This window comes from Amphiprion ocellaris, chromosome 11 (genome assembly GCF_022539595.1).
Source record: "Amphiprion ocellaris isolate individual 3 ecotype Okinawa chromosome 11, ASM2253959v1, whole genome shotgun sequence".
NCBI classification, from domain to species: domain Eukaryota; kingdom Metazoa; phylum Chordata; class Actinopteri; family Pomacentridae; genus Amphiprion; species Amphiprion ocellaris.
Genome location: NC_072776.1, coordinates 3,168,936 through 3,313,114, shown reverse-complemented (window position 1 = coordinate 3,313,114; position 144,179 = coordinate 3,168,936). Strand labels below are relative to the sequence as shown.

At 41.7% G+C, this 144,179-nt stretch overlaps 5 protein-coding genes and 1 long non-coding RNA gene across 19 annotated transcripts in view; 3 read left to right on the top strand and 3 right to left on the bottom strand.

The window, feature by feature from the left end:
- The window catches only part of tmtc4 (transmembrane O-mannosyltransferase targeting cadherins 4), a 10,434-nt gene extending 7,366 nt beyond the window's left edge, over positions 1 to 3,068 (top strand). The window contains exons 11-18 of the mRNA XM_023280748.3: positions 1 to 8; positions 144 to 223; positions 320 to 427; positions 549 to 690; positions 913 to 1,027; positions 2,294 to 2,406; positions 2,566 to 2,635; positions 2,807 to 3,068. The exon at positions 1 to 8 is cut by the window's left edge and continues 124 nt beyond it. Of these exons, the coding sequence (XP_023136516.2) occupies positions 1 to 8; positions 144 to 223; positions 320 to 427; positions 549 to 690; positions 913 to 1,027; positions 2,294 to 2,406; positions 2,566 to 2,635; positions 2,807 to 2,955 (785 nt within the window). The 3' untranslated portion in view covers positions 2,956 to 3,068. The remainder of the gene's footprint in view (positions 9 to 143; positions 224 to 319; positions 428 to 548; positions 691 to 912; positions 1,028 to 2,293; positions 2,407 to 2,565; positions 2,636 to 2,806) is intronic.
- Positions 3,069 to 47,426: 44,358 nt separating this feature from the next.
- On the bottom strand, positions 47,427 to 51,356 carry LOC118470507 (uncharacterized). 7 transcript variants are annotated; one of them, XM_055015056.1, is made up of 4 exons: positions 50,132 to 51,356; positions 49,702 to 49,788; positions 49,044 to 49,135; positions 47,427 to 48,948 (listed from the first exon to the last, which is right to left on the bottom strand). In XM_055015056.1, exons 2-4 carry the CDS (start codon positions 49,704 to 49,706, stop codon positions 47,873 to 47,875), a joined length of 1,173 nt encoding a protein of 390 aa, XP_054871031.1. In that variant the 5' UTR covers positions 49,707 to 49,788; positions 50,132 to 51,356; the 3' UTR covers positions 47,427 to 47,872. The 7 variants fall into 7 exon arrangements, with proteins under 7 accessions (XP_054871031.1, XP_054871030.1, XP_054871028.1 ...); XM_055015055.1 differs by having other exon boundaries at positions 47,427 to 49,135; XM_055015053.1 differs by lacking the exon at positions 49,702 to 49,788.
- Positions 51,357 to 51,380: 24 nt separating this feature from the next.
- LOC111584630 (uncharacterized) lies at positions 51,381 to 55,316 on the top strand. 7 transcript variants are annotated; one of them, XM_055015050.1, is made up of 4 exons: positions 51,385 to 52,611; positions 52,955 to 53,041; positions 53,608 to 53,699; positions 53,795 to 55,316. In XM_055015050.1, exons 2-4 carry the CDS (start codon positions 53,037 to 53,039, stop codon positions 54,868 to 54,870), a joined length of 1,173 nt encoding a protein of 390 aa, XP_054871025.1. In that variant the 5' UTR covers positions 51,385 to 52,611; positions 52,955 to 53,036; the 3' UTR covers positions 54,871 to 55,316. The 7 variants fall into 7 exon arrangements, with proteins under 7 accessions (XP_054871027.1, XP_054871025.1, XP_054871021.1 ...); XM_055015046.1 differs by lacking the exon at positions 52,955 to 53,041; XM_055015048.1 differs by having other exon boundaries at positions 53,608 to 55,316.
- Positions 55,317 to 59,078: 3,762 nt separating this feature from the next.
- Positions 59,079 to 133,421, bottom strand: LOC129350005 (uncharacterized). Of its 2 annotated transcripts, none has more exons than XR_008603194.1 (5): positions 130,491 to 133,421; positions 118,582 to 118,658; positions 70,093 to 70,205; positions 69,823 to 69,909; positions 59,079 to 63,350 (listed from the first exon to the last, which is right to left on the bottom strand). It is a non-coding gene; the product is annotated as an uncharacterized LOC129350005 (long non-coding RNA). The 2 variants fall into 2 exon arrangements; XR_008603195.1 differs by lacking the exon at positions 59,079 to 63,350 and adding an exon at positions 68,036 to 69,738.
- Positions 125,179 to 129,213, bottom strand: zic2a (zic family member 2 (odd-paired homolog, Drosophila), a). Its single transcript, XM_023276645.3, has 3 exons — positions 127,711 to 129,213; positions 126,372 to 126,535; positions 125,179 to 126,207 (listed from the first exon to the last, which is right to left on the bottom strand). The coding sequence occupies exons 1-3, from the start codon at positions 128,681 to 128,683 to the stop codon at positions 126,013 to 126,015; spliced, it is 1,332 nt and encodes a 443-aa protein (XP_023132413.1). The 5' UTR covers positions 128,684 to 129,213; the 3' UTR covers positions 125,179 to 126,012.
- A 292-nt stretch (positions 133,422 to 133,713) lies between the features above and the next one.
- Positions 133,714 to 138,216, top strand: zic5 (zic family member 5 (odd-paired homolog, Drosophila)). Its single transcript, XM_023276644.3, has 2 exons — positions 133,714 to 134,755; positions 136,155 to 138,216. The coding sequence occupies exons 1-2, from the start codon at positions 133,714 to 133,716 to the stop codon at positions 136,592 to 136,594; spliced, it is 1,482 nt and encodes a 493-aa protein (XP_023132412.1). The 3' UTR covers positions 136,595 to 138,216.
- Positions 138,217 to 144,179: the final 5,963 nt, after the last annotated feature.

Sequence of the window (144,179 nt, the reverse complement as noted above, 5' to 3'; positions counted from 1 at the left end):
ATGCCAAGGTTAGAATCTTTTGTGCTTTCCACACTTCCTGCTGTGTTTCAGTAAAATATTTAAATTTACACGTAAAAATAAATGACATTCATACACTTTAAGCGACATCCTGATGCCTTATGTGTTGATCACTGATTCCTCAGGTGCATTACAATGTCGGAAAGAACCTGGCTGACAAAGGGAACACTTCTGCTGCCGTCAGTTATTACAGAGAGGCAGTCAGGTATGTCTCCTCACAAACAATGGCTACTCTAATTGACTTCTAACAAACGAACAAGAAGTTAAATAGTCATGTTGCAATGCTGTTTATTGCTTTCAGGTTACATCCTACCTACGTCCATGCAATGAACAACCTGGGGAATATCCTGAAGGAGAAGAATGAACTCATAGAGGCAGAGCAGCTGTTGTCTAAAGCTGTTTCCATTCAGTATGTTGTCCACAATAAAAGAATACTAAACTCTATATACAAATACTGTCATTTCTTTGACAGACTTCAACTAAAAACACAGTTTCTTTGTGACAGTTTTGTATTTTTCACATCTGTGCAGACCTGACTTTGCTGCAGCTTGGATGAATCTGGGGATAGTTCAGAACAGCCTGCAGAAGTTTGAGAAAGCAGAAAAAAGCTACTGGAACGCCATCCGCTTCCGGAGAAAATACCCGGACTGTTACTACAACCTGGGACGCTTGGTGAGGTTTCAGGATGTAAACACTGTTAGTGAAGTGCTGTGTTAAAATTAAAAAAGAGATAATATTCAAACAGAAATAAGGGTTTTAGTCACATCTGAGTGCTGCTACTTTACAACTTGTAAAAAAGCAAATAAAAATAGAAAACTAATACTGCATATTTGTTGGTTCTTGCCATACATACAAGATGAATTTTATGAGAGTATTTTTCTCTTTTCTGTGCAGTATGCTGACCAGAACAGACACATTGATGCCCTGAATGCTTGGAGGAATGCAACTGTGTTAAAACCTGACCACAGTCTGGCTTGGAACAACATGGTCATTCTGCTTGACAACACCGGTAACAAAATGCACTTACTGACACTAACACAAACATTTTTTAATCACAAACCTCACTACACTTGATATCAATTACTTTAATGTTTCCTTGTGGTGTTTGTATGAGGAAAAAATAATGGATCGTTTTAATATTCTCCCATTTGTTAATATAGGTGAATTTATGAGTTACTTTATTGTCAAAGAACTCTCTGCTGTGTGGTGCAGCTTGTTACAGCATTAACAGCCAAGAAACACAGCATTGTTATTTTGGAAAAGCAGGAAATCTAAATGGCCAACAAGATTAAACCGGAAGAGCAGGAATCAGCAATGCTTGAAATTTATGTATTAAAGCTTTGTGTTGTGAGTTTTGAAGGCATTCTTCCCTGCCGTGTGGAGAATGCTCTGATTTCCAAACGCTCGAGCCGTTTTGTCAGAAGCTGCTCCCATGAGGGCGGAGTCTCCCAGGAGGGCACTGGAACTGTCCAATCAGGGCCCAGTATGTTCTTGATCAAACGTGGGCAAGCACAGCCAGAACAGCGCCCCCTCAGAGTTCCCCCACCGCATTTGTTCCCCAAATCTGACAGAAATAATTCTACCCCATCTCCCCAGCTCCCCACCAAACAAAAAAAAAATAAAAAGAGAGAGAGAAAAGAACAATAGGTGTCATTTTGAAATAGTGAGGAATTGGGAATATTGTTTTCTCTTTGGTCTTCACCCCTCCTCTTTTGTTTTGATCATTACACAAACAAAAGACCAAATCAGTGTAAATTCAGGCAGACGCGCACAGTCACACATGTAGTCACATGTTGGCAAGCTGTGTTTGAAGGGCACAGGCCATGACTCAGGACATGACTGCCATTGTCTCGCCCTCTGTTTCTCTGTCTGTCTCTCTTTCTCCAGTTCTGGCCAGACATCAGACAGATCTGTGACAGAGATCAATAACCCAGTGGGCCTTGTGTTCAACCTTAATTAGGAGACTAAACCACTCCTCCATGTGTGGAGAGGGAAAAACTCTGCTCTAGATACTGCTGACAAATAGCAGACGCTCCTTATATTAGCTGCTACCGGCGTATCTTTGAGTTTATGGTTTTAACAATCTAAAACACACTAATGTTTGGCAACATTTTTGCAATATCTCCATCGCTTGAATAGGTTCTGTGGCATTAACGTCTGCTTTGTTGTGTGGATTACACTAAAAATATACCCGAGCACGTGCCTGTAGCTGTGCTCTGACGTCATTTAATATTAATGTCTGACATTTTTGGTAATTTTCTGGTCCGTCTTCGAGGTAACTTGGGTCAAGCAGAGCTGATCGGCCGAGAGGCTCTGAGACTCCTCCCCAACGACCACACAATCATGTTTTCATTGGCCAACGTCCTGGGAAAATTACAGAAATATAAGGTCAGTCCAACACAGTACAAACAACAAACTCAGTTTATTTTTCATGCATGTTAAAGATTTTATTCCTCGCTGGTTTGTCTGTGTCTGCTCTAAGTCAGGAGTGGTAAATTTCTCTGACTAGTAAAGATAATTCAGTATGTTTTTTTCTGTTTTTCTCAGGAGTCAGAGGGCTTCTTTCTTCACGCCCTTCGGATCAACCCAAATGCTGCTAGTTGCCATGGCAATTTAGGTAAGGGTACTGCCTTTTCAATTGTGTCACATATTTTAGCGCTGCTTAGAGATTCTGTGCGCTCACAAGCAAAAAAATAAAAAATATTATTCATGCTAGCAGAAGCAATATTTTGCAGCCTACCTGTATTGAATGAACAGAATCAGCTTTAAGGTTTCTGTTTTTCCTCAGCTGTGTTGTATCATCGATGGGGGAAGCTGGAGCTGGCAAAGAAACACTATGAGCTGTCTCTAAAGTTGGACCCCGAGGCTCCCGGGACCAGAGACAACTACAACATGCTGCGACGCAAACTGGACCAGCTTAAACACAGCGCACCCTGAGGGAGCCCACTGGGCCCCCTGCCTACTGTAAAACACATTGCTCCTTTTGGTATTATTTTATCTCGCTAATTCTGGCTTTGAAACATTTGGAAATAAAGACCACGATCTCTGTATCTTGCTCTGGTTTTGTTCTTTAGCGGATAAAGTGCTTAAAGGCCGAAACAAAAGGGAAAAGCAATATGTTGCACAGCTGCAAATGCCATTTTGCAGTTTTAACTATTATTGTAGACTTTTTCATGTATGAGACCCAAGTGTTGAGTGTCTAATTTGATTTCATGGGTGTGAGATGTGTCTGGGCCAGGGGTGCTGGATGCCTGTGCTGGTTACATGGTCGGCTGCACTGTGCTGTTTTGTTGCCCCATTTGAAGGCCATGTGGACCTGATCCATGGTGAACCCCATCCTCTTTTCATCTCTGACCCCATGTTGTGTCAGCTGGACAGAACACCATGCCTGTGTGGATCCGGAGAATCTGCTGTAAAATCTATTTAGCTTGGCCCTTTTTCAGGAATGTTTCTATACGCAAAAGCCGCTGTAGTTTGGACCAGGAGTGTTAGTCTGCACGTGTCGTCTTTACTCATGCAGAAAAACGTGGCAATTTGTTTGTGAGAGGCATCAGATGGCGAGTTTTTTTTACGTCCATCTCTTTGCTCCTAAATGGGATGACACTCTTAAGGTTAAACACCCCCTCAGCCTCCCTGCTCCTCTGTAGTTAATGGGAGAAAGGTGTTTGTGCCAGCAAGTTTTTCTCAAGTGTCCACGAGAAGATGAGGGGTCAGCGGAGACAGGAAACTCATGGCCGGTGCTATATGAAAACAGCTCCGTGGCACAGAGCCTTCAAAGGGAGACGGGGATGAAGTCCCAGGGGACCACGCATGCACATACACACACACACACACACATTGGAGGCCTCTTGAAGAACGCTGCAGAGGGGAAAAGCAACCCCAGTGTGAAACATCAGTCAACAAGTGTGCGCCCGAGGTCAGAGTTCATCACACTTCTATTTTTTCACCTGCTTCCTACAGCTCGCAGGAAACTTTTGAAGCCGCGGCGGGCTGGTATGGCTTTGCTTTAGGGGCCGCTAAGTTTGTTTACACATACAGTACAATACACCAGTGGACGCTTTGATGCTTGGAAGATGTTACTGATCCGCACATCGGGGGGCGCCACGGCACACACGACCAGCCATGTCCTTTGTATATGACCTCCTAAATATGCAACTAATATCACATGAAGAAATTTCCTTGTTACTCATCTCTGTTTTTATTTTCGCTGCTTTGATGTAAAGAGTCGGTGGTAGTTATGTCTGAAACCACAACAAATAGCTGATATACACAGCACACTCCAAAGTATTGTTTAGTTCAAGATGAAACCTGTTTCAACAAGACTCATGTAAAGGTCAGTATGGTGAAAAGACTTCATGCTATGGAGCGAACGCAGACAGAATAAGATCAAAAATGTTTGGATAGTGACAAGCAAGACTGAAAGCCTTTTCCTCACATTATTTTCCATCATGCAGTGTAACATGCAGTGCGGCGGATGTACGATTGGCTACAAAACCATCAGCTATTCGCTTTATGTACTTATGATTCCTTTCTTTACTTTCTGTGTGATCCTTTCATTCAGTGCCTGCAGCCGACTGTCTAGCTGCACAGCTGTGCTGGCACACCAGTGGGGGAGCCCACTTTTATCATAATCATTCTTTGAATACCTTTCATTATCATAAAATATGTGAGTATTAAAGGGATGGATTCACCGGCCCCGCCAACATCTTCATTATCCATTCTGACTGACAAAAACCTGCTGTCCTAGGGAGTGACATTAATAAAAGATGGGATACTACAGCCTTATGAAGTCCTCTCCTTGTTCTCCAGGTTTTCACTGTACACCTTTTACCTGCTTGGATGCTCCATCACAACGATATAATGAAATCAGCTCCCAGGAGGGGTTCTTTATTGTGTTCTATTAATCACACTGATGACTTTTGATCATTGTAATCAATGAATAAGGGAGAATCATGTCTGATTGTTCACAGCCAAAACCACTCAAAAATCTGTAATATTAAATTCAACAAGGCATTTTGTTTTGATTACCACGAAAAAAAAGCCAAACATTGTCATCCTTTTGTTGCAGCGACATATTAAACAGTAAAAAAGGGAAGCAGGGGAGCACTAATTTGAACCCACTGAGGGTGTTTTGAAACAGCAGGTGTGCTATTTTGCATGTGATAAGCACCAACAGCAAATCCCCCCACCCAACAAAATAAAGAAACACAGGGCTTATCAAAACTGCTGCATGGAAATGTGCTGAGATATTAAACGAAGCAGGAATGGGATCAGCTGTGATGATGGGACTGCATGAGGCGACTTTTGAGTACAATATCTGGAGAAAATCTACATTTTTTTAGGGGTAAATACGACACTACATGTAACATCCTTGCATTTTGCGGTATGTAGGACTGTGAGCAGGCACAGCAGCTTCAAGTGCACACACACACACGCACACACGCAGTCACAAACATACTGTACATCTGTAAAAGTGGCTTTGACAGAGTTCTCATCAATGTGACAGGATGTGATCAAGGGCAGTCCTGTGATGTGTCCGCTGGGCCTCTGTAGGGCCCTCACTGTCCCTCCCTCTCACTCGCCTCCACAAACCACAACAATCCTAATGGGCTCTGATGGGCACCTCCATCTTGCCTGTCTAATTGATGTAAATACTGTGCATTTGAACCCCACAGTCCTTCCCACCACCCCAGCCGGCCCCTCCCTCTGTTTCTTATAACAGTAGGGGTCAGAGGTTAGGCTGACTGAATGATCATTAGAATGGCAGTCCTTATTAGAGGAGCAGCTTGTCTGACACCCCATCCGCATCCTGGAGAGGGACCCACCCTGTCCGCTTCATCTAGATCATATTACATGACACGACCTCAGAACAGATACTACCAGTGCACTACAACACTGTAGGCCACTCGGGCACGGTGGCATTTTCAGAGGGGTCCCCTCGCCTGTCACTGCGCTTCCCTGACACCACTCTGTCCGTCTGGCTCCGATGCACTCTGTCATTTTAAGGAGGGCTACTGTCAGCGGGCATTGGGACTGTCGCGTCTACATGCCCTGGCATTTTCTGCAGCGTTCTCCATAACAGAGCATCCAGCCACCCTCTTGAGAGTCCGTAATGTCGCGGCCAATGATTAATAGTTAGAGATGGGCTATAAAGTGTCCAGTGTGGCCAGATGCTAGTCAGGGCTTTGTTGAACTGATATAATGGACATAGTCTGCCAATTTGGCTCCCTTACAAAGCCTGGAAGTTCCCCAAGATTGATTCTGTTTCAATGTAGTAGTGCCCTGGGGGCTGAATTTTGAGGATGCACTCTTGTGAAAAATGTTGCTGTGTATTATCTTCAGCAGAGAAAAAAGCCCTACGAGTGATCATGGATGTAACAAAATGGTCAATATTATAGTCACTGACATTTGCATGCAACAGTGGAAATGTAAGCCAGTTTAGGATCATTTTATCATTTCTTAAGTCGTGGAAAGTCTCTCTGGCTGTGAATGAATAAAGGGGGGGCGGCTGGGATAATTTGCAGCAGGAGCCCTATGAGGCTGTTTTGCAAAACAAAACGAAGCAGCTAGACCCTTATTGAAAAATATAGTGCAGTGAGACGGAAATTTATTAACTGGCACCAGTTAATGTGTGCATTATTCATTTCTGGTGAGCATGAAAAATGATCTAAAGAGGTTTGAAATTGCAGACGCGCAGGCTGACTGCACAGTGGCTGGGCTTGCTGGTTCGTTTCATCCTCTTGCAGGGGTGTTTGGGCAGAGAGGTGGAGGGCTGCAGGGACAGAGGGACGGAGGATGGAGGGGAGGAGTGCGGGCCTCTTTCTGGACAGTAGGGCTTTCCAGTAACAGCTGTGCTTCTCTCACGAGGGGGCGGCAGCAGCACCGGGAGAGAGGCTGCTTGGGACAGATGGACCAGCACCACCTCCCACCACCACCTCTCTTATTAAAATCTCCATTAATGTATGTAGCTCAGCATACAGGCACTCCTGTTGTATGGGAGCGTTAAAGTAACTGAGAAGGTTCCTCATTTGTTTACTGTCTCTATTTATTGTCACTTTTCTATTCCTGTTTTCCTCTTTATCTCTCGTCCTCTCTTGCTTTTGAACCCAGTCTCTCTCATCCTGTCGTTTCCTCTGACTTTCTTCTTCTCCTTCTTCTCTCCACTGCTGCTACAGTAGGAGGTGGTGGGCAGGAGTTGGTGCCAGTGGCATATGGCTTTCCACTGTGCTAAACATTCATACAAAAGACAGGCCCATCAGTCATGGCTGTGGCCGGATGAGGGGAGAGAGCAGGCCTCTGATGAATGGTGTTTAGGACTTACCTGCTGTTAAAACATTACCTCCCAAACACCAGCTCCCCAAAGCACACTGAACATTAAGAGCCGTATAATATCATAAAACACAACCCTTGTGAGCACACATCATGTACGCCAGGTTATAGCAAATAATAAATATGCTTCCTAAAGCCCTTGCACAGAACCCCAGGTCAGGCCTTCATAGACCAATTAATGCAGAGCATCTGCTGTATAGAGGGAGCACGGTAAAGAACTTTCCAGCCATTTTGGGCAATTTAATAAGGAGGAGAGCAGCTTCCTGCTTGCTCCAATAGCTCTCATTGCTAGAGTGAGCATGGAATGGGTCTCCTCGATTAGACCAAATTAATCCATTCTTCAGGGATTCTTTTTCTGGTTCTATGGTGAAACCAGCACGCCTTTGTTCTTCCTTGAGCCCCGGTGTTTTTTCTGCCAAATTTAACAGAAGGCTCGGAGGGTAACAGGGGTCCAACCCAGTATCACCTTCTGGAGCAGAGCAACTAGCAGAGAAAGACAATCAGCCTGAACCCTGCTGTCTCCAGCACAAAGTGAAAAGACTCTAATTGGGCTTTTTTACGCTGCATTTTCCTGCAGGATTGCTGGATCATGAAAAAGCAATTAAACCTCAGAGCTGCAATTCATTCATTGTCATTTTTATCCTTTCATTGGAAAGAGACAAATTTGAAATCACTTATGTGAATCAAGGCTTATGCTTCTTGTGATATTTTTTTTTTTGTTTTGATTTTACTGTGAGAGAGAAGTTATGAGCTGAAAGGGTCTTATTACATATTGACACAAATGGAAATTAGTTAAGTTACAAAAAAAAGACAGTATGTAAGTTTCCCTTCTGATTCCAAAAAAATATTGAGATTGTAACTATTTCACACAAAATGTATTTAAATCTTAAAAATTGTATTACAAATTCTGGCAGGACTGTAGTTCTCAACGTTACACCTAGAGGCAGTGCTGCCCACAAAACCTTGACCTCAGGACTGCAGTAAAAAAAAAAAAATCAGAAAGCATTCAGCATGTATAATCTTTCTAAAATTCCTCTTTTGCATTTAAAGAGAAGAATATGCACCATTCAGTGAGAAGGCTGACGGTAAAAGATAAAACATTAAAGAACATGTAAACTTGCTAAATGAGATTTTGTTTTAGTTTTTGACAGTGTGTTTTTGATAGTGTGTGAGTCAATGAGCTGCACAGTTTTTATGTGTAAAACGTGATCACTGTCACGGATTCTTCAGCTTAAAAACACAAAGAAAAACCTACAAATTTAGGTTGTATTGCTTATACACTTAATTAAATAAATATTATACTTGCAGAAGCATTTTTTGAGTTTCTTTTTCCATGTGAAAATGCAAACGCCTCTCTGTGATTTCCTTTAATTATTTGAGTGGATGTTTTGTTGACTATTATAATCCAGGGGAGCCTTAATTTAAATTTTACATTCTTATTATAGAAATCCTATGTGCTTCTGTATTAATCATAATTGCTTTTCTTCGGGGAGTTTTTTTCTTTTTTCCTTTCATGGAATGTGTTTTAAAAATATCTAAAATTTGGAGCAATGCAGAATGTGTATGCATTTAAATTCAGACGGGCAAAAACGTAATTAAATGTGCATATTAAAATCTGAGCAGTAAAAATAGAAAAAGTTCAAAACAAATAAATGAATAATATATGTATTAACAGAGATTAGGGATATTTTAACAACCAAATTAATGTGTTATTATTGCCACAGGAAAATGTTTAGAACAAAAGGGATGAATAGAATAATAAATTATTAATATTACACCTCACCAATTTGCCTTTACAATTTATTTTTGTAATTTTTTTTTAGGTAGTTTTCACTGTTGATTTTAAAATCCCCTCTGTAATAACTCATAATGAGACGCAAACAGTTCGACCATTAGCCACTCGGCCCGTTTTCAGGCCAAGCATTGTTAACCAAGCGCTTAACTGTCTCATAACTCCAAATGTTCCACTCCGCAAAGTCCATACATTGTAAATCAGGTCTGTTAATGTACTCTACTCTGCTCACACACACACACACACACACACACACACACACACACACACACACACACACACACACACACACACACACACTACGCTTTGGAGCTGGTCTTGCATGCACTTTTGTTTTCCCACCATGCACAAAGTGATCAACTATCACACCCCAGACGGTGAGATGTCAACATGAAATACCTTCATTTGCATCAGCTTTAAAAACGGCCTGACTTGTTGTTATGCCAGCGACCCACCAGTGTCTCCATAAAATTCACTTTAGCCACGGGGGTCCTGAGACCTTGCTAAATACTGCCCCAATACTGCTGTCAACAGTCCGTCAATCACATGACAAATCCTTCTGATTAAACAGAGCTTCACTGGCTGCTTCACAATGGACAGGAATCAGCTGAATTAAGTCTGGACATGTCTGTACTGCAGAATTATGTTATTCTAAAGCCATTTCTAAACTGTGGGGCCCATTTTAAAAAAATCTAACTTCATGCAAGCTTCAAATTCTACGTTAAAATTTGTTTGTGCATTTGAGTGTTTGTGATTCTATTTCCGTTACTGTATTTCATTTTAAATGCTTAATTCTTCCAGAAAATGTAAAGTTTCACACAACAAAAACTGCCATGTGTGCATAAACCTGAGATCATACAAGCAAATGCACAGAATAGTATTTTTTCAAGTTGGGTCAAATTAAAATCCTAGAATAACTTTTTCCAAATGTATCATGTTTGTGCATTTTTCAAAATAAAATAGTGTCCTAAAATTTACAACACTTTTCTAGGTTTGTTTTTACAGTTGATTTAATTTTTAAACAGCAGATAAAAAGGACTCTTTCTTGAAGGAAGCAGTGAGTAGACTCCTCATACAAATCAAGCTGTCGTGCTAAGAGCATCTAAGCAGCCTGCAGAAAGCCTCAGACAGACAGCTGAATAAAAGGCAGCTCCAAAGACAGGCTGTGGTAAGATAAGAGACAACATCTAATCTGACTTGGATAGTTGATACAGCCCTGCCACGTCCAAATCCTGGAGGTTTGGTCTGAAGAGGAAGGATTTAACTTAAACCCCCTTTCAACGTGCTAAATGTGTTTTTGTAATTAAACCCATACAATTAACATGGACAAGCACGGGTCAAAAAGAGCACAGCTTCTCTGTTCAAATGGACCCCTGCAAGTGAAAAGGGACAGAGAAAGAGGATAAGAGAAAGAGAGATGCAGAGGGGAAGATAGAGGGAGAGAGAGCGCATGCTGCCACTCTGCACAAAGTTACAAAAGCTGCTCGAGAGAGAGAGAGAGAGAATGAATGAAGGGTGAGGTGGGGAGACGAGAGAGAGAGAGAGAGAGAGAGAGAGAGAGAGAGAGAGAGAGAGAGAGAGAGAGAGAGAGAGAGAGAGAGAGAGAGAGAGAGAGAGAGAGAGAGAGAGAGAGAGAGAGAGAGAGAGAGGCACCTTCATTGAAGAGGTATGGATTTCAGCATTCAGGCTATATGGTGCTCTGCAAGTTAACCTCCAGACCACAGTGTTTATTCTGGGACTGTGTTCCAGATCTGGGGGGATATCCAGTTCCCTGACATCAAAGACACGGAGCTGTTGGGACAAAGCTTTTAGCTGCTCCTTAAAGGCCGACATTAAGTGAATTGGAGCAGCTGTGGCAATGTGTGACAATATTTTTACTGTAAATACAGCTCCACATGGCTGGGGCTAATGGATTTCCAAAAACAGGATTACTGTGATTTTAATGCAAAAACTGTCTGCAAGGGGGTGACAGCAAAAAACTAAATTCAGAAGCATTACTTGAGAAAGAAAAATGTGCAAATGCAAAGTGACATGGATTGTAAAATTTTAAATAAACCTGTGACAAATTAAGGATCGTAAGCCATAAAATAATAAAATTATATGAGCACCAGGAGATCAAAAGTAACTAATTAATCAGTGATTACAGGTTGAAGCACATGTAGGAAAATGTATTTCAAACCATATATTAAATATAAATCAGTTTTTCCCTCCATGCAGATAACTATTTGCTGTTTTAATGAATAATACTTTTGCTTTTCGCTTACACTACTATAGCTTAATGTGTCTGTTACTACAAGTTTTATGATTTAGAGTTTATACATGAAAAAAACTTGTTTAAATGCATTTATAATAGAACTGAAAATTATTTTTGCAAGTTTAAAGTATTTTTTCTTAGATATTTTTTGATTAATTTTTAAAAATCTAAACCTGCACTTATATGTTTATTAATATTCCCTAATAAAATACTGTGTTTTGCTGGCCAGAGATGTGCATTTAAATCAGATCATTTTACTAACGCCAGTGTGACATGCAGCAGTAAGATGTAAGAACAGTTGAACAAACACAAATAAAACTGAAATACAGCTGAATGTGCCTGTAAGTGAGTGATCTGTCCTTTTTGCAGTTTCTTCTCGTCTCCATGAGTAACACAAAATGTTACTCTCTGGTTATTCTGGTTAGTAAAGCTGACAGCATTTTTTTAAATAACATTATTTTTCAGGTTTTTTTTAAACTTTTATTAGATAGATAGGGACTATGAAGGCTGCTAGAAAAAGGGGATGACATGCAGCACAGGGCCCTGGCTAGATTCAAGCCTGGGCCACTGTGGAGGGACAAACTGCACACACTGTACCAGGTGAGCTCTGGAGCACCCTTTGGTGCACCTTTAAAAGAGCGTGCAGCTAAAACTCTGCCCAGTCAGCCATGAAATAATAGTGGATCTCATTCAGCGACGGCTGTGATGGTCACTCATTACTGCAGAACCGTACAAACCACTGGTAACTCTATTGTTGCAGGCACCATAAAAAGCATTTAATAGTGAAGATAAAAGTGAGGCCTGCACACTGAAAATAAATGTTTTTTTTTCTTTTCAGTCACTATGTTCACTGAATTCTTTATCTAATTGGAATTGTAATCTACATTATAAATCCTAAATGTTTTTTTTGCAGAATGTCAGTCAAAATACAGGCGTTTCTATGTGAATCATGCATTTGTTTTTCTATTCACAATCACTATTATGCAGCTAATAGAGTTTTGATCATGTATTAAATATGCATTAATATATACAATCTAATTTGAACATTGTATATTTGGACTATAAAACAAATTAGAACTGGTTGTGTTAGAGTGAGTGCATTTCCTTATTTTTTAAACGCTGAGAGTCCCAGATTTTTCTCTGTTTGCATGGGGGTCATGAGGGAGCTGCTGCACATCGCCTCCCTGCACAAACAGCTAGAAGAGCTGCTCCGCTGCCATGATCTTTGTGGGTTCTTAGCGTGTGACCCGTGTCACGGGCATCACGGCCTGATGGACACAGCTGTCTTGCCGCAGGCAAAAAGGAGCAAGAAGGGGTTAGTGGGAAAAGACAGGAGAAAAAAAAGAGAGACAGGGAGGGCAATAGATTGTGTGTGTGTGTGTGTGTGTGTGTGTGTGTGTGTGTGTGTGTGTGTGTGTGTGTGTGTGTGTGTCTAGTGTAGTGTGTGTGTGTGTGTGTGTGTGTCTAGTGTAGTGTGTTTGGCGGTAGTGTTGATTGTCCTCTGGCACTTTCTGGGGCATGTGCCCACTCAGCGTGGCATCCCGCTTATTCAGCACCCCACGCCGACCCCACCACAGACTCCACACAATGAACAGCAAAAAGCAACACAAGTAAAGTCACACAAACGCTTTGGACACAGAAGAAACCAGTGTGTCTCATGTAAGCACGCAGAGCACGCAGACACACTTCTATGTAGCGTCTGTAGGTAACCCCGAGGTGCTGGGCCTGGTCACTGCACAGCTACATGATGAAACGGAGCTGGTGAAGTTGCCGGACGCCATAAAGGAAGGCACACAGTTAATCCCATGAGACGTTCTTGTAGGGAACAATAGAACGAACACAAATACCAAGACAAGACTTGGCTGAGAAAGTCTGGGAAACAAGATGATTCCCAGAATTTTCTGTTGAACTCTGCAAAGATGAATACTTTGCTAGATTCAACTGAGACAAGACAAATGTTTTCTTACTTAAAGTATCTGCAAATACACTGGAGGGAGAGTTGAGACATTAACTTGAATACTATTCTGATATATGACCAATTAGAGGAAAATCACCTGTAAATTAATACAATTGATGTAGTAATCATAACTGTTTACTTGTTAGTGTTTACTTTCCTTGGTTTGGATGTTTTTAGCATATAATCATAACCTGATGATATGACTCTACTTTAAGTAAACAGATAAAGATATTAAATTAGTGCACAGCTCTGTTGTTTCAGAGTGTAACTCAGTGAAGGGCCGGCTCCTCGGTGAGGCCTCTCAGAGCCGAGCAGGGCTGGACAGGGCTGGGGAGCCACAGAGCGCATGTTAGGAACAGAGGAAAGAGCCACTCAGACTGGAGGAGAGCCACATGTGCCGGGCCGTGGAGAGACACTCCGACACTGCTCACGCTGTCAACACGCTGACATATACATACACAAACATTTGTGCCGAGGTGCAGACACGCACACAGACACACGGCGATGCACGTACACACCGCAGGGCCAAGCCAATTAACACCTTGCCACAGCACAGATCATATTCGGACCAGTAGTGGAACAGGAGGGCATATGTGGATAATCATACATGCAAATTAGATGAACAAGAAAGGCGTCCAAATTCTGGCAACAACACATCAAACAGGGCATCCTGTCCTAGATGTATATTGCAAAAAGATTGGCATCATTTTTATCCATATCATTTATGGTTTCTTGTTAAACTGTACATTTAGACAAAGTCTGGATAGAACTTGGACACGGTGAAAGTAAACCCTAGCAGAGCCTAAGAAGTGTTGGTGACTAGACTGTAACTGCATTTTTATGTGAAATCCAGAGACACACATTTCTTTTAGATTTAAGCCACAAACCTGAAAGATGGAGCACTGAAGGGTTCCAGGGAAAAATTGTTGCTTCCCCTGAAGTTTGACTCCAAAACCAGAAGATGGCAACATACCTCTGGCTGAGACACAGGCCTGCCTCCCTGCCTGCTTTACTTTTTTATGCATTCGTATGTTCACCTAGTGCTTCATTTATTTATTTATTCATTTACTTGCACTGCAATACAAACATTTTAAGTCTTGAAGAGAGGAGCAGGTAAATATAATGAATTATTCACTGCCTGACTTGACTACTGGTGGTTAGGCAAGATAAAAGCCAGAGACACAAATCCCCACGGCTGCTTGTGAGCGTATGCTGCACATGTATGCCTTCGTGCACATTTTGTTTGTGTTTTTCGTCTATATCGACAGCCTGTTATTAAAAGAGGATTGATTATGATAGGTGGTGGTTGCAGCTTTTTTTTTTCAAACGTCTTTAGCTCCGAAGAAGAGTTTACTATTATTCACTATTCCTCTCGGTTTTTCTTTTGCGCTTCCTCTCCTCCTCCTCCTTCTTCTCCTTCTCTGCACTGTATGACGTTTGTTACATAAGCAGAGACCACTACAGGGTTCCAAAATTAACACTCAAAAGCAAAGAAATCAGAGTCAGTCCTGACTAATGCAGAGCGGGTGCCTTTCCAACAAGAGTGAGTGAAAAAGAGACACAACTGAGTGAATGGTAAATGAGTCTCTCAGGTACAGTAGTAGGTCCTCACTATACGACAAGGGCTGATCCACTTTAGCCGCTACTCACAGCACTGACTGTCACTTCAAACAGATTGGGCTGAGATGAGTCTATTTGCCATGGTAAACAATTTAATATTTGATGTACAGTACAGTAAGCAACCCTCCCCACGTGTTTTTCTCGCCTCTCCTCTGTCTGCTTTCTTGTGTGTGTGCATGTGTGCATGTGTGGCGTGTGTGTGTGTGTGTGCGTGTGTGTGTGTGTGTGTGTGTGTGTGTGTGTGTGTGTGGGGTGGGGTGGGCTGGGGCGTTGGTGCTGGCATAGTCAGCGAGGCTACATGAGGCAATGAGAGTATTTGAGTGCATGCATAATCTCTCAGAGATGACGATGGAGAAAATACGCCGGCTACTAAGTTAACACTTACACGCCGATGTGGTCGTTTTATTCTAACTGAACATGCAAAACATGCATATTTTCCAAAATTATTTCCTATCTAACCGTTTAGCCTTGGTTCTTTCTGCACAGGTTTTTAAAAAAAAAAAATCTACTGTGTACCTTCTACCACCAATAGCATACATTGGAACAATTTATGGGACATTCTCTACAGCAAAAATAAAATAGAAATTAAAAAAATCTATATTTAAAATATGTTAATCTACATGGTTCCCTGGTTATGTTATTGATATTTTTTTTCCGGTGCATCCTGATAAAATTGATACCAGGATGAGAATTCTGTAATTGTCAATGGAGATTCATCTGAAAAAAAAAATCCCCATCAAACTGCATGAAGCTGCTACGTCGTATTAAATCTCTGTGCTGGGGGGCTGTGGGGCTGTGCCAAGATGGCCCATGAGGGCAATGTGGCACGACCAGGAGGTCGGAGCCAGTTGGATGGCTGAAGAGTAAGAGCTACAAGCAGAACAATTACAGCAGTCACTTACCATCACAGTGTCTGGTTGAGGCAATGGCACAGCAGGATGCCGCGGGGCAAGAATGAAGCTTTCATCCAGCTGGTATCACAAGATCAAGCTGGTCATGCCAGAAATGACAAAACAATATGCTGAGCCCAGTAAAAGGTTTCACTACATTTTTTTCTTTCTTCTTTTTGTTATTTAATAATTCAGATTTACAGATTACAGACATAATGGACTCACATGTGGTTACCAGTTTGACAGGTTGTGTGAGAGATTAAGCATATCAAAATATCTAAGAATTACATTTCTTTCCCTTGCCTTCATTTATCTCATTTCTTTTCTGCTTGATTCTGTATGCTCAACCTCAATGTTTGTCAGTTGGCATCTGTCACAGTTTTGGGAACGTCCAGTAGCAGCCATCACAAACATGAAGAGTCAAACACTGCTGATATTTTGTCAGCTTTCAAAGTAAAATGAAACATCATACAGCTAATGAAATAGTTTGGGTCCAGATGGAGAATGTGACTGGAGTGAAAAACTAAAAAAAAAAAAAAAAAAAAAGAAAGAAAAAAAACAAGACTTGACTGCATGTGCCAAAATAACCACCCACAGACATGGACATTCAAAGACGTGCATCCACGCAGACATTAACATATCTGCATGTAAACACACAAACCTGCGTACATGCACACACACAGATACACAACGCTGAGGCAGCTGACCGCATCTGCCCCTCGTCCTCAGGTTCAGTGCTCCTGCAGCCTCACCTCCCCCTGTCACGTCTGATTCTCCTGGTAGGATCCATCATCTTGTTGGCAGTCTGGGTGCCAGTCAGCTGCATCTCTGGGGACTCCCAGGCAATGGGAGCCTGGAGGCACTGGGCTGAAGCCTCCCCAGCCTCAGCAGCAGCTGTGTGGGAGACAGAGAGAGGTGCGGCACAGATGTGGGAGTCTGGAGCCAACAGAAGGTATGGCTGATTTCAGTGTCGGCCATGTTTGTTATTCCACCTTTTCCTGGGAGGAAGAAGCAGGCCCTTGATCTGGCTCACAGCTAAACACTTAGCTTTTGTTCCCGAGATGAATAACTGCAAAGGAGAACGAGTCATGAGGGGAAAAAAGAGAGAGAGAAAAGAGAAGGGAAAAAAAAGACTTGGGGCCAGAGGAGAAATCCGGTGACCAAGTGCAGAGTGAGGTTGGTCATTCTATACGCCGCTAAAACTGAGCCTCTATTACAGTAAAAGAGCCTCCGAGCAGTGACACACCTTTCCCTTTGCTGCCATTCCATGAAGCTACTGACAAACTTTCTCATTCTGAATCACAATGAATGCACAGCATGTCTCAACAACATGACAGAGAAACCATTTTCCCCCTAAGCTAGATTATATGTCTATTATATATACATAAACTCGTGTTCATTCACAGAAAAAAAAAGAAGTCAGCATCACATTAAATTTTTGTACGTAACAGCATAGAGGTTCGCATTTCTTTTGTACAATTTTCTACCTCTCCGCTTACATTGACTAAGGGTGGGAAGGGATTCAGCCCACCATAAACAAACTTGCTCCGCTGACTCTCAGTGGACCCGTGGTGATGAATAGTACCAGTCAAAATCATTGCTAATGCTCATAACCGGATTTTCACAGGGAATTTTGCACAACTTCATTTTGTAGTAACACTATCCACCTTGTAAAAATGAACACCCTCTTCTAACAGCACAAGTGAGAAATGGGATAGTTTTCCCACTGAGTTCCCAGATGTAGGATTGCCATTGTATTCACACACCCGGTGTTAGCCCAAGACGGCACCCTCAAATACAGCTCTGTCTTGGCTTTGCAGAAAAAACAAGGCTGTGATATGGAAGAGGTGGCAGTGTGAAGTTGTCAGTACAAAATGCTTGTTTATACTAGAATAACCCCAAAAGCAAAATTCGATTTGAAATTTGACAGCCTCGTCTCGTATTGCGTTTTACAACCATAGTCCTAATAAATATTTGAGTTCCCATGATGTGCCTAATGCTAGAAAATACTGTGCGTGTTACGTGCATGTGTGTGTGTGTGTGTGTGTGTGTGTGTGTGTGTGTGTGCAGTACAGCGGAGCAGAGTACATCTGCAGTGGTAAGGAAACAGTCTGTTAGCATACAGCTTTGACAACTCCATCAGGCCAGTCTCAAGGTAGCTGTCAATCACAACAAATCATCTCATCCCTCAGCGCTGCGAGGACCTCTCTCCACTACTACACACATGACAGGCCCCTACAGCTCTATTTACCCATGCACACCCTCCCAGTGCCACTGGGTTTGTAATTAGAAAACAGGAAAGGAGAGGAGAAACGGGGGCTGCTAGTAAAAGTAAGTCAGTAACAAGTTTGGATACAAAAGCGAGTGAATGGCGCCTTTTCAGCAGCTACACTGGCATTTGAAGAGTGGGTTGGCACTTGCATGGCGGCGGTGCATTGAAAAGCATTCACTCTCCCATTTAGGGGACAATGTAAGCGTGTGTGTGTGTGTGTGTGTGTGTGTGTGTGTGTGTGTGTGTGTGTGTGTGTGTGTGTCGGGGTAGGGGTGTCACGCCCAATCCTGATTTGCAAGACTCATTTTCAGCTATTTCTAATTAGATTAATGTGGTGATGGCATAGCACAAAGCCAGCCTCACTCCAATTCCGATCCCATAGCATATGAATTAGGAGACGAAACACATCTCTATTCCAGGCAGAGAACGTGGCGGTGTGAGTGTTTCGCATACCCCTTTATGATGGGGAAAGATGTTAATTGTGTGCCATTACCTCTAAACTGTTTGCTTGTTGTATTAATCACTGTGCTAATTGATGCAGAAATAAAATTGTTGCCACAGGCGAGGAAGGGAGTGAACCAGAGTCAGGGATGGCAGATAAAAGATTATCGCAGTGAACATATGGAGATGGCACCGCTTTGAAAGTCTGCTCTATGTGCCCACCAGCACCACATGGGATGGCGAGTAGAGTGCCAATAGCAGCACCTAATGTAAGGTTTTTGCAGAATGAAACAAACATATTGCAAGAGCTAATAAATTGCTGTATATGGAGCCACTTTCATTATATAATAATCTGGACTTGGCATTCAATTTGCATTACAAAGCGTGTGCCAGGGTCTTGTTCATATATGTAGAGCGCTTTATGATTCAAAAAGACGACGCTCAGTTTCAATTACATTACAGCAACCCTGTAATTATTGACACAGTCGGTGCTTTGCTCATGAGCACCTTTGAACAGGTAAGTTTAATATGTATAATTACGATCCTGCTCAATTTTCTCCCGTGAGCATCAATGTAATATATGATGCAGCCTTCAAATGGAACTTGCGAGGTTGTATTTTCATCGTGGGAAGCCAAACATGAAATAGTACTTGGCATTTCAGTGGTTTAATTAACATTTTTGATGACTGACAGCAACATTTATATAACTGTCATTTTGTGTTTGCAATCCATTGTGGTTTAAAGGAATTAGCAAAAAGAGCAGGCCATAAAATACTGTTGGAAAGGAATTTAGAGTAAGAGTAACTTGAAAACATTCACAAAAAATGATAACACACATCATACCATGGAAATTTAGAACTAGGCGTGCTGCTGGAAGCACCCTAAAAAGCTCTGGAAATTCCGATTGTGGTGTCTTTGGGACTTGTGAGATTTTCCTCTTTTTTAAAGATACACATGGCTTAGTCCACTTCAGTTATAGAGCTTGAGAAATAATTTATGTTTAAATGAAATAAACATGTTAATGCTGAGCATGGTGTTTTGATTTTTTTTTCTGAAGAAAGAAAAAAAACTACCTAAAGTAATACTAAATTGTTTAATGATAAATTAAGGAGCACTTCTCTCATATTTTTGAATTTCTAGCAGATCTATCTCCATTAGATAATAGAAAAGACTCTAAATAATGATGATGGAAATGATTTAGTTTAATACTCTTTAATGTTCTTACTCACACTGTGCAAGAAATGAATGCAGAAATATGTTGAGAATTTAAATTATGAAACCTAAGACATTTAGTGCTTCTCTAATATGTTTTGTTTTAGAAATATTTATTCTTGTGTTTTATAACTATTAAATTATTAATTATAGTCATAACCACTACAGATGCATGTGCAAGTTGCTGATTTAGTTGCATATAGGAAAATTGTAATACAAAGTCTTGCTTCCAAGCTATCAGAAAGTTTCAAACTACAAAATCAGTGGTTCGATCACGTTGAATCTTGTGAAAGCTGTAAATTTGAAAAAATTTGCTACTTTTCCCTCATTTTTTTGTCCTGCTCCCCTTTTCAGAACCTCTTCAAAATTCAAGAAACGTCCAAAGTTTCTGTGTGAGATTCAGCAGGTAAAAGGATGATGTGCAGGTGCCAACCACCAGCACAGAGGCTTTAATGTGTGCCTGCCTCGCTAACCTCCAGCGTGAACAGGGAATAAACACAGGCGGCCATTTAAAGAACCGTAAGTCCAGAAGGAGCAGGCAATGAATGAAGAGATTCAGAGAGAGCTTCAGAGGCCCTCACCAGTGGACCAGCCGCTGCCTCCAAACCTGCTGTGTTTTTGTATGCAGATTCCCCTTGTCAGAATTCATTTATTCAAAGGGAGTTATCTGAGAACGCGGGTTATGAGACAAAAATAGTCGCATTCACATTCGTCTTGAAAAACATTTGGAATGCAAATGCCATGAGAACATGCCGTTTATGCGCTTGTGTTTGCGTAAGAACCCGATCCAGCGCTCCCTTGGCTTGCTGGCCGAGAGGCATGGTTCACATAGACAGGAGAGCACTGATACCACTTACAGGGTTCAATAGTCTAAATCTGCTCTAGGAACACTTTTTATACTGCCAGGAACATTCACCATCGGCACTCACTGTACGGAGCAGTTTGATATGCTCTCAAAAAAATCCATATTTTTTTAAAAGGTCATTAGATCACTCTGTTCACAGCCAATGTTCATACAATTGCAACCTTTGTTTATCAAAATAGATGTCCTCGGCGATGATGACAAAATTGCTCGGCCTAAACTAAGAAACGATAAATCTCCAGCGTTTCTCAATAGCTCGAGCCGTGGCGTCACAATCTTGCTCTCTCCGTCTGTTTCTGGTTTCTCTCTGTGTTTCTCTCCATCTCCACGGCTCTCTCTTGCTCTGCACAGGTGGTAGGAGCTTCCTGGTAGAGTCTTTCTCATTCCTTTTTGTTCCCCTCCAATTGCTTTGATCGGGAGCTGTTGATGGTGATGACAGTGCTGGCTGGCCATTGATTTGCTGTGGCCCCTAGTTGCGAGTTCACAGCAGATGACACTCTTCCTTTGGCTTTAATTAGAGCTGCCCCCATCTTCTCTTCTTTCTGCCCTGGATGTGGTTCGACACATGAACGCAAAAAGAGCTCCTACACACAGAACTCCCTGCAAGGAAATAGCCAGCACTTGCCTACCACAGCTAGTATTTAGTGACTGTAAACCTGTATGATCAAGATGGAACTTGTGCTACTAGCAAAATAGAAAAACTATCACACTGTGAGCAGATGCACTTTATTTCAGTATATAGAAGTGACGCATTTGTGCAAATGCACAGACATTATTTGTTCCACCGGTGAATGCTCATAAGAACACTGCTATTAAACTGGCTGGGGAGCAAATTTGGTTCATCCTTCTATCACCCATGAGGCTTTGTCCTACCCCCTGCTCTGCCATGAGATACAAGGGCCTCAACTTACCATCTGTCCTGGACATGAGCCACTCCAAACCTGGGTAGGAGTGGAGTGGAGGACAGAGTGGACGGAGAATCCACGGTCTGGGCAGGGGCTATTATCTCAGTGGTCACGGGTCCTTGCACATATTTCATGGTTGCTCCCAGGGTGTCTTCTCACAGCTATTAGCACACTGTATTCATTTAAAGCACTTATGGGTCACTTGTGGCCTGCATAATGCTCTTTCACTGCTGAAAAACAAATGAGATAAGATGCACATGAGCCGAGATCTGAAAGGGGGTCATCAAAATACACAGAACATTCAATTACATTTGCTACAACTCTGGCTAACACACTATTTATCCTGGGCATCTCTGTGCTTCTTTTTTTTTCTTCATTCCCTCTGTGGAGAGGTAGTGGCAGTTCCTTCAGTCCACTGTGGGCTTTGGGACGCTCACGGATAACACAGTGCAGTAAATAGCAAATTTCATTTTGTGGGGTAACTTTTTGCCAAATTTCTTTTTTTCATGCAAAAGCAAAACAACAATAAGCTAAAATGTATGCAAAACAAGGCAAAGCAAAATGTTGCAGTCCATGTTGCAACTTTTTAACAGACATGTTCTTCATTTGTATTCCCAGCATGGTGAGACTATTCATATTTATATATCTGGGGTTTTTTTTGTCTTCTTTCTATGACATTTTTGGTTCATAAAAGTCTGCCAATGATTTTCTTTCACTACGGAGCATATGTGCATGTCAGGGGTCACCTGGCTGTCAGCTGATTGCAGTCACTTACTGTGATGCAGTGCAGCTTTTGATATATAAAATGCACTGATTGGCCTTTGTCTTGACTAATTCATTTAAAGAGTGCCAGGGCTGATAAAGATCCTGATACGGATGAGGGAAAATCTGATGCTAAAGCTAACAGCAAAAACAAGAGCTACCTTGGTTCCTGTCAAACACTCTGAAAATGTCAGCGTGATGACTTCGGTCCGTGGACTTGCCAGTGCACAGAAACACATTTGCAATGCCGCACACAGCTTTTTAAAACATGTGTCCACGTGTTCCAAATGCTAAAATGCACATGCTTGACTGCATGCTTGCAGACAAACACATAATCAATGCAGTCTTACAGCAGGGCTGACCAGTGGGTGGGCACGACCTGCCAGGTGACCCATGCATGTCTCCACTAGTGCCAGTGCATGGCTCTGAGTGTGTATGTGTCTATTAGCGTGAAAGTCAGCTGTTCATCCAAGCGAGTATAGTATCTTTTATTTTACAAGTTTAGAGGAGCATCACTACATAATGAATGTACACAGAGCTGCACACAGCACTGACAGTGATCGGTATCCTGCTACTTATTCCGTTTCCACACTAATTAACTCTTTCTCCACCAGTGTTGCCTCACATCTGTAGCAAAGCAGTGTCTTTACAGCCACTGTTTACATGTGAAGACATCCTGATGACATTAGTAGAGCACTGACTGGAAGCTCCAGCCATAAAGCCAATCAGGGGAGTCCTCACTGGGCCTCGTAAATCTTCTACTTTGTAGGGTTACTGGGAGGTCTGGGAAGTGGAGATTTCCCACCTATTATTCTCAGGAAACCTCAGACAACCTCCCCTGAACTCAGGTCACGCAAGGTTATGACCTTGGGACGATCATCATTGTTGCTTCAGTAACTATGGCAACCAGGCGGCCCAGTGATGTGAGATTCACACCCTCAGTGTATAACAGAGAGTCTATATAGGCCTTAATACAAACCCACATGTCATATTTAGGCAAAAATCCATCATAATGGCGCATTTCAGCTGAAGCTTTTACAAACATTATTTTTGTAAATCTGTAATTATGCTGATTTCATTAATCACATCACGTCATTCCTAACAAGTTAAAGAAGTTCTTTTACTTTACAATTACAAGGATACACGTGGCACAAGGATTTTTTTATGTTTGCAAAATAAAAAGTGGCAGCGCATTAACATTAAAGGCTGTTCTTCTTTGTAATGTCTATTTGCTGCATTTCAAGAGTTACCAAAATATCTAATTTGCCCCAGAGGTTCTCCGCATTTGCAAACAACTACAGATAAATGGACATTTATACTCATTATGATTAATTTCCCTTTGAGAAAATAATGCATTAGACCTAACATAATGCAAATAAATATATTTTTATCATCTCTTCAACACCAGAGATAATTCAAAGCAGTTTTGTTGTGTGGATATGCAATTATTTGAATTGCAATTGTACTTTTTTCACATGCATCTTATGTCCTCTGAGTATTTTATTGCAAACTCAACCCTCAAAAGCCTTTGTGCCAATGTTCCAGACTCCTTAACGGGCATGAGACACATTTCCAGTAGGACACCAGCCGCTTCTTACTATCTCAGTTAAGAGCAGTGCTCCAGTGCCAGCCTGGTGGCATCAACACAGATATAAGCTTATAAAACATTGACAGGCTTTTCAGAGCTTCCTGAGGCCATTTCTGACAATTCTACCACAACTGAACCACAAGAAAGTGAGTGACAGGAACTTAAAGACCAGCTACGCCGTATCAAAGTCTCCGTCAGTCTTGCCCCTACAGTTTCTACCTTCATTTCAATTCGTACAAACAAAAATGTAACATAAAACTTAGATTTGACAAGCAAGCCTCAATTTGCTGAACAACATGCAATTCTTATTTCGATGATTGCATATGTTTTAAAGACAGACCATAATTTGCGCTTGAGAGAACATATTTTTCTGAACACGTAAAACAACCATCTCATTTTCCACTTTTACCACAGAATCTAAAGCAAAAAAAAAAAAACAGATAAAGCACACCTTCCACCTCTAGCACTTAAAAAAGTTTCCCCCAATATATCAAAACGTCTTTTTATGACTTCTGTTCCACTTCTAGTTCTTGTAACAGCCATGTAGGCCATGCCAAATGTGCCCAGAAATAAGCTGGGCCTCCCCACTGTCTCTGAGATTGCCCACCCAGGAGTCTGGCACACGCCACAGTGAGCAGGAGGCCCTCTGGATTACAGTAATACACACTATCTCATAATGGAAAGCTGCCGTGCACATTTCCCTCTCTCCGCCCTCATTGTCCACACTAGCAACTGCACAATCAGGATATGAGACTGTGATTGCACCCGTTAGCATGTGTGAGTTTTACCGGTGTGCTGCTCCCCCCCACCCTGCTTTCTGGGCTAGGCACTGCTTGTCTCCAACAAGGAAAAAAAAGAGACTAAAAAAACTAGCTAATAACTGTGTCATGACAGGTAAAAAATTAACCTTATCACACAAAATGTATCTGAACCCTTTGACTAGCCTGATTAATTTCAAGCATGAAGTCACGGGTCACAAGGAAACAATGGCACATCGCTTAACCTGAGATACTAACATGGTTAAATAAACAGTTCAGGCAGCCCTGTTTGGACCCGCCACACGCTAGGCAAACTTTGCCACTTTCCCTCTCACCCTGTAATCACCAGGAGCTGTAATTAATGGGGAGGCTGACCTACAGTTTAGGGCAGTAGAGAGGAAAGCCAGACAAAGTTGAAAGCCATTAAGAGGAAAGGGAGGTTAAGGGGAAGACAGACACAGGAGCTATGGACTTTGTTAGTCAGTCTTCCCTGGGTGGCTAACAAAGGTGCAGGTGGGTCAGGGGGAGCAGAGGCGTTTAGACCACCAGGTTACCACAGACTGTACATAATTACACCACAGAGGTCATTTGCTCCACTAAGTGGCTTGCCTACCAACCCTTTTGGTGAGTGCACGCTAATCAGGCTGGTGCCCCTAACAATGGACCATGTGTGCCTCTGAGTGTAGTGGGAGGAGTGGAGGTAACCAGTGGACCACTACCGATCAGCGTGGACGAGATGTTTCAAAAGGGACACAAAACAGCTCTGAAAAGGGTGAGGAGACACCAGAGGCAGACAGACGGACAGGGGAAGGGTCCACTAAAGTTGCAGACTGGCAGACCTGTATTTATCTAGGAGGTTCAAGAGGATAAAGGGGGATACAGTGACACTTAGGACAAGCGTCCAACAGATGCTTTCTCACACAAGGACAAAGAGGATTAGAAGACTTTAATAAACCACAAGTCTCAGATATCCACTTTATCAAAATGTTAGCGACCTTTCACTTTTAGTCGCTGTCGCTGCTGTATTATGTTTCACTGACACGTCTTTGCAAACTAAAACTTAACAGATGCACGTGCAAAATAAACAAATGACCACAAAACCGACAAATTAAGGATTTGCTACCTGTGAGCACAGGTAGTTCTACACCATAGTGGGACTTAGAGTTTTACTGACCTGCATGTCAGATGGTCTGATAGCACTGGAAACCTCCACTCCTCACACTTTTTCAGTGTCAGAAATGTGTCTTTCTTGACCATTTGATTTCCAATATGGTTGCATGGGAAGCTTTACAAATGGAACCACACCACAAACAAATGCTTAGTTGTGCAATAACAGCGTCAGGACTGACCATGTTTGATGAACATCACTGAAAAGCATCACTTATGTCACTTGAGATACAGTTTGGGACTGCACATCTAACTTCCAACATAACATGTCATAATAAAATGATCTGTCCTGCCCCCACTACACTGCACTACACTACACTACACTACACTACACTACACTACACTACACTACACTACACTACACTACACTACACTACACTACACAGAAGTTTGACAGCTCCTTAGCATGATATATGTATCGCTAACAAGCCAATCAGTCTGGCCAACAGAAGCAGTGGAAGCACAGAGAGCCATTAAAGGCCTGGCTCCAGCTACAAAAACAAAACCTATCCACCTGAGACCACAGAGGGACAGGATGCAGGCTACTTATAGCAACCCAAAACCAACTCACAAGAATAGCAGGAAAAACAGCTCGGTACAGGAGCTGCGCTGGGCCCTTTTGAAGTGCGCCACCTCTAAACTATTCTGATAAGCCACCCCAGCATCTTTGAAGGCAGGTTATCCTCCGTGGCCTCGTGTCCTGTTGTGGACGAATTGTTTCCTCTTTCACTTTGTCTCTATTTTCCTGCAGAAACTGACACCGTTTTATTGTTCTCCTGGGCCAAACTGTTGTCTGGTGAAGCGTAGAGGGGGGTGCAGGACCTCTCGCTGGTCTCCTGTCAGCCACGGGGGACAGTAAGTTACTGACAGGTGACGCAGGAGTGGTCATCCCAAAGAATCAGGAGAAGGATGACCCCCCGCGTATGGCTACCATTTCCTGCATCCTCAAGGTCGTGACCTTACGATGCCCTCTTGCCTAAGAATGGGCCATGAGAGTAATTAATCAGTGTGCAGCCGGTGATGTCATTGCACAAACATGGCACGAAGAATAGGGAGAACTGTGACATATTTTGTTGTTTTTGGTGTGCTCTGTGCAAATTTAACAGATTTATGGTGTTCCCAGGCAGGAGGAATATGCACCTGCTACTCAGAAACAACAGAGGCAAAAAAAACAACAAAAAAAAACAAGCACCAACTGGATCACTTTCAGACTTTTACTAGTACTTCTGAAGTAACATCTCATAGCTTACTTTGAACATTAATATTCAGGTAAATTATGGCTGTGAGACAACACATTTGATTTACTGCAAACAGAATATGCATTAAAATGGAATAAAATGTAAGTTTCTTTTATTAGCTTTGCAAAAAGATGAATATATATATATATATATATATATATATATATATATATATATATATATATATATATATACACATATATATATATATATATATATATATATATAAAGAAAAATGTTTTCACCTCTGAGCATTGTAACCGAGTATTATCTGTGTAATCTGAGATAGATGTACAGTACATGCGCTTCCCTCGACTCCCGCGGAGAAGGAGAGCTCACTTTAACACTCAATATCAGAGAATCTAATTGCACTTACAAATCGTTCCTGCTTCTCTGGAACAAGTCTACTGTAAATAGTGTCCTATCACAAGCAGACTCAGAAATACTACAATCTGATATAGAATGGGATCTGAGGTAGATTTGAGATTTGTATTTTTTGGGGGGAAAAACATAATTAAAATTGAAATAATTAGATTTTGTCAACTTTTTCGTTTATTGATTATGTTTTTCTGTTTTCTTAGTGTTCTTAGTGTGAATCCTCCTCACACTGGGACGTGATTTTTGTGTGTGTGTGTGTGTGTGTGTATGTGTGTGTCTCTGGTATTTCCTACGAGGAGCTAACGTGCAGATCAGCACTCATTTTCTCAGTGAACGGGCAACGGATCAAAGTACAGTCGCCCACCAGAGCTAAAAATATTGTATTTGATTTGGGGTAGAGGTTAATACGTCTCACCTCTTGCAGCTACTTTGTTTACATTAAACACAGACACTGATTGGTCTATTTGATTAGTTTCCCTTCACTTATCTGAGAAGCCACTTACACCCATTAGAGCTTTCCTCCACTGCACCTCTGTCAGCAGGATTTTAAAACTATATATGCAGTGATACAATGATCAAAGTATTGAATTAATTCAGTTTTAATGGTTTCTGGTTCTTTCAACACAATTATCATACAAAACACAGTTCGAATAACAATGACTGAAGACTTTTTTCTGAGATTTATCTGCTCTTTCTTAGTCTTGTGAATGAAGAGTATTTGTTGTTTCGAAGCAGAGAGAATATGAAGAGTAGTTGGGCTGTTCGGGATCATTGTATGGTGGGATTATATTTCCAACTTTGTGCTGTGCCCTGTTAGTGTTACAGTATGATCTGTCATATAGTTCACTTTATTAAAAAGAAAAAAAAAACAAAGTGGCTGGCTAGAAAAAGAATCTAAAAATCTCTATCCTGACGTAAATGCGAGGCAGAACGTAGCATAGACAGCATCTAAAATAAGCTGATTTAGTTTTCTGTTTAGTTTATCACCAGTTAATGACTGCAGATGCAAGCGTATAATTTGATATATTATGGCTTTTGTTTTGTTTTTTTCAGTAGCTGATTGTACAGGCAGCCTCTGAATCCCAATTGGGAGAACGCATTTGTATTTTTTTTGCAAACTGAATAACAGTTTTGATGCTTGTGCCTTCTATTCTTGAAACTGGGCCTTTTATGAAAATCCATCCGAACAACTGAGAAAACTAGTTATCACTCGAACTCAAAGGCTTTGTTCAGATGCATCTTGTGTCAGCGCTTGCTGGACAGCTAATCGTCATTCACATAAATTAAGAGACCTAAACAACAGAACTTAAACTAATGGAGTATTTCTTGTAGTAATGACAAGAGATGAGAATAATGAATTGTTAGTTCGCTTCATAATGATGCTGGATATCCAGGGAGTTGTAGATAGGCACATTAGAAGTCAAAGACTGTTCCAGAATAATAGGAAGGCTCAGAGATAATGTACTCTCACAAGGGGGCCGCGACATTAGCAACAGCCCAGCAGGACCCGGCTTGCACGTGTGCCAATGACGCATTAAATCCTTCAATGACAAAAGATACAAGAAAGGTATATCTGTAGGCATATTGTTTTACTACCATCTTACACCAGACAGCACACTGTACATACTCCTGGAACATAGAGGGATTGTTGAGACAGTTAGTGTTAGTTAATTCCACAAAGCAGGAGGAAGCAAGAAAGACATATTCAGTGGAAAATTAGGAGTGAACATTCATCAGAACCCAAATTAACACTAGGCCCATTGCTTTCTAAAAGACAAAACGAAAATATTTAAAAAGAAATGATAGAAATCATCGCTCACTATTTTAAAATAATCATTAAAAAAAGGCCGCTTACAAGAGTCAAAAATCTTTAATCAGCCCACACTGTGATGAAAGCGCAGATCCAGCGTGAACCTCACTAGATGAAAACACAAATAACACACACAAAAAAACGCAAGTACAGATGACATTAACTTCTGCTCAGATGAGCACAGTGGGAGAGCACACAAAGTATTTAGCACCACTATTTTCTGTCTTTTGATGTTGTTTGTCAATTCACGGCATTCACTGCACTATTTAGTGTCTTCAACCTCTATCTTCCCTGATGGCACTCGTAGCCCTCTCCTTCATTAGATATTAATTTATTCATTACATGTTAACTCTGCGAGACCTTGGAAGCAGACGCCAGGTGACTCTTCTTCATTTTGCCCCTACTGCTCTCCACTGGGCCCAGGAAAACCACAGTAATGCCACGCAGTTGGGGAAGTACAGAGCAAATTATTCAGCTCCATAGAGAGGGACTCTTTGTGGTAAACACGCGGTGGGACACTTGTGCTGTCATAATTAAATCTGTAAATCCATAAGAGCAGGGTGCCTCCAGTTTTGGTACACAAACATATGTCATGGGAAACAAAATCAAGCAGAAGACTGTACCAGGAGAATGGAGTTTCTGAATTTTTAGGTCAAAATTTGGTTACATTGGCTACATTTTCTGGTTCATATTAATGCTGTTTTACAAACTAAGAAGCATGTCGCATATATAATAATCTCTGAAAGCAAAATTACAGAAATGAAAGAACGAGGTACAAGAAAGGAAAAGTTGGGGTGGGCGTGGGGTGGCGGGACTTTATAACTTCCTCATATGAAAGCAAGAGAGCTCTCAATCTTCAACCGAGCCACGGCAGATCAGAGAGAGAGAGACGCCAGTGAGCATCAATCCCAGCTTCTCTCAGTGGCCCATCAATGGGGGGAAAATCCCCAGTGAACAGCCAGCCTGGCTAATCCACAGCTAAATGACACCTCCAGACGCTAATGCCTCAGACTGACCACAGAAGCAATCCGCGGCGACTCCTCCACACATGTACCCACTGATGCTTTTCAGTCCAAGGAAACTTGAAAGGGCCGGGGCCGTCTCTGTCTCCCTGTGTGCCACCTGCTTAGCATCCCCGCGCTGCAAGCTGCTATAGAGAGACATCTCCGGCAGAGGAGAAAGGCCCATTGTGTCCAGACGCCTTTGAGGGCATTGTTCTGCTTCACTGAGGCCAGGCCGACATCTGCACCATTCACACTGAAGGAAGTTGTAATCACTCCCCTGCTCTTAGCTCTGTGGCTCCAACTTCATACCAGTAAGGCTTGTGAAGTTGGGGCCGCGGTAAACAACAAGACGCGGGGAGGAGGTGGTGGTGGTGGTGGTGGTGGGGGAGTGGTTGCATAGGATTTGGAAGGGTGGCTGTTTTTTGTTGAGAGGCATCAGTTTAAATAGAAACTCTTACATACCCCCATATAGGCCCCCTGATCCCCCACCCCAGCCACCCCTCCATCCCCCCAGCTTGCCCAAGTGCTCTCATTCTCTACAATACAACACTAAGAACAGGTTTACAAAGTTACCTCTCCATCAAAAGCACTGGTTAATTGCTTGCTTTTTGAAAAAAAAAAAGAAAAGAAAAAAGAGGTAAAAGATTCTGAAATATCCACGTAAATTACAAAAGAACGTCTGGCACATTCTTTTAATCAGTAAAAATACATGAGAACAAAAAGGAAGGCACTGAAAGGCAGGATTATTTCAGTGGTCAACTTGCAAAGGCGTTTTATGTAGCTTTCATTTACATATAATTACACTTTAATAGAGGTCTGACTGGAGTGGGGTAAGAGACTGGCCGTGCGGGCTGCCGAGAAGACCCCCTATGATACAGGATGACAAGCTGTAGCGCTAGCTCCATCTCTGGCTAATTAAACGAATCAATTAAGAGACTATTGTTGTAACTGTGTAACTGATGTTCTGGAGTGGCAAAAATGGTCCCTTGGGGAGACCTTCCAACCATATTAAAACCTCTATCCACTACATCTCTATCTGATACCAATATAGACACTTATTTGCGCCTTGCTGTCATGTCATTGGAGGCGGGCACATTATGGAAATTGAAATGGAGGGGTTGAGGGGAGCAGAGCTGAGCTCAGTGTGAAACGGCGGGGTTCACTTCCCATCACCCTCCAAGGAGAACTCGCTTCAGCAAACTCTAAAGTCCCTCAAAGTTCCCTAATAGCAGAGCTAGAGCCGGCAACCCAGCTGTGTGCATCCAGTCACTAGGTAAGGGTCGCGCAATTAGCATACTCCTCCCTGCCAGGCGAGTCGCGTTGATGCAGATAAATTATCATATTAGATTTACCCTCCTCAGTTCAACTGATTGGCTCCCAAATTGTTTTAGATGGCCGTCATTAATCCTTAGCATAGGCTAAGTGCTTTGGCTTCACATCTGATTGCATAGAGGCGCCTAGGGTCAAATTAACAGAATACTAATGTCTGAACTCCATCTCATTTGCAGTTTCAGGATGCTGCTTCTATTATAGGAAACAGAAAAGAGTCAATTGCCATTTATCTAACATAGGATTTAGGAACTCTCAAGATGATAATTGAGGTCCAACGGTAAGAGCAGAGAAGACGGTTTTACGTGAGCTCTGTCTCAGTAATTTTACAAGTATGTATATATGTGTATATATATATATATATATATATATATATATATATATATATATATATATATATATATATATATATATATATATATATATATATATATATATATATATATATATATATATATATATATATGCGAACTCTTAGAAATTATCTAAGAATGCCAAAGCATATTACAAACACATGAAATGTGTCAATTGCTGCTGCTATTCTCTATATATCTCTAACAAAAACTGATCACAAGAAATACACTCATTACCACTTTAAAGCTCCCAAAAGCAAATCAAGCAGTGCTACTTCTTAGATATATTAAGTGTCCCCCCATCACCCCCAACCCCAACTGCTGTGAGTATGTCTGTGCACAGGGAGACTGACAGATTTATGAACAGAGCAAATCTGAGCACTTGAATAAGAGTCCAGTGGATCCGTGTCTCTTCTTTGTCTTTGAAAGCTGACCGTGTTTGTTTAAGTGCTGGCACCACATGAGTGGAATGGGGCTCCCTTGGCGCCTGGGCTGTCCTGGCTCCTGTGGCCAAAGTCAGCACTGGCATGTTGCTGAGACCTTCTGATGGAGATCAAGGGATTATCCCCATCTCTCACACACAGAACACATAGTCAGTATATATATACATATATAGTTCCATTACACCTGTAATATTTCAAACAAAATATAGTAAAAGGCTTACTCTCAAATACTTTTTGCACAGTTGATCAGACACACTGCACCTGATAGCCCTGTTGTATACAGACCTCAAAAGAGCTGCTTAAACAATGGCATCAGATTTCTGAAGAAGCAGTTGAGGATGTCAGACCCTGGGATCTCCCAAGACAGCACAGACACCATATAGCTAAAATATCAGACCTCAGATACCCAGAACCCAGGCAAGAATACAGCAGGGGGTAAGATACAGTCTCTCTGACTGTTCTGGGATGGTATTCAGATCATATAGACCAGCAGAGATGCACTAATGCACACATACTGTGCACAAAGACCTGTCCTCACATTAATTAAAATATCGAATGTCAATCTTTTCCAAACAAATGTTGCTGGAATATTGCAAAAATTGCCCCAGAGTTACCCCAAGTTGTATTCAGCAATGTTGACAGTTTTCCTGCCATCTTAATATACAGCTGTCTGCAAAAGTTTGAAGAATGAAATAAAAAGAATAAAGTATATCATTTATAATGCACTGTTACCTTTTATTTTACAAACTTAAACAAATACCAAAAAAATTTAAACGTCATTTTGTGGCATCTTTGGGCACGATTCTCTTTGTACATCATCACTCCTTCATTAAACCATAAATGATTCATTAGAACCTGTAAGCAGGTCAAAACTGTCACTAGGCGTTGTCAGTTAATGACAACTGACACAATTCTCTTCTCCCTTTTTACTATCTTTGTGCTACAATTTTTAAAATCACACAGAAAACAATAATGATGACTCAGAGCTGGTAACCTACATGCTGTAAATGGAGAGTTTTGACAAGGATTTGGATGGTATAATCAAGCAGGCCTGCTTGACCATTTGGTTAAATTAACCATTTTAATGACAGTACTTGGTGATGTAGAGGTGGGCTGACTTTCCAAAACTATATATGGGAGAGCTCACTGACTCTTTAAAACTTATAGAAGCACTCCTTGGTGTTGGACTAAAGATGTGAAAATGTAGGTGAGTGAAGTAGGGGAAGAAGAGAGGAAGAAAAACATCAGAGAACCTGCAGTTTCAAATTTGAAAATAATGTCTTAATGACATGGTTTAGGGGAGCTGTTGAGCAGATATGGAAGATGAAGAAAATGCTCAAATAAAACCTCATGTTTGCTGAGCAGAAACACAATGAAAAAAAACCCTGATATGTTTACAAAGGTTATGCTGGAAGGTTTAGGTGACATCGGAGTTGTGGAGTATTATTTCACTGTGTGGATATGCAAAAACAGGGTCCTCAGAAAAGCCAACATCTAAAGTAAGAAAAGCAGCATCTGGAAAAACGGTGGTAATATTGGGAGGAAATGCTCTGGAAAGATGATTTTAAAATGGAGCTGTTTGGCCACATTAACCAAAGATATGTTTTGAGAAAGAAAGCAGCAGCTTCTGATGAAAACATCACTTTGCCAACTGCTGGAAATGAGCGTGGAAATATTAGACTTTGGGAATTATTAAGCTCCGAAACATTAGGCTCAGATAGAGGGAAGAATGGATTCCACCTTATCAGCAGATTTTGTCTACAAATGTTATGAAGCCAGTGAAGAAACTGAAACTGAAAAGAGGCTGTTTTTTACAAGTGGACAATAATCTCAAATTCCACCATGAACTACACGAGCTGAAGCTGTGGTCGTCTCAGTCTCATCATTTGAACAAAAAGGACAATCTGTGCTATCTTAAACATGCAGCATGACAGCCTAAAAATATACAATAAATGGTCTACAAAACGAGCTGGTGAGAATTTCTAATCAAGAATAGAAAAATTCTTGGCCACCTACAAAAAGCATGCACAAGCTGTCTTATCTGCCAGAGAGGGGGGTTCTGAATACTGACTCAGCAGGGTTCTCACAGTTTTGCACATGCCTACTGTTAATGCTAAGCTCACGAGATAAAAAGTAAAAGTTCTATTTAGGATAGGACTGAGTTGTTCTACTTCTTTTCACTTTCAAAGTCAACAAATTAAAAAGCATGCCCAGAGAGGACCAAACTGCTGGATGCAGTTTCATGTGCAACTTCAGTTCAAAATGTGGGATCTTAAAAAAAGTAAGGAGGCACCAACAAAGACCAAAAGCACATATCTATGGAGAAAGATCTGATAGTGATGGAACTCAGTAAAAAAAAAAAACAAGCAAACAAAATACACCAACAGCAATAACTGTGACAAAGTTGCAAAAACTACAGTAACAAGACAATAGTGGATTATAGTGTTACCTCATGCTGTAGGAGGTAGACAGAAGTTACAAAAGTCACACATTTAAATGGGTTTCAGTTTGTCCTGAGTTTTTACTCTTTGATTAAAACGTGCTTCTCTTGAGGACGCTCATTCCCAGCTGTGTTCTGAGGTCTGGAGCCCTATTCATCGTCCTTCAACTAGCTATATATGTGCAAACAAGTCTATGTGTGTGTTTAGGTGTGTAGATGAACCCAGCCCTGTGTTTCTTTCTTTTTTTACCTCCAGAGTCTCTCTCCCCGCCTCTCTCATACCTGTCATCTGGCAAGGCTAACCCCTGGTAGCTCCCCGCCAAATGCCCACACATACACACGGTGTAAATCCCCGCCAAATGCCCGCCCTTCCAGCCCCCGTGCACGGCAGCCGGTGTCAGCGAATCAGCTGAACCGTCTCCGCCCTGAGAATAACCCCATGACAGACAGCCCTAGTGGCCTCCCCTTGTCAACGCAGCCTGCCTGGAAAGCTGACAGCCAGGGCACAGGGTGGACAGGCTACTGTAGGCAGGAGCTTACAGCGGGCTAGGCCTGAAGAGGACGGGCCTCGGGGTAGGAATAGGAGAGGGAATGTCGATACCTGGGGTGTAGCTTGTAAAGACAGAACCAGAGAGGGAGACGTGGCTCATCATCGGAACAGCTAGCGCTAGACTTTGTTGTTGAAACTTGTTAAAGCGGAGTTAATTTCACACTGTACAGGATGGAACACAAAAACAACAACAACAACAAAAAGGATTATAATTGCATTTGCAGAGGTCAGCTCCTGTCAAGGTTACCGCAGCACTTGCTCTACAGACTTGGCTGGCAGAGTTTAGTGGTCAGTCCCTGCAGAGCAAAGATTGAAAGGTTTGCTTTGGCTTGCAGCCGGGAGAATGTCATCCTTCTATCCTCCCTACAACAATTCAGATAAGAGATACTCTACCCTCTGACAGGCCTTCACAAAGAACCTTTACTCACATATTCAAAGCATAATTTCCACTTCGTATGATGTTTTTATTGTGTTTTGACAATCAGACGACGTCCCATTTATATTTAATTATTTGGCTCAGCTTTAAAACCGTTCCACACTGAGAACGGCATAAAATATTATGATACATCTGTTTCAAAAGTGGGACATGGATGACATGCAAAAGACAAAAATAAAGATAAATGACTAAATCATCCCAAGTCTCTCTGTAATGCGGATAACGATTCCCTTTCTAGTTGTTGGCCTTTGAACTCTGCATATATGTGCACGCAGAACACATTCACCCACACAAAACCATCTCTAACTGAAGATTTGTTCATCTTTGGATGCATACTACACATCAAGTAACAGAATAAATAATTAGCATGCAATTAAAACCGAATATCTTGTTAAGCACACACTAAGTACTAAGATCATCATCATGTAATAGGAATTAGCAGAATTAGGAATTAGTCTTCACTTCTTGTCACTCCAATTTGAAAATATGTCACCTCTTGCTAGGTTGCAAATTGCTTAAGCATCAAACAGTTCAAAACTGCACAGCCTTGACTGTGTTTTTAAGCTTTTATACAGGAACAAGAAGAGTTGCCCTATTATTTGTTTTAACTATTTAGATAGCTGCAATATAAAAACAATCATTCATAGCATACTTTTCTAAAACAATATTGGTAAAATCATTATTATATAAGACAAGCAAATAAATAAATCAAACAAATACAGTACAACATGACATGAAGACAAAGCTTAGTTTCTAGTTCTAAATGATCAGAAAGGGTAATAATGTGCCCACTGAGGAGACTAGAAGGTGGAGGTTGTCTCCACCAATACATATTTATTGGACTGATAAGTGTCAATAACTGGCCATTTACTGAGTTGATCTGAATCAGTAAACATCTTCAAGTAAAGACAAAATTTGCAGTTAAAACGACAACTGAAACTACAGCAACGTCTCGACTAATATTACTACCACAACTAAACCAATCCCTGCAGCCATAGCACCACTTGAAATCAACTACTGCACCTACAGTAAACCTGTGACTAGATAAAGCAACTTCTGTAACAGAACCAAGTGATCAAATTGCAGCAACACCTGCAACCAAACAATTTCTGCAACTAAATCAACCAACGAACCTGCAGCAACACATTGCTGGCAGCTTCTGCGGCTAAAGCAACTAGGGAAACTGCAGCAACACCCGCCACAAGACACAGTGGCACATGCAACTAAGCTTGGCATCTCTTGCAAGGCATCATCCAGCGAAACTACAGCAATACCTGCAACTAACAACACCAATTTCTGCAACTCAACAAACCACTCAAATTACAGCAACACCTTCAACTGCCACCAAACACAGCAAGAAATGCAAGTAAATACAAAAACTCTTGCAACTACAGCAACGACACCAACCAGTGCAACTATAGCAACACCTGCAATGAGACACTGCAAGTTCTGCAACTAAACAAATTACTGAAACTAGAGCAAAACCTGTGACTATGGCAACCTCTGCACCTGAAACAGCCATGGAAACTACAGCAACAGCTGCCACCAGACACAGGAGTGCCCACAACAAAGCATGGCAACTCCTGCAGGGAGACCAACCACTGAAACTACAGCAACTACAGGAACTAAACCAGTCAGTGTATTTATAGCATCACCTGCAATCAGCTACTTAAATTACAGGAACACCTGCAACTTCTACAACAACCACAGAAGCTACACCAGGGCTATTCAATTAAAAACTGACTCGGGCCGGATTTTCAGACTAAGAACATGAGCTGGGCCGGATGTTTTTAGCAGACAGTGAGCAAAGTTAACCATTTAAAATAAACACAAACAGATAAGATAACAAACACACTGGATGTTTACTAACGTATTGCCACATCCAAAAGGCCACAAACACAATAGAAGAGCAGTACTTAAACTAAACCTGTGCTGAAATACAGCTTCTTTAAATTTTACATTTCAAACACACAACTTCAACACATTTTGATAGGTAAATATAAGCACAGGTTAAGGTGCATATGAACATAAAAACTAAGTGCCGATTAGAAACACCATCTTTTGTTTTGGTCGCATCTCAAAGTGCATTAAAAAGTAACTTGCTTAACAGTAACTTTTCAGAACTTGAGACATTTTTCTTCTTTTGAAATAAAAAAAAAACAGAGTTTGTCCCTGTCCATATTTGGTCTCATCTGAGACAGTCACAGCTTCAGTGCATATAATCAAAAAAATAAATAAACAGTAGGCACAGTGATAGTTACTATCCCTTTGAAACAAAATAAAGCTGACATCAAAGTGCATAATAAAGTGCAACTAAGTGAAATAACTGTCAAAACAAAATGTCTTTCTTAAATATTAAACTTATAATAAGTGAACAGAAAATAGTCACATAAATACATAAAACTACCTTTAGTGTCTGCTACAGCACGCTGCTTTGTTGCACTTACCATGTCTCGAAGACATCTGTGGCGAGAATGTTTGACGTGTCAGAGCTGTTTGATAGCAGATGCCACACTCGTCTTAACTTTATCGTCCGTTAAAACTTCATCCACGACAGCCAACATGCAGTCCTTCACAGTTTCTGAGTCCGTGAACAGCCTCTTTTTCGTGGCCCTTTCCTGAGCTGTGCAGGTCCGCTTCATTGTAGTACAGCTCCGGTTGTAAGATGCAGTCAAACTTTGAATTATAGCCGCTCTCTCATGACGTCCCTCGGGAAAGTTTGTCCGAAACGCGGCATGTTTTTCCAACGTGGTGTCTTCGGACATGATAATCTTTCAGCGCTGCAACGCAATCGTTGCAGAGTAAACGCATTGGTTTGGCGTTCGGACTTGGTGGTAAATAAATAAATACTTGTCAGTCCACGCAGGATTAAACCGACGGTTTTCCTCGCCGATTTGTCGTTTCAGGATAGAAAAAGACATGCTGCTGTTTTCGCCTGTATAGAACTGCTAATGTTAACTTTTCAAACGCGTCTCCTCAACACAATGCATTGTGGGTTAGTTGCTAGGTTACGGAAAGTGTTGCATTCAATGTTTGCAATAATGTTGGATTTTTTGTAAGAACTTGTCAGTGTTACTGAAAGATGTTTTTCTCGGACCCAAGTCCCAATCACTCGGCAGTTGCTTTAGGGCCACTCGAGGGTTGCTTTCGGGCCGCATGTGGCCCGCGGGCCGCTAATTGAATAGGGCTGAGCTACACGGTCAATATATAATTGAGGGACTTTTGAAGTCCATGGGATATATCTTGCATACATTTTTATTAAAAGTAAAAAAAAAAAAAAAACTACCGGTAATGCTTTTTTATGTTCATTATGATCATGTCTTTACAAATTCCATGATTGTTTATTATGGAAACAATCACATTAATAAAAAAGGACTGGATAGCACTAAAAATTCAACTAAATAACCATCCAAATTTAACAATAACCACCTTCTGATTAGCTAAACAATAATAAAATGAGCTGATTCAGAAAAGGTTTTGATTGTGTTCTTTTTATTAAGTCTAGATAATCATGACAGATATTTCTTTTTAGGCAATATATCAAATTTAATAAGGAAAATAACTAATTGTATCTGTGTCCGAGAAATCACTTTCAACTTAAGTTACCCATTACAAAAACACCTCTAAAGGAAGTGTGTTAATTCCAGATCACATGACCTGCTCCACATGATGTCATTTCCTCCTGCAGAAAAGACTGGCCAGACTCCAAGGCTTGCTGAGTTATTTAATATAAAGTAGTGTGTGAGTCAAGTCTGGATTTATCACGTCAACAGGTTTACTATACTATCGTTATAAATAACTTTCAATTTCAATTTTACTCAATTGCATATATAATATTATTTAGAAGAATCTTTGTGTAAAAATGCCATGTGGTGTTTGGTTATAGGCAGCCACGATGATTTTAGGCCTGAAAACAGCAAAAATGTTAACTATGATACCTGTCAACTATGTTACAAAAAGTCCCGCAATTATATATTGACCCAACAGCAACATCTGCCATCAGACACAGCGACAACTGCAAGAAAACACAAAAAACTGCTGTAACTAAACCAACTACTACAACAGGAACACATGCAACTAAACAGAGTAGCCACTGCAACTAAGATAACCACTGCAACTAAAGCAAGACCTGCAATTAGATGCAATAACTTCTGCAACTAAACAGAATACTGCAACTACAGCAACACTTTCAACTGAAAAATGTAAACACAACAAAATCATTGAAACACGTTTGTACCCTTTAAGCTTTCTTTTACCTGTTTCACTTTGCATTTAAGAATGGCAACAGCAAATCTTTCTCCTTTGATCAGGGTCTAAAGCTATGTTTTTGCAGGTAGACATCAGTTCTTGTTTCCTGGGGGATCTTTCCGTTTTCTGAGAATTGTCAGAGAACATAAGCACTCAGTCTGTCTCAGCCTAATGATAGTGTTATGAGAGAAAAAAGGGCAGGAACCGTCAAAAGGATAAATAAAAGAAAGGAAGGGAAGAGGAGCAGGAGTGGTTTGAATACAACTGTAGCATCAAACGGAAAAATCTATTAATGTGAGGACTGACACAGTTTTCAATCGTATAACATGAATATGCACGTCTTTACCAAGACAACTGCAAACCTGCAACCTAGGAAACACAAAGATAGAAGAGTGGAAGAGAGATTCAGGGCTTATATGAGGCCACCGCACATACACACACACACACACACACAAACACACACACGAGTGCAGAAACACGCATACACACAAACACTTACTCACACTAAGAGACACACACCAACTGTGTAGATAAAAAGGGATTGTCACATGACAGATTCCCAGCAGATTGTACATGCAGAGATCTTAGGTCTTAGCTTCTGTGCCTTTTGACTTGAAGCACACGCATCCTCAGAAAACACTAGCTGCAGCCTAAATCAAAATTCAGGAATTGGGATTATGCACTCAGTCGGATATATCTCAATTTTTAAGGTAAAAGAGAAATTCTTCAGGGATGATTTAAGTTATGTGTAAGGGTTTATTCCAGTGGAGTTTGTTTGAAGCCTTTGAAGCCATCACTACCAGTGAGCTTGTAAAAAAAAAAAATGTACCAGTGCAAATGAAGACCATCAGGAGACACTGACACAGATAGATAGATAGATAGATAGATAGATAGATAGAGAGATAGATAGATAGATAGATAGATAGATAGATAGATAGATAGATAGATAGATAGATAGATAGATAGATAGATAGATAGATAGATAGATAGATAGATAGATAGATAGATAGATAGATAGATAGATAGATAGATAGGTTCCGTCCTTGGTTATTCCCCTGTAAAGTCCAGATTCTCTTGACAAATCTTTTAATCTCTTCGATGTTCATGTGTTACTTCACTGCTAGGGAAACAGCACAGCAGCAGTAGCAAGATCTCCTGGACTGTTTCACTCTCTTCTTTATTTGGCAGAATATGCTGTTACAGCAATGCCATTTACCTGGATTTTTTCTCTATGAACACGAATCTTCCTGCTGCCAGCCTAGTGCACAATCCCCGTGTAGAGGCAACTTGTAACAGGAATTCTAGCATTAATCATTCTTTTGTTCGTCTTTTTCATGCATATGCCCCGGGAAGTTGCATCCCCAACTTATGAAGGACTGACGAGTGAGAGGAGCATAAGGTTTGGGCGAGCGAGGCAGAGTCGAGAGCAGTGGGACTACACGGCTTAAGCCAAATACATATTTATGAGGAGCATCCACCCACAAGCATGACTTTTCAAACCTAGCCAAGCTCAGGCAGGCATGCAGGCACACAAGCTGGGCCAGAACAGGGCAGGCTGATTGGGCCAGAATCGGCAGGGGTTTGGATTTCTACTCAACTTTGTTTATGTGCTATTGTGTCCTCTCCTTTCAAAGCTGTTTTGGTTTATTGGCTGTCCAAAGAAATATGCTAAATTGTGCTAAATTCTTTTTAGAAACTGCTATCATAGATGTAGATGAAAGCTGAAATCCCACAGCCTTCACGTAACGGGTGTATGGTTGGAGGAAATGGAGAGAGGAGCTGGATGAAAGAGATTGGTGGAGAATCTCTGAGAACTTCCTCCAGTGGAGAATTTCGAAGGTGTTCAGTCCTTTTGAGCAATTTCACTGCTAAGTATCTTCCCCTTGTTGGTGTTTCTCTTCCCACGTGCTCTCGTGAACCTTTCCTCCTCAAGGTCAGAGTGAGTCCTTAAGATCTGGCAGCCCGAAAAGAAGCTCAGATAGGAGCGACTTGGAGGAGCAGTGCAGTGGGTCGACTATCGACTGGCCCATCCAGTGTGACTACAACCACCACAGTTTGGTCTCCTTCACCCAGTTCTTCAAGGCTGCCTTTAATCTCTCCCTGTGCCTCCCAATCCATGCCTTTGATGTGGTGATGCCCTTCCTTCACTTACTCAATATTTGATCTATCTCACTTCATACGGCTAAATCCAGTTGAAGTGGATTCACATAGACAGGGTACTCCCTCTCTTCTTCTAGTTCTTCCTGCTCTTTCCCTGTCTTGCTCGCTCTCGTGTTCAGCAAAATGACCACCTAACTGACTAAAGAAAATCACTTCTTCCTTGTCATGTAACACGGAGCTGAAGATACTGTTCATTGATAGAGGAGTCGATACGTACAGCGCATGGACTCGTGCAATGAGATTGACATGTAAACAGGCTGAAATATGCACACGTGCTCTCTCTCTCACACACACACACACACACACACACGCAAAACACAATGTCTTAATAAGAGTCAACCAGCTGCTGTGCTCTCGCCCACCACGTTGAGCCAGAGGTGTAAGTATCAACTATCATCTCCTCCCTGCTCGCACCCACAGACAAGCCTACGAAGTAGAAACAAGATACAGAATTACTGCCTGTTTGCTTCAACTGGAGACCTAACACATGTTGTGTAGGAAGGTAGACTTTATTGTCAGCATGAAAAAAGCACTGGCTGTATTTCTGCAAACATCAACAACAGATGTTTCACAGTACAAGAGACTGATTGCTGAAAGCGTACAGTCAGACTCGCCGGCTACCTTGGAGTGGGTGCGCGTATATAATTGCTGTCTCTTTATGGTGCACGGCGGTTGATGTCAAAGAGTGACCCCCGTGGCCCGTTCGTAAGCCTTCTCTACGTCAAGACGGCGAGGAGACATATACCATATGGCCTAGCCTTCTGCATCCTTGTCCCTGCATAATCACAAGACTGTATGCAGGACGACATTTCAACTAAAACAACAAAAAAAAGAATAAAACAACACACTAAAACCTCTAAAAGTGCTTCTAAGTTAAAAGGTGATTTGGCTTTCCTATATGTTGTCATGAACCAAAGAGCCCCGCTCTCATTAACATGAGCCAAAACACACACACAGCCATAAAACAAACAACAAACAAACCCCAGATTTGTTGGAGAGACGGCTTGGATCAGCGAGGCGCTCTCCCTCCTACTTAACTGCAATCAGAGAGTCCTTATTACAGAGCAGAGGGGTTTGTGTAACACTGAAGCCAAACCCTCCACTATTCTGTCCCACATTAGTTCCACTTAGTTGGGTCCCAATGACCTATTCAATGTAAATGTACTGAGCAATAATGAGTGGCGGACCGCGGCAGCTCTTTAATGGGTGAGTACATTCGGGGGAGAGTGAAATGACAAGGCAGAAAGAGAAGGAGAGAGAGAGAGAGAGAGAGAGAGAGAGAGAGAGAGAGAGAAAAAGAGGGGTTCAAGGCCTTTCAGGATGGGCTTGTTTAAGCAGGGTAATGATGGGAAAGTAAATGATTTTAAAGGAATAATTAGGCAGAGATAGGAAAAAAGCCAACCACGTCGCAACAGATACACCTCCAGATTCATTAAATTAGAACAGTGTCAAGCTACTATTAGGAGCACGGGGTGTTTTCCTAAACTCTGATTTTGACAAAGGACAACACAGAAGGGGGGAAAAAAATAAAACGATGCATCTGTGATACTGTAATGACGACAAGATGGCCTCAAAGGTAAAGGACCTGCAAATCAGCCGGAGTCACACCTCAAAGCTATCGGCGCTGTTTTGATTCGAATGCTGCTTAAGTGAGAAAGGGGCCAAATTAATGAGTGAGGTGAACAAATGAGTGCATCAGAGACATATTAATGACTTATGTGTTAAGGGGAGTGCGACAGTCTCTTTCTTTTCTTCATCTCAATTTGGCAAGAGGAGGTGTTGAGGAAAACAGGCTTTTGACATAGCACCGTGTCGGCAGCCAGAGAGTGTTAGAAGAACTTGACACAATCTGTCACGCTCTGGGACCGCCTCTCTTAATACTGCTTTAGCTTAATGGCCCGAGGTGTATGTGTCGTCCGCACCAACAGAGCGTGTGTGTCTACTTTTTTTTTCCTCGGCGTGCACATACTGTTTTGCTGTGTGTGTTTTAATAGTGATGAGGGTGTACCTGTGGGTCCTTAGGGTGCTGTTTGATGCGAGGTAGCACATGCAGATGCCAAGTTCAACTCAGCGGAGTCCCTCCTTGTGGGTTTTTTTCTTCTTCTCCCCTCTCTTCGTCTCTCTCATCCACGTCCCGTCTCTCTCCCCCGTCAGAATCCCCTTGTAGGAAGCCAGAAGACAGGACTGTTACCTCTGAGACAGACACCCAAGCAGATCTCAGGTTGAGCTCCCTGTTACCATGCGGCAGCCATTGGAAACAGATGGTCTCCAAACAGCCTGTCATGTTTACTGCTGCTGCCATAAAAGACAAGAGTCCAACAACACACTCCCTCAGGAGCCCCATGGGATCGCACAGGGGCCTGCAAACAGCTGCCTGGGGTGGGATGTGGAGAGGGGGAGCATTGGCCCTGTGCCTCCACGTATACACACCTTGAACTGACTCCTACCTTAACTGCTATTCCAAACGCCTCTATTACCAAACGCCGACACACACATATACACACCCTAAATAGCGACACAAAAACCGCCAGGCACGCGCTCCAAATGTCCTCCAACCAAGCCGTCCGGACATGCTACATTTACTGCAATTAAACAAGCATGCCATTTGAATATCTGATGACACCTTGCAACCTGCTCCATGGGCTCTGAATATAATGGTGTCCCTGTGGAGCCCAGGAGAAATTGTCCATGTCACAGTTAATGAAGGGAATTTGCATTGTTATCTCAATTAAGGACAGTGGAATAATGAAGCTCACTTCTGAATTAGTTAATCGACAAAAACTTGTACAAATGTGTTTGCATGGCCCATAGGTATGGCCCGCAGCTAATGTATATTCTTCAGGGTTAGCGGGGTTACGTCAGACCGAGGGGGGGCAGACGGTAATGAGGCAGGTGCTACCGGACACTTTCCTTCCTTCTCCTCAGGAGTCAAGATGCTACTCTGACCTCCCAACGCCTCATCCTCCCCATCTTCCTCCCTGCCTCGCTCACTCCACGTCTCCCTCACCTCTCTTGATTAGCGCTCTCTCCCCGGTGCCCCATTCTTTCACTTGCAGGCCACGTCAGAATACACAAACCGGTGAAAAATAGCAGATTGGAGCTAGAAATCCAGGTGTTTTGTCCCCACTCCACCACACCATCCTCTTCCTCCTCCTCCTCCATCTAAACTACAGTTTCTGGATACAGATTCCACTATGGGCTAAGTGCTAAAAAAAATGATAAAGAAAACAACTATTTACTCCAAGTATTGTCACGTGGGGAAAAAAATCTCAGCTTTTACATAAGAGGATAATGTTGAGTTTAGGCTTCCCATTGATCTGCTGTGACAGTTTAAGTGGCTGCTTTGGTGCGGTTTGAGAGGAGTGTATTCTTGTGTGTGAGGACTGTTTAAGTGGGTATTTGTAAGGAGTAACTAAAGGCCATCACTAAAGGCTTGCACAAGTGCTCTTCTGCTCTGGGGGCCTCAAATGGCCAATGAATTATTTATAACAGCCAGGACATGAGTTGATGTTAGGCTAGAGGAGGGGTGGCACGCTCACACACTCACTCACAAACAAACACACACTGTCACGCCAAAGCATGTGCATGCACGCACACAATGTGGCCTCTTAAAGGGGGTCAGTGTGCCAGACAGCCACAGGCTAAGCAGACAGCTCATAGTCAAAGTGCACTGTGGGACAGTGGAGGGAACACGACTGGTCAAAGGGGAAATGGAGGGTTTGATTTGTTGTTTTCTGCTCAATCTACTAAACGCTTGAACTCAAGGGAATAGAAAATGAAACTGTAATAAATACAAATGAAATTCCAGCATTTGGTATAAACAGGACTTGCCTTGTTTTCTTGTAGCTTCCTCCGGTTAGCATATTTTAAAAGGTTGCCAAAACAAAAGACTAAAAGCAAATGCACAATTTTCTTTTCTGTGTTTAGATCGATAAGACAAATCTGACTAATTAACATCACCTACTAGATTGCACTAAAATCATGTGTATGAATAATCAGAACAACATTTTAAAAAGAAACCCTTTCATGCAATTACTGACAAAATACAGCAGATTAACATACCCACGGCATATTTCTGTTGTGCTAATCCTTCAGCCTCAGGTCTATCATATCTGAATATGACTAGAGGGATTAAACTAAACTCCGGCATAGTCTCTCAAAAAAAGAGGCCTTACAATGTGTGTGAGCGCAGTTATAATGATATTTTATGAACTCACGCTATAGCCGTAAGCTCGAGTGCTGCAAATGATGCCTTGTGCAAACAGTGATAATACGTATTTCCATGTGAAATAAAGGTATTTTAATTTTGCAGAAACCCTACAGAGTAGCTTGGATAGTTTTTGTAGAAGACTTGCATTTTAATTTTTGAATTGAGAGTATTTTTACCCATGCAAGAGGCCGTCCAAGTAGGAAATGTGACAATTTATTCTCAAAATAAAGTTCTACTCTGTTCTCGCTACAATGTAAAATGGACCATTTCATCAAAAGCTACTTCATATGTTTTTTCTGTTTTTTGCTTTCTTTCAAACAAGGCACATTTTTGCCTCCACAATTCAGGAAATTTGATTTTTGGTCCACTTCTGTTTAAACTTCGGCCTCTTCTGTGGGAATTTTCTTGGAGTTACTGAGGACTGCGCTGTTGTTTTTTTTTTGTTTGTTTTTTAATTCTCTATGTGCCTCTACTTTCTGTCTTCGGCTTCTCACCTGAATGTAATTACTTTCGGGTATGTGGCACCAATACTTTGCACCTCTTCCGAGAGCATTCTTGATATAATCTGATCAGTAACCTCCCCGTTTTCCTCAACTGGGAAATAATCTCTTAATCACAAGTTCCTATGAATTACATACGGTGGCCCAAATATGAAAAGCAAGGTCATGATGTACTTGTACACAAATACTTCCCAGCTTAACAAAAAATTTAAAAAACGAAGGATTTAATGTTATAAGAAGATGTCAGCTATTTTATGCTGCAATGTTGGTAAAAGTTGTTTTGTTCAACTAAAAATGAAGACATTTAATCCACGTTAAGGACTATTGTTGCTGAAATTCATGATCATCTCTAGCAGTAGTCTACAGTTTAAGATACACGTTGTCTTGAATATGAGATTAAAAAAGACAAATACACTTTTATTATAGAAATACAGAAAAAACTTGCTGAAGCAGTAACTGTGACTTGAACTGAAGCAAGAAAAGTCCGAGGCACTCTGTACTTACTCAATTAAAAGTCCTTTATTAGCTACATGGACACCACCAACATGTTTCGACACCAAGTCTTCGTCAGGGCAACATTTGTAAATGAACTGAACAGCAGGAAGTCTACTTTTAAAAAACACTTAACAGGAAGTCACATGATCGTGTGTGGTCATGTGACTCCACCCAAGTATTCATTCATAAAAGACAAATAAAATATATACACTTTGGAATATTTTCACAGAGCAATAGGCAAGCATATCATCCATAATGCATAAATAAAGCTCATTATGTAACACTATATTTCAATAATAAACCATGATGCATCATGTTAACATATAGAAGAAAATAAATAATGAAAAAATTACTGACTGCAAGGCACTGTGTGTAGAATAGGAAACAGTGGCATGAAACAGTGAGTAAACCCTCATCATCAAAGACAATCATTCAGAACACATTAATATATTTACAGAAACGGAGAAAAGTCTATTTCTTCATTTAGTCCAGGGAACACAGTTGCTTTCAAAGAGTGGATCCAGAAGGTTTCCCTCTGCAATAATCTTTTCAACCTGTCACCCCCTCGGGGAGTGTTCTCAATAACTTCAATTGCCATGATTGTGAGTTCATTAATGTTTGTGTGGGTCATGTTCTTGAAATGTTTTGCAATCGGATATTCCATGTTTCCTTTACGGATAGCATATTTGTGTTCTGCAAAACGCTCTTTCAGTTTTTTTTTTGTGCGACCAATGTAAAAACACCCACAAACACAGTCCAGTCGGTATACCACATGTGTTGTATTACAGTTTGCAAAAGAACGACATTTAAAAGTGTAGGTGCATGTAGAGTCCATAAAATGTGTAGAACGATTGATCTGTGTGCAATGGACACATGCCCCACATCTGAAGGTGCCAATGGGTTTTTTGAAAAAAGTCTCAAGTTTTGATGCTGGCAAATAGTTTTTGACGATTTTGTCCTTGAGGGTGGGGGCTTTTTTAAAGGCAAACCTGGGGGGCTCAGAGAACAAGGGGCCCAGTGAAGGGTCACAAGCCAGTATGGACCAGTTTTTTGTAATGGCGTTTTTGATTTTGTATGCCATGTTGCTGTACTGTAAAGTACAGAAAATTCTGTTTTTTGTTTGTGATGGAGCTCGCTGTCTCCTTATGAGAAGATTTCTTCTGTCCAAAGTTTTTGCTCGTGTTAGAGCCCCACTCAGTGTCTTTGCTTTGTAGCCCCTTTGAACGAACCGCTGTTGCATTTCCGTAGCTTGGGTATTGAAGTCCGTTTGAGAGTTGCAGATGCGCTTGAGACGTTGAAATTGCCCAAATGGAATGTTTTCAATGAGACTCTTAGGATGGAAGGATTCAGCATGTAAAACAGTATTTCGATCTGTACTTTTTCTGAACAGAGATGTGTGTATTGAGCCTTGTTCATCCAGTGATATTAGAAGGTCCAAGAAGTTTATTTCTTTGTTGCTGAATTCCAAACTGAGTTTGATGTTAGGATTAGTGCTGTTTAAATATTGATGAAATTCTTGAAGTTGTTCTGTTGTACCAGTAAAAATGAAGAAAAGGTCATCAATGTAACGACCATAGTATTTGATGAGCTGTTTGAAGGGGTTTTCAGTGCTGTGCACATACCTCTCTTCCCATAGCCCCAAAAATAATCCCGCATAGTTGGGGGCGTATGAAGCCCCCATGGCAGTCCCCTTGGTTTGTTGGTAGAGACGATCCTGGAATAGGAATATATTGTTATTGAGGGACCATTGGGTGAGAGAAACAACAAATTGTGTCGGAGGAGTCTCGGTGTTTGATCTTTTTTGTAAAAAATGTTCAAGGGCCTCTAGGCCTTCCTGGTGGTCAATATTTGAGTAAAGTGACTCAACATCCATGGTTGCTAAAATAGCATTTGGGGCTTGTTGCATTTCTTGAAGGTCCTTGAGTATATGTGTAGTATCTTGCAAATATGCTTTCAGTGACATTGTTAGGGGTTTGATAACAAAGTCTATATATTGAGAAGCTGGTTCTGTAATAGTGTCAATTCCGTTAATTATTGGTCTACCTGGGGGTGAATGAAGGTTTTTGTGTATTTTGGGAAGAAGATAAAAAGTTGCCAGTTTAGGGTTAGAGGGAGAGAGAAATTCAAATTCATTCTTGTTAATCCACTTATTTTCCAGTGCAGGGTTCAAAATTGCAAAAAGGTCTCTTTTTATGTTCTCAGTGGGGTTCGATTTGAGTGGCACATAATACTGTCTATTGTTTAATTGTTTTTGGGCTTCCATGATGTAATCATTCTTACCCCATATTACTGTAGCTCCCCCTTTATCCGCTCTTCTCACCACGATGTCTTCTTCTTTTTTAAGCCACACCATAGCTCGTCTTTCACCTGAGCACAAATTTGACGTAGTTGCTGTGTTATTTTGTAGAATCAAGTTGACATCATGATCGACTTTCTTCATAAATGCGTTTAAGCATGAGTTGTTACTCAGTGGGAAGAAGGTTGATTTTCGTTTAAAGTAGGATAGGGGCTGTGAAGGGTCCGTGGATGAAGTGGTACAGGGCGAGGGGTGTGTGTGGTACCATGTTTTTAAATGTAGGTTGCGGTAGAATTTATAGAGCTCTATTCTAGTTTGAAAACTATTGGTTATGTGAGTAGGTGCAAAAGATAATCCCCTTGATAGGAGTTTTTGACAGTCTGGTGGGAGAGGAACATTCGATATATTGATTACCGTTTGTGGTGGTGGTGGTAATTTTGATGGGGCTGTCGAGGTCTCAGCTGTCGTTTTCCTCCTCCCCCGTCTGCCCCGCCGTGTTTTCTTCCTGCGCCACTGTGAGGTGTCCGGGTTTTGTCTAAAAAATGAGAAGAACCAGCCAGACTTGTGTCAGAGCGGTCCTCGTCCTCACTTGTGGTGCTGCCCGGTAAGCTGAATGAGACTGTACGGCCGCGTCTCGGTGGTCCCCGGGTGTGCCGGCGCTGCCAAGAATAGATGGCTCCTTCATCATAATCTTTTTTGTCTCTTTGAAACTTATTCATTTTTGTACTTGTGATGGTCTTTGTCAGCTCACGTATGTCGTCGTTTATTTTACTTTCAGTGATAGCTGCTTCCTCCTTCTGTTGTTGTGTCACGTTGACAAGTGACAACTTCCGTTTTACTTCCGGTATCTTCTGTTTGATTTCTTCTCTTTGATTTTTTGCCTCATCAATCAGTAATAGCATCAGGTCAAAAGAGCATTTATTTAGTACGGACTCCCATTTTTGTTTAAATTCAAGGTTATCTTGTCCAAAGGATGGAAATTTATTTATCCGGAGCCCACGAGGTATGATGTTCTGCCGCCAGTAGTCGGATAGCGTTATTGCATGTAACTCCAGTTTCTTTTCTTTCTCAAGAAGTCTTTTAAGTTCATTGTAAGAAGGTAGTTCAGGTGAGCCTGGGTTTTCCATGCAGAATAAAGAGTCTTGTACAATAATATTGCGTCCTTCCTCTTGGGTAAAAAATAATGTGTTCTTAGATGGCTGTGTCATCTTGTGATCCAATAACGTCCAGGGTAAATTGAACGGAGCAACTCAACAAAAAACACCACGGCCCAGTGGTGGGTGAAGTAGAACTTTGCAAAAAAAGGGAGGATTGTTGAGTGCTGCTTATGGCTCCAAAACAGGTGTGAACAATGGGTAAAAAGCAGGTGCTCTACAAGGACCAGGCCCGCGGATGAATAGAAATACAGAAAAAACTTGCTGAAGCAGTAACTGTGACTTGAACTGAAGCAAGAAAAGTCCGAGGCACTCTGTACTTACTCAATTAAAAGTCCTTTATTAGCTACATGGACACCACCAACATGTTTCGACACCAAGTCTTCGTCAGGGCAACATTTGTAAATGAACTGAACAGCAGGAAGTCTACTTTTAAAAAACACTTAACAGGAAGTCACATGATCGTGTGTGGTCATGTGACTCCACCCAAGTATGGAGTCACATGAATACTTGGGTGGAGTCACATGACCACACACGATCATGTGACTTCCTGTTAAGTGTTTTTTAAAAGTAGACTTCCTGCTGTTCAGTTCATTTACAAATGTTGCCCTGACGAAGACTTGGTGTCGAAACATGTTGGTGGTGTCCATGTAGCTAATAAAGGACTTTTAATTGAGTAAGTACAGAGTGCCTCGGACTTTTCTTGCTTCAGTTCAAGTCACAGTTACTGCTTCAGCAAGTTTTTTCTGTATTTCTATTCATCCGCGGGCCTGGTCCTTGTAGAGCACCTGCTTTTTACCCATTGTTCACACCTGTTTTGGAGCCATAAGCAGCACTCAACAATCCTCCCTTTTTTTGCAAAGTTCTACTTCACCCACCACTGGGCCGTGGTGTTTTTTGTTGAGTTGCTCCGTTCAATTTACCCTGGACGTTATTGGATCACAAGATGACACAGCCATCTAAGAACACATTATTTTTTACCCAAGAGGAAGGACGCAATATTATTGTACAAGACTCTTTATTCTGCATGGAAAACCCAGGCTCACCTGAACTACCTTCTTACAATGAACTTAAAAGACTTCTTGAGAAAGAAAAGAAACTGGAGTTACATGCAATAACGCTATCCGACTACTGGCGGCAGAACATCATACCTCGTGGGCTCCGGATAAATAAATTTCCATCCTTTGGACAAGATAACCTTGAATTTAAACAAAAATGGGAGTCCGTACTAAATAAATGCTCTTTTGACCTGATGCTATTACTGATTGATGAGGCAAAAAATCAAAGAGAAGAAATCAAACAGAAGATACCGGAAGTAAAACGGAAGTTGTCACTTGTCAACGTGACACAACAACAGAAGGAGGAAGCAGCTATCACTGAAAGTAAAATAAACGACGACATACGTGAGCTGACAAAGACCATCACAAGTACAAAAATGAATAAGTTTCAAAGAGACAAAAAAGATTATGATGAAGGAGCCATCTATTCTTGGCAGCGCCGGCACACCCGGGGACCACCGAGACGCGGCCGTACAGTCTCATTCAGCTTACCGGGCAGCACCACAAGTGAGGACGAGGACCGCTCTGACACAAGTCTGGCTGGTTCTTCTCATTTTTTAGACAAAACCCGGACACCTCACAGTGGCGCAGGAAGAAAACACGGCGGGGCAGACGGGGGAGGAGGAAAACGACAGCTGAGACCTCGACAGCCCCATCAAAATTACCACCACCACCACAAACGGTAATCAATATATCGAATGTTCCTCTCCCACCAGACTGTCAAAAACTCCTATCAAGGGGATTATCTTTTGCACCTACTCACATAACCAATAGTTTTCAAACTAGAATAGAGCTCTATAAATTCTACCGCAACCTACATTTAAAAACATGGTACCACACACACCCCTCGCCCTGTACCACTTCATCCACGGACCCTTCACAGCCCCTATCCTACTTTAAACGAAAATCAACCTTCTTCCCACTGAGTAACAACTCATGCTTAAACGCATTTATGAAGAAAGTCGATCATGATGTCAACTTGATTCTACAAAATAACACAGCAACTACGTCAAATTTGTGCTCAGGTGAAAGACGAGCTATGGTGTGGCTTAAAAAAGAAGAAGACATCGTGGTGAGAAGAGCGGATAAAGGGGGAGCTACAGTAATATGGGGTAAGAATGATTACATCATGGAAGCCCAAAAACAATTAAACAATAGACAGTATTATGTGCCACTCAAATCGAACCCCACTGAGAACATAAAAAGAGACCTTTTTGCAATTTTGAACCCTGCACTGGAAAATAAGTGGATTAACAAGAATGAATTTGAATTTCTCTCTCCCTCTAACCCTAAACTGGCAACTTTTTATCTTCTTCCCAAAATACACAAAAACCTTCATTCACCCCCAGGTAGACCAATAATTAACGGAATTGACACTATTACAGAACCAGCTTCTCAATATATAGACTTTGTTATCAAACCCCTAACAATGTCACTGAAAGCATATTTGCAAGATACTACACATATACTCAAGGACCTTCAAGAAATGCAACAAGCCCCAAATGCTATTTTAGCAACCATGGATGTTGAGTCACTTTACTCAAATATTGACCACCAGGAAGGCCTAGAGGCCCTTGAACATTTTTTACAAAAAAGATCAAACACCGAGACTCCTCCGACACAATTTGTTGTTTCTCTCACCCAATGGTCCCTCAATAACAATATATTCCTATTCCAGGATCGTCTCTACCAACAAACCAAGGGGACTGCCATGGGGGCTTCATACGCCCCCAACTATGCGGGATTATTTTTGGGGCTATGGGAAGAGAGGTATGTGCACAGCACTGAAAACCCCTTCAAACAGCTCATCAAATACTATGGTCGTTACATTGATGACCTTTTCTTCATTTTTACTGGTACAACAGAACAACTTCAAGAATTTCATCAATATTTAAACAGCACTAATCCTAACATCAAACTCAGTTTGGAATTCAGCAACAAAGAAATAAACTTCTTGGACCTTCTAATATCACTGGATGAACAAGGCTCAATACACACATCTCTGTTCAGAAAAAGTACAGATCGAAATACTGTTTTACATGCTGAATCCTTCCATCCTAAGAGTCTCATTGAAAACATTCCATTTGGGCAATTTCAACGTCTCAAGCGCATCTGCAACTCTCAAACGGACTTCAATACCCAAGCTACGGAAATGCAACAGCGGTTCGTTCAAAGGGGCTACAAAGCAAAGACACTGAGTGGGGCTCTAACACGAGCAAAAACTTTGGACAGAAGAAATCTTCTCATAAGGAGACAGCGAGCTCCATCACAAACAAAAAACAGAATTTTCTGTACTTTACAGTACAGCAACATGGCATACAAAATCAAAAACGCCATTACAAAAAACTGGTCCATACTGGCTTGTGACCCTTCACTGGGCCCCTTGTTCTCTGAGCCCCCCAGGTTTGCCTTTAAAAAAGCCCCCACCCTCAAGGACAAAATCGTCAAAAACTATTTGCCAGCATCAAAACTTGAGACTTTTTTCAAAAAACCCATTGGCACCTTCAGATGTGGGGCATGTGTCCATTGCACACAGATCAATCGTTCTACACATTTTATGGACTCTACATGCACCTACACTTTTAAATGTCGTTCTTTTGCAAACTGTAATACAACACATGTGGTATACCGACTGGACTGTGTTTGTGGGTGTTTTTACATTGGTCGCACAAAAAGAAAACTGAAAGAGCGTTTTGCAGAACACAAATATGCTATCCGTAAAGGAAACATGGAATATCCGATTGCAAAACATTTCAAGAACATGACCCACACAAACATTAATGAACTCACAATCATGGCAATTGAAGTTATTGAGAACACTCCCCGAGGGGGTGACAGGTTGAAAAGATTATTGCAGAGGGAAACCTTCTGGATCCACTCTTTGAAAGCAACTGTGTTCCCTGGACTAAATGAAGAAATAGACTTTTCTCCGTTTCTGTAAATATATTAATGTGTTCTGAATGATTGTCTTTGATGATGAGGGTTTACTCACTGTTTCATGCCACTGTTTCCTATTCTACACACAGTGCCTTGCAGTCAGTAATTTTTTCATTATTTATTTTCTTCTATATGTTAACATGATGCATCATGGTTTATTATTGAAATATAGTGTTACATAATGAGCTTTATTTATGCATTATGGATGATATGCTTGCCTATTGCTCTGTGAAAATATTCCAAAGTGTATATATTTTATTTGTCTTTTATGAATGAATACTTGGGTGGAGTCACATGACCACACACGATCATGTGACTTCCTGTTAAGTGTTTTTTAAAAGTAGACTTCCTGCTGTTCAGTTCATTTACAAATGTTGCCCTGACGAAGACTTGGTGTCGAAACATGTTGGTGGTGTCCATGTAGCTAATAAAGGACTTTTAATTGAGTAAGTACAGAGTGCCTCGGACTTTTCTTGCTTCAGTTCAAGTCACAGTTACTGCTTCAGCAAGTTTTTTCTGTATTTCTATTCATCCGCGGGCCTGGTCCTTGTAGAGCACCTGCTTTTTACCCATTGTTCACACCTGTTTTGGAGCCATAAGCAGCACTCAACAATCCTCCCTTTTTTTGCACACTTTTATTATATTTGTTGGTCATAGGGATGGAAACAGAAGACAAAAAAATCAGCAAGAGGAAGAGGAAAGAGCAGAATAACGTGTGGACAAGAAAGAAAAGGAAGAGCATTAGCTGGGAGGTTCAACAAGAGTTAAGTTCAAAACAAAACAAAGTGAATGCAGTTGTCAGTAATAAAAGCTTCATTAAAAGGTCAAAGGTTTGAGAGGTCACTTAGACGGATTCTCCCCACCTCTGAATTGTCTCCCTCATTCCCTGCAACACTAGAGTTGCATCCCAGCAGCTTCTCTGCTCTGATGCAACATGGCATCTTAAAACAAGCAGTTTACATTGAAAGGTCAGCTGGGGGAGGGAACCATGCTGCAAATGTGGCTCAAGATGAAGAGGGCATCCAAGCAACCATAATATTAAAGCACAAATACGCACACACACATACCAGCCTGTCAGTCTTTTTCCACCAGAACACACAAATACATACTGTAGATAAAAACATACATAATGTGCATGTAAGCACATACAAAGCCTGTTTCACCGTCTCTCTCTCTCTTTCACTCTTTTGCAAAACACAAAAGGTACCCAAACACGTGGATAAATACCAAAGAAGCACAGACTCGCCTCCAAAAGGTTAGTGAAATCCAAAAATCAGCAAGACCGGAGTTTAAATGCCAAACAATTTCCGACGCAGACAAAGTTAGATTTCCATCAGTGTAAAGAAATCATAAAGCAGCTTAATCTGAGACGGTGAAAATAGAAAATAAAATTCATCCAGTCTTAAATAAACATATTCTCTTGTCTTTTGTCAAGCTGACCTGGGATGTTCTTGTAAGAAAACAGAATACGCAACTACGCCTTTTACTAATTAACGAAGTTTTAATGGATTTTATAATGAGATGTATAAAATAGTAGCAGTTGCAAGGTTGAATATGTACCTATATGTACTTTAATTATGTGTGTGTGTGTGTGTGTGTGTGTGTGTGTGTGTGTGTGTGTGTGTGTGTGTGTGTGTGTGTGTGTGTGTGTGTGTGTGTTCAAGGATTTGTGTTCTTTGGTGATAACTACTTCCTCTGACACAGAGCCACAGTGAGCGGCTGCTTGATTAATTCTGATCCACTTAATTAGAAAGCTGACGATTTCCCGCGTGAATACTGATAACATGGGGAACTGCTGTCATTGACTGTTATTGACTGATGGGTTCATTAAGGCTGACGAACATGGCGGTCGTGCTGAAACTTTCTTGCGTGAAAAAAAGACAAAACGAACACGAACATGAAAAAAAAATCATAGCACATGGTTGACACAAGCCTCATGTTGCTGCTGTAAAGCTGTATATAAAGTGTCACGAAAGCTGCAAAGAAGTACAGACTTTTGAAAATGAGCTGCTAAATCTGTGTGAGTGCAAAAAGTTTTTTGCCACAGGGAAAGGTGTGCTTGCAAATTTGCTAAAGCAATGAGCATGCGGCGTTTAGGTGTATGACATATGTACTGACAATAATCCTTCTGCTGAAGCAACACATCCCACGTGTAGGTATGTAAAAAAAAAACGTATGCGAACACCAGCAGGAAGTTCTGACAGCTGCAAATGTGCAGGTGTAACTTTTTTTCCGCGAGCAGCAAGATGCTTTCACGGCTGGCGAGACAAAAAAAAAAAAAAACAGTTCCTTTATACTGTGCTGTTGTGTAAAATGTGACAGAAACATGCAGAGACACAAATCTGGAAGTCGTGTGACTCCTGTTTACTGTTATGTATATTACATTAGTCAAAACAACCAACACATTTACACTTTTTTTGTGCTCATCAACGCATTCCCAGCATGTTCACCACATAGCAAACAAACCTTTTCTGTGATGTGAATAAAGATATTAGCCCAAAGACGGATTTAAATGGAGGCATAAAGCGTGGAAGATGGACAGGCCAATATTGAGAGTATGTAAGGAATGTGTGTGAGGGCTGTGGATGGATGTGTGGGGAGTGTGGGGAGCCAGAGGGCACTCTTTCCCCCCATGGAGATCCCTCCAGTAGCGTAGACAGTGATAGTATGGACCCCTGATCTCCAGCCCTGCCAACAATCTCTGCATGTCCAACTCCTGCTGATTACCGGCGACTCTGCAAAACAATGCCTCGCTTCTTCACACTCTTTCTCTCAGTCTGTCTGTCTTCTCTTACACGACTATCCTCACCCTCTTTGTCATAAATGCTCGCATGCTCAGCGCAGAAAGAACTGACAGCTCTGTCAGGGACTGGTGACATGTATTTCCCTTTTCTTTCACATAAGGTATGCTGAAGTTGGCCCCAGCCTTCTGCAACTCAAACAGGATTAAACCACTGGAGAATCCGAATGAGTGACAGGACTTCTAAAATCTGCTGCCGAATTCAGAATAGATTAATTCGGTAAAAAAAAAAAAAAAAGAAGGAAAAAAACCCAATTCATCATTCAATTTGAACGTCTGTCTGCTTCACTATAAGGGCCCAAATGCATACATACTCCCTAAGTGAATTGGTTACAGACCTCTTTTCTCCTACACACATCTCACACTAATCAACTTAGCCAATATTGAAAAGCCTCGATTATGTGTAATTCTGATATATTGCTTTGGTTTATTAGGAAAAAACACAGAAACCAGAAATATGATCTATTTCTGTGTTGCTCCCTTTGCCATTTTGGTAGCTCCCACTCACTTCTACAAAACCCCATTAAATGTGAACCTTGTACATAAACACGCACACATACACACACACACACACAAACACACGCATAATGCACAAAATAAAACACAAAAACTTTGGGGAGGTCAGGTTTGGCATCGGGTTCCTGCGTTATAAGTTTATGTTTGCCAAATTTAGGTCACATATCAATCTGAAGGAAGACCAAAACAAAAAAAACTAAGAAAAAAAACAGGGAAACAAGCTATTTTCACAAGAGACAAGCTGTATCACTCCCATCTGAGAGGTCGTTTGCGTTGCTTGACATTCACAGTGCTTCCCACAACCCTACAGTTGCGGCCCAACCTCCTTTGAAGTCAGCTAGAATTACTTATGACACAATAAGCTGCAACAATGAAGCAACAAAAGAGACTGGAATTTAAAGGGCATTCCTCTTTAACAAACTCCACCCAAAATACGCTCCGGATCCTCAACCAGACGTGTCTGTTGACGTGTTCTACTGTAGACTCAAAAGAGCTCGCAGGTGGCGGATTTACAGCCGCTGAAATGTCATTTCGGTTTCCAAACGGGGAAGTATATGATAATGTTTTTAATATGCTCTCCAATGATTAACATCTCAGTGTAATCCAGGCTTGGCAGAGGGACTTAACCAGAGCTTCCACACTGGCTCCAAGCCAGACTGGCGCTGTGACTTGTCTTCCTACAGACAGAGGGATGAGCTTGGGACGAGATGGGAGATGCGGGGGCCTGGATGGACCGACTGCAGACACAATACTGGCACTGTGACAACAGACACCGATCAAGACTAATCTCGCACTCCCAAATACGACACACACACACACACACACACACACACACACACACACACACACACACACACACGCTATATATTCATAAACTCGGTGTTTGCGGTTTATGCTTCCCAAACAAGACTTTAAAAGTTTTTAAAAACTCATTTTTATCACCTAAATAAGACACCTTCACACCATTTGGCACATTTTCCAAGCTACAATCACCAACTCGCACAGGTTATTCATGCTGATAAGACAGTATATGCGAGAACAGTGTAAAAAATTTGAATAAATTGACATAAAAGTGCACCATCAGCTCCAATCATGTTCAACTTCAGTCCTACTAGAACCCTCAGTCATTCGACTATACCCTTTACTTGGCAATTATGGTCCTAATCAAACGGGCTTATGTATATTTTACCAAAACCTCATCACTGCAGATTCCCCGGTTTCTTGTATCTATATTTGACTGGTTGGTTAGAAGAACGAGGGAGACATTTGGACATAAAACACTGTTAATAGTCAAAGCATCATTAAGGGATCTTTCCTCATAACTGGCTTCATGGGGGGCAGAGGAATGATCAAGAATAATGTGCGGTGCTTTGTAGCCACCCAGGTCACAGCCTGCATACAAATCTGCAATAAGGAGGAGAGGCAGGGAAGGCTAAGGGACGAAGGCAGGGGGATCTGAAACAGTGGGTGGGTTGGAGAGGGGCAGAGGGAGAGAGAAAGAGAGGGTGAGGATAACTGATCACAATAAGGCGGGTCATTTCTGTGTAGCAAGTTCAGAGATTCTGTGGGCCCTTATGGGGAAGAGGTGGAGGGAAGTAAAGGGGAGGGGAGGCTATTTGGGAGAGTGGGGGAGAGGTAACAGGGTAAGAGGGGGAGTCTTGCGCAGGCTGAGGCCCAGAGCTGTATTCAGTGGGGGTAGGCTGCTCCAGCTCCAACACTACTACAAAGCTGGACTCCTAGGGTTCATGAATAAGGCGAGGAAATGATCAGAAAAAAAAGGAAAAAGGACCCTGAGAGATGTTTAGACAGATGGCCCACTTAAAACGATGCAAGGACACAGACAGAGAAAAGTGATTTTAATGAAACTTCAGATTCGGCAAATAATTGATCTTTATTTCCCCCCCTTAAAATCCCAGCAGAAAGGTGAAAGTAAATTTAATGTGTTACAAGTGCCTTTCCAACAGACATTAAAAGATACTGGTCGCTTTAAATGCTTTAGATTGAATTAAATTGACATCATGAGAAGGGGCTAGAAGAGAGGGAGAGGGAAAAGGGGAAAAAAAGGAGAGGCAGGGAATCAAATGGAAGACGTTCAGAAAAGAGCTGTGGCGCCAAAGAAAATAGATAGCAGGGGACTTCTCTCCTCCTCCAGTCGTTCTTAAAGGGCCACTGAGAGCCTTTGAGGGAGAACATGCTAGTCAGTATTTTTAGAAATTTCATTTGATGGGATTCTGGCAAACATCTCTGCTCTGGGCCTTAGATGTAATATCAAATGTTACTTGCTGGGGACAAGATGATGTTTTATGAATTTAGTGAGCATGAATTATTAATGGCCAAACTGCTATCAAATATCTAAAATGTGCAACTAATTATTTGATGGGGGAGGCAGACAAAAAAAAGGGAAAAAAGAGAAAAAGGTATCGCTTTTGTGATTCTATCAAATTAATGCTGATTATTTGACCATATCAAACCTTCACACTTGAATTCCCTCATAACAGCAAAAAGCCAGAGGAGATTTCAAATGTTCCCAGTTGCAGAGCGGAGGGTTATTGAAGGTGTTCAGCAAATATAATGTAAGGTGTAAGCGCAAAGGCACGGTATAGTGTATACCGAAAAGTGGCATAAAGAGAAATCACCAAGCCTACAGTTTAGGCAGAAAGGACAGAGAGCCTCCTGGGGAGTGCTTCGCCATATTAATGCTGCACAGTGTAGGTGCTGTGCCAACCCACTACCTATCCTTTATAATCATAATCCATTTCCACTGCTATTGTCCTCCATGGAAAAGTCTCACTCCATGAGATCACCAAATGAGTGAGAGAGAAAGAAGGAGACAGAGCAATAACAGTGTAGAAATTGTGTGTGTGTGAGTGTGTGTGAGTGTGTTGAAGGCGGGAGCTCTCACCAAGTAAATGCCTATTAGAAAGTCCCCCTGAAACCAACCTGCCTATCCCACCCACAGTCTCCCCTCGGCCTCACCCAAACCTGCCGAGGCCTAATCATACGCTTGGATTTCTCTTAGATGACATGACCATAGCATTGCAGCAGAAAGCAGTTAACCACTCCACCTCTAGAACATGGAATTAGATTTAGGATGGTGATGAAACCCAAAACAGCTTGATTCTGGGCCCGTGCTCCAGTCCTTAACCCAACATTTGAGCTGTGTTTATTAACCCCTACGACATGTGTTTGTGTGGCGGTGTGTATCTGTATGTTTGCCCAAAAGGCCCGTCTGGGCTTGCTCGGGGTCTTCATTACTGAGTGAGTGAGCAATAGCTGTTCTGCTTGGTCGATGAAGGGAGCAAAGAGGTATGAATCACAAAATGGGTTTTCTGGGTTTTGCTTAATCAGATTTTGCGTTTAGAGAAACCAAGTGAAAAGGTAGAGGATGGACTTTAAACATTTACAAAATTTGCAATTGACTGCATAAAGAAAAAAAAAGAAGAGGTGGAACAAATGTAGAAATAAAATTCTTTGACATAATATGTGCATCAAAATAATGCAAAAATCAAGGAGAGGCTGAAAAAGTGAGAAAGAAAAGAATAAAGAAAAGCTCAAATTACCTCTGTATATGACTTTGTGAATGCATTTCACATATATATATATATATGTAGAGAGAGAGAGAGAGAGATTTATACTAGTATATATGTAGTGTATATAGAAGAGACAGAGTGCTCACCAAACACTCTGACCTTTCTAAGTGTCCTGTGATTATGATAGCCTGCCATTACCGCAAACACACCAGCCCAACACACTGTTCTGCAGACACAGACACACACACCACTGTGGCCTCAGCAGCTCACCACTATTGATTTTCACTTAAGTCTTACAGGTCCAGCATACACCTCTAACCCCCTGCCATCCACAATATTTACCTAGTTGCCAATATTTTGTCAGGGTGCTGTGGTGACAGATATGTGTACAATGTGGCTGAGAGGCTTGTCCTTTGACATCTGCTCTGGCTCTATTCAAGCGGGCCCGGCGGGGGAGCCACGTATGAGGTGCCCTCTTCATTTGTTTGTTCCCGCTCCGTCTCCATCCACCTGCCCGTCTAACTGCCCTATTTCTCCCACCTTCACTTCTCCTCACCTATTGTCACCTTCCCCCGTGTGTTGTGCTGCTTGGATGCTGGAAATAATGGCTTTCCTTTCATAATAAACTGCGGCCTCTTTAGATGTTCTTTCTTGTTTGTAACTGTAACCTCAGCAGGCGCAATCTAAAATCCTCACTGAAGAGAACCACACAATGGGGCCCACAACATGTAAAGACAAAGCAAAACTATGTGATTCTTGCCGCACACTTAGTAGCTTTTCAACAAGGCAGTTAAAAAACCTGTCTATCTACAAGGAACAGTTGTACATCGCTTTCATTTTTCTCTTGATCTTCAGTTTCTTTACTTTTAATCTACTCACTCATTCCTGGTTTTTGACGTTTTCTTTGTTTGTCACAAACACTGGAAAAGAGTGTTTATGGGAAAAACACAGTGTTTATGGCAAGAAGTGGCAAAAAAAAGATCCTTTTGTGGCTCAGAAAGTAGTTTTTGTGTTTGTCATTTCACCAAGAAAAACTTTCCATCTCTGCTTTTGAGCTTTTGGTAGTTTAAAAACTATGTGTGCACAAATTCTGCCACTTGTATCCTCGTAATAATGCGCGATAATCTCACATTAATCCCCCACCATCCTCATACACACAATGAGCTCAAGTGCAATAATTGATGTGCAATACATTCGGTCTGACCTATGTCTGCAATACACAACACTATTCTTTGATGCTTTTTATATTTAAATGTATTGCTGTAGTCATTTTTAGACACTTACTTATTAATCTTAGCTTCTTGTTGTTTATTAGGAGGGTAAATAGTCTTACTTATACTACAATGAGCCAATGCAAGTTTCGATCGAATGTGCAGTGAATGACAGTAAAGTTCATCTCAGTCTAATAATAATGATAGCTGCCTTTGTGTTTTCATAGATTGTCCTGTTGTCTTGCTCTAAAAAAGTAGAAAACATTTTCCTAAAGTTACATGTCTTAGGTAAGGCCAGTCTGTTCCCAGATGATGGATGTTGATGGAAAAATAGACTGAGGTCTGGGGCCGGTTGCTCTCCAGGTGGCTACCAGGGAAATGTCCAAAACTTGTGCAGGAATGCAGCAGTCAAAGCTCAAAGGCCAACCTGCAGGGGACAGGTACATTGACAGGTTATTTGGTTTCATATATCATCCTTCTTGTAGTATAATGCAAACCCATATGTACGTCACACACAACAAGTATCACACAAACATGCACGCACACACTTTAGATCAGTAGGGTGCTGTCTCAGACTGCCGGTGTCTCCCAGCCAGAGAGCCAACCACCGGAGAACAAAGAACACACAGATTTGAGCTCCTTCTTCTGCCTATGCACTTTTCTTTTTGTGCAGGATGGGTCTCGCTCTCAATGTTGTGGCAGGTAATGTACAATATTATAGCAAGCATCTTATCTGAATATTCATGGATGGCACATTTCCAAGTCCAGCGGTGAAGGAGAAACACAGGCTACAGCGCAGATTAAAAGCAGGAGTCAAAGTCCTGGAGAGGAAGGGTGGAGGTGTGTGTGTTTGAATGTGTGTGTGTGTGTGTGTGTGCCTGTGTGTGTGAAGGTGGGGTAGATTTTAATGCATGGTCAGAAGCAGGCATCATTGATTTCAACACTAAGTGAAGGACAAGGAGTGCAGAGCTCGATTCCAAATCAATGACACAGTCCAAAATGTCTGCCGTGCCGAGCGCAAGGCTCCCAGATTAGTGTGCAAAACGTAGAGTGGCACAGATTTTGTCAGACACACACGACAAAAACCTCCAGGCGTATAAAGGGCGGAGGAAGACAGTCAGCCAGACAGGCTCTGCAAGTGAATCAAACAGTCCTATCCTCCTGTGACGTATAGAATGTTTGTTTTTCTTCCCATCAGTTTAAAATGAAATTTTAAAAAAAATAAATAAATAAAACAACAGAAGCTCGCCTAAGAAATTGCATGGCATATGCAAAGAAGCACCACTTATGGGGATCCTATAGAGACCAAACCAGTGGGTGTGATGGACTAATTAAGTAGGGCCTGTGTACTCAAACATCAATAGGTTCCATCAGACTGCACATAGCTTCTATAATGGCCCATGCCCAATCACAGGGGGAATACTGCTGATTACACACCTGCACATATGCACACATTTAAACACATGCAAAGCTGAACTGATATAGTGCTAAAACCATATATAATGTTTATACATAAAATTATATATCTGTATATTATATATAAATATATTACACATTATATATGTGTGTGTGTGTGTGTGTGTGTGTGTGTGTGTGTGTGTGTGTGTGTGTGTGTGTGTGTGTGTGTGTGTGTGTGTGTGATTTTTAACTCTATATAGTTTCAGATCTGCATGTGTTTAAATGTGTGCATACTGCTTGCAAACTTATTTAAACCAATAAAGTTCCTAAAATAGGAAACTGAAAAGAAAGACATAAATCAATTTACTCTGACTCCTTTGACGGGTTAAGGAGTCGAGAAAAAGAGATTTTAGCACAAAGAGGGAGAAAAAGGGAAACCTCTGACCGTTACCCGAGCGGAGGTGCGAGCAGAAATTAAAATGTTTCATATCGAGCAATCCGAAATGAATTGGGTGAGGCAAGAGGAGAGAAAAGAAAAATCAATGGATCTCTGGCTGCAGTGAAAGGGACGGCATCACGAATGGGATTTGCCAGTGGGGCACAGCAGCTGCCAAATAACCTAGAGCTAAAGAATTACAATAATACTGATGAAGTGTGTGAGGGCTTTTAGCGGCATTGCTGGAAAATTGCTCTGATGGAGGCATAACAATGCTATCTAATTCAACTGCCCTCTCTACCGCTCTGAAAAGGCACAACAACAGATGAAACACTACCTTCTGCAACCGCTGAGGCCAGTTGTATAGACAGAAAGAGACACAGTGACACAGAGGAGGCTTTCTCTTTCTATTCTTCTCCTGTGTGATGTATAGCGGAAAGGCTTTCACATCATAATTTGTTTGCAATACTCCCTTTACAAACATATACCTCTACTGGTGATCATCAGCTGTCAGAGCTTCAGGAAACTACCTGCTCCTCTATCCCTCCACCATTTTTATTATTCCAGCTGTATGGTATTTGCTGATGAAAAGAAAGAAAGAGCAAAGTGGAGAAAAAAAATGGTGAGCATCTCTTTCCTTCATTTCATTTTGGGCATGCAGCTGTATAAAAAAAAAAAAAAAAGCAGCAGAGGAAGGAGGGCGAGATAAGATGGGGTGAATAAAAGGATGAGAGGAACAAGCTCCCATCATCTATTTTTATGCTGCATTTAATTTACATTTTCTTTTTGCTGCCGATAAAAGCGGACAGGGAACACAAGGACGGTGACACCCAGAGAGCTCCCCGGGTCAGAGGGCAGCAGTTAACCTGTCAGAAGCAGAGTACTGATTAGAATAAATCTACACACTCACTAGAGGTCAACTCCGGCCTCTGCTACCAGTCTGACCCACCACTCTCCCAGGCTGTGTGTGTATATCCACGGCTATGCATAGTGCACGTGTGCGCGTCACCGTGTGCATACATGTCTGCCTGTGTTGAATGAGAACATGAGTGCACATTAGTGTGTCTGTCTGCTTCACTCGAGGTGCTTTCACTTGTGCTTTTGTATTCATGCTGTATGTTAGACTTCTCCCCGGTGAGCATGGCAACGCACAAATTAATACACAAGATTTTTGAGCTCAGGTCATTTTAGCCGTTTTGCGTACGCTTTCTTCAAAGTTGGTTACATCTTTTCCGTTTATTTTTAAACAGTTTTAAATGATTTAAATGGTTTATTATTCTCTAATTTCATCTTTTCTTCATCTGTATGTAGCTACTGTAACATGTAAATTTTCCCAGTTAGGAATCAATAAAGCTTATCTTTAAACTGTTTATGTTGTATGGTTTGCCTACATACTGTATTCATACTGTATTTCTTATTCAAGAAAATTAATACACTTCTTTTTATAGCAAAAAAAAGTATAATTATAGAGTTCAAGTCATTTGAATCATCTCGTGTGTGATTTTTTTCAAAGCTGGTTACACCTTATCTAGCTGGTTCTTTAAAAAGGGTTGTTCTTAGATAGATTATATATTTTAAAATGATCTTTGACTTTCTACAACATTGGTTCATTTTTTGTGAAATCTCTCTTTTTTCCATCTGTATCTAGCTGCTGTAAATTTCCACAATGAGGGATCAATAAAGCTTATCTTATCCTGTGTTATCTTATGTAGGATTTCTCTGCTTGTGTACTGAGAAGCAACGCATGAATAAAAATGGCTCAGTTCCTTTTCAAACTGACAAATAAAAACACTAAAAAGAGACAAGAGGAGGCCCATTATAGCCGAGGTAGAAACAGCAATAATAGTTTTGTAATACATCCAGCAGCAGCTATTTATCCTAAACCCTCGCTGCCTGTTAGAAACTGACAACTATGAAAAAGTAAACCACCGAGCTGTTGTCCACATCTCTTCTTTAATGTGAGTAGAAGGGGAGGGCCAGCTCTGTGGGATGGAAATCTAACGCACATAAACACTAGACTTCATCTCTGGGGCTCAGAGGGCAAGACCCTGCGGCCCTCTTACAGAGGATGAAAGAGCTATCGTTGAATTAAAGAGTGAGGCTGCCAGTGTACACATACGTGCACACCGCCAGATGCGTGCACACACACAGAATACCTCATATGAAGAGCTGGAGGCTATCACAGTGTGAGCTACCATGTGGGATGTTTCTGGGCCCACACCTATGGAGGGTGTAAAGCCGCTGCCGAACGTGTAGGGTGAAGTGAGGTTACCTGCTGGAGAACTGAGGGGCTGGGCTTTGTACAATCACAATTAATCTGCAGCTCAACTAATAGCTCCTAAATAAACACTTTACTTCTTTGAGGTGTGTAGTTTCATGATTTTACAGTCAAAGCAGGAAGACACAGTTTTGGATGTGTGTCATATTATTTTTTTTGGACATTTAGAGATCAAGTGCAATAACTGAATATGGTTACTTTTTGCCACCATTGCAAGCAGCAGTGTTAATGAGTACAAGGATCACCCTCTGGATCCAGACAATGCAGAGAACAAATACTCTGAGGTGTCTGGAATTTTCAAAAAGGAATCTTTACAAATTGGCAGAGACAATGTGTGGATGGCCTCTTTTACAAATGATTTGCAAATAATCTTGTGAAAATTTCCCCTCGTGGGACTAATAAAGGATATTCGATTCTATTCTATTTTTTTCTCCAGTATGCATATTTTCCAATGTAAACCATGCGCATTTTTCAATTTTTAGAATCTGCACTACCATTCAAAAGCTTGGAGTCACCTAGAAATGTCCTTATTTTTGAAAGAAAAGCAGTTTTTTTCAATGAAGATAACATTAAATGAATGATAAATCCAGTGTAGACATTGTTAATGTGGTAAATGACTATTCTAGCTGGAAACAGCTGATTTTTAATGGAATATCTCCATAGAGGTACAGAGGAACATTTCCAGCAACCATCACTCCTGTGTTCTAATGCTACATTGTGTTAGCTAATGGTGTTGAAAGGCTCACTGATGATTAGAAAACCTTTGTGCAGTTATGTTAGCACATGGATAAAAGTGGGAGTTTTCATGGAAAACATGAAATTGCCTGGGTGAGCCCAAACTTTTGAATGGTTTAAATTTATTTTAGGATGGAGATACTTCAGCACTGCCAAACTCGTCTTTTTAACAGTGTCTTCTGGGCTTATTAGCCTGAGACTCCTGCAAATTCCACTATTATTTTCTAAAATGAAACCTAAAATGCTCAACTGTCAGATTTTATAGCCAGAACTGTGACTATAAAGAAAACAATGCTCTGATCTTAATCCTTGTCATAATCATTGGAGCCATAATCAATCATCTCTGCTGGTTCCCCAAAGGAAGCAACATGTGGCGGTGCAGCAAAAAAGGCAAACATATATTTGCACAGGTGGCTGTCACATACCCTCATGGATCTGAACAGAGCTGGTTGTAATATGGTTGAACATTCTCTGATACAGTTATACTGTATATTGTCATCAATATTCAGCTTCAAGGCATCAAAGGGTGTTATCCAGGGTCTCTTTTGCTTTTTATTTCTATGATTCCTCTTTGTCTGAAAATCGTGCCGACACTTGGACACTAGTCACAAGTTCCAGCGGTTCGTATGACACTCAGAACATTTAAGAGTCAAACTGTTCGGCCCTGCAAGCTTGACATGTGGCCGTACAATGTTTGTACTTTCCACCTTGATGGAGAACTGTAGCTGCAGTCGACTCCAATTCACGTCGGCTACAATAGACTCCAATAGCGATAACATTTCAAAGCCCCCCCAAAAAAGCATCCAAATCTCAAAAGAAATGTCTTGAACCTCACCTTCAGTTTAATCCACTTCCCTACTGTCCATCTGTATTCAAAATCAAATTCAATGCGAAAACATAGCTGAACACTAACAAAAACTGCTTTCATGCTGTTTTTTTATGCATGGGTGATGCTGCATTTCAAAATAATGGCATGCACCTTTAAGTATTTGTCATTCACACACAATGTAGAATCACAATGAAGGGAGAGCTGATAAGAATGAAGAAATCTGTTATCGTAAGTGATCAGACTTTGAGGGCAAGTCTTGTAATTATACACTGTCATGACATTTCTCTGGTCTGTATTTCTAAAAGCGCTAAAATTGCAATAAAATTCCTAAATGAGGCAGGTGCTTATGCAGCAGGAGCAGAGGCAGAAGCAGCACACAATGCCCACAGGTAGCTCCTATCTCTTTCTTTGTGTGAGTCAGCCAAAGAGATCAGTGGTGTCAGAACTATCAGGCCCCTAGTCTCAACAGAAGGGGGGCGCTGGGGTTGGTGGGTGAGGGGTAGTGGGGGGAGCGGGGGGGTCAGGTCAGGGGAACTCTTTCTTCCTCTGACCTATTGTTCTTCCTCGGTTTGAAAACACACCGCAGCTCTTTCATCCACGGCTCTGCACCCAGAGAAACAGGAAGTGTCTGCATCATAGACTCCATCCATCATCTGCAGCTAAAAGACCTGTCACATTTATAGACTTTTGACTTGCATTGTTATCCACTTCTAACATGACTGACTCACACCATTACTCGTGGCAGTATGAACATTGTCATCATAATTTCCTTTCTTTTGCCCTTGATGGTTTGGAGCGCTGCACTTTTTCCTTGATTTTTCTTGCATTTCTTGATTTCCACCACAGTGATTTCTGGTTAGCGAGCGATGTGACGAGTGTTTGAATCGGATGTGGCATAAGCTCTTCCTTCTTGAGACCGGCCGGAGCGGTCCACTCAGACAGGCTTAACTGTCCTCATCTCTCCTTCAGCCAGCTCCAGGCCAACTCTAATAGCAATCAATGAAGACCCAGACACAATGGCTAATTCAATTTCCCTGCACCAGTTTTCTCATCAGGGCTCAAGGTCCTGTCCCCAGCTGATAGGGCCCCTAGAACATGTCTGGAAGTGCGAGGATTTATCCAGGCCGTCAGCCACCCTTCTGTAATAGACACAGATAACCGGATTGTTGGAGGAGAAGGAAGTGGAGAGTGAGGTGAGGAGAAGAGTGAGATGAGGAGCTCACCTGCCTGCATGGCCACAGTGAGGCCCTTACCCGAAGCCGTGAGATACATCCCCTCTCCAATCTCTGCCAACTGGTCCTTCGTCTCCTCTATTAAAAAAAGAAAAAACTCAATCAAGAGGCACTTTGCTGTCTTCAATGAGATTTCAGAGACTTAGGGCAAGACGGGTGGAAAAAAGGGGGGGAGAGACCGAGAAGGAGGTGGAGGAGTGTGGTGCGAGTCTGAGGGGGGCCGAGGGGAGATTAACATCTGTGTGGCTTCGGTTCACTTACCTGGGGTTCCCAAATGATTCCCTGGTTGCAAAGCGGTGTGTTCCCCAAAAGGCAAAAAGTGAGAGAAGAGTGGATAAGAAGAGAGGCGGCACCCTCCTCTCGCTGTCTGTCAACTGGTGACCCATGGGGCAGAGGTTTGAGGAGCCGGGATCAAAGACGAACCGAAAAGGAGAGAGAAGCAGTATGTGAACAAATATAGGGGGAAAAGATATAGTCAATGATCTCTTTCTGTCTCCTTCGATCTCAGCCTCCTTTATTCCCCCCTCTCTTTTCTTGGCCTTTCAGCTCTCCTGGACAGTAACCTGCTGTCCACACCAGTCATAGTAAATAATACAAGGCTAGAGTGAGGCCTAAGTGCGCAACAATCTCCTACATGCACTGGGACAACAGAGTAAACAATACAAACATCAGAGACACAACAGCCCTCAGGCTCTGCATTCTGGCTCTCACACAGCCTCTGTGAAGTGTGTGCGCACGCTTGTGTATGTGCGTGCACACACCGGTTTTTCCCTTTTTCTTCTCTTTGCGTGTACATGCACATTCAAATGTCATGTTCAGCAGTGTGAAAGCAGATATAGTCGCATCTCTAGCACCATTCGGGATCCCCGGTGAGAAGACATCTGATGGCAGATGCTGCAGTCTGATGGCAACTGAATTATCCAAACACACCAAACCATTACCTCTGCCTAACTCAACTTATGTACACACATTGTAACACACACACATATATATATAGACACATGCACAGATCCAGGTATACATGCACATATGCTCATTGATACCCTCTCAAAGCATCACTGCTGTAGAACCAAACCGGCTGCTAAACAAAACTGAAAAACAATTCAGCCCCAATTCAGCATGCATGGAAACAAGCAAAGGCAAATCCATCCGTTTAGAATAAAGGAAACGGGCAGTGAAACCAACAGAAACACTGATTTCCATTCCTAATGCATCGGACATGGTGGGGAGATGTTGTTTCTGAGGTCTTGAATGGCGTGCCGGCAGTTGTCATCTGTCTGCTGTACAGCGAGTTAAAGCTGCCATGGCAGCCCGGTCCAGACTGGTGTACAATGAGCTGGATGCCAGCCAAAATGTCTCCTCTCTAAACATCACACATTTCAGACAGCCCTTTCAACTCACATGGGATGGAGGAAAGGCAAAATTCGCAGAAAGGAAGAAAAAAGAAAGAAAGAAGATAATTCAATTTCTTATGAGCATGAAATAAGAGCTAAGAGGCTGGAAATTTGCAGAAACATCTCAAAAATTTCTAAATAAAACTGAGACAATGAACCGACGCCATCAGTGTGATTAATGGAAACGTCAGATTATTGTTTGCCGGCAGCGTTTCATTATTCTGCGTCTCCTCTCAAAAAAAAAAAAAAAAAAAAAAAACCTCAACTAAAGCAAGAATTCATAAAATATGTAATTTAGCTCTGACCTTTGGCAGAGTTCAGCAGGTCCCCATCTGTGTGTGAGGAGCAGGGAGAGGGAAGAATGATGACCCCTTTAACAGCTAGCCTGCGACTACCTGCTGATCCAAAAACACTGGCCAGACATGAAGCCCCTGCATAGTCAAAGGATCAAACAGGGCCAGAGAATACTGCTTATTTCAGAGAAACAGAAAGAGGGGGTTTGGGGCTGAGGGAAGGGAGGTGGCTGCTCCAGTGCTACGTTTTGTGCCACTTTGGCCACTAGGGAAAGGAGAGAAGAGGGGCTCAAAACAAGGGGATGTGAGAGAGAAAGAAAGATGAAGAAACTGAGAAAGACAAGAAGAGCTTTAAGAAAAATAACAAAGAATGATAATGGGCTAATGCCAGCGTCAGAGATAACCCATACCTTGACTGCTGCGGCAAGAAGAAAATGACACAAACCGTACTGTTTGAAGCCTAATCCCCTTTTTACATTCTTAATTAGGAAACAACAAGCCATAAGCCTCTTTGCTGCGCTGACCCACACATACTAAACTCATATGTGTGGGTGTGTTAAGATCTGAGGCAGGAAATTTTCACTGTGGTCGACTTTTGCTGACAGCCATTCGGAAGCACACGGTTTGCTATTCAGCTAATTTGTGCTTTGAGTGCCTAGGACGAATTTGTATTTACATGCAATTTTGTATTTACAGACAGAAAACATGCACACACAGCAGTATGAATGCATTTTTGCCACTAAAGCCACAGATTTGTCTGTTTGAGCGTGCTGTTTAGTGTCAATCAATACATGGAAACTGGAGCCAATCACACATATGTAGGTCTATTCTTACTCAGCTGTGAGAATAATGCATTTTATAAATGGTACAGTTATATGTAGGTCTTTGTGATATATAATTATATCATAAATGAAGCATACATGTATACATTCCCAAGAAGAGGGATGCTTCTCACATCACATGACGTCTTTTCTTTTCACGTGCTTTTTATTACTATTGTTACTGCATCTCTGTATCCACATCTCATCACTGTACGGGCCATGCAGCACTCGCTGGCCGCTGCATAGACACACACCCTCAAATTTATGTGCTGTCACACGCACGTGCACGCAGAAGCAGCTGGGAAGCACAGGGGCGGGTGACGTGAAATGCCCACAATGGCTCCAGAGGGATTAATTTCTCCCACTTTATTTGTTTATTACTGCATGGAGAGCAACTGGGGTGGCAGCAGCACAACAAACAGGATATAGTAGTGAGTGGCTTCCTCCTGCGGTTTCTGATGCCTCACGCTGATCCCTATATTAAGATGACTAAATCTGCCGCTGTGGTATACAGGGCATAAGTTTGCTCTGCTGCAATGTGTGAGGGGGGAAGTCGTCGCACACTACAGATTGCTTTGTATTGTAACGTCATTTATTCAAACAAACTCACTGACTTTGGTATTTGGTTAAATTTTACAAAAGTACAGCAGCAACTCGTGTGGAAAGACTGCAAAAAATATGCATCACCAAACATTTATAGAACATGCAGCGATTATATCGACTGAAACGAGCTTTTCTTTAACTATCTGTCATCAGTGAGACGTTTTAAAATGTCAAATACTCACATAAATTGTTGAATTTGGGCTTCTATGGTGACATTTTGGTGATGTTACACATAACATATACCATTTGTGCCATATTGTAAGTGTGCTGGTATTTTAAAGATCATATAAACGGCATCTGGTCGGCCGTGTTTTTGTTGTTTTTGTTGTTGATTTTTCTTACCCATTAGCTGGGCACACCTCTCCTTGCAGATAAATAATATCAATACTTGTCTATTATTTTTTTCCCCCTGACCTTATTAAAACTTAATATGAGGAAAGTGCTGAAGTGGTAACCCATCCCACTGCCTCGAGCTGGGAACCAGATTTGGAATACTGCAGAAAATAAAAAGAGATATATTTAATGTTTTAGCAGCTTTGTTTGACCTACTATATCTTCATTGTGTTTGCCAAAAAGTCATTTACAAAAAATGACATATACAGTATATCATCAAAAATTGTGCTGAAAATAGTGTTTGGTTTAAATTATACTTTGGAGAATGCTGTCAAGATAAAACACATATCACAAAAAGAAGCTAAAATATATTAAACGTGTTACAGATGAGAAGTTCTGAAACACGCTCATCATCAGTTCTCTTAAAATACTTCAAAGTCATGAAGTATGACGCTGATAAAATAATGTTACATATAGTTTGGAGCCTATTAGTATACAGCATTTCATCTGTGTTTTTATTTTAATTCATTAAAAACTGCAATACAGAGTCAAAGTCAAATATAAATATGACATAAAGGTGCAAAGTCTGCAAAAAAATATGTGTACTTATGGATTCATATTTCATGTAAAGAATATATCAGCTTTTCTTTAGTTATATGTGATCAATGACAGGTGTTTAAATGCCTAAATAAATATTTAAAAAAGCTAAAATTCCCCTAATTAAAGAGGTGATTTTAGCAAATAAACAGATGTCAATCCCTCAGTGTCTGTGTGCGTCTGCAAAGTTTTTATTCAGGATTTCCCATAAGATACAGCCTGAGCAGTATTCTGAAAAAGCCTCAACAACAGCTATGTCTACTGACCTTTAAGAATCACATTACATATAATTATATGAAAGGAAAAACCTCTAAAATGAGGGTAGCATGGGTGGAACAGAACGTTCAATTTTGGATAAATACTCGCAAATCAGTGGAACTTAATCTGAGTCCCAGTGTCACCCAGGATGAGCTTGACCTCCTTTTTTATTACATCCAGAGATATTTTTGTACCTTCTTAAGCCATATTCCTCCCTCCTCACAGCGAGAATCCCACTCTGGCTATCTCATATGGGACTAATGAAAGTCATATTTACAGTACCCACGTGCACACACACACACACACACACACACACACACACACACACACACACACACACACACACACACACACACACACACACACACACACACACACACACACACACACACTCCTACAAATCACTTGTGGTGAGAAGCCAAAAAAATAATAAAAAATGTACAAGTGTGAATGCAGGCAGGTAAAGACAGGAAAAACGGTGATGTCTTTTACCGTCTACAGTGTGGCTTCCATGAAAAAATGAGCATCAAATAGTGAAAAACATTAATTAGTCACAATGGAATAAAAATCAACCCCCATCATCAGACCATTAGCTTTTGCAAGAAAAAGGGAATTCTCTCAAATTAATTTTATGATGTTCATTCAGTGTCGTGTTTATCCATGTTTTAATTTCCAGCTAATTTCCAGCTAACTGGCAAAATGATATTCAATTACTTAATTAAGTATGATCCAGCTGCGTGCCATCTCTCCACACCAGGGGCTGTCTCCCTGTGGGCTGCTGGTTTAAGCCTCTCTGCACTAATTATCACACTGACATTATCAGACTGTACCTGGCATTCTTTCCATTACCTTATGCTTTGCACCATTACGGACTGCCCCCACAGCACCGAATTAAACTCATGTACAGTCTCGGCGTATATAAGAAGAAGCATGGCATGGACTTGATATTTACTTGACAACAAAACAAAAAGAGCATTTTCATAGATATTGCAGAGGACTGCTGTAATATGAACCGCTATTGTAGCAAAGTGGTACATTAATAGAGATATTTGAATAAAACTGCACTGCTCTCACTGCAGAGACAAAAACAAACATGGCAGCGTGGAGACAATGAATATGTTTGCTATTTTACGGAGAGTCAAATGGATGCTATAGATAACAACAAAGACACATCCTGTGAGCTGTAATACATCCTATAAATGACCGCACATAAAAGAAGTCCACCCGTGCTCCTGTTCTGTATACACAATCAAGTGGATTGTGGCTCCCAAAGCATTCTATAGTGAGGTATATGCTATATTTTTAGGCTCCATACCTAATTAAAAACACTTAGGGACCTGAGACGGTGCCCATACAGAGTGCCCAGGCCACCCATGTCTACCAGACAACTGACAGCCCAATCTGATTAAAGGCTGACTAGAGGAGGGGCCTCCATCGGCCATCCACAGCAGGCCAAAAGTGATCACTATGGCGATGGGTAATTACAGCTGTCAACGCATCCTCCATCCTGCTGGCACCAGTTTGATTGCGCTCAGCAACAATGATAGACAAGCTTAGCATGCTCTCTACCAACCGCCATCACACTCGTTCCCTCTCTGCTCTATTTAGCTGACATGCAACATTCACATGGCCACACAACACAGGCCAGCCGTGGCATCTCAGCCCGGTTTTAATTGTTTCCCTCTCCCCCTCTCCTTCTTTTTCTTCTTCTTCTCTTTCCCAGCCTCATCCCTCTGTTCCCTCCTCTGTTCTCTCGTCTCCCTCTCCTCTCCCTCTCTCATGCGGACAGCTCAGAAGTGCAAGTGTTATTACATGAAACTCCCGCTGTAGCATTAATTGAAGGGAGATATGGTGGGACAAAAGCGACGGGGGGTAGAGCATGTCCATTATCACTCCTGCTTTCAACAGGTCTCACATTTGGAAACTGCAAATTGCAAAAACTTGCAAGGGCAAAATGTTTGACATTATTTGATCTGCAACCATATGGTGCAAGCAGGGAGGAGGGGTAAACAGAAAAACAGATAAATAAGTAAACAAAAGGAGCGAGGATTCAGGCGGCACGATGGGAAATACAGCCAGAGAGAGCAAACAAATCAAGAAAATAATTATGTTTAAGGTGTAATTAATGAGGGGGTCTTGCTTGCGAGAGGGTATGTCAAGTGCTCTCCCCCTGACAAACTTCTCTCGCTGGTAGCCTCTCCTCCGCCATGCCCTTGCCTCCTATCTTGTGGCTGACAGTGACAATAGCCATACTGTGGATGCTAAACAGCCTATCGTGAAGTGTGGGAGGCAGGACTACAAGTTCACATTGAGAAAAACATCGCCTTCCTGCTAGCATTGTGACGGTTGATTTAAGTTAGCAGTATTAATGAAGTCAAGTGTAGCTGGACAGGGCTTCCATATCCTCTCTTAATTACCTGGCTTCGTCTCGGCATGCTTGTCCTTAATCTGACCTAATGTGGCTAATAACTGAACTTGAAAACAATCAAAACAGCAATTAGAAACAACAGCCGCAGAAATGCTGAATTCTCAAATTTATGCAGCAAAAATTGTTTGCTGCCTTTTGTGTCGACATTGCATTAAAAAGGTTTTAAAACAAACTCATAAAGAAAGAAGTAACAAGAATCATAAAAAGCAGCAAATGTTTTCCCTAATAAACAAAGTATTTTATTAGTTACAATGAAATTTGATTTCAAGAAAAAAAACACTGGTTATGTTTTGGTACAGGTTCTTATCTTCCTACATTCTCTGAATAACATAATAGAGCTCTGATATACTGACAAAACCATTCTCAAGAACAGAAACACTTTTTCCTCTATATTTTTCCTCTTTTTTTCTATTCTAACACAAATATGTCTTCAAGGAGGTCTTGTTTAAGCCTGTAAATTCCTTGAAAGTGGATGAAATTAGGATCTGCCTATTCCGGTTACAGCCCCGGCATGGTACTGACAAAAACAGATGAGTGTTTCTCCTGAGGGAGAGGATTGTGGGTATGGAACGAGTTAGCACTGCCTGTTATTGCAGCTGATCATAAAAGGCTATGTGCATGGGAATTCCACTGTAAAAACTGGAAAATGTTTGTTCCTATAAAAACATGTTAATGCAAAACAGTTAGGTGAAAGACAAAACTTAACCACAGTTAATAAGGCCATAAAACAGGCGAATTTAGCTGTTCACAGTTTGTTAGTAAATGTAATGCATTTCTGAACATACGCTGCTTACAAAAATAAGAGATTTTATTCAGACACAGTGAATAAAGGAATTGCTTAGAAATGTACCCACAGAATCCATTCTTTTATCGAGTTTAATCCAAATAATTCTTAGTAACATGCTGAAACACATTTGCATACAAATGACAAACATCCACATTGTCTCACATATTTGTTTGACACAATCTAGAATTTTAGACATTTGCAAGAAGATTACAAGAAACAAATCGGTTGCTGGAATCGTTTTTTCCCTAATTTGCTCTGACCAAACTAAACCCTGACTGTGGGTAAAGTGGACAGGAGGCCAGATCCTACTGGTGTTTGATTGAATTGAGGCGCCTCCTCTCTCTGACCCCCAACGCTGCCTCCATCCACCAATGAGGCGAAGGCAAGCAGATTAGCAGGAATCCTGAGAGGAAGTTTAAACAAGAGGAAACATTAAGTTTGAAATAAAACACAGGAAACAGGGTTAACTACAACTCCTCCCAGTCAGTCCCAGTGGCCGGGCTATTTTTTCCCCAATTATCCTTGGTTAACGGGATTAATTACTCTAACTTCTTTTTCTTTTCTTCCCCTCAAAGCAAACGGGCAATAAATCCTTCTCTGTGCAACACAGTCCAAGAGGGCCAGTCTAATTAGCATAACAAGTTACAAAAACATTATGGCCTTAAAGTGCTTTCAGAGAAAACAACATCAGAAGCGCACAGGATGCAGGATGGGATTTAGGAGGGCTATTTAAATTGAATAAAAAGTGTGAGGAGTTGGGAAGAGGGGTAAACACAACATAGGTGATGCAAGGGAGGACAGGAACGGAAACGAAGGACCTGATTTCTACAGGACTGACCCTGACATGTCTGACATACATGCACAGAAAAACACAGGGATTGTGGACATGTGAGAAGAGAACTCTCAGCTATTTCAGTAACAAATGGACCACCAGAATTGGAATAAATAGCAAAGTGATTCAAATTGAGGAAACAGTTTTTGCAAAAATATGGTGACTTTCCTTCATCACCTGAACATCTTAGGCTGCGCAAATGTGTCATTAGGCTGCAGAATATACTTTTCTGGAGGCTACGGCAATATTTGTCAACAAGAAGTGCAGAAAATCCGCTGCAGTTATGGGACTGCCTGCTCACCATCCACCGCCTTGTGCCAAAACCCACACTGCAGAGTCTGAGGGCAAAAACAGCCGTTTTCTAGCCAACCTGTTTAGCATGAGTCCCACCCAGTCGTCTGCTTTCACTAACCTGTCCTGACAAGTACCCAGATTAACGTAATCTTATATCAGTGCAGAGGAGCAGAAGAGAGCAGATGGACCCCCTGTGCCACCCCCTTCCACCCGACACTAGCACACACACACACACACACACACACACACACACACACACACACACAAGCAAATGCAAACTCCCTCACTCATAAACACACATATTAGACTTAGCTGCAGAGTGCTTAGCATGCAAAACCTGGGCCCCAGCCACAGCAATTAATGTTCTCCCAGCAAATTGCCACAGCTTTGGATGATGCTGTTTGGTCAGTGTTACCCTGTATATTCATATGCTGCGTCTCAGCAAACACTGCAGTCCTGCTGCTGCGTGAGCGTGCCAGTGCGGCCGTTTTGATATAAGAAAAAAAAAACAAGCTGAAAGGCTCTTTTCATTCATTTGCAAGTAAATAAATAAATATATCAATAGACAAGTAATTGAATAAGACACTCAACAAGAGACTGCAGGCTGGGGAATTGAATTTGGGATTTTTAACACTTGTCATCTGCCGTGTTGAAGTGAGCTTGTCTTTTTACAGTTTCCCTGGTAAATCTCAACAACTTTGCTAAACTGAACAGATGGGCTTGCTAATTAGCAGCGCTCAGGCTGTAAGTTTGTTTATAAAGAGAGAAAGGGTTCCAGACATCTTGACACATTTTATTAACATATCATACCTTAAAGCTATGCTTCTTGGTACCCACCAGGCTCTTTAGCTAAATGCACACACACATGCGGAGACACGCTTTCACACATGCACATGCACTTTCATATAAACATGCCCATGTGCGTCAGTGTGCACACATACACTGTACACACCAGGGAAACAATAAAAGTCAGCCTTGCGAAACGGAACACCCTGTATGTATGCTCATGAATATGCACAATTAACTCTGTGTGTGTGTGTGTTAATGTGCCTACGTATGCGTGTGTGTGTGTGTGTGTGAGTGTGTGTGTGTGTGTGTGTGTGTGTGTGTGTGTGTGTGTGCGCACATGTCTTTACAGAAGTGTAACAGCACATTTTGCATGAGTGTGTGTGTGTCCACTGTATAAATATGTGTGTATGTGAGAGATACTGTTTGTTTTGGAGAGTGTCACTGCGTGTGTCATGTACATGTCCTTGCTGGAGCAATGGCATGCTTCTCTCTCCACCAGGCCCCCCTCCTAAATTCACCCCCTGCCGTTTTGTCAGCTTTCACTATTGTGTGTCAGAACACTGACACTAGATGATGTCCCAAGCAGACAGGGTTGGTGAGCTCCCAGAGGGGCCCAGAGTATTCAGCAGCAGGATAGGATGGACTGAGGCTCTATCGGTGCCATTTAAGCCTCCTGCCGGGCCCCACTTAGGACAGGGGCGACATCACGGCACCCACCCACTACGCTGATGCAGTGAGATGTGAAAACTTAGCCAGAGAACTACGATGACAGAGGAAGAGTGCATGATAGAGAGAAATAGAGAGAAAAAAAATTCCATCTCCAATGCCAGATGATATAGCTCGTATCAGTGTTATCTTTTTTCTCTGCTCTTTTTTCGACACACATACCCACAGACATACCACAGCCTGGTGTTTCAGCAGGCACATATTGCCATGGTGATCCTGGTTAAGAGGCTTACATTTGGCCCATGCGGATGGTTGCTGGGGGACACTCCCATTGCCATGGTGATGGCTACTGGGAGGACACTCACATTGCCATGGTGATGATGGCAGGAGCCAGGCATGCCAACCAATGAGATGATGGATAGATGCCATGCAGGAGGCGAAGGGGAAAACGTGACTAGAATGCCCGCTTGTTATGTCTACTGCCAAGGAGACTTTTCATAAATTGTATCTTCACACATGGTTACATCCAGCGGCAACCAGCAGCTTTTCCTGCAAAGAGATGTATTTATGTTTCATGATGGATAAAATAATAATCACATTTTTAAAGGACAGAGGCAGTAATATTTTAATCCTGAATAGATACAGGAAAAATATAGGGGCTACTCTAAAGATTAAAAACATTGCAGATTATAGATTTAAGATCACAGATGACATGAATTATGGATAGGAAACATGAAAGAAGGAGCTTCACATTAAAATCATGTACTAATGCGAAATAACAGAAATTCAGTCACTGATGGAACAAGGTTGGAACCCATTTGCATCAGTGTTTGTGTGTGAAATGTGCATGCTACATAATTCTGCATTCCATCAGTAATAATAGCAGTACAGAAGCAGCAATAGCGATGGGATTGCAATCTGGTGATTTAGCTCCAGATAATAGCTAAAGCCATTTCGCCTGCCTCCCAGCAGAGGGAGGCTGGGACTGGGTCGACGGCCAGCGGGACAAGGCTGGGAACCAAGGGACCGGGGCTGCCTGAAGGCATGGCCAAGGTCCAAATCTGGCCCGGTGTAAGCGACTACCAAGAGTTGTGGTACATGTGTTTATGCGAGTAAAAGCAACAGCAGAGGCGGGATGGAGCAGGAAAGGGGCCTTGTTGGACGGAATCCATCCTGTACATTTTATTCCAAAACACACACATGCACAACATCACACACATCCCTCACCTGCTTCTTCTTTCTTACTGAGCTGCTTTTTTTTTCTCCCTGATGGTGAGTTCTAGAAGTTAAAAAATGCTTTCCGCCCATGAAGCAGCCAGCCCCAAAAAGGTCAACCACAACAGCCCATAGAAACATCTCATCCAGCTTTGTGACTTCTAGTTTTAACCAAATAAAATGCACTCATGCACCAACAGCTGCACATATCCCTGTATGTCGCTGGTCTTCTATGTGTAACTTAAGTCTCTGCACCAATAGAATCACTACTGAGCGATATCACTGACCCCCAGGCAATAGGACTTGTTTTTTTTTTTTTTGAAAAAATCGTACATGACTGAACAAAAGTTGTGTGTGCATTTGTGTGTCTGTGCTCATGAATGAGCAGTCAAATGGCTCAGCTTAGAGGGGGAAGCTGCACTTTGACTGCCTGCATTTTTAAGTTGACAGTTCAGCTAAGATAAAAGATTTGCCTTTCTTCCTGAGAAAGTGGCACACAATTTACCAGAGAGAGAAGGTGTTTGTAACGCATTCAGGAGTGTGTCATGTCAACAAATTTGTCTCTGCATGGGCAGGAGCACCTGCCGGATACTATCTCCTGGTGCACACAAGGTGCAGAGAAACACCCTTCACGCTCATCCAGCAACACAACCATACAAGCGCATGAAGAGAAGCGAAGGATAAAGTGTGTTTTGTACATTTTTTGCAACATGTTATGCAATACTATCCATATATTGTAAAAACAGTGGCTGAATATGATCATAAATCTCAATCACCTGCTGAAACATGTTTGCCTCTTACTCTGCAATTGACAGATCCACACTGTCTCTACAGATGTAAGCCAAACACACTATAAATATCTATAGGACACAGCATGATGAATACAATATCAGCTTGGGTGCAATAAAACCATTCAGCACAAACGCAATAATAATTTTCCACACGCCAACCACATGGAAATTCACTCAAACACAGCAAACGTCCAGCAGTATGGAATCCCATACAGCAGCTAGTAGAAAAATGAGCTCTCAAGTCAATGATATGATGTGAAAGCAATAGATGATAGAAAGCACAGATGAGGTCTGAAAATGAAATAACAGACCCCTTGAGGTTTAGTCTATATCTCCTCATTACCCTCAATAGCAGCATGTGCAGGTGGTTTTCCAGTTTGGAGTGTATAGTACACAAACATATATAAACCCAATTAACTGCACTGTAGTATGGTTGACCCAAGATGTGGCATTTTGACTGGTATCAAACATGATGTACTGACAAAAATCCATTTAAGCTGAGCTAAATTTAGCTAAATATTTAGTGTACAGATGACTGGACTTACATGACATTCATGGGGGATTTTTGTACATTTTCCTCACTTTCCATGTAGGTTGGTTTTTCTCTCAGTGTAGACTTTATTTTCTCAATCACTGCTGTCATTTTTTAACCACGATTCTGTAGAAATGTAGATGTCATTTGCTGAAGATTTCCAAGAAAGCAATGTGCGTGAGCATCACTGAGGAACTGTTTTAATGTAAATGTCAGCTGCTTAACAATGCTTCATACACAAACTGCTTTCAGAAACTTAAAGGAAGATGAGGTGAGTCCTTGAATTTGAACAGTTTCCTGCTCAGAATCGAAATGCTTAAGCCTACCAACAGTTAATTGACTAATATTGCTAACCTAATGTGCTGACAATGTGATTCTGCTGGCATCTTAGGTCCATCCTTAGAGAATAAAAACACTAGGGAGGTAGATTTTCACTTGACAAATGAATACTGGAGTGATGATTACAGTATAAAACTCACCAAGAGAATGAAACTGTGGAGGACATAATGCTGCATTTGTGATTCTTTTGCGATTTCGTTTTAGCTTTCCATATACAGGGTCTCTCGGAAGGAAATATGTGTGGATTACACCTTTAAAGACACCCTCAAACTTGTTCAGCCCCTGAGGAGACCAATAGAGAGCTGTGTTACCAAAGTCCCTGCAGAGACAACAAGCCATGTGAAGTGTGAAACCCCTTGCCAACACGGATTTACGTTTTCAAAAAACGTACATTAGCAAGAATGGAAATATTCGGGGAGAAAGAAGAGAACGAAGGGAGAGAGAGAAAGAATGGACAGACCGCTGTTTGACAAATATTGTGAGACGTGGTGGAGGGATGGTGGTGTTTTCATTGCTGACATCAACATAAATTTTCCTGGCGCGGCTCTCCTTGCCCAGCGTGGGCTCAGCACTGGGAAACTGGAGAGGAAATTCTCCGAGCCGCAAGGGAGTGGAATCAAAGAGCCGGGGCTCTGAGACCTCTGACACACTGAACTCCACGCTGACCCCACAACTCTCTATCTAGCTCACACACACATAATAGACATGTACAAACCGGCTCACACACACACACATACACACACACACATACACACACACACACACACACACACACACACACACAGTATCCAAGGTCGACAGGGGCGCACAGTTGGATGGGCGCAAACAAAACCGCACATATACACTTTCAAGAGCATTTGGAATCAGTGGTCATCATTTTGTGTCGTTGATCCATCAGAAAGCAGTACATCTGTTTCTGCCATCTGATAAGCAGCGTTTGTCCCTGTGTGGCTCTTAGGGGGTGGCGCACACTGGCCTGCATCACAACTGCGAGGTGTTCAGTGGTGGACCAAAGGTTCAATGAGCCCTGTCTGAGGAGCCTCATTAAAACTTGACAGACGCGCAGTCACACAGTCATACTGAGCACGTATGCACACACACACACTCACACACATGCAAACACGTGCAGCTTGAGATAATGATGATGTAATTAGCCCTGATATCCTTGAAATGCCGGGTGCCAGGAAGTGGGGATATGCTTCATGTCATCTGCAGCTTTCTGAGTGTGAATGTGTGCATGTGTGAGCACACTATGCCATCAAAGTTGCTGGAGACTGTACAATGAACATGATGGCCACTCTATTCTACGCCACAGTGAGTAGGCTTTCCACACCAGCTCCTCCGAAAGGAAGCCCATGCACAATGGTCGCCATAATGAGGAGCTCTTCCACGCTGTCGCACAAACGCACAATCTGACAATTTGAGCAGGTGTGGTATACGCAACTGCTGAAAAGACCAAAGGCATTTTTCAAAAAAATGGATTGCTGTGCGTGTGTGTGTGTGTGTGTGTGTGTGTGTGTGTGTGTGTGTGTGTGTGTGTGTGTGTGTGTGTGTGTGTGTGTGTGTGTGTGTGTGTGTGTGTGTGTGTGTGTTTGTGTGGGCATCATACCTTAGCTTCCACTTCCAGGGATCATTCCTGATTGGGCAGGTGAAAAAAGGTGCTGCTGGCTACACTTGAATGAATGCTGTTCCCACTGACCCCTATGTGTGTGTGTGTGTGTGTGTGTGTGTGTGTGTGTGTGTGTGTGTGTGTGTGTGTGTGTGTGTGTGTGTGTGTGTGTGAAGCTAAAAGGTCCGGGGCATGGGAGGGCATGATGAGTGGACAAAGCAACTTTGTGAGATGCCACCACAAAAACACATCATCAGTGTGAGAGGAAGGGCACAGAGGTGACGGAAAAAGAGGGTTTACAACACTGCTCAACCATGGCAAGTTGCTCAAACCTTCTTTTTTGTGTTTGTCCGTCTTGCCCCATCACCCACTGTTTATCAATGGGACCCAGACAACGTTCTCAGGGAGTGAGGACGGTTTTTAGTCCCAATGGACTCACATGCAAATGTAATAATGGCATTTAGCATCTCTGAGGCAGTGATTTTTTAGAGTTCTGATTGATTCCGAGGTTGTTGATCTTCTCTGCCAAATTGCTGGTGTTGCTGCCGCTTTATATGTGTCACTTTTTAGAGGAGCAACAAGGTCCCCTATCAGAGCTCAGAACAGACGCTGGGGCCCACCGAGGTCTGTCAAAGTGTGCAGGCTGTTTTAATCCACTCTGCTGGAAGTCTCCTCTGTAGGCGTGTGCATGTGTGTGCTGTGTGAATGTCTGGAACAGTGGGCATGATAAGCCGCAACAAGATAAAAGCTAGCTCGAACAATGATGTCATAGATTTCCACAGATTTTCTGGGAGGTTTGGTGAAGTCAGACCTGAATGAGGCTTAGGCCCCCGTTATGCTTTGGCCCTCCACCTTCCTTCCCACTGGTGTAATAAGATGACTGCAATGGCTGCGAGATTAAACCGACGTTTGTAGCTTTCACTTATCCACACAACATCGCACTCCTGAATGTTAGCCTGCTCTCCCTGCCTCATATCTTTTTGATCCTTCTTCTCTATATCAGTAAACACTTGTTCCCCCCTTCCATCAAGGAGGAAAGAGGAGGGTGACTAGAGGACTCCAAATAATGCAATTAAACACTGACCGCAGGGTTCAGTGCTGCTTATCAATACACCCAGCAGGGGAGCAAAGACCAGCTCAAACCAGGGCTTCAGCTGTCTGCTCTATGGAGACAGGCATTTTATTAGAGAGCTGCAATATCCTGGCTCTCTCAAAACTCGTCTCTCCTGTTTTTCCAGTAAAAATAAGAGTGTAAAAACTACTACTAAAACAGAGGTATTAAAACAAGCAGGGGGAAAAAAAGAAAGAGGGAAGAAAGAGCGGCTAATCATCAAATGCTGGCTTGCATGTTATCCATAGGTGTGCTGTTGGGGACAGACTCCCCACTCAGTGGTAAGGACAGGTGTGCTGTTCAACAAGTTTCTCCCCTCTCTGCTGTGTTTCGCTGACGGCACAGCTGACCTCCACGGGTGGCTTGTCTGAAGCAGAGCCAGGCTGAGAGCTCACACACCGGCCTGGGAGCCCACGGAGCACATGAACCAAGGATGAACCGGGCCTCTGCCACTCTTTGGAGCTCCCGGCCCCGCCCACCCATCGGTTAGCCACTGACAAACGCTGAGCCTCACCCTGGTTTCTCTGGTTTCCCCCAACCTGGACACCAGACACCTAGAGGAGGAACCCACTCATACATAATAAACACTGGCCCCAGGGCCTGGTGTGTGATCTCATCATGCATGTGTCCTCTGTAGAAAGAAATGTGACAGACTGCAGCGAGGAAGTGTGTATCGGCAAGAGTGGCATGTGTGGAGACCTCGTGAGGGTGCCAAACAGAGTGGTACACAGCAGCAGTGTGCATCCTCCATCGCCCAGTGTGCAATGCTTCGCTGGCCCTCAGTCATCTGCATAATGAAAATATGCACTGATAAGGATGGTTAAATTGACACAGGGCCCTAATCAGGAGCAATGACTCCTCCAGCACTGGTAGGGGAAGAAGAAGAAGCTGTGGGAAGATGAGGATTGAGTTACAGAGCCAAAAGGGCAAGGCAAATATTGGCAGGAATTTGGAATTTCACATACTCAACCTAATATGTAAAAATACAAAGGGAAGGTTGAGCAATTGATAAAAGGGGGGAATTTTTCAAAGTACAAAGCCCGACTGGAGTGATGAGTGATTCTAGACAAACAGTGCTGGAGAGTTTAGTGAACAGAGCCAAGCACTTAGGGGACATGAAAAGCAGCAAAGCCCTGGCGAGGTGGTCCGGCTGTTTCATCTCTCTGCAGGCTGAGGAATCAATGGGAGCAGGGAGAGAGGGCATTCCTGGATGACTGACTAACTGACACACAGTGAGAGCGGAGGGCTGGCCGTGCAGACGCACACATAGAAAGAAGAAGAATCGCTGAGCTCTTAAAACTATATTATTGCAGCGTGTCGTCTTCAACATCACCACTACTGCGATTTGCCGTGATTGTCCTCCTGCTTTCAGATCATCACTGCCATCCTCACTATGATGCATTAGCCTGTTTCCCTGCAGAGATCTAAGGATGTCTGTGACACAGCGTCCTAGTTAGCTCCAGGCTGTCCCATGCAGACCAGAGTGGGCCTCTGAGAGGGAAAATAAGCAGTTGAACAGCAGCTGGACAAATGGACTATTGAGACAGGTGGACAGCATAAGGACCACAAACACACACACTAATAGCCTGGCAGCGTTACCCAAATACACAATTACAAGGTAGACACAAGATACTTTTCCACATGTGGCTGACCAGACTTGCTCTTACAAAGTCCGAACAAGAAAGTCCACCCTAAAACAAGATTCTATTGAGCAAAACACACAATTGCACTTGCACAGCTAAAGGAGTGTTAGCTATCACTTTTTTTGCATTCCAGATTCCATGCAGAACTACTGTAGAGTGCACACAAAGCCAGAATGTACATCAGCCAAAGCAATTAGCCAAACAGGGGCTCACAGAACTGTAAAATATTTATGAAGAGATGTGATACACGAAATGAGCTTTGAGAATGACTATCTGCGGGGGTTCGAAAGAGCTCCCCTTAGAGGGACCTTCAGGGGAGGACAACTGCTTGGACACACAATGGGGTTACTGGGCCTGACTCCCCATTCAAAATGAAGGGCAGGAGGGGACCATGCGGCCCTAAAATGGCGGACTAGTTTCGAGGGCGGAACAGAGGGAGTTAATCCACGGTTTGGAATCGGGAGCGGAGGCTGCCACGGTGCCGGTGCGAGCTGTGTTAGGGGGACATTGAGCTGTGTTCTCCGCTGACATGCTCAGTTCCACTTGGTTCCACTCAGACAGAGCACAAGAGTTTTAACACACTCAAGCATGCACTAATTAAAAATCCACACTCTGCATCAATGCTGCAGCAATCAATATGCTTAATTAACTCATCTATACATCACTGCAGCACACAGCGGACCCGAATTTTTGGACACAGTCAGTCAGGAAAATGAAAATTTGCTTTAAGTTGTTACATTCAATCCACGCGCTATAGAAATATTGTTTATTTCTAATTCTGACTTTGTCATTATTAACTTCTGCCACCACCTCGTTCATCAAATCATTACGATTCATTTGATTTTCCTTCCTTTCAAACCACAGCTAAGTGTGTAGAAGGTGTGGTATAAATTATATATATTTCACCTGTGATTAAAGCTAACCAGGTCTGCAGATGGCGGTGCATGTCTCACTGCATCTCCTAATAATTAATTCACCCTAAGAGACTTGCACAAGGGAACAGTTTTATCCTCTAGCCCTGGTTATAATCAAACTGCCCCCTGGAATATTTTCACACTTCGACATGGTGGGGAACTTGGGATTCCTAATGCAGCCCCTGCTTCTTTAGGAAGTGTTAATTTGATAGCATTCCAGTATCAGAGGGGAAAAAAGCTTATTAATAATTCCTGTGACTTTTCATAAATGGGGGAAAAAAATCTAAATTATATCAAATTTTTGTTTGCCGCTACCTTGTTCGAATTAAAAATGCACTCAATGAACACAGAACTTACATATCAAGGGACAGCTTTTGAAGAATATTGGCTATATATTTTCCTTTTCTATCTAAAGAAGAAAGAAGAAAAATATAGTTGTTTTACAAACGTGGTCATGAGACTGAGTAATGCCTCCTTGCACTCACTGTCCTGGCTATCATCGCCTTGGCCAAAATAGCAGAGCAAGATGTTCACATGACATTAGACCGCCTCAAGAAAAAAGAAAAACTGTGATCAGATCTCAGTGCAGCCAACCTTATTTCCTAGAAATTCAGCTTAGCAGCAGTGCACGAAAATGGCTCGTAATAGGTTGCAAATATGAGCCTAAATCATAAGAATAGAATCATAAGAACTGAAGAAAATGCAACAGCCTTTCGGTTTGCACTGCTTGGACAAATAAGAGTAGCTTAAGTTTTAAAGATTACAGCTGTAATGCACAATTTTGTTGTTTACTAACCAAATACAGCCATTTTGTTCTCTTCTGGCATTTCCGTATCGTCTTTTTTGCTATAAAAACACTATTTTTTTTGTGCATTTTCAGATTTAGCTGCTTCAGTGTAAACACAGCCTCTGCCATCTCGCTATCTTTCTCCCTCCGTCAGCTCAGCCTGGTGTTGGGGCCCCCAGCCCAGGCTTTCTGTGCCCCTGGCCAGGGCAGCTCTCCTTGAAGCGAGCCTACAGCATTTCTCTTCTGTTTGTTGAGAGAAAGTAGAAAGGAGAACCTTGAACATGACCCTCAAAAGGGCTTTCATTCTCGGTTCATGCAACACAGTTCACGTGAACTCCCTCCTTTATGTCCCACTCTTTATTTAACCCTGACTATTTGCTGAGTTTCTGCTAAAAATCCAATTAGGTTAATTTGAAACAGTCCTAGTGCAAGAACTTTATCCTTTTGGTGCAGAGATAACTAACCTAATTAAGACTAGACCTCTACCTCTGTCCTCCTTGAGCCTGCAAATTAAGAAAAGAAAAAGAAAACTTGTCAGAGATTAGGGTTGAGATTAGATTGTTAAAGCAAACACTGGAGGGGAGACTGCATCTTTAAATGCCCCTAAATTGTTTGCTGCTCTTTCAACTGCAAGTTCTCACAGCCGTAACTCCACTGAGAGGAGATAAGGAGAGAAAGTAAATGTAATGTATAGTTCCAAATAATAGGAATAAGGACAAAATACAGTATTTTGGAGAGGGAAAGGGGAATGAGGGCACGAAGAGAGTGATGTGCTGAGGCCACCTGTGAAAGTAGACTGTGATGGATTGTGTTTTTATAGAAAGCCTTTAAAGTTGGAGGACATGTGACACAACATAAGGGTTGTTGTCCTCAGCTGACTGAAACATACATGCATGAGCACACACACACACACACACCCACACACACACACACACACACACACACACACACACACACACAGAGTAAACACAAACAACAGGCCTGCTGAGTTTAGTTTACTCCTATCAGCTGGCTCTGGCCGGCCAGGCAGACCACCCCGACTCCTCAGCTCCTCACTGTCATTGGGACAGAAAGGGTGGGGGAGTGGGAGGAGGGCGATGGGTGGGGATTTGGACCGAGGGGGGGATGGGTGGCGCTTGCTGCCTGGGTTGAAGGGGGCCCTCCACCAAATTAAAACCCAATCAATGTGAATCTCACTCGGCCTGGTCAAAGCCCCTTTCAAACTAAAGCCTTTTCCCTGGACCCCCTCCTTACCACCCTTTTCCAGTCAAACTCCGTGTAGCCCCCCCCCTCCACTCCCGGCACATATACCACCATCCCATGCCCTCCACGCTCCCTCCCCCCCGACCCACACTGCACCCAGCAACTGTCCTGGAGCCCTGACTTGAGGCATTGGCCTCTATTCCTCTGCTCCACACCAGCCAAAAGCAACCGCAGCAGACTAAACTCAGAATTACAACACAGTGGGGATTAATCCCTTTACAAAGGCATGCAAAACCAACCTGATTATAATAATTAAAAGGCCGTTTTAGTATTTGGAGAAAGCATGTTTTGGGATGTGTGAGGAGGCAGGCAGGAAAGAATGTTTTTTCCATCCAATGCATCCTGGGTTCATACTGAGCAGGCAGACAGAAGTAGGACAGTGGCATGTTTCTCACGGAGTTATTTCTATACTTCAGCACATTACTTTTAAAATAAAATCCATGAATGCAAGGTTAAAAGGCTGGCTTTGAGCCTAAAAAAGGTAAATTTCCAGCACTGTTAATCTGAAACAGATGTAAATGTTTTCAGCTCTCCAAACTCGTTGCATTGTCTCCTTTTAGATCCAGTGTGCTGGAGCCAAACTGTAACCGTTCTAATATTTACAACATGCACTTTACAATTATGCACCATCAACATGCTTTCCAGCACACACACACACACACACACACACACACACACACACACACACTCACACACCACCTGCTGAAGCAGAGATGGAGAGAGTCCTTCCTGGCTGAAGACTAACAGTGGGGAACAATTACACCAAATACCAGCCTTTGATCACTTGGTCATGTGAACATGACAGGTGACCATATGGCTGATAAAATGCAAATGACAACTGGTGCTTAAACTCTCTGCACTGAGGAAAAGAAAAAGAAAACGAGGCAGAGATGCTTTTTAACGATTTTTACTTAAAGCATCCTCTTTAGTGCTGAGTTTTCCATGTCGTAAGTGTTAAGGTTAGTTCATTGTGTGTGAAAATGTCTGTTCCTGCTCCATAACCTTTTACTCCCCTCATCCAATTTCACTAATCTGTCCCTTGTAGGGATGGTGGGAACCATCCTGGGTGTGTATACAACCACAAGACTACATACACTCATGCAAAGACAAAAAAAATTACACAAGATCATTAGTCTTTTATAGGTGGATGGGCAGACAAGAGGGAAGGGAAGCTGAGTAACCGTCAGCCATCGCTAACAATCACTAGCAGATGCTGGAGCTGTTGTTACCGAGCAGCTTAGGGGTGAGAGAATGGAAGGTGAGGTCACATACATATTTGTGGCAGGATGCAGCAGAATAGACCTACTGTGAGGGGATGGAGTGCTGGGTGCACCATGGCTGGCACATGCAAACCATGTCAAATAAGCACACAAACTCTTCCTCCTTCCATGCACAGGTAAGCACACAGCTCAGACAGTGATAGGAGGCCCCAGAGGCAGTTTCAATCTAGTAGCAGCAGGGGGAGCAGCTCCACTGTTGTTCTGACTGGATCCAGGCCCAGGGCACTGGGTTGGCGAGTGTGTGTTCCAAAACTGCCTGTGTTTGCATGCAGAAACTCACATACATGTTGAAGAGGAAGGAGAGATTCATGCACGAATAAAAGAGTAACACACTACAAAAGGATTTAGTGACACAGTGATATTATTTCCTTTACTGTTCTTTCTATTGTCACTTTTTGTAGCATCTAAAATTTGGTAAAAGGAGCACAAAGAATTGTAAAAATCAAAACCTAGGAAGTTTTTTTTTTCTTGCAAAAAGTTGTTTTTAAATCAGAAGACATACTGAAAGTAACTAAGATTTATACATATGAAAGCAGGCTTGTAGGTATAAAGGACTTTTTATGTTTAGCTACATACATCCTGTCCTGCAATGTTGTATTGTTAGTGTAGCAGCAGCCTCTGTGCTTTATGAGTTCACTGCCATTCAAAAATGGTTAAAAACACTTTATTTATTTCTTATATTAAACATGCCCAGCGCAGTTTATTTTGAATTACTCCTAGACTGTTTAGCTGCATTAATTGTGCTGCATTTTTATGTCACCCAGTGCAAAAAAATTTATCTTTATGTGTTTTTATTAGTCTTTGGTGGTCAGGTTCTTTGGCATGAAAGCATAAATTTGTATGTATGTATGTATGTATATCAAGGTTTGTTAACAAGCTTTTGATAATAATTCAATGATGCTGCCCTTATCCTTCAAGAAAACCTGTACACAATAATATTGAAAAATCAAAAAACAATGCATTTATACTTGACACATGCTTATAGGATGAGTTAGTCTAAATTGGAGAAAGCTAAAACATATTCTTCTAAATGCATCTGGCCCTGCATCTGCTTACATTTTAAGATACCATTCTCCTTCAACTTACTTTGCTTTTTTGATACTGACTGTTTATTCAGCACAGAAGATATCAAATAAAAACCTTCAGCATCATGTTTTGAGGTTCTTATGATAAGAAGATTTTTTTCTGAAAAGATGTGCTGCTGTTGAAGTTAGAGAGTACCTTTCACAACTGTGAGGAACAAAGCTTTAAAAGTCTGCTCAGCTGTTTATTGGAGACCCAGATGTAATAAAAATTACAACTACGTGCATGGCTAGATACCCCCAGAGGCATGTATAAAATATGCTACTTTGTATTTTGGTAAAGCAACCTTTTAGCAAATTATTATGTGTCCTGTGAAGAATACTGAATGACAAAAGCATGAAAAAGCTGTACACGTTTGGATAATGTTGCTACAACTTGGCCTATTGTGTCTGCGTTGTTAACAGACGGCTCGCGAAAGATATCTACAGTATTTGGTTACACTAATTCCTGTTTGAGTGTCTCACACAAGCAACAATCACTGGTTTGTGTGCTTGTGGCCTTTGTCCCCCCTTCACAGTTGTGTGAGGACACTCATGGTTAATAGCTGTTAACAGCACAAGTGTTAAAGCATCCAAATGCGGACAATTAAAGAGCCGCTCTGCCAGAAAAGATGGATGACTGTCGTTGGTACAGAGAAGGGAGAGCTTTTATTCAGCAGCTCACACTTTCTTTTCTTATGCAATGTCTTGGGCTGAAAGTAGAGTTTAACAGGCCACTTCACCTCGAGGGCCGTTGCTCAGCTTCCCGAGGCACATAGGCCACGTAGACACAAGCACACACACATTCAAAGTCATTCACAGTACAGCTTCTAAAGCTCTATAGAGAGCAGACACTGTGTTTTTAAATTATTTTTGAAGAATATGTCAAATTAATTTCACTGTACACCTACTTGCAGAAGGTGGAAAGGACCAGAGAGAGAAAAAAGTTGGAGAAAACAGTCGGAATGAGGAATAGATGGCAGTTCAGCAGATGACATCACATAGAGTCTGACTGAAACGCACACAGTCCCATCAATCTCCTCCTTCATTTTCACCATCACTCTCTCCTCCCTGCTGAACAACAGACCTGAGTCATTTGCCATTGGCCTTCCGTGTGTGCGTTTGTGTGTCCCTTTTGCCTCCAACAGGACCCATCACCTTGACCACCGCGGCAAAACCCAAGCCGGACTGACCTTGGCTTCTCATTACCCATTAATTCTGAGTCTTTCTGTCTATCTCCTCCTCAAAACCTTCATCTCTCAACCTTGTCTCCCATGGCTTGACTTGTATATCCACTTGTGTGTGCGGCCTCCCGTGGTTAGGGGAGCGTGCATGTGTCAGGTCCAGTGAAGGTGACACCTTATGCCTCGTGCCGAGATAATGAAGGCTTTAACTTTACAACTCAAGCATATCAGATTGCAGCACCCCAGTCCCTCAGACATGCGCCCACTACATGAGTGATCTGAATGGGTCGCCACCCTCCATTTCATGTGCACTGAGCAGTGTGCACTGTAAAATCTGCCAAAAGGCCTCATCATCATAACCATCACTTATTTGGGAGTGGGCTCCAGGATTGGGTTTAGTGAGACATATCACAGTACACATGCTTACACAGAAACACACACCCTTCGAGGAGGGCGGACGAAGAGTTGCATACTGTTTACCAACTGTTACGGCAGCCGGAGGCAGGAGGAAAAAAGAAAAAAGCAGCCCTGTGTGCATAACCTCAGAACATGTGAGAGTCAAGATGTCAAAAATTGTTCACATACTTCACAACTGGGCTAATGTGGCGAAGAAAAAAAAAACATCCCTCCTAAATTCCCCCACTGCCTCTCTTCTATCCTTTCTCCTCAACTCACCTTTTCCTCCCCCTTTTATTCAGGAAGGGTTCTTTCCATAATAAAAGGAACCTGTGGAACTAATCCTTGCAAATCTCCTGTGCTTTCTGTCCTATACCTCCAGGCAACACAGCACACTGAAATCCTCCATTTGCATGCCTAAACTGCACTAACTGTGAATAAACCCTTTTAGCTGCTAATGTAATAACATCTCCATTTCAGGAAAGGAGCAGGGGGTTAGCCAGCCCTCAGAGATTCAAGCAAACTCACCCCTCTCCCTCCTCTCGCCTACCCTCTCTCATCCCTTCTCTGCAGCACAATAGGCCTGGCATACAGATGCATCTAGCGGCCCGCCTTATCGGCCACATCTAGTTAGGGTCAGCTTTGGAAATGGATGTGGAGTCCTGATTACAAGCAGATAAAGAGGAACACACACACACGCTCAAAAGCAGCCTCGGTTCACCTTGGAGTTGTATATCAGAGGATTAAAAGTGATATTGAACATGATTTTTACGATGCCCGTGTCCTTTTTTCCTCCCCTTTAAATCTCCTGACAGATTTAAGTGTATCTTATTGACCAAAAGTGAACTTTCCCTAAAAGTGCTGTGTTAATTGAAGCTGTTTATGTGATCATTCTCACCAGCTGGAACACAAATAAGTACCCAAACAATAGCGGTGTGGCATCCTCGTGTCATCGATAAAAAAAAGAAAGAAAATGCTTCGGTGCAGTGATTAATATAGAGAAGAGAAACCCACTCGCAGCATTTCATGCCATTTTGCAGGATCTAATTGGCCACTTCCGCTCCCCACTTCTCAGCAACAATAACCCACAGAAACCCGTCACTGCCTTTCATCTCAAACTGAATTATATTAACGCTGTTAAGTAGTGCAGAGGCCACAAAACACGCTTGCTTTACCACACAAAGATAAACTCACACACAGACACGGAGAGTTACATTGCATCATTTTCCACAGTCATATCAAGATAAGGGTCAGAATACATTACTCGTTTTATTTTCTTTCCTCAGAGCAGGCAGCGAGAGATGCCAAGATATCACTTTAATTGTCCAATTACATGGAATATAGCTGTTCCAGCCCACCCTGAACGAGGTACTCCTCCCCAAATTCTGTTTTTTGGAAAGATCAGTTTGGTTGTAGCAAGAGGGTTTTTTTCTTCTTCTTCTGTGAATTAGGGCTTAAACAGTGGAGATAACTGAGACATGGCACATGTTTCCTCCTCTGAGATCTGGCGTTCACTACCTCACAGAGTTCACATGAATAACATTAACATCAAAGAGAATTTCTTGGAAACCATCTGATCAAGCTGTATCATACATTGCAGTGACATGCCTATAACACATCCTGCACTCGCTCTTTCTCTCTCTCTTTTTCTTCTCATCTCAATCTCCAACGCACACACACACATACACACACACACACACACACACACACACACACACACACACACACACACACACTGACACGCCTAACATACATTGGTATTCTCCTTGTGTAAGGGGGAGATCCAGTTACTTCAAAGGACCCATTTCCACTACTACTACTACTACTACTATTACTACATACAGAAACGCTAAGACATCAATGCTAAATGTGAGTCTGCTGCCATGCTGCACTCCAAGGCAAATGCAAACAGTACAAGCAAACCTGAGCAACGTAACCCACATGTTGAAACATCTATTACACAAATTGTTTGTCAAAAATGTATTCTGCTGACCTATTTTCTTTCCATTCATCCAGCTGAGTGTTGTTTTTTTTTTTTTTTACACTTCTTATTCAAATTCACAAGCAGTCTAGTGCCGACTCCTGATCCACCTGCTTCTATGTATTTCTGTGCAATACACACACTTTGTTTTGAACACACACAGACAGAAGCACATCTTTTCTGTCACAGGACAAGAATGATGATGGAAAATGGTTCTTCTTGACGCTTGATGACTAAATAAACGTGCGTGCATGCAGAAGCGGAATGAGAAAACACCGAGGAGGAACAGCTTGTAGCTCTGCCACTCATTCAAACCAACCAACCAACCAACCAACCAAATGCCAAGCAAGCCCCCGAAAAGAAAAAAAAGAAGCAGAAGAAAAAAAAAACACACATGAAAAAGATGAACTTATTGAGGTCTCTATTTCCATGGCAACACAGAATAGTTTTGATGATGTTCCTTCCCAGTCGGCAGGCAGGGCTTGGCCGAATCACGGCACAGATTGGTGCTCCGTGGCTTGTTACTAAGGGCGGGTTTAAAACGTGCAGAGAGAGAAAGAGAGAGAGGCGCAGATGGTTGGAAGAATTGCCACTTTGAAGAAAACCCCAACCCACACTCACAACTGAGTTCTGCAATATTGATTTGAATGGATGGAAGGGAAGAAAACCTAGTGGCCTATGAATAAGTAAGTAATGGATAATACGGGCTAAATCAAAAGCCATTCAAACTGAATTGGATATGCGTTCTCAATGATGCAGAGGTCCAGTGCGTCTTTCTCTCTACATGAGGGCACAGCAAACTACGGTGCTGAACAGTAGCTACTGTCAGGTCTCCTCATGTCACGTCGCTAATATCCTCCAGCTAAAAAGCCCTGAATGGAGACAGTACACTCCAAAAAGATGAAAAATCTTAGCTGAATGATTCTCATTTAAACTAAGACTTTGCTAAAATATTAATCATTATTTGACCTCAGAAATACTGCTGATATGTTTTATAAAAATGGGATTTTGACAGACGGAACTAGGAACCAATGTGAGCGTCGGAGCAGTCGTGCCACCACTGCAACTTATTCTTGCAGTGACTCTCAGCTATTTTGTTTGGCTTTTAAAAATCTTAAGTACAAATTTCTTCACAGCACTTGAGAGGCTCCAGTTCTTTTTGAATAAACAACATACAATCATTGGGGGGTTTAATTTACCCAGCAGGAGAAGTTGGCTAAATACCATCTATTTGAAAAAAAAAACTCCCCCCCTTCCCCAAACTTCCTTATCTCTCTCTCTCTCGTCTCTTTCTAGATTTCGCTGCTCTCTCTTCTTTCCCCCTCTGCAGACATCAGCAGCACTACAAGCTGCAGGAAGCAGCATAAGAGCACAGGGCCCTGCCAGGCCCCAGCTAGCCGTGATCCGTGTTCGACATGACGACACTGCTGTTCAGACAGACACAGCTGAAGACGCCGGGCTGATAGCGTGGCATCATTTACACTAGCGCTAAGCTTCCCCAGTACACCGTCCCTCTGCTGCCTTCCCCCTTCCCTCACCTTTTCAGCTGCACCCCTCCCCTCCTCCTCTTTCACTTTGACCCCACAACCCTAAATCCCCCCAGCACACGGCAACATGGCAGACAGGCAGCCACGCAGACAGGTGACCGTAAACAATTAATCAACATTGTGACACCTCTACATCTGCCAGGCCCAGCACGGGGAGGGGAGTTGTCAGCTAGCAAAACAAAGCAGCCCCCGACACACACACACACACACACACACACACACACACACACACACACACACACACACACACACACACACACACACACACACACACACACACACACACACACACACACACGACTGTGTTGGTGAGTGGCTCACTACAGCACAGAAAGAATGTCACTCACAAAACGCGAAAGCTTGTAGACATGAAATATTTACCACACACTGAAGAGGCAGTGACATGACATACAAGTGATTTATGTTTTTTTCCATCGCCACATGTCATTGGATGCCACTTGCCAGCTTTGGAACCCCAGAACAATGTGGCAGAATTTAATTTCAATACCAGTTTAGATTGACTGGTTTCGTGGAAAGTTAGATATTTTATCATAAGTCATTTTCTAAAAAGACTGTTAAGAAATTCTGTTTTTATCCTCTTTCAGTTGGAAAAAAGGTGCATCGCTATCATCGTGTGTGTGATCATCCATTTTACGAGAAACAATAATTCTATATGGTAAAATGGGTTTAAAGCACTTAGAAAGAGGGTCTTTACTTGAAATTACCTCCCTGTCTGTCAGCAGTTGTCATAGGAACAACTTATGTAGCAGAAAATGTTATAGAGATCTTTAATGCAAATGCTTTGTAAGGCAAAACCCAAATTCTCTGTATCTACTCCAAAACTGAGATAATACTTTGAAGAATGTGGCTGAATTGATCAATGCTTTTGATAACGGCTAAGTTTGGTCAGTTTTGTTGCCCGTGACACAAAATATGCTTAATTACATACTCATCCTCAATTTCATGTTCCAATATGAATCCATTATAAAATGGCTCTTTTAAACCTCATAGCATCAAAGCTAACATTCAGTTTTTATTCAGTGGGTAAAATTACCACTCTACAGGTCTGCCTTTTAATTCACTTTGGAGGTGGAAAATGCACAAAACACAAAAGGTTTTCAGTTTTCACTCGTTCCAAAATGCATTCTGCCATCATAGCACAAATGGTTGTCTGTGTTTAGGATGTTTTTCTTGAAATGCCACCATTGTTTTCATCCGAACCCCCCCCCCCCCCCCCCCTCCATGCCCTGAAATCATCCTGCAGGCCACAGAACAGAACAGAGTGGCATATTCATATGGATGAGTGTGGCTAACAGGTGATGAATGTCAGAGCCGCTGGTGGCCTATTGTCACCGGGGACAAGGACAATATGAGGGGGAGATGGAGAGGTCAGTGCTGGGATGTCTGCTGCTTAAGTCTAAACCATAGCTGACTTGGGTCATCCATCAGTGCAGATATATTAAAACAGGGCTCCCCAGGCTGTGAGGAATTCACATTAAAAAAAACGTTCTTCAGACTGACATTATGCAAGTAAGGAATAATTCCTGTAATGGCATTTTAAATGGCACATTTTTTTGATGCTGTTTTGGTATTCCCATTATTAGTTGGTGATATTTTCCTGGATGTATTATTATTAAAATTATTCAGGAACTTGTTGACATGAAGATGCAGAAGGGGAGAGTGTGCCTGTGCACAAACACTCCTGGGGATTCTAATAACAATGCTGCAATCCCAGGGAGCCACAGAGCTGCTAGAGCTGTCAGGCCTTTTGTTTCAAGGGGCCACTCATTACATTACAATCCCAAAGATAAGGATCCTTGAGAGGGTACATAAGGCCATGGAGGAGGAGGTATTGTTCCTCACTCCATGCACACCTCTGTGCTTTTGCAAACCTACAGGAAACACAGTCTTCGGAAATGAACAGAGTTATAAAGGGATAAATGCTCACAATGAGAAGATGTAGGCAAAGGCTCTGCTCACCTGGTGAGGGGAGGAAGGGAGGAGAAAGGAAGAGGAGGGGATTGAGGAGGAGAAGGGAAAGAAAGAAAAAAAACTTACTTGGGTTTAGATTAACCTGCCAATTTCATAAAGGTAATCATTATGCTGCCAGTAGGAAGCTTTGTGGGATGAGAGCTGAAAGCAGCACACTAAGCTCCAATTGACTTCTGATTGTTCTTTACGGAACGGCCATCGGTCTGAGGGGTAGCTGGAGCGTACGGTGGCGGGGAGATGTTTACGCTGGTTTTGGCTTTTGGGGGGCTTGTTTTGGTGCTCAGGTTTGACTGCATCTCACACATCAAATTGAAGCAAAGTGTAACATGTGAATGTTGTGACAAATGAGACACACATGACAGAAAGCAGAAGTAAGTGAGAATTGGGAAGTGAAGTGAAGGCTTCCCTGGGGAATGGAATGTGTGTGTGTGTCACTGTGTTTATATATATATATATATATATATATATATATATATATATATATATATATATATATATATATATATACACACGCTGTGTATAGTATATATTTATGTATGTACTAGGTATATCTCTATATCCATATATATATATATATATATATATATATATATATATATATATATATATAGAGAGAGAGAGAGAGAGAGAGAGAGAGAGAGAGAGAGAGAGAGAGAGAGAGAGAGAGACATAGATACTGCAACATTTACAGGCCATCGAAGTGCTCCTCGTGTAATGATTTCACCAACCCGTCTTTCAACACATGTAGGTCTTTCACGTTACATATTCTGTCTCATATTCTCCATGGAGACAAGGGTACAGGAAGTAAGATGTGAAAGGTTGTCAGCTGCTGCTGTGGAGCGAAGCTGTCAGAAGTGAAACACTAATCACTTGACCATGATTTTAATGAGTATAAACCTCGTCTTCTTCCTTTATTTGCAACCCTGCCTAGAGCGACCAACAAATCCTATAGGTTGCATTTATATACTGCCGATACTGTTTGGTAGAAATAAAACAAAACGCATTCATTTAGGTTAAGAAGCGACTGTGGTTTCAGTTTAATGTTATGTAACAACATTGTGTCCGATGTTTCAAATCACTTGATTTTGACTTTATTCGACTTTTTCACCATCTTTCGCTGCCTTTAATGTTCTGTAAAGTTCTGTACTTTCCAAAACATGACCAACAAAGACATTAAACATTCGTCAGCTGCTAAGAGTAGATACTGAAGGAAAAGTTAAATATGGACATTGTGCACCTGGACAAATATGTTGAGCAAAATTATTCTTATTACAGTGTTAAAAATGGAACTGAAGTGGATTCATGGTAAATAAGCATGCATTATGTGTTTAATAGGTTACTTTCTTTGCTGTGTTGAAAAGAAGACAGTAATCGAGTATTTTCCTTTGTGTTGTGCTCTTGCTTAGCCTTCTCAACTAGTAGCAAAAACGTTTCTGGTGAACGTACACATAACTTTTTAAAGCTGCACACCTTTCCTATTGTGTCTCTAATAACAATAAGTGGAAATATGACTAGAGACATGAGAGCTGACATAAAACAAAGCTGCATAGTTGCACGTACTTTTAACTTATCAAAGAAAGATTGGTTATACCAAAATCAAAGCACTGCCTCTTTCAATTCCAATAGTTCACTAAAACAAAGTTGTGTGATTTGGGGGAAACTGAGAATGAGTACCCTGTTGTTTTCTTATCGTCTTTTCCTCTGGGAAATTTGTTACTTTTTTGTTTAATAATAAAAAGAATATGACTGAGATGATGGATATGAGGGACTCAATAACTAAAATCAACATCTTACATACTGAAAGCAGGAGAGCTCATGAAGTGAACCTGGTTTTGTCATGAGGAGAGAATGTTGATGACAAAACTGGTAACTATTAGATGTGCTTGATGACGAGGAAGGAATTTTGGTTTTCTCTATAAAACTGCAATGTCTTGTGTGTACATAAAATGCCCTGAGATGACAAATGTTGTAATTTAGTGAAACATAAATACAATTAAATTGAAAATCACTCATACCTATTTTCCATTTATTTCTTTTCTGCTTTTTGAGTAATTATTGACTATTTAATCATTTTTATGTGGAAAGACTACTGCAAGTTGTTTCCGTGTGACAGGGAAACTGTGTACTGAGCACCTTTTCAGATGGAAAGTGGTGGTATTCTGTCATTCAGATGAGTTTCTTTTACATTTAGGTTAATATAACAACACCTTATATCAGAACCTTTGGATACATAACTTGTTACTAGGTCCAAACTAGTAGGACTGCCATTGCAACCTTTACGGAAAAGTGACCAAGATGTTCATTCAGACATGAAGCCAACACATACAGATGACAGTCAGATTAAAGAAAAGGAGTACATGTTTGAAAGGGGCTTTGGTAATGTTTGATGCTTTTCTCATGAGAGATGCCAGCTGATGCAGCCAATAACCACAGACATGCAGTCAGATTTTTGATTAAGCATATCTCTGCTGCAATATAGCTACATTGTGCAAAAACTATTAGTGAAGCAGTCACATTACCTCATGTTCAACCTTTTTTGCAGTTTTGTTAATTTATTATCACGCCACAAATGCACCTCTGGTCCTGTTGGATGTATTTGTTCATTTAAAATAAAATTGAAACGGCATATAAATGTTGCAAACACACAACAGACTGTGATCATTAAGGTCTGAAAGATCAGTGCGTAATGAAAGAATGTGAAGGAAATCGCGCAGTGATCTCCCTCGCTCAGAGAAACCTGACTACACTTTCATCACCTTGCCGTCGCTTTCTTTCTGTAGTCCTTTAATGTGCCACGAATGCCACCGCGACCATCTTTTAAGCAAAGATTAAAAGATGACCATGGATTTTTAGAAATGTTTGATATGCAGCTCTATTTGTTTTCCGTCTCTTTACTGGGCTCAGTATGTGGGGACTGTCTCTTGATGGGAATAAAGCAGTCTATAAATATGCTGAATGTTAAAAAAAAACAATGTATTTTATGGGTATGACTTTTCTTATTTTAAAAAGACATTTTCTAAGACTCTTTACAATGGTGTGTTCATGACTTACATCTTCATCTTCTAAAGCAACTTTTGCTAAAGCATTGATTGAAACATTGTTATTGTGGCTCTTGATGGGAGAAAGTTGCTACAGTAGACATATTGTTCAAGTCTGCATCTATCTTCCACACAGACTTGGAAAGAAAAAAGGCTGATCCAAGCTCAAAGCCTGAAGGCAACTTCTGCTCTGACTAAGGCTTGAAACCCTGAGGGTGTCCACCTGAGGAAAAGGCTGAGTTTAATGTAGACAAAATCTAATGTCAAATGTGTTGGCCTGCCACTTTTCTCCTCAGCCTGCCCAGCTCTGCTTCGATGACCATTTAAGTTGTCTAATTATCAATACAGAAATAATTGGTCCTCCTCCACATACCCAGTGTTTAGTGCATATATGTGGCTACGACACACACATGAGCGCGTCTATGTGTGCAAATCAAGTTTTCACCTTGACAATCGCAGCTTTAATTAAATTAAAGCAAAGGTGTTAAAGCTGTTGATTGTCACTGTGAACGGGTGAGGAGCACATAATACAATGCATATCAATGCAGCCATGAGTGACTGCAGTCCCCCAGGTGTCAGCCAAATGAGTGTGAATATTCAGCTTTTTCCCCTCCACTTAACTCTCATTTCACTCTGATGACATTTTATTAGCCTTCCCTCGGCAATGCTGCTGGATAAGCATTCTGCAGAAAAAACTGCTTCTTTGTACGGTTCGTTCCATCCAAATACAAAAAGATGCAAATGTAAAATAAGACAAAAATAAAAAAACAACAATCCAGTCTGTCCTGTTGCTGAGCCTGGCCCATTTGGGTTTTTCATTTCATGGGCTCGGTAAGCTGAAAGCAAAACCACTCCATGTCAAAATTCAGTTCACTTCAATTAAATTCAATTCTTTCTTTTTAAACAAATCATAAAGAGAATCAACAGGATGGAATTTCCATCGTCAATACTAATGATGGCTTTGTTAATTTAGCAAATTTTAGGTCCTAAATGAGAACATGCACAAAAGCGAGGAGATGAAGTCTTCCTCCCTCCATCTCAATGTTCTCATCAACTCATGTTTTTCATGTCAGAGCAGATCGGAGCTCGATCCTGACGGCCACTCCCTTCCTTGGTCGACCCCTTCTTTTCCTCTGCGCTGCATATCGATTCAAATGAAAACAAGTTGCCAATCCAAATAAACACCATGTCAAGGAGCCATCCAAGCAGACGGAAATATCTGCCCAGCATGATACCACAGGGCAAGAAAACCACGGGGGCACTGGTGCTCCTGACCTCATGGGGGGTCTGCAGAAGCTAGTGAGGTGTATGTGTGCGTAGACACATGCATACAGTGGCTAATCATGTGTGAGCTTGTGACTCTATTCGAGACATTTATCTGGTCAATAAGTGCTATCGCTGTTATGGCAGGCCTTGCACTGTAGCACTATAAGTAATTCAGGAAAAGCTCTAATATAGATTTGCTCATGTAGGAGCAACCACTGATCAACTTCTGCCAGTAACATAATATGACAAGACTGTACAATGACCTCTCAGTTGTCATGGCTGCCATTGGATTCACATATGCAATAATAATATGCCATTTATCATCCTGTTTTTTGCAAGAAAAGTGCAATATAAGTACTTGTATTGATGGGGGGAAAAAAGCATTTTAAATATGCTGTAGAGTTTTGTAGAAATACTAGAATATAGTCGCTGACATCAGATGGTTGCAGGAGTGCAGCAATTTATTGTTTTCTCAAACTAAACTCTGAAGACAGAGAAGAAGAAGAAATCCAACTACGATACTTTGTCGACTTCATAGCCCCTGAAAACTGGTAAAGAAGTTTGTCCTCTGCTTTGTCCTGTGACAAAGCCATAGTTCAAAACTTTATTTTGATCAAATAGTTTCAACCTGCAAGCATTAAACAATCTATTTGAATGAAATTGGAAATGAAAATGCAATAGTTTGCTTGGTTGTTCTCTATACATGCCCAGTAGGAAGAGAGATTTTAATTTGGATGGGGGGATTTGCAGAATGGAGCTGAAACATCTGGTGTGGATGTATCTCGTTTTTGTTTAAAAAATGTGTTTTAAATATGTGGTTATGTTTTAGGGTTACGGTTATGCAACAAAGCTGCTTTGGTCTCATGCTTAACCCCTTGATGCCTGAATTTATTTAGAATTAAATAAAAAACATTTTTTGGTGTGTTTTTGCTTTCCAGCTGATGCTAAAAGAAGTGGAGATTGTTAATTTATCTATTACACATAGAACAGATACATAATAATAATAATAATAACAGATATATAATAATTCAGTCCCACTCCAACTGGTCCTACAAGAAACCAGTGCTTGCAAAAGGTTCCGAGGTACGTATTGGATATGCACAAACCGACATTGGGGGAATGGATAAGCGATCTCGGCTGCAGTCTGAATGAAAGTGGTATGATGTGAAGTTGCGACAATAGGGGTTAAAGTCCTTTGATTTTACCAACATTAACCGAGACAGTAGTCTTTCTGTAACCTTAGCTAAGCACTAGGAGTACCAAAATATAATAGTAACATTCTGTTGTTATAAGCAGATGTTTTGTTTCAAGGCACTATCATATGTTACGAATCAACCATTTTGTCAATTAACATCATTTCCTCATTAAGCTGATTTTTTTTAAAAAAATCTGACAGACAGCACAGTGTACTTGAAACACCTATATACTGCTGCAAATTAGTACCACATAGTTGTGACCTTTGAAAACGGAGTCGGAAATAATCCAAGCTCCTGCTTAATAGCTTTTTAGAGCTTTAGATTATTCAATTGCACGAGTGCTGTTTCTATTCTGCACTGGAGGCAACGTATACTATGATCATGAATAGTCATTACCAAAAAAAAAGTATTTCAAATGACATCTAAAGAAGCTGTAGGAACTCCTTTACTGCTGTGGAAAATACAATTCAAAATGTCTTAGCGTGCCTCAAAGTGGAACCATCCTGTAGGGCAGCCTTTTTAAATCCAGCAGCGGCCATTTTTCTATCCTCCTCATTTGAGTAATGATGATTTGGGGTTAGAACATAAGTGCACCTCAAGAAACCTGGGGGACCTGTGACCTGTACTTGTGTCCTGATGTGGTCCCTCGGGGCCCCGTGGAGGAGAGGGGCCACAATAATCGGCTGGACCCCACTGAGTGTGAGCATAGCCACGGTACACCAGGGTCAAAGAGAAGGACAGGCAGAACTAGTGGTCCACGGGGCAAAGGGGAACATGCAGGGGGGAGAGTGCCAAGGCTCTCGTGGTGTTTTTAAGGTCATGCTAATTGCCATGGATGTACAGCAGGGTTTCAGTTCGCTATAGTTCTGCTGAGGAGGAGGAGGCGGCAGTGGCAGAGGATGGGGGTTGAGGAGGTGGTGGTACAGGTGTGGACCTTTAATTAAATACCACTGCAAAGGTTAATGCACAGAACCAAGAACTCCAGTCTCCGTTAAGTGGAGGACATTTAAACACAGCCAAGAATATGCCCACCACTGGGAGTGTGTGTGTGTGTGTGTGTGTGCGTGCGTGGGTGCGTGCGTGCGTGTGTGCGCATGTGAGGAGGAGGTGCAGAAGGAGGTGAAAATTTCAAAAGGGGGTGAAATTCAATCCATTTTCCTTTGGATTTTCCATTTTTCCATTTTCCAGGAATCCCAGTATCTCTGATATTGAAATATAATGAAACCTGACAGTATTCGCACAGAAATAGACCCGAACTCAATCCAATGCAGCAGAAATTTACAGTGCGGCGAAATTAAAAAACTATTTAGACTGCAGTTTGCATGCTCTCTGCAGTGTCATCAGCTAATTTCATCCTCTGTTAAGTGTGAACTCTGGCATCTGCAAGATTCTCACAAAATATATTAGAAAGCTATATTAAGAGGTATTGTCGCCCCATGAATAACCTTAAACACTTTGCATGTTTGTGTGTGTGTGTATTAGGGGGTGTGCATGTGTGTGACCCTTGGTAATTAGTACCATCTGCCATATTAGAACACCTCTGGAGAGACAGGTGATCTTCACAAAGACAAAGATGGAAAATTTGACATGCATCTCCCTGCAACACTGATGATGGTGGATAAACACACATAAACTGAGAAATCAGCCAAATAAGAGGCAATGTTAAGTATGCTGAAGAGAAAAGATGCAAAAATACACAGGTGCATCTCCCAAGGTGTTGGATTTCCTTAAAAAAATACAACTTTTTAAGAAAGATATCCCACCTTGTTGCAATTTTGGCTAGAAATCCGCTGCAGAATTAAAAACACTAATTCACGGACGTGGCTGCACACATTTCACCAGGGAAGTGCAGACTAGAAAAAGAGCTCAGGGACCATTTCAGCATAACAAAGATATTCACAAAGCCAAAGAATACACAGAGCCCAAATCCACCAATTCAAATATGTCCTCCTGAGAGGGAGAACACCCTTTCATCTCCCATCTCAAATTAGACAAAACACACATCTTATTGTCTTGGTACAATAACACTGAGCCTGTACAAAAATTGTCTCTGCAAAAAAAAAAAAATTCCACATGAAGCGCTCATCATGGTGTTTAATTTGTGCCGTGTGCGAGCCACCGTGCATGATGAACTGTGATGATCCCGTGGAGAGTGGCCAAGCGGTGGGTTTTGGTTACTCTAAACCTACCCAAACATGCTATTAGGGCCTTCACTCAAAGCACTAATTGGGTATTCATGTGGTGTTTTGTTTGTTTATCACTGTGTTACTTCTGCAAGTCTTGGTTCAACACATCTCATTTTCATCCTCGACATGAAAGCCGGAGACAGTGGAATTTCTGCACTGTGTTTATTGCCACGGAGCATAATCTCAGTTAACACAAGCCGGTCCCGGTCCTCTTTTGCTCTGAATTACCACCCGCAGTGGTTTTGTTGTCCCCCCCACCACCACCACCGTTCCCCCTCCATGTTTTGTTAAATAATTCATTCTGCCTTTAAAATTCACTCACAACATATATATCTGGTTGCATGCAGAGGCACCAGAATATGCTCAGAGTCTCTTATGTAATGAGTAGGTGGCACTGGCCAGCTTCATGCATGTGGTCTTCAATGGAGCCGGATTTTCTTGTGTTTTTTTGAAGAATATGAATACAGTGACATGAATTATGATTCCCATGTGTCCCCTTGAGCCACTCTGGACAGCCTGCATCACTGGCTCACTTTCTGATCCACACAACATAAAACAATGCCTACTTTTCTAACCAGAAACCAAGTGCAACCCTGGCATCCTACGTTTTCTTCCCAATTTCTATAATGACAAAGTTACTTCTGCCAAACTCTTGCTCCTTCTCTTTCCCTACTGTTCCTCTTTTTTCTCCTCACCACAGCCATGTTTCTCCACTGTTTCCAGGGTTTTGAGTTTGGGGTATGTCTAAGCAGCTGCCTGGCTGGGAGCTGAATCTGGCCTCTTTCAGACTCACAGCTTGCCTCTATACTCCTCCTCCTCCTCCACCTCCTCCTTCTTTGCCTCCTCCTCCTCCGCCTCCTACTTCTCCTCAGCTTCCATGTTGTGGCAGCCACAAGAGGCTTTTGGGAGAGGGCCAATCCCAGCAACAACCATTGCCACCATTTTCCCAACCACTGAGTATGATGTCCATCTTACTTTACGTCCATGTCAAATAGTGACCTCTAATGCAGCTCTAAGAATGGAAGCTTTTTGTATTCAGTTTTGACTGGCAAAGCTGCAGCTCTTGAAAATACTAGATATCATCAGTGCAGCAGAAAAAAAACTCCTGTTAAGACAGTTTGTAATTGGACAATGAAGAGAAATATATAACCCTGTATGTAATATTTTACTACAGTCTATCCATGTAAAAAATATATATTACAACATACTGCATCTGTACAACAGAATGGACACCATAAAAAAAACAAATACACTTTCTATAGGAAATGATAATGGGGCTGATTAAAAGTGGGCTGATAAACCAGAAATCATAAGTCAGTAACAAGTGTGTCCACAGTTTGCGCTGCTTTTTTCCACACATCTGAGGTGCAGATGTTGTCAATGCTGGCTTGACTCATTCTTCTTACAGATTTGGAAAAGTTGGTGGACATTTTGGGGGACAGGATCGCATTGTTGGACACATTCATCCAGATCAGGTTAAATCAGTTTCTCAGATGATAAATGGTGGAGTTGTGGATCTTCAAGTGCCTGACATTTGAATAAAGCTGCATTTGTTTGGTATTGGTCACACTTTCTGATCATTGTACTTTAAAGCCACGTCTGATGAAGATGTGGATTAACTTGGTGGTTGAACAGCTAAAACCTTTTTCTGCACGGTTGGATAAAAAAAACAACAACAATAAAAATACAATTTTAAAAAAAAGCTTATTCTCTAAGTCAGAAAGGAGGACCATTTGCATGCTGTGTTTATATTTTTGTTCTTTTCACTAATGTAGCATTGTGATTATCATTTTCAGGTAATGGGAGCGAGGCCTGAGTCTACATTTAGGTGCGGCTCTCAAACTATCACGATAATTTTTGTTTTCTGTAATTGTTTTTATTAAACAAAAAACTATCAGTGGTAAAAATAGTTGTAAACCACAACACAATTCATGTTGACTGAACACCAAATAACATTCAGTGTAATCTTCTACAGAGCTATTGTCTCTTGTTTAGTCTTCAGCAGAAATAAACCCATGTCAGCTAAAGTTATAAACAACAGCTAATAGACTGTTTTTACTTCAGTTATTGATCCCTGATGGAAAAATTGCATGACCATTTATTATTGTTGAAAATACAGAAATAAATCCTTTTCAGATACGGACAACTTCATCTTAACTAGATGTTAATATAAGAGGTTGGTCTCATGCCATAGTAATAAATGAATAATTACAGAGCGCTGTCAGATTAATGTCTCCTTTAATGCTTGCACACGGTCAGATATTCTAGTACAGGCAGCTGAATTTGCTCTTTAACAACTTTGAATAACAATATTGATGCAAATGTGTTATTGGACTCACTGTGTTCAACACAATCAATAATTAAGGCTTCAACAGAAATTAAATATGTTTTAAAATCCTTTTCTGACACTGCTCGTAAGAACAGAAATCCGTCTTCTTCCTTGCTTTGATGACATTTTTAACTCCCTGACGTTCTCTCTCTGCTTCAGCTACGTCTCACACACTAAGTGCCAAATACTGCATGCAGCTTTTCCTGTAAATTTTCTGCATGTCTGACTAAAAGCCATAAGTAAACATGAATGCGCAACTTACCCACAGTGTCTGAATGAGAAATAAGTCATCTTTTTAACAGATAAACAGCTGAAAAGGACCATACTTAGATTGTTCTTGGCAAAAGCTTTGTTTCACGGCAGTTCCAGATCTGTGCCTCTGAGCAGAAAAAGAACAGCTTTTAAAATGAGGAGGGAAAGATGTCTTGAACTCATTCATTTTCACTCACTTAGTCACCTTTCTTCATAGCGACAATTCTTATTTCTGATACCTGCTTGAAAATTACTATCATGACTTATTACCTGTTAGATTTTTTTCCCTAGAATTTAATTTGCTGTATGCATGCACACTTGTGAGCTGCACTGAACAGCAGGACCACACAGATGTGCTGCACGGTGTAGTGAGGAGGAGGAGGAGGAGGAGGAGGAGGAACACTCTATATGATCTCACTTATGTCACAAAAGATGCTAAAACGAGAAAAAAAATCTTGTCACTGATAAGTGTGAAAGCACTGTGTTTTATTACATCTAAAAGGAACTAGGGGAGCCTTTTAATGGTTACACGCTCATCTCCTCTCCACACTAATTCCAACTGCTGTTTCCTCCCAATTAACAGAGTTTGTGGTGCTTCTCGTCGTTTCCTCCCCTGATGGATGAACTTAGTTCTCCAAAGAAACTCGGCTAGTTTGCGATGGAGGCACTCAAACATCCATAAAAGTATATCTAATGTGGCAGAAAGACCCACTCTGAATCTCCAAACTTATGGACTCACTTTGAGGCATGTTCGTGTTGAATTCGTGAGGGCTTTAACGCTGTCAAAGCGCTGTTGTGCACCCTTTTTGTGACCGTGCATATCTGCAGACTTTCCTGGGGGACTTGATCAGAGTTCATAGACAAACTGGGCATGATAAACGTGGTTGAGCTGCTCCTAACAACAGGGACACACACCAAACATGTGGATAAACCATTACATCTATCTGTAAATGACACATCTGCATGCTTGCTGCTGTATTTATTGATTGTATATATGTGTAGTTGCTTGAATCTTCAGCAAAACATTTGCATCAGACTTAGAAATGCTGTTTGCACGTCTCAAACAGAGACTGATCAACTAAAACATGAAGTCCAGATTGACAATATTGTACCTCATTCCTCCTTTTTAAACCATTTCAAGCCCTCAGGAACCCCCAGATTCACAGCACTACAGCTGTTTCTGTGAGGCTTCAGAGCTCAGGCCTCAGGGATGGAGGTTGGGATTGGGCCAAAGTGTCTGTGGTCACCTTAGCTCCTCCCGGCTGCCCACATTGTTTATACATGCAGACTGAAGAAGCAACATTCAGATGCTGCTCCGGCACTGGCACCCTGGGCAGAATGGCATAATTAAATGAACTGACTAAAAGGGATGCAATGAATATCCCAACACAGTGTCAGGTCAGCCTTGCTCACAAATTAAAGCCAGGAGCCAAAGAGGGTAAACACTAATTTATCTGAAGTGGGAAAGCAGAACAATGCATTCAGGGCTCGGCCTGTGTTTCATTGTCTGATTGATGATACTTATTCTTGTGTGCTTTGGAATGACTTGTGTCGATTTGTTTTCTGTGAGAAATTAGTACACCTCTGACGTCTTTGTTTCAACCTGGACTCAAGATCTGCCATGTTTCGTGATATTTTTGACAGAAAATATCAGATATTTCAGAGGAATTTCCACACGGATGTGGTTAAATCAGAAGACAGGTGCAGCAGGACATGGAGAAATAAACAGTTAGGAAGGAAAGAAACAGAAAAACAATGTAAGAACTTACACACAAGAGCTTGATCCCAGAAGCTGTGGTGACAGTCCAGTGACAGAAGCTGGGAATAAAGTGCCTCTGAAAGGTTTGCAACATAGATGAAAATAAGAATTTTATTTATTATATTTAATCTGTTTCTCCTCCTCACACATTCCTCCGGTTTACATGAATATAAATACATACAGTTTTTTGTTTTGTGCTACTTTCTATATACTTTGTTGCACCTACTCTGTCTCATTTGTAAATGTTAGTTCGACTACAGCAGTAAAAGAAAAACGATGGGAGGATGCAGAATTTCCTTCTCATGTGCGTGGCAAGCTATACATGAACAAATATAAATACAGCAAGCACAATTTACAACACAAACGACACCTGCATACTCTCCTCACAGCTGCAAACGCACACAAACACAAACAAATGCACCTGAGGAGCATGTGGTGCTGAAACTGGAGGCTAATTAAGTAACAGACAACAGCATGCAGGGCGGCATATCCTAAGAAATCTATCACCAACTGCATCACAACAGCAGCAACGTATAGAAGCTCTATGAGCCACTTGTTGTCATCACAACATTCAAAACAACAACAACAACAAAAACACAGCATTAGCTTTATATTTACTCCCACTAAGGGACTTAACCCTAAAGGCATCTGTGTAGACATGGCACAGGAAGAATTATAAAGGAGTTATGATCATTCTTTCAATTTATGCTTTTGTGAATATCCAGCTGTTTCCAGCTTCTTTGGAAATGTGCCTTTATTTTGCAAAAACAAGCACTCCTTCACAATAAGACTCATTATTTTCTACTTGGGAGAGATTTCTCAATGTGAACAGCACACATGGACACCTAAAGTAAGTAGATGGTGCAGATTCAATGCAATTTGAAGTTTATAGCAAATTGTCTGTTGATATTTTTGTCTGAATAAAAGTGTAGCTGAACCAACCAATTACCACAAAAATGACATTTCTATTCCTTTATTGGGGCAAATAGTGGTTTGTTTTCTGATATAGTACTAATATTTGAATTTTGATGTTCTAAATAAAACTTCGACATCTTTCAAGCATTACCATAATTATCACATCATGAGAAATAAGCTCCTCATTGACCCTAAAAATGCCATCCACTGGCTATTAATTGAGCATAGAGAAGTAGGCTGTAGCTGAGAGGGACGAAGACAGAAACAAGAAGCAAAGCAGAATGTGACACATCACAAACTGGTCGCCTGACTAATTTTTCCTGCTATCTGAAGAGTTCCTAAATTCAATTCAGTCTAATTAATTCACTTCATTAAATCAAATATGGTCAAGTCAATAGGAAGGGGTTTGCATGAAAAATGTGATTAGCTTGCAAATGACACCCCGATTCTTGACACCATGCCAGGTGTACACTTCAGTCTCACAGAAGCCGTGGCCGGATAAAATGACCCAACACTACATGTTCTGGAGCCTGATTGATAATGACCCCTTCTGTGGGTAAACTGCTCCTCCATCTGTAGCTGCAATTTATGGGGAGGAAGGGTTGGTAGCTTCAGACAATAGCAGCACAACCTGTTCTAAAACACTCTCTCTGGGCTCTACAAGAAAATAAATTTGCGTCATGGACTGAGTGTTGGCTATGCATTATGATGTAAATGCTCCTGTGTGCAGTCGCTTCAAAACAACAGGTAAACTGTCCATTTCCAGCACTTTTACAGTGATTCTGAAAGCATCTGCATTAGAAATGCTTCGGAGTGCTCAGGTTAAGAACCACTTGAAGCTCCTCTGGATTACCATCTATTGTTAAGGCAGTGATTCCTTATGCTCAGCTTGGGCCTATAGTTCTGTGGGAAGGTGTAGAAATGCGAGTTGCTATTGCACATCTCCATTCTAGACTTGTGAACCCCCATACTGTAAGTGTCCTATTAACAGTTCCTCTAGGAGATGGGCAAGATTGACTCTCAAAGGCTTTTCCTTTGTGTAACTAATGTATGGCACCATTGTTGGCTTAGCTAGAAGCTACCAAAGCAATCAGAACAATCAAGCATTCACATGAAATTAGGAAGTAGGAAGGGAAAGAAAGAAAAGATTTGATAAAAAAAAATAAATAAACACACTATTCTCATCACAATCAAAAGCACAAATTCAATCAGACGGGATGTGGGAAATAATGAAAGGATTTTAAACATGCATAGTTCTGAGCAGAAGATTGTTGTTTATAATGTTAAACTGAAGAGGCTCGTAACAACTCTATTGTGCATCAGGCATGCCTCTTATTGGTGAACAGAGCCCCTGCATGTCAAGCAGAGGTGGGGCACTGTCCCTAGAGTCCACTATCACAGCAGGTTAACCTGGCACTGCTTTTCTAAGGACTGATTGCCAGGCCCCCCGCAGCTTGAGGTAAACCGACAATTTTCCATCAGCAGGGAATGTGGCTTTATTAGTAAAAGCAGGGGGGATGGTGGGAGGAAAGAGAGAAAAGTGAAATCAAGTTCACACAGTGGCTGCATTTGTTATGTAGGAGGGCAATAAAGTGAGACCCTAATGCTGAATTTGATTATGGTATCAGTGTCTAAGGTTCTACGTTTATTTCACAAAAGACACATACATGCAACATACCTTTAACTAAAATCAAATAACTGTGAGTCAGGTTTAAAAAAAACAAACTGGCATTATGGCAGCCCCTCGAACACACACTTCATGGAAATTTTTGGACAAATTTTGCAAATAAGCCCTGGGGCATCTTTCAAAGTGGTCAGACAAGCCTGTATCTAAAGACTGGGTTTAATGTCGAGCAGGATTTCATCTTGCAAAGACTTTCTGACAGGTGGGAAAACATTCACCTGATAAAAACTGCAGCTCTTGTATCAGAGATGAGACAGACTCTGCACAGCAAAATCAATATCATCCCCAGGCTGCATGTGTTACTGAGAAAAGGGCCATATCTGCCCGAGACATTACATTTCTAAACAAAACACAGGTAAATCTACAAACAAACTCGGTGCCATGAAGCTACCTCTGGGTTGTTGTTTTTTTATTATTAAAAAAAGAACAACTTAGAGGGCAAACAAGCAGTGCCTTATGGTTTTCAAGGTCTCCATTTGTTTTTCCGTGTTCCACTGTCAGGTGCAGAGAGAGGAGAGAGCAGTGGAGAGAATGGAGAGCCGTAGAGGGTTAAAAGGCCATGGCTGGGATTATAGCACAAGTAGGGACCCCATACTGTGGCTTGACATGCCTACCAGCTTACAGTGCATTTTCCTCTGACAATGCAGGGTCACACACTGTCAGAAAGCATGAAATGTTTTCACACATATGTTGAAAGACAAGTGAAAAGCTCAGTGTTGAAGAGTGTCCCTCTCGAAAAGGTTATCTGGTCAAATTATGCTTTTTTTTTTTTTTTTTAATAACAAAGCCGTCTTTCAAAGTCAGAATCAAATTGTGGAAAGGGGCATTTTTAATCACTGTGTGCCCATGAAGTTTAACCTTAAAGGACAGTTGACTATTTTCTGGGGAATCTTCAACTCAGAGTGCATGACTATCTTTAGTTTGGAAAAAAAAGTAAAATGTCAAAAGCCCAATCATCTACCAAACAACAATCATGTAGCATTCAGTTTGGAACCTTTGAAATTATTCTGCAAGAAAACGTGCTTTTACTCTCCCTTCTCTGTGACTGAGAGGCCTCCGTGCACGAGGACGTGGCGAGGGCTCGGTGGTAGTTGCTAATCAGCATGGGAGCGAGCTAATCCTGCCACCAATGAACTCATCTGTCTGTCCACTCCACCCTTCAGACATGTGCTAACATGCCATAATAGTCATAATTCTACTGCTGCCCTGGGCTCTGCCACCTCAGCCACCTGATTAAAGCCCAGGTCCCAAAGGTATCTGTGTTAAAGCTTTAGCAACTCCGCTCTTAGCTTCACACCGCCCCGTCTATGGCCTCTCCATTAAATATGGCATATCTAAGGCAGTGAAGGAGGTGTGTGTGTGTGTGTGTGTGTGTGTGTGTGTGTGTGGGTGTGTGTGTGTGTGTGTGTGTGTGTGTGTGTGTGTGTGTGTGTGAGTGTGTGTGTGTGTGTGTGAGTGTGTGGGGTGTGAGGGAGGGGACATGGGCTGCTATTCAGTCCAAGCTTTCTGTGCATCTGACAAAAACAAGAATGCTTCTCAGTGTGTCATCTACATCACTCCCTGATGCAGCACAGGATTGTCTTTCATCAACAGCCAGGGATGACACTTTCCAAATATTTAATACATGGGGGGATTTCTCATTCAATCCAAGTGTGTTTAAACTGAAATAAGAAAAAAAAAAATAATAAAAATAAAACGCCCCTCGACTAAAATCTTTTTTTTTTTTTTTTTTTTTTTTTTAACAAGCAGTCGTGAAAATATCATGTCATGAATGCCACTCTTTTCATGTGATTCCCAATCCTCCTGCTTCACCGTAAGCGGCTGTCAACAGTGTGTCTGATTTGTTTCTCAAGTGTTGGTGGGACAGGGGCTCCCGCATGGCACTCCTGGGCCGGGGTGGTGGTGGTGGTGGTGGTGGTGTGAGGGTTGGGGGTCCGGAGGGCCTCAGCTTCCTCCGGCTCGGGAGACTCTTGGTGGGAAGTAAACGTAGCCAACACTCCTGGAACGGCGTGCCATACACCCATCAACACCTGCTTTGCAGGTGAGTGGAGGAAAACAGCAGACAGGAGGGAATGTCAGTCTGCGGTGTTGAAGAGAGGAGTGTGTGAGAGTGTGTGAGGCATTTTTTGGAGTCATGTTTATATTCATGTTTTGCAAGACAAATATGGATCCTTCAAAATATATATATATATATATATATATATATATATATATATATATATATATATATATATATATATATATATATATATATATATATATATATATATATATATATATATGCGTAAACCTGACACGGAGAGGAGTAAAAGCACACTGACAAACATGTGGTGCCTTGACACCTTCATCACTTGTGCACACACATGCAGACAACACACTACTATCCATCAGTGAAATGCCACTTATTGCTAGTTACTGGCTTTTTGTTTGAAAATAAAGATGATTTCTACTGATCTTATATTCCTGCAAAACAACCGAAGAAACAGAAACAAATATCAGTTGGGCATGGGTTTTGTAGAACTTTTGATTCCCCCTTCAGGCAATGAGAGTAATTACAGACAAACACCACCTGCACATGCTTATGTCATGTCCCTCTGAACACTAGGTTTCTTTTTCGTCAGGAGCTTCAGAAACTTCCATGCTTTTTCCACCAAACTTGGTGTAGACAACTCCATGTCTGACACTACTCCCTACTTCAGCTCCAGTGAACCACTTACTGCAGGTTAGCATAAAATGTATCGCTACCAGTGTGTCACCAAGAAAAGAAAATGTCATCACAGATACCAGACTTAAACCTGTGCTATAACATCCAAGAATGGAGAAATAATTAAGCAGGAGTAGAGAATTTTCACAAAATATTCATTTCTAATGTAACTTTTGTGTAATGTTTTATTGCTTGTGTTAAGAAATTGCCTATTAAATGAAAGAAATGTCAAAGAACCCAAACTACTAACTTCACACTTGGGTATTATCACTATAAAGAACTTTAGAATCTTTCATCAATGAAATGTTTTGGTTCCTACTTGATTTAGCTGATTGTGGATTGACTTTAGATCCAAGAGGCATTGAGAAGAAGGAAGAACATTGTATAGAATAAAGAAATTATTTTGCAGGAGTAAAGAAATTCAACAAAATGAAGCATTCTAATTTCTAACGGTAGTTTCTGTGTTATACCTCATACCTATTAAGTGGAAAAAAGGCCAGAGAACCCAAACTACTAACGTCATACTTGGGTATCATCAATACAAAGAGCTTTATATTATTTCAGCAACAAAATATATCATTTTTTCTTGGTTTCGTTCACACTGATTAGCTTTAGATTTGAGAGCAAAGTGGCACTGAGCAGAAGGAATAACATTCTGCAAGAATAAAGAAATCATTTCTAATGTGACTGTGTGGTGCATTATTACTTGTGTACAAAAAAGTGCCAATTAAATGAAAAACCTGTCAAGCAAGAAGCCAAACTCCTTCATTCATACCAGGGTATTATTGATACAAACAGCTTTAGGATCTTTCATCAGCAAAATATATTGTTTTGCTCTTGATTTAGTTCACTTGGAACCACAGAAAGAGGAATAACATTGTACAAAAATAAAGAAATCTTGTTGCAACAGCACAGTAATTCAACAAAAGGAGGCATTCTCATTTCTAGTGAGACTTTCTTTGCTATAATATAGCTTGTGTATGAACAAATGCTTATTAGATGGAAGAAATGCCAGAGAACCCAAACTCCTAACTTCACAAACGGATAACACAGCCATAACCTCTTAGATTACTGTCAATTAAATCAATTCTGTCGATGAGAAACACACAGAAACACCCACAATCTAATGAGACTGGAGCAGACTGGACATTGACATGTCAAGTGCTAACTGACTGCCCGTCAATACACTCACTGACCAGAAAAGTCTCTTACTGTCAGGGGACGACGAGGTACAAGAGAGAGAAGAGAAAAGGAGGTGGAAGTCAATCAAATTAGCTCCTTCCAGCTCACTAAACTCAAGAACCAGAGGTAAGCAAACCACAGCCTCTTCTGAGAGAACTGACAATGTCTACGGGGTGCAATCTGAGTGGAAACCCCGCTGAGAAAGGCTAGCACTGATAAACCTGGAGGAAGCTGTCATACTTCTTCACAGTTCTGATAAGAAAAAAAATACTCAGGAATATATCAACAGATACAATCAATAGCCCATATCGCCGTGGTGACCAAATGGTGGTTTTGATGGAAATGCAAAGAAAAGAAAAGAAAAAGTTGAGGAGTGCTGATTTGCATGTGACAAAGCCTACACCAATGTGTTATTTGTTTGTCTCCTCTGGTGAATGGAACCCTCTGGAGACAAGCAGACGGTGAAAATGCTGTTAAGATCAGAGTGATAATGACTTACCGAATAAGAGTCTGCATCGTGGGGACCGCAACCGGTTTGATCCCTGTCCTCTTTCATTTCTGTCTCATTAGATAAACCTGTGGAAGTCAGACAGCCTCTTACCACCGATGTGTTTTAAGACATTAAGCATTCAACACAGTCATGTCACAACACATCAGAAATTAAATCATCTCAAAGTGAAAGGGAAGAATTTACTGAAAAACCATCTTCAGTGCTTTCCTTTAGATTAAGCTCATGTCAAGGGGGTTGTCTTGTCAGATTTGAAGGAGAAAAAAAATCAATAAAGTCTGAAAAGATGAGAAAACATACCAGGCGACAGAAGGTTGGAAGGCTAGTGCGTGTGCAGGGGGAGTGGTAGGGGGGATATTCAACTCATCCCTGTGTCATATCATATAAATCCATTTGAATATGAGCACTGACTTTTGTTTTCTGATCGCTCTTGAATTGAGTGACAGCCGAGGGGGGTGCGAACACCGTGCTCACACCTAGGGTTCACTGGCATGAATTGTTTTCCAAAAAAAAGCAGCAGCCCTTCAGAAAACTTTTCTAATGTGTCACAGCGAATGTTCAAACACAGAGATCAACCGCTGGAGCTGATTTGTAGTGACTTACAGATTACATGTTTATGTCATGATAAGGTTCCATCGGTGACCTGTCAGTTTTGCTGTCGCTGTCAAAGGAAACTTGAGTAACAAAAATCCTGAATTTGCCCATTTAAAGGGCTATCAGTGCTGTCTTTTTAAATAAAGAGAACCGAGTAACATCTCATAAATGATCATGTTAGGCTGCTCACTATAATCCTGTTTTCACACAGGACAGGATGAGGTAACTTCATGTCAGAATGTGGCCCTTTTTTCTGTCTTACAAGATTTTTTAGACACAAAATTTAAGCCTAAAACAGCACTTTGTAATGTAGCACTGAGTGTCAGTTTAGCCCCTTGTGCTTGAACTTGACTCTGAGGTGGGCCTGACGTTTCAGCAACATCCACGGTGGTCTTAATGATGCTCATGATAGACTTTTTCCAGCATGAGTTGAAAATATTAAATGCAAGAAATGGCCACGAGGTATGTTCCATTACTAGCCGGCATTCCTATAAAGCAGAAAACACACACACCACCCAGTCACCTTTTCTCCACAGAGTCCCCCAGGGCACAGCTCTGGTCTGTTTGAAGATCAAAGGAGCTGAGGTGAAACAGCATGTTTACAGGTGTGAGGAAATTGAAAATTTCCTTGGCCTAGCGTGGTTTGAATTGTGGAGGAAGTTCATGTGTGTGTGTGTGTGCGTGTGTGTGTGTGTGTGTGTGCATTGGGAGTGTTGGGGCCATCATGACTGCAATGCCAACCTGACACACCATCCACGTACTGTGTGTGTAAATCTGTGCAAAAACAGCGACAAAAAAAGAACGAACAGCGGAATATTATCCACCATTTGTCCGGCTGGTTTTGTGTTCTGCTTGCGGGATAATTGCTCTTTGATGGTACACCTGCTCCTGTCTTCAAGAGCTTTGGCTGCAGCAGAAAGGAGTTACCTGAAAATGTCTCATACTAACAGCACATTACCTATTGTGGCAAATAAACAGAATTGGCAAGGTGCTGTACAGCAGCCATATTGAGAACCTCGCTGCAAAAGCAACAGCAGGGGAGGATGCTGAGTTTGTGAGGGATTAGTGGAATTCTAACACTTTTTGGGGGGAGACCACAACAATGAGCACACCTCAGTCTAGCTCGAGTATGTCATTTACTCTGCACCTCTCCACTTTGTGTTTCTCTGTGTGCATGAGAGGACCAGCCATGCCAAGCTTTCTGCATGAAAGGGAGAGTGTTTAGCTTCTGAGGCTATTTGTGCTTCTGACTCTGTAGTGTTTGTGTCCGATGGGAGGTGCCTGCGCCAGCTTCCTTAAAGGAGTAGGGGGTTTTGTTTGTTTCTCCACCGTGCCAGGAGAAGTGACAGCCATTCCGGCTCTTTCACAGAAACACATTCATCTGTGTGAGAAAGGCGGCCGCTGAACTCAGATGAAAGGCCATGGGAGCAGCGTTGCACAGGAAAGGCAGACTGTACATCGACTTCAGTACAAGCACAACATAAGCCATGTCACAGACAGACAGAGGGAGAGAGATTCAGAGAGAGGAATGAAAAAAGAGAGAGAGACTGAAATACAGGCAGAAAACTGGAGAAAGAAAGAAAGAAAGATTATATTCATTTTTGTAGGACTACAAACAAACAGCAAATATTGAATATAAAGACTGTTCTTCCTACACAACATTATACTGATTCTGTTTATGAGCTGCTTATGATAATAAGGTTAACTGCACAGATCTACATAATGAGCTGAGGGAGACAGTGAGAGAAGGCCTTGTCACAAACAGCTCCCTCCTGATTGCATTTAAAACACTATATCAAAATAAAAGCAGCAATCATTACATTTAAATATAACACAACTTTCATTCACATCATTCCATAATAATCTACATTTTCTTTGAGATTTGTGTGGGAGCTAAATCAGTTAATTAAAGTGCACTGTGATTAGAAAAAAAACTATTAAATTATTTATTTTTGTTTGTTTTGTTGCGTTGTTTGACTTTTGCTCATTGTGGAGTATTTTAATGAAATATTATGTGATATTTACAACCCGCATTAAAATCACCCTGTAGGTAAGAACGGCCAGTGTTTGAAGTGACACTTGTGTGACTAAAAATAACACAGACTCGTTCATTTCATTACAGCAGCTCCAGTTCAATTAAAGGATGTGGCGTTTGTTTCTAAAGTTTTCTTTCAAAACACGGTCACGACTAAACTCCTAATAGTGTCTCTGTTATTTCTGCTGGAAGGGGGAAAAGGGCCCATTTGGGAAGTATCACATTGTGAAATGAATTTAGCTGAAAAGATACGAATTTAGGGTGTATAGAAACGGCAAATATTTCCTTTAAACCATGACTTAAATGCAAGAATTTACAGATTTTAAAATGAAGCAGCTATTCGGAGAAAACAAAGGCCTGGAAGTCGATTTGACATAGTCTAGAACTTCTACTTTAACTGCAATTTAATTAGTTTAAATAGGCGCAAAGTGAGTTTAGGAGAAAACAGATAACACCTATTGTACAAGATTTATGTCGTAATTTAATAAACATTTCATATATATATATATATATATATATATATATATATATATATATATATATATATATGAATTTGTTGTTGATTTGCAAAGAATTCGTTTACAAACTTGTGCGTTTTCTTTGTAAAAACTAAATAAATAATAGAACAATCACAGCGCGCTGTTACATGATGCTGTAAGGTCCCTTATTTATTTACTTATTCATTTGCTGCAGCTACACCTGCTCTGTATAATTACACCAAATCTGTACATCACTTACATTTTACAACAATTCTCTTTCATTATTTAAATAGTGAGCTACGCAACAGCCCACTCAGCTCACCTATTGTCGCCCAACGCTGCGCATCATTACACACTTTATAATATGCGTAATGACGTCTCATATCTCCAAGTAAATCAGGTCAATTTTACTTAATTTGATGTGGCTGCCTAATCAGCATACAGTAAAATAGCACAGGTGTATCTCCCTGACGTATGCAGGCTTCATTCTAAAAAATACAGCCCAAAACAAAACAAACAAAACGTTTGACTGATTCAATTAACAAACAAAAAACAAACAAAACTGCCATATTAGGTGAATTGCTAACGACGGAGAGTCATAATTAAAGGCCTGTCGGTGCTTTAGCTTTATTTTTCCAACACTTAAACGTTATAATGAGAGATATTTATGCAAAAACACATACGTATTAAAAAAGACGCACCATCATACATTATTTTCCCGCATTTCACTAAAGCAAGTACACAATTAGTGCATGTTGTGTGTTTGTGCTTATGTGATAACGATGGAGAGACAGGGAGGGAGGGACAGAGAGAGGATGGGTGACACAGAGGGAGAAGATAAATTCACCTGAAATGAAAAATGACTGACACTTCTGACATATCGCTGCGGTTGCAAACCAACAACTCAGGACGCGCAAACACGCACACGCGCGCTCCAAAGGGCATCACTTGGAGTCGCTGACTTAATTTAATTCCCAGGAGGCCTTAGGGTGCTATCCGCATTTGCCTCGTCCTCTGACTGAAACTTCAACCCAACCCCAATTAACACAGGAACTAATATAGCTCACATCACATCGTGCGCTGAAACTGCAGCGGAGCTCAACGTTGTACCCAAATATCGACACGCTGCCTCCTGTCAACCGGTGTTCATCATACATGTGTCCCCTAAACAAGGTCTGAGACCACCTCCTCATCTTCCGCCTCCACCTCTCCACACTAACGCTCATATTTTTCGTCTGATATAATAAAAATATTGTGCGCAATTACGCACCCAGTTTGTGGTTAAACAAATATATTTATCATATATGCTGCTCCTGCTGCTCACGCCTTCATAAATTGTTAAAAATTGTCTCTCCAAGCAGCTTTCTTCATGAAACACCTGTTGGATTCCTTTAAGTGAATCAACTGGCCGTAAATTCTGACAAGGCAAGGAAACGCAACCATTCAGAGCCAAAAGTGGCTGAAAATTCAACATCTATTATTAAGTCAAAATGAAATTTGTTTTTCTTTCTTTTGCAAATAAAAACAGTGATGAACCCTCTCTTTACTTCCTGCATCCTAAAAGCAATAAACTCCACCTTTCCTGCAACACTTTCACGACTAAACTCATCATACGACCTTAAAGAACTGAACTTTGACCCCAGTCCAAATGTTGCTCCATCACTGGTGCGCTGCAGGCCCCAAGTGAGGCAGGTTGAACGAGTGCTCTTAAAGTATATTATCCTTTACAGTACAGCCAACAATGTACAAAGAGCAGTGAGAAGAAAAGAAAGAAGCAGAAAAAACTGCTTCCTTCTCTGCGGATCAATATCAGCACAGCAGGAGCCGAACAGGAACCGACATGGACACACTGTGTGGAGCTGACCTTTCCCACTCCCCTCAGGTCATACCTTCCTCAGCCGAGGAGGTCACCGGGCCAGCCAACTCAAGGCGCCATTACGAGGTGATTTCAAGTGCTAAATATTCTGCATATAAACCCATTATTTCCCTCGTCCCACCAGCCATTACACGATTTCCTCCAAAATAAGAGCTTGTACTGGCAGATATATGGAGATGTGAGGCGCACCGTGCATGGGAAAGGAGCCTGAAAGCATTTTAAAGAGGCATCAAAAATATTTTATTAGGTTCTAATAGATTTTAGTTGATATAGTTAGCTGGTTGTAATCAGCATAGCTTCCACGGAGATCCCCAACAACATTCTTTTTTTATATTTACTACACATGAGTCAAGTAATGCTTGTATAATGTTGCAGCCCTGGAAGACAGAGTGCCACTTGCTGCTGCTGCGGCCTTATAACAAGTCCCTCTACGTGTTTGTTGTGCTCAACATCCATGAAGCACGACGCATGGAACAATAATGACAGCGACTTATCCGCACGCAAGCATGCGCAATTAGCAGAAGCCAGCAAAACAGCAACAGCAGCTGACAAACACTCACTTCCCTATTTAATCCATATGCAACCTTGTTTTTTTTTTTTATATTTATTTATGTTTACGGCCTGTAGTTGGACAGGGATGCTTTTGCCTGTTTGCCTTCAAAGAGCCTCACATCCGTGCGCAAGACAATAATCTGTCATTATCTTTAATCACAGCACCGCAAACCGTCACATTCAAACACGCCCGGAGCGCCTTTTTTTCCCTTTCTTTAAAGCCAATCTAAATTAATAACAATAAGACGGAGGGAGCATATGGTCATCTCCCAGAACAGGTTCCAAACTGGAGCAAGATGCTGCTCTTCTAGACGGTGAAGGACCATAAGCCGAGTCAAGCTCAAGTTCACGGCTGTTCCTGCACTAAACTCCTGTGCAGTGAAGTGTCCGTGTGTGTGTGTGTGTGTGTGTGTGTGTGTGTGTGTGTGTGTGTGTGTGTGTGTGTGTGTGTGTGTGTGTGTGTGTGTAGGGGGGAGGGGTTTCCATTTAACAGCCTGTGTTTTCAAATAAACTCTGACATGGTTAAAATGTAAAGTGACAAGATGTGGATGTATGGAAGAGAGAAGATTTACAGTTTTCCAGCCCACAAGCACGTGTGTGCAAGAGTGATGCATTATTAGCATTTTTATTTTTATTTGCTTGAGTTTTACTTATTTATTAAAAATGTCAACTTTTAAACTGATTATTTTTACTAGTTGGAATTTAAGCAGTCTTGTTTTAGGCACAGTTTGTCCCCAGGAGTGTTTAAATTGTGTCCGCACACTTAAAATTCCCCAAAGCTCCTTGTTTATTTCAGCACCACAGCAGCCATGTTGTTTAGGGCCTATAAGCAGGCTTTGAGGTTAAAAAACACCACATTGTTGTTTAGCCCAAACACAAGAACTGGGAGTATTTGAGAGAATATTTGGTGACCATGTTAAATGTCTGACACCATAAATTTCTCAAAGAATCCCTGATTAATTCCAAAAACACACAAAACCGCCCAGCAAGATGCAACTCCCTAAAACCTGCACCGAGCCAACGCAGAAAAAGGATGAAAAAGCAAAAGAATATTTAGCACTTGCAACACCTTTTATTATATTTGTATGCAGTAAAATTCTTATCACAATAAGGAAGAAAACACCTCTTAAAACTTTGAACAAAAGCACAGAACGAAACAACTGCCCATGTTTAGCTCGTAATTGTACATATTTATAGGTAAAGAAACATTCTTTATAAATACTGTTTCATCTGTAGCAAGTAAATACCATAATTTAATTACAAATGGATAAATATGGCAGTTGATATTTACAAAAGGAAGGGTGTAGTTACAGAAAAATCCAACGGCACAACGTTTATTGTCCTCACAATCTTCCAGATAGTATTTCACAATTCAAACTTGCAAAGCACAAAACATCACAAGTTAAGCCCAGCAAACTAAAATATACATTCACAAGCATAATATTGTGGTCTGTTTGAGTTAAATGTTAACTTTGGCACTCTTTCCAGTTTATAGATGTTTAGTATAGTACAATCAATTTGCCTTAGGATCACAATATTCAACATTATAGTACAATTTTTTATCGTAATATGTGCACTAAAAGTCCAGTTAGAGAAATAGCTACCATTGAAGGAACATCTATACACCAAAGACTGACAAACTATCACAACCAATGGGAAAGTGGGTTTTTTTAGTAAGTATTTACAATATGAAATACACCTCGGATATTATACATATTTTTCCTCTGTTGGTAATCCTCATCTTCCCTGGTGACTCGGAAAAATAATAAAATTAGAAAATAAACAAATGCTTGTGTGCCTCCCGCGTGCACGTGTCCCAAATCTCCTGCTGAATGGCCTCAGTGCTGTGAAATGAGTGTGTGTTGCTTCATTTTCAGCTTTAAGTCCTACACATACCATTCACTGAAATTGGAGGACAGGCCACTGTGGCTGGTGGTGTTGTGCACAGCTGAGGCTGGGGACAGGGTGGTGTTGCTCTGGGTCTCCGTGGTGGGAGACACCAGGCCTGGAGGCGTGGAGGATTCATAACCAGAGCTGGCTGCTGGTGATGAGTCTGATGCTGGTGGGGAGGCTTCATGGACCTGGGAATTAAAAAAAAAAAAACAGACACAAAATGTCTTTAGAATGTGGTTTAAAGCTGAGCGTAAAATGTGGATTTTGATGGGAATAAATGCTGCAAAAATCAGTGTGTGAGCAACAGAATAAACACAAACGACACACACATTTCCTGCAACGAGCCATTTACCTTCATGTGTTTTCGTAGAGAGCTGGGATGTGTGTAGGACTTGTCACACATTTTGCAGAGATATGGCTTGTCAGACGTGTGGACGTGCATGTGTTTCTTTCGGTCGCTGCTGTTTGCAAACCTTCTGTCGCAGCCCTCAAACTCACACTGGAACGGTTTCTCTCCTGCAGGAAGAAATAGTAATAATTAAAAAAAAACAAAACAAAAAAAAAAAAAACAAGAAACACCGTCAGATTTTTTTCTAACGCCTCAGGCTGAGTGTGTAACAAGCAGGGATTGTGTAGATCGCTCACATCCAATTGTAAAAGTTGAGTGCAGACTACCTCCTATACATGTGCTCTCTAAAATAAAATGGAAAACAACTCGTAGCATAAACTCAATTGGGATATGCAAAAGTTGCAAAAATCCCCCCTTTAAAATATGGGATGGGGGGAGCTGCTGCATCTTATTTAGCCTAAATAATGCGCATAGTGATTTGGAGAGGGGGGTGGGAGAAGCAGGCGACAAGGCCGTCCTGAGCAGGCCCCTATACAGAAGGCATACCATTTGCTGGGGAGACAATAAAAATCTAATTAGCACCTGAGCAATTTCATGGCACGGCACCATAATGTATTTCCCAAGAAAATAAGTCCAAATGTGAAATGCTGGTAATGGCCCTGTCTGGCACCTTGGCTCGTATCAAAAGGGGCGCACAGGAAAAACAAAAGGCATTCCTCACACTGCTACTGCTGCTGGGACTCAATCCACACACAACTCCTAAAACAAACATTAAGCACGAATCGATCCGGAGCGAAATATTTTTTTAATAAGGCCAAAGTAGCGGGAAAAATCTATACGTGTGTGGCTGAAGGGGAAGAGATGTGAGCTGTAAACGCGCTGATATGATTCACTACGCTGCTCTACGACGCACGCAACACGCTCCCACTGTCCCCTTTGACCCATTTCTAAAGTTTACTCCAAACAATAAAACGCGCACAGGCTTGGTTACATTTCTGTTTTACGCGTTCGGATTTTTCCCCCCAGCAGAGAGAATTGTTGAAATTCTGCCGTGCCATGAAAGAAACGAATTCTCCCGTCATCCTAAACGCATTTCCTCTCCCTCCTGGACGGGCTCCCTAAATCTGCTTTAACTGTTTCTAGAATACTATCTGCTTTAGCAGCCTAAAATACCCGCTGGTAATTAGATCTCGATGTGTGTTTGTCTTGGCACGACACATATTTTACAACAACGGAATAAACGCGCATGCACGCTCAGTGACAACAATTACATCAGTCTTGCTATTTAAAATAAATCACTACAAAATAAACTAGTAAATGTACGGTGGGGTTAAGAATTTACCTGTGTGCGTTCTCTTGTGGATCTTCAAGTTTTCCGACCGTGCGAACACCTTTCCGCAGCCGGGGAAGGGGCATGGAAAAGGCTTCTCTCCAGTGTGCACCCGAATGTGGTTCACCAGTTTGTATTTTGCCTTGAACGGCTTGCTCTCCCGGGAGCAGTCCTCCCAGAAGCAGATGTGGTTGGTCTGCTCCGGTCCACCGACGTGCTCTACCGAGACGTGCGTTACCAACTCGTGCATGGTGCTAAAAGTTTTGTTGCAGCACTTCTTGGGGTTGCTGAGCTGCTCGGGGTCGATCCACTTGCAGATGAGCTCCTGCTTGATGCACTGCTGCCTCATGTAGCGGAAAAAGGCACCGGGGTGGTGGTGGGCTGCCATGTTCATCCCCATGTTCATATTCATCGAGCCGTACTGGTTGTGCAGCTGCGCGGCAGAGTACGGGTCGGTCCTCGGGCTGGAAACCTGGTGATACTGCTCGGAGCGTCCGAAAACTTCTCCGGGTAGTCCGAGCCTCATTTGGCCATTCAGGACGTTCGGGGATCCGTGGGAGCCGTGCTGGTCGTGGATCCCGGGGAACAAAATGTGGCCTTGAGTGTCTGTGTGGGAGTGATGAAGGGATCCCGCCGTGGGGCCAAAAATAGTATGTTGGCTGCTCGCCGGAGAGGATTCTCCGAAGCCGCGACTACGAAAGAGAAAGTCCCTGGTGGAGTTGAAAGGAGAGCTTGCATACGACGTGACATGGGCGGCGTGAGCCCCTAAAGCCGCAGCGGGGTAGCCGGGCGCCTGGGTGGTGAAGGCAGAGCTCTGTCCCGGAGAGAGATCATGGTTGAGCTTAAACGCACCCATGTGTGCCGAGTCTACAAAGCTATTTTGTGCCAAACTCAAGTCTCTCTCCTGCATCTCGCTGGCCGAGTGATGCCTGGCAAATGAGCCCACTCCCAGTCCGGGGAACTGGTGACCAGCATCCAGTAACATTATTTCAGAAAAGCGGGTGTTTGTTCTCGTTTAAACCAGCAGAGCTCAAAGCTACACAGCGGATAAGTTAAAGGAGAAAAAAAAAATCAAATCTTGATGCTGGCACGCAACGATTCAACTTCCAGCCTTGGAAACACCATATCAGGCGTGATTCAAAGCAGCTCCGCTCATGAGTTAAAAAAAAAAAAAAAAAAAAGAAAGAAAGAAAGAAAAAAGGAAAATAAAAACAAGAAAAAAAGGCTCGGTTTATCGAGCAACGAATTTACTTCTAGTTTACTCGCGCGAGTGAGAAAAAAAATCCAAATGTGACGAAATGAAGAGTTTCCTTGTGTCCTCTCCTCCTGACAGCTAAAACGCGTTAAAATACACTCAGAGAATTAAATAATTATCTTACTAGGTGTCTCCTGCGCGCACAGAAGGAGAGCATCTCAAAAAACGCCGTTCCAATTGGGCATGTATTTATTTCTCTGGCTCGCCTGTGTTTATCGCGGAGGGTCCCTGTTTCTCCGTGGACTGGCTCTACCTCCTCTTCCGCCCCCTTTAACTGGAGCCCGTTCATTCGTTCCTCGCCGTCTCATTGGCCACAGCGCCTCATCAATCCCAGGTGCCCCTCCAATAGCAGGTAGCGCTTTGGCGACTTAATAGCGCAACGCCATTTTCCACTAATAATTACCGCCTACTTTTAGGCAGAAGATTTGGGGGGGGGGGGGGGGGGTGCTGGCGAGAAGGATCACGAACAAGAGAGAGGAGAGAACGGTTCTGTTGTTTATATTCTGTAGGTGCGAAGTGGTAGTGTGGATAAAGGAGGAGAACGTGGATTAGGAAGACAAATAATAGGAAAGTAGAAAGTTAATGGAAATGAGGAAACTGGTCATTTATCTGGATGTGTATATTGCGCAAAAACTCGTGCGTAACTTGATATTTTCAAAGTAAAACATGGTTACTGTGGTGGCATTAGTGGAATTAGAGCTGAAAATTGACACCGTGTTGTGTTCCAAAATATAAGGTTTGTATGAATGTATGACTGCAGAGAAGTAAACGATAAAAATGAGGCTATTTTAAGACTATTTATGGTATATAATCAGTCATATATATATATATATATATATATATATATATATATATATATATATATATATATATATATATATATATATATATATATATATATATATATATATATATATACATACACTCAATTTTTATTTGATTCTTTCTTCAAGGTGTAGTTTTGACTTTGAGCCACCTAATTCTTCCCAGCTGAGGAAGCATGTGTGCCTCCATATGGAGTCCAGTGGTTTTTCACTGGTTCTACAACCACAACTGGGCATGTAGTGGTGCTCTGCTTCCCCCACTCCCAACCGCCACCGCCTGTTGTTGGTTCTTTAATGCGTCTATATGCTGCTAGTTGTGCTTCCTCGGTGGTTCACACCAATTAAGTTACATGTTATGGTGGTGAACTGTGCTAAGATCCAAGTTAACCCTTAGTGACCTGTGAGGTCGAGGCTGCCCTGAACTCTCAGTAATGGAGCTTCAGCTGTAAACTAGGGTGCTTCTCTTTTTATCTGATTGTGAATTAGGGTGGGTTTTTTTTGTCATTATAACGCTGCTGCTGTATTTTTTCCACTGTTAACCATAAAATCCTCCTCATGAGGATTCACATTGTCTCTCTCACAGGCACACGCACACAGAGAAATGTTGGAAACAAGCATTTGCTTCATTTTCTGGCAACTTCCCACCACAACCATGCTCTGAATCTGCACACAGGCCACACACACAACGCACAAGTCAAATGAAGTTTACTTACATTTTCAACAAATCCCAGCAGCTCTGCCGTCTGTCTGTCTGCCTGCCTGCCTGTCTGTCTGTCTGCCTGCCTACCTCAGTCTGTCTGTCTCAGCTCTCCGAGTCTCTCTGGGTGACAAATAATGGCGAAGGCGAGAGGGAAAACGTTTTAAAAACTTTTTTTTTTTTTTTTTTTTGAAATTGTGTGTCTCCTAGCTCAGAGTGGGACAGGCTGAGCGTTGTGTGCCATTCTTCCAAGTCTATTTTAACCCTCACCACAGGAAACGCAGGAGCTGATCCAAGTTCAAAGTCACGGCTGCCGACCCTATAAGAAGTTCTTTATTTCTCTGGAAAACCACAGAAAAAAAAAAAACCTTCCCCAGATAGGGTGAAAAAACAAAATTTAGAGGAAGAAAAAAATCAATCGGGAAGAGGCACATGGTTGCGGGTTTTCCTTCTGCTTGGGAGAAGAAGAGGGGTCCAGCCTATTGAAAAAATCCCCAAAGACCAAGTATTTCAACAGGTTTTCAGAAGCACACATTGAGACGTGGCCCTGCAGATGTAACAATTAAATCGCTTGAAATATGCACTGCTCAGAGTGTGATCTGAAGTTGGAGCTGACAGGAGAAGAAATCTCAATAAAATCAACAGTCTTGATCACAGAAGGGCGCTCACGGCTGCGTATTCTAATGGGTGCCAAAGGCGTATTTCTTCCCCTGTGTTATCTGACAGTATCAATATGTTGACACACTGGAAGGTTACTTGTGTGGCTTCCGTGACCTTGTGTTTCATGGATGTTTGACCTATGACCCGTTAAGACCACATATGTTGCCCCCTTGACTCCTTTTGGTAAAATAACCCTGTTTATGACAAAGCGTCTTTGTTTTAAAGAGAGAGAGGGAGAGAGAGAGAGAGAGAGGTTCAAGACGCCCCCGCTTCTCTCTGAGGCATCGACAGTTTTTGGGGGGGTAATGTGGAAACTATATGTCAATAAAAATTAACCCATTCTTTCAGGAAACTCCATTCTGGTTTTTTTTTTTTAAAATTTCAAAATAAAATAGATAAAGTGGTAATTGAATGATATTTACAAATTGTTGGTATTTTAATCATCAAAATTCTATATTTTGGTGTTAAATTTGCCCGTGTATCAATTAGCTGCAATTTACCGTGTTGCTTTAATTTACTGTGTATGAAACAGGGGCCCCTCCTAAACAAATCATAAACAATGCACCCACCGCTCCTTCTGGGTTTTTTATGAGGCTTCCAGGAGCTCTTTTTGGAGCTGGGCATAATTTATTTTTTATATATTTATTTATTTAACGACACACACACACACACACACACACACACACACACACACACACACACACACACACATAGGTGGTCATGGGTGATATATTTTTAGAGACCTAAAAATTGTAATAATAGTATAAACATGAGCCAGAGTCATTGTCCAAATTAAATAAAATGGTCACCTGCTAATAAACATCACCCTAACATGAATTCATATGCGTTTTATTTTTTATTCTATGTAATTCTGCAACACCCCATTTGTAAATAATAAAAATTCTTAAAGTGAAGCCTTCACCTCAGTTGCTGATGATGAAGTTCATAAATCAGTTTCAATGGGAACATGATGCGCACCTGCCCCATGATCTGGAGCTCTCCTTTCTAACAGAATGAAAATCAATAAGAAAACTTCACGAGGGAGGATCAGTGCGCCACTGGTTCAATGTCTGAAGTTGCACGTACATTTTATTTATTTTTCAGGTTCCAAAAACCTGCGAGTTGCTTATTTGTAGTTTTTTGTTTTTTTAGGCGACTTCCCCCCAGTTCGATTGGAAACATGAATTAAGACATGTCAGTAACTGTTCCACGTACTGCTGTCAACAGGGGCATGATCTGTCAGTGAAGTGAACTAAATGCAGTTTAAGTGTCTGCCAAGCCAGGTTAGAAGCAAGACGAGGGGAAAAAGCTGGTGAATAATGGTTTGTTGGTGTGCAAAAAGAAAAAAAATAACACCTTTGAAGGTGCTGCCAAGACAGTCACTGAAATAAAATGTCAAGCTGATTTAATTTACTGCTGAACCTTCACACCTCAAGAAAAGGTCTGCTTTAACTTCTCATAGAATAAAACCGCAACTTAAATTATATTAAGTGATTTTTTTTAAACGGGGAAGTTTGAAAAAATAAAGTGAACAAATCAAGTTTTAAGAGATTTTTGCTGGTTTTCCTACCTTCAGCATTATAGAAGAATGACAGCCTGCACTATTAAAACTTAATTTAATGCTTCTTTAAATTTAACTGCGATAGCCAAATTATTTGTAATCGCCATATGGAGAAAAAGAATCATATCCACAGAATACTGAGCAATAAACTGCTGCTGAGAGCAAAGGGTTAAAACTAACAACACCTAAATCCAGGGAAAAGATATTCTTCTGATGTCTGCGTTTTATTGATTTACCTTGAACTGTATTTTACTTATTTATTTTAATGTGGAAATGTCTGCTCACATGTGCCCTTGGCATTTTTTATTTTCTTGACAGTTCATATTACGTCTTGAAAAAAAGCTTCGTGTTTTCGAAGCCATTCTTTTTAACCCCTAAAAAAGCCTAATTGAATTAACTTTGCGCCACTGCCGTCTTCTTGTTTTTACGCATGAACGTGTCTTGAACACCAGCTACAGAAATCCACCAGCAGCTGGCTTGTTTTCCTTTTCTCTTAATTATTATTTATTTTTTATGACAAAAAAAATCATGTCCATACAGAGACATTTGGTCAAAACCAAAACACGGATAAACTAAGCTGCACTTGTCACAAAAACTGATATTTCGGTCATCCACATGCAGCAGCACCAGTAAACATGGAGCCGCACAAACAGATCTGCTGGTAACTTTGTGAGTACAACTTTTTGGAGTCAACAGCGATAAAGAGAGTGAGGGGGCGGAACCCTGCTGAGCCCCTGCGCTGAACGACAGCCAATCGCTTCGTTCTCCTAACTGCCAGTCACCGAAATCCGTCCAATACCCGCAGTGCCATTTCTAAACTGTATTCCCCACTGTGTCCTCCAACTGTTGTATGTTCTGCCAATCGCTTGAGGACAGAGTGGGAAAAGGAGCAAGCAGAGTTAGAAGCCGGACAAAAGAACTTATAGACCCCTTATATACATATTTTCCTCATGTTTTAGAGAGCGTGGTGTGGTGAAAAACAATTGCGGTGAGTGCGGATGGACTTGTCAGTGTAGATATGGAGCCCCCTTTAAGCAAGAGGAATCCGGCGATAAGATTAGCGGATTTGGCAGCGACTCAACCCCTTCCTCATCAGAATATGACAGGCTTCCCGGGGCTAGGGGGGCATCACCCTCTCTCCCACCATGCCCACCTCCACCCTGGGGAGCTGGGCAACGACCCCGGAGTGGCACTCACTCCATTTGGACCAGAGCACATGGCACAGACAAATGCTCTCAAACTTAGCCCATCTCAGCACATTCAGAGCCATCCCGAAGCCCAGACCGCGGCATCTTTCACTTCTGCTCAGACCACAGTTGGTTTCCCCGTGGCTCACCCCCACTCAGGCTACTCAAGCAGCAGGGACTTCATCCTCAGGAGAGAACTCTCAGCCTCTGCTATGCATGCACTTGGCGACCAGCATAGTTCCGCCTCCTCCCCTCATCACCATGGCATGTTCATCTCCCCAACAGGTGCTTATGGGCACACGGAAAGTGGGGCCCATTCACTTTTCACTGGACTTCACGACCAGGCGTCCCCAGGTGCCCATCACCATGCCCTCAATGGGCAGATGCGCCTGGGTATACCGGGGGACATCTACGGCAGGCCAGAGCACTTCGGGCACAGGCCAGAGCACTATGGACCGTCTTCTCTCCACAGCTACAACTCCATGAACCTCAATGTGAACATCGCTTCTGCTCCTCACGGAGCCGCGGGGGCGTTTTTAAGATACATGCGGCAGCCCATAAAGCAAGAGCTAATCTGCAAATGGATTGACCAGGAGCAAAGTCAGAAAAAGCCCTGCTCGAAAACTTACAGCACCATGCACGAACTGGTCAACCACGTCACGGTGGAGCATGTCGGGGGACCGGAGCAGAGCAGCCACGTCTGCTTTTGGGAAGAATGTCCGCGGGAAGGAAAGGCGTTCAAAGCGAAGTACAAACTGATAAATCACATCCGAGTTCATACGGGAGAAAAGCCCTTCCCGTGTCCGTTCCCTGGATGCGGAAAAGTGTTCGCTCGATCGGAGAACCTCAAGATTCACAAGAGAACTCACACAGGTCAGTACTTCTAATTGTCTCAAACTCGCACCGCGCAGTCTTAAAAACATCGCTTGTTCTCAGGGTATTAGACTACATCCGACGCGACCTTGATTTACTATTCACATCCTAAACAGACAGACAGAGCCGCCGTGCGTAATTGCGCACAGAGGCGAGAGAAAAACTTTTTTATTCAGTCACGCATTCGCACAGCGCGTTAACGTGTTTCATTTCCTTTCTTAAATATAAACTTTTCTCCTTTACTCGCCGAGACGCCCGCAGTAGGCGTGAAAGGATCAGGGCATATGATTTGTAAAACGTGCTTACGTACGTGCAGCACAGCGCTGGAACACGCGTAAATGTAATTGTCTCCAGGCGCAGGACGTTCACGCAAAAGCACGGTTTATACATCGACGAGTCCATCACATGATGCATGATGTCTAAACAAAAACATATGTATTAGGTTGAGACACTGATTTCCTGCTGACCACAGGGAGAATCAGCTATATGATGCAGCCTCTGTGCTGCTGGCTGCAAAGAAATCTAATCTATCCGGATATACTGTCGAGCAAAACAACTGCAGCATGATAAAACGTCCGTCAGAGCTGCTTTGTGCTTAAACCTCCAGACAGTGACTGTTAATAACAGACTGACTTTCCAGTACGTTTGATTCTCATATGTGAGAGCTACTTTTGTCATCATTACATAGCTCAAGAATCTATTTTGGCCAAAAAAATTAGCTTAAATTTGGCTTTTTGCTACCAGTATAGACAGGCCTCTCCGTATTATTGCATCATGTAAAATCCCCTGGGAAACAAATAAATAATTTATCAAATAAATAAATAAAATCCGAGTTGCATGGTCATTTTAGTTAGAAATGTTACATTTGGAGGCTTTATTGTCACCCTTATATGTATGCAGGATTTAAAAAAAATAAAAAAGCTGCGTGTTTCCATTTTAATATGACAGTGATTGTGTGTGTGTGTGTGTGTGTGTGTGTGTGAAGAGTTATAACTAGAGTCGACTAGGGTACATAAACATCTCCTGGTGGTCTCCTGAGTGCCCCCCTTTCCACCCACATCCACACACATACATGTAAACCACAAGGCCTAAAGGCATGTTACACGTGTTCACACAGGAATATGCTTTGGACTAGTGGGTGTGGGGTGGAGGGGTGTAGTGGATGTTTAGTGAATAAGCTTTGGAGAGGAGGAAGCCCCAGAGGAGTGACTGCTACACTAATGAGATAGTTTTTTTTTTTTTGCCTGTATTTATTTGAAGGTGGTATGTTGACAAGCACGACTGAGGTTTATGAATTCTTAAAACTGCAAATACACTAAATGCGGCTGAAACGTGACAGCTTCCAGGACTGGAACATGATCCCACATGACTGACTCTATCTGCTTCTCGTTTATTTAAGGGGAGAAGCCTTTCAAGTGCGAGTTCGACGGCTGCGACAGAAAATTCGCCAACAGCAGCGACAGGAAGAAGCACTCTCACGTCCACACCAGCGACAAGCCTTACTACTGCAAAGTGCGCGGCTGTGACAAGTCCTACACGCACCCGAGCTCGCTACGGAAACACATGAAGGTGCACTGCAAGTCCCCGCCGCCCCCTTCCACCAACGTCACCTACATCTCCTCCACGAACCCCCTCGGGGACCCTCTGTCGCCCAACTCTGAACCGCACAGGAACCGCTCGGCGAACCTCTCCCCTCAGGTCACCAACCTCAACGAGTGGTACGTGTGCCAGGGGAGCGCAGGGCCCAACCACCTCCACACCCCCTCCAGCGACGTCCCCACGTCGGACTCGGACGACGAGGACTCTTTCAGAAATTCAGACCCAAGGACGATGCTCTGATGCCCCTTTTTACAACCACGTGACTGTCCAACTTTGCCATCTAGTCGACCCATTATTAAAAACAAAACAAAAAAAAAAAAGTGTGTAGATCCATGCTGGCCCGTGCGTTTGGGATACTGATCAGTTTATTTTTTAATTTTAATTTTGCTGTTGTCACTCAAACTACTGTGCAAATTAAAAAAAAAAAATCACATTAATTGTGGACGCAATGGGAGCTTAATTATAAGAGAAAGAAAATTCTCTTAGGTGACCCCTGACCTTTAGCTACAGTCTAAATCATACCTGCCAAATACACAGTTTCAGATTAGATCTGACTTTGAAAATCGGTTTAAAAGAACCAAAAATCTTAACATGATCCACATTTCATTTGCAAAATAAATTCCTACAAGATTAATATGCAGAGTTTAATTAACTGCATGTCTTAAGACTCAACTGGTGTGCTGAAATCTTCCCCTTGGCCTCCCATCCTCCTCTTGCAGTTAGTAACTACACTGCAATCAATCACTGTCATGTTATGGAGATTTAAAGGGGGATAAAGGTACTATGTGTGACCCCACAAGTGGCCACAAATAGTTAGTGGACAAAATCTACAGGCTAGAGATGAGACTTTTTGTATTCTTACATGTGATTTCTTTAAAATGTGGTACAAACTTTGAAAAACCAATAAGGAAAAAAAAGAGGAGGCAAACATCCGAGTGTCTTAAGGGTTCTCATTTCCTTTTTTCAGATTTATACAATACATGTGTTTGGATGAAATTTTGTAATATTTAAGAACTATTTAAGACTATATTTTATGCAAAATACACAAGTGTAATGCTTGTTAAAGAGTCCAGTAAGTCCCTTGAGACCCTAAATGTCTACACTGACAGGCTTTGGCCCTGTAGGATTTGTATATATGTAATTGTAACTGATGCTTGTGAATGTTGTGTAGTTTTAATTACGAAAAAAAATGTTGTTTTGTACATTGTAATTTATTTGCTGGTATCAATGTTTTACTGGAATTACAGAAACACCAAAGAATAATAATATCAGTTTTGGTGATGTGTAGTACCCTGCTGATGGTTTTATTTTTTTCTTCAAAATTATGTTTCACTTTTTTTTTCCTGGTTTTGGTTCACTTTTTATTTTTATTTGTGCTCTTGTAAAAGAAGAAAACATTTACTTGAATAGGCTGTGTAATGTGAAAAGTCCCTTTCTCGCATGCCTTTTTGTAGTAATCTGTCTTTCATATTGAGGTGCATGGTGCCATTGGACATAATGGATAAAAAAGAACAAAAACAAAAAAAGAAGAGAGATGAATCAGCTATGATTGTGCAGACCCTTGATGTTCAAGATTTAATTTACAACATAACAGTCATGCTAAAAAAAAGTAATAATAAAAAAATACCAGGACATATACAGTAAATAATTAACAAGTGTCAAATTATTATTATTATTATTTATGAGTGTATTTGATTAAGTGAGGCAATTAGAAAATTTACAGCCTATAACTGGACTGTTCATTTAGCTGGTGATTGTGAGATTTATACTTTTTTTGTACAATGTATTAAGGAAGCTTTCCTCTTTAAATAATTAACATTTTTAATATGAACTGTAAAGAAAGCATCAGTGTCAAAGGGAAACGTTGAAGCAGCTCTGTTCATTTACTCTCCTGACATTTCTATAAAATATCCACAGCTCTCAGAAACAGGCCTAACGGGCCAAGGAGGCTGGTATAAACTAATCACTGAGCTAATGGGAAAACTTATAGCCCCCTTATGGCGCAACCTCTGAAAGGCGCGACCAGCACAAAGCAGCCGAGGCATGAATCATTCATGGGAAAAATAAAAGATAAAAAGATATCTGACAATAAGCAAAGCCTTGTATAGAGTGTATAAAACAAGTTCCCCCACTTATTTCCTCCATTAAAACGCACAATCTCACTTTCAAAGAGTTGCCTGTCCAGTCCATAGAATTAAAATTGACCAACGCCAGTTCTGCACCACTTCAAAGAGCTGCAGCTCCTGAGAGGAAGGCCTGGCTGCTTTGACAGTCTTCATGGTGCGTTAGGATTTCTATGGCAATTGGGCAGTGAGACGCTCAAGATTTGAACATGTTCGGATGAAAAACTCAAAATGCCACTAAATGAACGATAATCAAAGCAGAGGATGCACCTTGTCCACAAAAAATACGCGTTTTTAGCACGAATACGCGGTGGGCAGGTAGCTGGCTTCATCCTCCACACAGGCTGCTTATTGCTGAACGAAGTCAAAAACAAAAAAGAAGCATGTACCAAATGACAAAAAAAAAAAAATATTCAATTAAGACACCTGGCTCAGATCAACCTGGAGAATCTGGACACAGTGGCACCAAAACTGCTCACACGAAATCAGCAAATATTAACCACCATTTACAGTCCAAGAAAAGCAGCACAGTGACGCATTAATAAAAAGCAACATCTGCAAGTTCTATTACAGGATCTTTACCAAATGTACAGCTGCCCTCTCATGATTTAAAAAAAAAAAAAACACTTTATCTCCTGCTTCATTCACTCGTGGGCCTCCTGTGTGTTTTGTGCGTGGACTTTTAAAGGGCTAAAAGGGGCCAGAAGAGGAGCGTACTTTGTAGGTTCTGTTTGGAAACAAACGCTCAATGAATGTTCCAAAATAAACACGGTGAAAAATAACCAGAGACAGTTCCTTCGGCATTAAAAAGGAGGGAGACTTAATAAAAAGGAGTGAAGCAGTCACCCTTCAGTGAGAAACGCTTTGAAGTAGAACTTATTATCTGAGGAATACTTTTTGGTTGTCCTAACGACGCTGCTGAATGGGAAAGGCGCTCCTTTGTCAGCGATTTGTTCTCCTTTAGTGGGATGTCCGTGGAAATCACTTACATGGGCCACCTTAACATACTGCCTGCAAATCAGTAACTGGCAGAGTCAGACATGCAGACGCCACTTTAGGGAGGACAAAGCGAAAAGTCGCAGTGAGAACGCTGCTGCTTCTCAATTGCGCCCTTTAAAGGGGTTGAGCGATAATTTCTCAGACGAGCGTAGAACCAAAACAAATGCCGCCTTGTCAGACTTTACAAGCATTATCCATCTCCTGAATACCGTTGGCACAATGCGCACGAAAATTGCATGTGTGAAGTGATCATTTTGGGCACAAAAGTTAAGAGTGTCCGCTCCAGAACGCAGGTCATTTGATCCGAGCACCTGCGCCTTGGAAACGGCAAGTGTGCCTGGCTCACCTTTTTTTTTTCTTTCTTTCTGTGGATTTAGAGGAGAGGGAGGGGAAAAGTAGAAAAAAAAGTGAAGAAACAATTCCATACTTCTATTTTATAATATAAATTAACTGTGATTGAATTTACTTTAGATGTTTTTGGAAAGCAGGTGTGGAGACGCAGGCAGCACCTCTTCACACCCCCACCCTCAGCCAGAAAACACAACCAGCAGAACAGCAGCACCTTGTGACAGCTTTGGCCCCGTTTTTGCTCAGCTCCAAAATTAAATCCCACATCTCCTGCTCCCAAAGGTGACAAGTGAATACGAAGAAGAGAGGGACAAAGTGAAATGCAGATCCATGGAAATAAAATAGGAGCAGTGAGCGTGCGTAAATCAAACTGACACGTAGAAAACCTGATGGTATTTTATAGTAAATCATTTATGTGATACATTCATATCCATTTAGTAACGTTAAAGGACTATTTAATACCTGCTCAACTCAAATAAACACCCTGTAATAAATAACTGTCAGTTGTTTAATGCTGGGTAATTAAGAATTTAAGGAACTCTAGATTTTGATGCAATTTTTCCACTTTACTTCTGTATAAATTAGGCTACAAGCAAAACAAGAGCTTTAATTTGATAACTAAAATTTTTTTTCAGCATAAAGCCTCGTATTGATGGGATCTGATGTTTTAAACTCATAACTAGGACATTCAGTGTCCCAACACTCCACATTAAAGCGTGCCTGCGTCAGAATTACACCTGTGCGTCTATACAAACTTTCTCAATGTGTCACATTTTTCCTTTTATCTCACAAACACTCCGGTTTGATGGCCACATATTTGCTATCCAGGCGTTTTGACAACTTTTTTTTTTTTTTTAAAGCTCTCTACCTGGTTAACTATCTTAAGTTTCAAGTCAGAAAACAAACAGCCCAGTTGCTGTTACGTCTCTCCTCCCGGTTAACTGGAGACTCGAAACTCCATGACTTCTCCTTCGAAGCTGATTTTTTTTTCTCCTTTTTCTTCCAGCCGAGCAAAGCTCAGCTTTTATTCTGCTCTGGAGAACAGTCAGTGTAGTTTTTTCTACAGTACACGCACTTCCAACCTGCAGGGGACACGTCAGTAGCAGGCTAAAGGAGCAACTAAAAACTTGTGCGTTTTTGGAGGAAGGATTCTGTCCTCCCTGAATTGTGGATCGTGAACGCTACGGGGGGAAACTAAACATTCTTTGTCGGGGTTTTTACACTCGGGATGTCGGACGTCTGCAGGTGGAATGTCGCTCCTCTCCTGCCCAACTTCAGCAGCTGTGGTTTCACCTATTAGCCCCGATGTCTTTCCCAAAGGAGTGCGGGAGTTAAACATCTGACAATGAGCGCGCCGGGGGGTTACTCAACTGACCTGTACTTGGTTTTAGTTTCATAGGAACTTCATTAAATCAATTACCCAGTGAGCACATCATCATTTTTGTATTTTTTATTAACAAAAAATGTATTTCTCTCTCTCTCTCTCTCTCTTCTACTGTTTGGCATATTCTGCAGAGCAACCTGAAGGCATAATTCCCTTCAGGTTGCAGGTTGTACCATTAAATATAATCAGAACCTGAGTAGTGCTCTGAGTGCTGTGAAAGAAATTGCTTCATTCTTCTCTGACATTTAGACTCTGTCCTTTGCAGCTCCCTTCCAACTTTCCAGCTAAGTGGCACCAAGAATACCAGCAGTCACAACAGCTTATCATTGGTCCTCTGTTTTCATCAATTAATTTAAAAAGGGCCTTATTAGAACGTTTCAAAGCCAAACATGTTGCTACAAAAACACGAACACTCAGTAATCATCCTGCAATTAATTTGTGTTTTCGGTGTCAGAAAAAGGAAAAAGAAAAGGTAAAAGAGGGCAGAGAAAGTAAAATGAACACTAACATGTTTAAAATTACAAGAACAAGTGCCATGAGGCATTTCTATCATTTAAGTACAGTAGCTGTCTAAATAATTGCAATCTTAGACATAAAATTTGTGTTTAAATCAATTCAAAAATACCAATTATGTGTGGTATATTGTCAACACAAATGTAAAAAGTAATTTTTATTGAAATGCATAAAAAAGAAGCCTCTCTATGTTTTATAATCACTGCATTTTCTTCTTTACTTTGTGCTATAAAAAGCAGATCATCTCTGACATGAAAGATCATTGCAACACCAGTCGAGGCATAATTATAACATTTTAACTAAATCTTTTCAGGGACTGAGGTTACTTAACTGATTTCCTACGTTGTCACATGCATCATGGCTACTTTGCAGTCGTGCACTGCTATTTTGGAAGAGCGTGATACATCACTCAGAAACTGACATAATATCTGGTGGCTCAGTAACATCTGTGGGGGTAGAGACTTGGTGCTGGTCCAAAAGCCCCATCCCAGGACTGGGAGCCACTCCAAGGCAGTAGGTGAGGAGAGCAAGGTCGTCCACGGACAACCGCATGAGCCAGGCCCTGCTACCTGGCCCTCATATAGCCCACCGGCCAGAAAGTAGAAACTAAAGTGCAGATAAGCGTGAGCATGCTGCCCCAGTAGCCTCTTATTGAATGACAGGGCTTTCCTAAAAGCCTCTAAATGCAGGATGTAGGCTTCAGCGTACTTGGAAAGTACGGATGAGCGGGTGGAGGGAAAATGATGAACTATATACTCAATCAAAGGGAACCAGATGGACTTTTTAGTGAAGGATATTTTTGATTCGTGCTCGGGGATGATAGTGCTTACAGCATACTAGATGAAACTAAAAGAAACAGCTTCATCTCTGGCACATGAAGAGCATCATGTGTGACTTTAGTATGTTGTAGTTAGAAGCACGTTTTAGAAGAAATAAATAAAATTTGGGCTGATTTGACCACCGAACGGCACACTACAGCCAGCCTTGTACGTGTTGTTGTTGAGGATGTGCTTCCACTTCTACACTGACCTGGGGCAAACAGGCATTTGAGGCCTCTTTTCAAATAAAAGATTACTTTCACCACCACAATCCCTGCTAATCAAATTTAAATCCACGTATCTCTCTTCCTTTGTATCTTTACGTTGCTTAAAACTTATCTATGATTGATGGAGATGATTTCAGAAGCGTAGTGCCAGTCCACCAGTTTTATTCCACCCTCTCCATTGTGGGCTGAGATTGGTATCAGGATCAGATTTGTGCAGAACTATCATGCCTGCAACATCAGACAGCTGGCCCTGAATGCATTTGGTTTTATTGCAGAAAAGGTCAGCATTTAGAGAGGGGGAAATCACTCTATCGCAGCTGGGGAGAGGCGAGAAGGGGCATCCTTGGAAATGAGAGGAGGAGGAAAGAAGGAGGGTTGTGTCCAGATAAGGAGACACGGAACATGAGAAACTCTGGACACAGTCCCATTAATAAAAAGAAAGACAAGGAGCGATCTGTGCCAAGAACAGATAAGACTCCTGCTCCCAACATCTGAGTTTCTCGAGCCACTGTAGCTTCATCGTGGGCGAACTGGTGAAGTTGGTTACCAATCATCCTGAGCTTCTAGGCTCACTGTAGGAGCTCTAATCCATCGTGATAAGCCAGTGCAGCAGCAGCAAAGCATCCAGTGTGGAGCCACCACTGCCTCCTCGACCATGCAGTGCCAGGACCTCCCTCTGGCTTCATGGAGATGTCTGCATGGATCCCCAAACATCACAAGGTCTCACACCCATTCTCTTTAGACAGACCTGGGTTTGGCAGAGACAGATATGGCTATGACTGGTGCAGAAGAAAATGTGGCGTCTTGATGTTTCCAACTGACCAGGGGATAAGCCAGAAAGGAAATATGGCTGGATAGGCAATGAGATTGAGATATGGGGGTCTCCATCTGACCCGGGGGCTTCAAAGAGATCTTGGTTTTCGTCTGTTGAGGCCCCAGATGAGGCTTAAGACATGAACGACTGAATACCAAGATGACCTATGGTATTAATGGTGTCCAAGAAGCAGCCCCGGCAGCTCTCCATGCACTATAGCCTTTCCACTTTGCTTTGTATGGTGGCGTCGATGTTTAGCTTTAAGAAATTCAGTTTAAGAATGAAACCACAACCCCCTCAGTCTCATCTAAGGACATTAACGGCGCACTTAGTGGCTCTTCTACTTGCTGTGAAGATACTGATGACAGCCATAATGTGTCTGGTTGTCCCACAGGACACTTAGCTGTGGACTGTCCCAATCACAAGACTAATTGTATAATTAGGCCAGCTCCATTGGGGACGGGAACCTTTTGGCCCTTTGCAGACACTTGCCATGGTAAATGACAGTATATCTCACAAACCATCAAAGCTTATCCATCTTAGTGACACAAACCTTGAGAGATGGTGATATTTTATTAACATGACTGATAGTTCAGCAA

Excerpts from the sequence above, each read along its gene's own strand:
- LOC118470507 (XM_055015053.1), bottom strand. The coding sequence starts at position 50,925 with ATGACACAGCCATCTAAGAACACATTATTTTTTACCCAAGAGGAAGGA. Across the intron at positions 49,136-50,131 it reads TACCACCACCACCACAAACG|GATCGTCTCTACCAACAAAC; the intron begins GTAATCAATATA and ends TTCCTATTCCAG. Across the intron at positions 48,949-49,043 it reads TTGGGGCTATGGGAAGAGAG|AACAACTTCAAGAATTTCAT; the intron begins GTATGTGCACAG and ends CTGGTACAACAG.
- zic2a (XM_023276645.3), bottom strand. The coding sequence starts at position 128,683 with ATGTTACTGGATGCTGGTCACCAGTTCCCCGGACTGGGAGTGGGCTCA. Across the intron at positions 126,536-127,710 it reads CCACAAGAGAACGCACACAG|GAGAGAAACCGTTCCAGTGT; the intron begins GTAAATTCTTAA and ends TTCTTCCTGCAG. Across the intron at positions 126,208-126,371 it reads CTCTACGAAAACACATGAAG|GTCCATGAAGCCTCCCCACC; the intron begins GTAAATGGCTCG and ends TTTAATTCCCAG.
- LOC111584630 (XM_055015046.1), top strand. The coding sequence starts at position 51,818 with ATGACACAGCCATCTAAGAACACATTATTTTTTACCCAAGAGGAAGGA. Across the intron at positions 52,612-53,607 it reads TACCACCACCACCACAAACG|GATCGTCTCTACCAACAAAC; the intron begins GTAATCAATATA and ends TTCCTATTCCAG. Across the intron at positions 53,700-53,794 it reads TTGGGGCTATGGGAAGAGAG|AACAACTTCAAGAATTTCAT; the intron begins GTATGTGCACAG and ends CTGGTACAACAG.
- zic5 (XM_023276644.3), top strand. The coding sequence starts at position 133,714 with ATGGAGCCCCCTTTAAGCAAGAGGAATCCGGCGATAAGATTAGCGGAT. Across the intron at positions 134,756-136,154 it reads TCACAAGAGAACTCACACAG|GGGAGAAGCCTTTCAAGTGC; the intron begins GTCAGTACTTCT and ends CGTTTATTTAAG.